The 144,179-nt window shown below is 46.5% G+C and overlaps 1 protein-coding gene and 1 long non-coding RNA gene across 4 annotated transcripts in view; one reads left to right on the forward strand and one right to left on the reverse strand.

Moving 5' to 3' along the window:
* Positions 1-5,770, reverse strand: part of LOC147995147 (uncharacterized) — an 11,986-nt gene extending 6,216 nt beyond the window's left edge. Inside the window, exon 1 of the long non-coding RNA XR_015687152.1 lies at positions 4,241-5,770. This is a non-coding gene — a long non-coding RNA (uncharacterized LOC147995147). The remainder of the gene's footprint in view (positions 1-4,240) is intronic.
* Positions 5,771-36,237: 30,467 nt separating this feature from the next.
* Rassf8 (Ras association domain family member 8) lies at positions 36,238-119,506 on the forward strand. Of its 3 annotated transcripts, XM_087657783.1 has the most exons (6): positions 36,238-36,419; positions 39,873-40,060; positions 107,143-107,323; positions 113,580-114,469; positions 115,016-115,160; positions 115,598-119,506. In XM_087657783.1, the coding sequence occupies exons 3-6, from the start codon at positions 107,221-107,223 to the stop codon at positions 115,717-115,719; spliced, it is 1,260 nt and encodes a 419-aa protein (XP_087513909.1). In that variant the 5' UTR covers positions 36,238-36,419; positions 39,873-40,060; positions 107,143-107,220; the 3' UTR covers positions 115,720-119,506.
* Positions 119,507-144,179: the final 24,673 nt, after the last annotated feature.

Raw genomic sequence — 144,179 nt, forward strand, 5'->3', positions numbered from 1 at the left:
GAGCTTGGTGTAAGTAGCTACACTTCTGGGCTTCCCATCTGCCTCCCAGGGCAGGCAGCAGAGGGCCACCAATGAGTGGGCTCTGTCCTCATCCATGATCACAATCACAACCATCGATGGGAAGCCCTCCAGAACCCAAATAATACTATTGAATATTTAATAGAGCCCAACCTCCTGTCTGTGGTTCCAAAGCCTAGAGACATGCTGTGGCTTAATATGAGAGTTAAAGTAGAAGAAAGTTTTTAAATTTTAGAGACACATGCCAAAATAGGGGTGGATGAAATGGTATTTTTTCTAAAAATAAAATTTAATTACTTTATTGAAAGAGTACATGTATCCTGCCCGGCTTGGTCCCGGAAGCCTGGCTGGGGTGACCCAGGGATGAAGAAATGACAGATATGCGAACAGAAAAGCTGGGATCGAGTGGGCTGTGCTCTCTGATGGAGGGCACAGACTACAGTCTGGATCTGCTGGTTTATTATGAACAGCGCCGGAGGGCTAGGTCATCTCTGTGGGAGGTCGCCATGGAGGAACAGTCTTTAGTGTAAGTCAGCAGCAGGAGGAAGACTTTCGCAGTCCACTGACCCCCACCCAGGAAGGGTTTGCCACTCGAATAGATGTGAGGCATGGGGTCTTGACATGGCTGTGTCCAGGTGAACAATACACACTCATTCAGACTTCATCTGCACCCCCACCCCCACACACACACACTTATGCAATATTGGGGACGGAGCCCAGGGCTCAACCCACTCAGCCACTTCCCAGCCCTAGTGGTAGGCTTTAGACAAGTCATTTCATGGTGCACAAACAGACCCATTCACAGAATGCTTGTGAATATTCTCCATGGGAGTCCAATAGGGTCTATGTTCTTCATCAGTGTCTAGGGCCAGCCAGTCACCAGTTATCACAGGGCATCACTTAAAAGTCAAGGGTGTGGCTGAGGAGTTACTTTGGTGGAAAACACTTGCCTAAAGCTCAAAGTTTTTGATTTCCAGCATTCCCCTGCCTGCTGACTGGCATTACCTCTAACACCTCCTCACCATCACTACCACCACTTCCACCTCTGCTTCCCTACCACCTCCACCATTACTACCACCACCTCCTGCACCACCACCACCACCACCACCACCACTGAGAAAGAAAGGCTGACCAGTGGCCAGGCAAATCAATCAGGGGTGTATCTGTGCAAAATGAAAAGCAAACCTAAGCCCTGAATTCTGTCTCTAGGTTGGAAGGAGCAGCAGCCTTTCTCATTTGTAAGATTAAAGTCAACTTCTCTAATTCCAAGAATTTATTAATATGAACAAAGCATCATCTACGTGCACATGGTGGATTTGTTGACCAGCACAGTTCACATTGGCACAGTTTTGTAGAAGGCAGTACTAAGGCAGCAGGTATGTCCACCAATGATCCTCTTTTCCTCACAGTCCCAGATCAGTAGAGGAACCCCTGGTCTTCCAGTCAGTTTAAATTATGTGTCCTTATAGAGTGTGGTAGTTTGAATATGATTGGCCCAGGGAGAGGCACAATTAGGAGGTGCGGCCTTATTGGAGGAAGTGTGTCATTGTAGGCAAAGGCTTTAAGACCCTTGACCTGGGCTGGAGAGATGGCTCAGTGGTTAAGAGCACTGCCTGCTCTTTCAGAGGTCCTGAGTTCAACTCCCAGCAACCACGTGGTGACTCACAACCATCTGTAATGTGATCCGATGCCCTCTTCTGGTGAGTCTGAAGACAGAGACAGTGTACTCAGATACATAACATAGATAAGTCTTTTCTTTACAAAAAGACCCTTGTCCTAGCTGACTGGAAGTCAGTTCTTTCCTATTTGTCTTTGGAACAAGATGTAGAATTCTCAGGCCCTCTTGCACCATGCCTGCTTGGACCACTGTCATGCTTGATGATAATGGACTGAACCTCAAGGCCTGTAAGCCAGCCCCAATTAGATGTTGTCCTTATAAGAGTTACCTTGGCCATGCTGTCTGTTCACAGCAGTAAAACCCTAAGACATATATCTTAAAAATAATTTTTTAATAATTAAAGTCATATTCGCATTTATGGATTAGTGCTGTTGAGGCCACCTCATGCCATTAATTAAAAGGACATTAATTCATGATGAGTTTATGGAGATTCGGGTTTTGTGGGAGTTTTTGTTTCGTTTTTTTTTTGTTTGTTTGTTTTTGTTTTGTTTTGTTTTTTAATGATTTTTTTCATCCCAAGATATATTATTCTTGAGATAAAGTCTGCTGATTCATAATCAGATTGACTTAGAAATTTGTCTAAGCCAGAAAAGGAATGGGGAGAAATGGAGACCAGCAGAAGGGGACTGGCTTGACTTTTACAAGGAATAAAACGTCCCAAAATCAAACCTTGAGGTTGTTTGTAACCAAAAAGGCAGCAGGGATGAATTTGGAAATCACAAAACACAAAACCGCACCTCGCTGTTATCTGCCCTCTGTGTGGTGCTCTGAGGAGGGAGACTTCTCTCCCAGGTTTGTCCTGGGAATGTTGTGTTTACTACCAATGACATTTCAGGAATGCACTGTCTGAGGTGACAGAGTGAGACACACCCGAGCCCCGAGGAGGCCTGTGTGGCATCTTGGCTGGGATAATTGTGTTGTGTTTTGTCTCCTGTGACCTTAGCAGTTATAATTCCACCTCGCTTTTAACAGGAACGCTGAGCTCAACTGCATCTCAGCCTTTAGAATGAGGCTGAACTATCTCTCAGGACAGCTGCTGGGAACGCAGACAATGAAGCTGTCTTTCCTGACAGGGCCACCATGCTGCCCACATTCCTGTGCTCAAGCCTACCATCCCACTATGCATCCAGCAGCCCTTTCCCCCTGAGCCTAACCCACACATGGAAATGGATCAACCTGTTACCATGGATACCTAAAAACATGACCAAATGATTAAAATGCTTGTCTAAATCATTGCCGGGTCTGACTCAGTACTCCGGCCTTCTCCTTGGGAAGTGACACCCCAGAGAAGGGGGCACCAGCCAACTGCTGTCCCCTTGTCCACCAGTCTAGCTTTTGTCATGTATCTGCCTGAGCTGCATGTCAGGTATCTGAAGCCATGGATTATGCCGTCCACCCACTGTAGATGCCCAGGATCCCCACCCCCCGACTCCCACTATGATTTTCAGAGATATTACTCTAACTTCTAAGGCCTCATTAATTTCTCTCTTTATCCAGAACGAACGTGAAAAATCTCTTTGACTTTTGTTTTTGGCTTAAGCAAAGTGCTTGCCCCAGAAAACCAGTTCAGGAATGAATTTAAATATAAGACTTAATTGGACTCTTTAGCTTTGTTTGACTCTGTTGGGCTTTGCACACATCGCCAACCATATTTATTCAGCCGGAGTTGCCCCTGATTAACAGGTACATGAAAGAGAAGTGATGATTGTGCTACTCTTCGGGGACTGGTAGCCTGGTCACCATGCTGGGTGGTGACACCAGCCACACAGAAGGAAATGACCCAGATGAGCACAGAGACAGTCAACTGGCTAGTACAACTTCTAGTAAGGATGAAGTTGGGGCAGTGGCTGAGGTGAGAGGAGGGGGTGTGGAGAGAAGGAAGGATGATACAGTTATGGATATGGGTGGAAGAAAATGTCATCCAAGCAAGGTACTTGGCACACAGGAAAATCTGTCATAATTGTTAGCCAAGGCCTCAACACTTTGAAAAATCCTCCATTTTAATTAAATGGTGACAATTTTCCCAAACCACAGTAATTAGCATTCCTGAAGTTCTTTTCCTCCATCCCTCACTCGCAGACCCCCACAATGCCTCTGACATTCCTTCCTTACTGCTCAACATTCTTTGGTCACTCCTAGCAATGGCCAGTCTTTGGTCAAAAAGCTTTCTCTTTGACCCACATCTCCTGTCCTTCCATTCTTCAGCTCACCCCCCTCACCTCCATCCCATAATAATCCCTGGTCTGTAAGCAGACACAGAACACTCTGGTTTCCAAACCTAGAGAGTATCCTTCAGCAGAATTGCTCAGATTAAACCTAGTCTGCTATGTGCCCTTTCCTTCAGCCAACGTTTCAGTAATAACAATTGTAGCAACAACAGCAACATTTAGATGATCTACTAGTTACACTGCACAGAAAACATTGCTGCAAATAACATTTCAAGATCAATAACATTTAGTCAGATACATTAAAATTGTTGTGTCTAGCCTATGACTAATTGTATTCCCAGGAATTTTCCCCAAATATGTGCAAACACACATATACCTGTGCAAAGTCTCCAATAAAGACGCTCTGTGTCGATGACATTTCCAGCATTGAAATGACTCTCAGGATTCATTTCACCTCACAGTTTGAGAAGAGCCGTTCTTCTGTGCATGGGACGGCAGGCAATGGGAAGTTGTGTGCAGCCGGGAGCCTGTAGCATCTGCCTGCTCACATCTTGGCACACCAGGAAGTGAAAAGACTAGACCCAGAAGCAAGCCTGTGCCATAACCTTCAAAATCCAGTGACCCATTTCTCCCAGAGTTAGGTCTTCTCCAAACAGCAGCCCAGCTGGGAACCGAGTGTTCAAACCCATGAGCCAGTAGGGACATTTCACAACCAAATCATAACTGTTCTTAGGAGGTGTAAGCATGGTAACCCAACTGCAAAGATCTCAATGTTACCAGGGATATGGATAGGCAGACTGCATGTTTATACACTGTATTTTCTAGTAACGAAAGAGGAATACATTATGAATACATGCAATATGGACAAGTCCCACAACCTCCCTTTGAGAGAAAGGAGCAAGGGGCTAGAGAGGAACCTCAGTGGTTCAAAACTCTTGCAGAGGACCTGAGCTTGGTTCCCGACATCCACATCAGGTGGCTCACAAACCACCTGTGAGTCCAGCTCCAGGGGATCCAACATCCCACTGCACTCATGTGCCCACACATGAATGAAAGAATAACCAAAGCCAAACCGTTTGTAAAGCAGCTTGGCATACACCCAAAGCAGGAAACATTGTTTCTGTTTCTGTGAGGCTTTGGGGAAAGCCTATGCACTGAGAACAGCAGGTCAGGTTGATTTTCCACAGTGACAGACTGACCAGGGGAACAGTGTAAACACCTGGGACGAGGAAAGTGATAGAGGTGCAGGTGTGCAGGGTTAAAACTCACTCAACTGTGTGCTCAAGACTCCCAGCGGTCACTGTATGTGTCTGACCTAAAATGGTGAAACTCAATACCAGATGGTAGACCTCAGGTTTGCCTTACAGTTATATGGATCAGTCCCCCAGAGGATACTGTCTGTGTATTTTGGGCTTGCAGAAAACTCATCCCAAGTTCTTTTCTGATGAGGGGAGAAGTAAGATATTCAAAAATGTGAAGGCAGGACGGTGCTGTTCAACATAGTGGCCATGAGTCATGAGCAACTTGCCACATGACTGCTGCAAACAAAGCATGCGCCATTAAGCATGGAATGCAGAGGGAAGGATAACGCCTTGTGACTCTTCACACGTCTGTAGCCTGAAATGGTGTGGACACATGATAAGACTATCTCAAATGCCTTCCCTTTTAGATGTGGAAATGAATTTATGTGTGGCTCACATTTATTCATTGGGCAGACCTGGATTATCATGTGTCTTTAGTAATGGTCTAGAAATGGAGACCTCCTATGCCATCGATTATTGTCTGTCTGTCTGTCTGTCTGTCTGTCTGACTGTCTATACACATCCATCTATCTATTCTGAAAGGCTCCAGAAACAAACACGAGCAACACTGAGCGTGCCCAATAGCCACATTGATGTGAGCAGGCAGATGCTCCAGGCTCCCAGCAAACTGGGGAGATATCTCTGTGGTTAAAGTACATGCTTCCCAAGTGTGAGGACAGTCTAGATACCTAGAACTCACCAAAATGCCAGGTAGGCATGGTGACCTGATTGTAGTTCTAACCCCCAAAGGCAGAGACAGAGAATCCCCAGATCAAGGTGATTAGGAAGAGTAGCCATATCAGAGACCTCTGGGTTTGACTGGGAGACAGTGCCTCATTGGATAAGATAGAAGATGATCTCTGAAGGCAACAACAGGCCTCCACATGCATGAGCACACAAGGCTTGTGCTCCACAAGCACAGGTGTGCACACATGCATGTGCAACACACGCATACACAAAAATGAAGGAGAAATCCTAAAACAGATAATGATAACAGGAAGTGTAGATGCTTGAAGAAGTGGGTTAGGAAACAAAGCACGAGGCATCCTGTTTTACAACAAAGAACTGTTCACACAAAAGAAGGATGTATGCAAATGATAGAAATCTATCATTTCCAAGGGGATGGGGCCAGGGTAATCTGAGCATCCAATGACAGTACTAACAAACTACAACCTATCAAGAAATGCGAAAAGAATCACATGTCTATAATCATATAAATACACACCTTCAGTGCCTGAGTCAGAGGCTTGTAACCATATTTAATTCCATTTGGAAGGGGCCCAGTGCACTCTAGCCTCCACGGAAACCTGTGTGCATGTGATACACATAAACTTATGCAGGCACGCGCATGCACACGCGTGCGCGCGCACGCGCGCGCACACACACACATGCACACATAGACACACACAGTCACATAAATTAAAACAAAAACAAAATTTTTATTTGTGTGTGTATTTTGCCTACATGACTGAGTACCACTTGCATGCCTGACAGGACAGCACAGAGACCAGAAGAGAGCACAGGATTCTGGGAACTGGAGTTAGAGGTAAGTGTGAGCCTCACGGAAGTGCTAGGAATTGAACCTAGTGATCTGCAATAGCAGAAAGCACTGTTAACCACCGAGACATCTCCCTGCCCCCAAAATAAACATTTTAGAAAATAAGGAAAAATAATATTATCAATGAATAAAAACTTATGGGCAAAAGTTTAATGAATAACAAGATTATTTACCTAGTCTTAAAACATCTCCCCTTATTGTAGTTATAAAGGGAGGTTTTTTCCTAACTTTAGACATATAGTTTTTAAAGTGTACAGTTAGAATAAAATCAAAATAAACTCAAAACTAGTTACAGTATTTTCCTGGCTTTGTGTCTTTATATCATCAAGATGGAATTCACTTGATGAGAAAAAAATGAACCCAACCAAAATTTGGCTTAAAAAAGGCCAGTAGAATCATGTGGATGATTTTTATAAAATCTCTTTAGGATATTAAGAGACAGCAAGTTTTTATATCCCAAAGAAATTGGCAGCAATAATTAAAAATACTAGCTATTAAGCTATCAGACTCGACCAGGCAGCAAGAGAAATGCAGGCAGAGAATAGCAGTCTCATGTCCCTTCAGGCGTGCTCGCCACTGCGGCGTTTGGAAATACTAAACTTTCAAGTAATGTCAAACAATCTCTTATAAGCCTTGCATTGACAGTTTTAAACATATTTCATGGAATTTAAAAAAAAACTATAAAATGGGACTAGTGAGATGGTCAGTGGGTAAGACAGCTCACTCTGCAAGCCTCGGGACCTGAGTTTCAATCTCCAGCGCTCGGGCAAAGAGCTGGGCATAACTGACTGTGCCATAAACCAGCACTGGGAGAGGAGATGGGCAGACTTCAGAGCCCACTGCTCAGCTAGCTCGTATGGAATGCCCAGCTTCACATTCACTGGGTCATGGTGGCATTCTGCCTCTGGTGATAAGGTGGCGAGCTTATCACCACCTGCTCTGGGCTCCTGATGTCCACACATAGCTACACACACACACACACACACACACACATCACATGTGTACTCACCACATCTCACACTCAGATACATACACACACACACACAATCACATGTGTACTCACCACATCTCACACTCAGATACACACACCAAACTCACACAAATCCACATTCACACATTCACACACAATGCACAACTACAGACACACACACACACAAAACATACACAAAACATACCCAGACACACATACAAAACACACAGTAACTCATACTCATGTGCACATTCATTCACACACACACACAAACCCACATTCACACAATAAAAAAACAGATACCCACAAAGAACACACATACACACAAACACACAATCACACACATTCACATATTCACACAAACAAACCTGCACACACACATACACACAAAAACAGACACACACATACAAAGAACACACGTACACACACAAACACCCAATCAGACACACATTCACACACAACACGCAAATATACACACACAGAAAATATGCCCATACATAGACACACATACAAAAACACAGTAATACATATTCATGTGCATACTCATTCACACACATACATACACAAAATCTACCCCTACACAGACAAACATACAAAAACACACAGCAACACACTCATGTGCACTCAGTGCACACACACACACACACACACACACACACACACACCTTAAATAAAAACACAGCATATGAGAGAAAGGTAAAGATAACTTCATGGGAATAGGGCAACAGAAAGAAACTGCTGGGTCAGTTAGAATGAGTTGTTCCCCACAGTCTCAGACATTTGAATACTGGTCACTGTCACTATTTGGGAAGGCATAGGCTTTGCTGGAGGAAGAACATTACTGAGGAAGGGTTTTGAGCTTTCAACGATGTGAACAGTTTCTAGTTTGGCCTCCCAGTTTGTTTCCTGCTTGAAGTTTGAGATGTGAGTTCTTGGCTGTGCCCCCCTCCCCCTATCATGCCCACAGCACTCCCCTGTCACAAAGATGATGGACTCCTATTCCTCTGGGACCATAAGCCCAAATAAACAAACCCTTCCTTCTAGAAGTCTCCTTGTTTTATCACAGCAATAGAAGAATAACTCATGCTATTGCCATCGGAAGTAGATATTTTCAGGTTCGTATTAGAGAAGGGTTGAATTTATTGTTCTGCTACCATAACTCTAGGAGAAGAAGAAAGAAAGCCACTACCTGCATTTAAGGCAGAATAATTAAAATCAAATTACACACAGGCAGTAATTGGATATTTAGCTCACAGCCTTGCAAGTCAGTCCCATATTAATAGCTCTATAATTAAAAGCAAGAGAGTCAGTTAATGTATTAACTTGGCATTGCTGATAGAATAATACAACCTTTTCTCCCAAAGGGCTTGAGTCGCTTGCACATAGCCCAGGTTCTCAGAATGGAACACACCACACGGACTTTCATTGAGTGGATGGCAGGTTGGGATGTGGAGATCCAGAAGAACTGAGTTCGGTTCCCAGCATTCAAAACTGCTATAGCTCTACTTCCAACGGACCCTGAGGGTCCATTGCCTTCCTCAGGCCTTGGGGACATGCACGCGCGCGCGCACGCGCGCGCGCGCACACACACACACACACACACACACACACGTAGAGTACACACACACATACTATGTATTTTTAAATTTTTCTCCAAAGGATCTTGAAGCTAGAGAGACTGCTTGGTGGTTAAGAGTACTTGCTCTTACGGAGGATCTATGGGCGGTTCCCAGAATCCACATGGATACTAACAACTGTCCCTAACTTCAATTCCAAGGATCTGATGACTTCTTCTGACCTCTACCCGGTACAAATCAATACATATAAGCAACGCCCCTTCCCCCCCCACCCACAAAATCAAATAATATATTTTTCAAAGTGCACTGTAAGAATAGTGATGTAACACACATCACCCTCAGAATGTCACGGGCACAGCACGTGGTCCTAACAAGGTCGAGCAAACATGGCAATGTCACAGTTAGATAGGGAGCCGCCCACAAGTCTCCGATGTGTAAGACTTGGTCCTCAGTTTTATGCTATGAGAAGGTCATGGAGCCTTTAGAGGTAGGGCCTGGGGGAAAGATTTAGGTCACTGGGATCGTGACTCTGATATTGGTAGCAGAACCATGTAGGATACAAGCCCCTGGCTATGCCTGTGTGGGCTTGTCTTGATTGGGTTAACTGAGGTAGGAAGACCCACGGTAAAACGTTGGTAGTGCCGTTCCCCAGTCTTTGGGTCACAGAGTACAGTGGAGAGTGCTGTTGATTCCTCTCCTTACTTCGGAATCAACTGAGCAGCTGCCTCAAGCTCCTGCGCTGTGACGTCATCACCAGCGTGGAGTATCGGCAACTGAAAGCCAAAGCAAACCCCTTTTGTTTGGGTATTTCATCCCAGCAACAGGAAAAAATATCAACTCCCACTTTCACATACCAAATTCATGGGCGAGCTTAGTTTCGCTTCCGGGTTCCAGACAAGGGATGCCAGAACTCAAACGCTCCCTGTTAAACGACGTCGAAATAGCGAAAGCACGCCCCAGATGTAAAAACCCCATCAGCTGGATAAAATCTGTTGGCCCTGGAATGAAACACAAAGTACTCAGCTTGAATATGTGGAAGTGGCGATAGTTAATAGGGCAGTGTTGAAATATCGGCTCTAGCATGTGCCTCCAGGGCGCTTAACTAAAGTCCAATTTAAAGCATTCACTGTTCTGTGTAGCTGAGCTCTCCAGGGACCGAGTGATTGGGGGTCGGATGAGGCGTCACACCCTGGAGCTCCTCGGGGAGCAACTGTACCATCGTGGAGTCTTCAGTGCTGGGTGGCTCTGACCACTGGGGGCACTGGAACTGGGAACTTCGAGGGCCCGAGGAAGGGACAACTAGAAAGACCAGCCTGGCCACACGGTCTTTTTGAATACAATGATTTTGCTCAGTTTCTTGTTTTCCTTTCTGAGTGCATCTGCATTCTCTAAAGGCTAAATTAATAGGTGTGAGTATATAACAATTAAAATGGTGGTGCTGGGAAGGTGGCTTGGTTCTTACAATCCTTGTCCTGGAAGCGTGGTGGCCTGAGATTCACCTCAGCCCTGATAGTAGCATGTGCCTGTAGTCTCAGTGCAAGGGAGGCAGAGACAGAAGGTTCCCTGAGGCTTGCTAGCAAGTCAGCATAGCCTAGTGAGGAGGACCCCAGGTGCCAGTCAGAAACTCTGTCTGAATAAAAGCTAGCCGGACGGCCCCTGAGGAATGATCCTCTCTGTTGATTCTAGCTTCCACATACTGATGTATGTGCACACATACTCATAAACACACACAGAGGAAAGAATGTCTCGTTACACCCTTTGCTACACCATGTTCATAATTAAAGCAAAATTAGCAGGAAACCATGCATGAAATTTACACCAAGAAACATCTCCTTGGGATATTGACCCAACCACCTGTTAAACCATTGCCCAGGCCCAGTCTTAGAGGCAGCAGACACTTGTTCCTCAAAGCCACCACATTCAAACACAGGAACTCCTTCACTAGCATCTTCCTTGTGGAGAAGCTTGCCTTCTTTCTTTTTAGTCTTCTTTGGGTCTTAGAAGGAGTCTTCTGATTTGTCCCAGGCTGATCTGGGGAGACCAAACCTCCTGTCTCAGCTTCCTGAGTTTGGAGACGGCATGCTCCTGCCACCATGCCCAGCATCATCATCTACTCCTAAGTCTGAGAAGGATTTCCTTCCAGAATCAGTCAAAGCCAGCAAACTTCAGAACAGAATAATCTGCATTTAACCTACCTATAAGGAGGGGACATTTATTCCTGGTCCTGGCTGTCTCTTTTATCTGGGAACTTCAATATAATGTTCTTGGCCTGTTCACTTCTGTTCAAGGTCTGTGTAGCCTGACCTTGCCTGCGTGTTTAACACATGACTACAGCAAAGCCCAGAGTCATGTTATCCCTTCCACATGGTATAAGCCGGTCGCTGCAGCAAGAGGCCCGTGTCCATCTGGCCAGGATGGAAGGATGAGTGTGCCCCCTTCTGAGATGCAATACCAATAAGCTTGTAGTCGCTGTGCCCTAAGCCACATTATCCCTCCAGTCGCAATCAGCCACAAGCACTGCGTCTCCATCTCCAGCTGTCTTATTCATGTCTCTCATAAGCAGCTTACGACTCTGGGACTCTTTTGTGGCCTGTTGACCTTGGAATGTTATTTAACTACAAACCTCATTTCTACTCCCATCTGTCAGGTCTTTCAGCGTCTTCAAGTTTCTCTTTGGAGTGTTTTATCTTTGGGGCGTTACCATTTTATCGGTGGCGAGACGGAAGCTGCAGTGCGGCCGAGGTTGCTTTTCCATTCTGCTATTTTAATTTAGCGAAACATCTTTTACCTTCATTCCTTCCTTTCTGTAATCCTTTCCAGGAAGCTACCATGGTAGTTTTAATTGCTAAGACCCAATCTGGAAACGGCTGGGAAGAGACTATCAGTGAGGGATTTTCCAATCAGGTTTGCCGTTGGGCGTGTCTGTTGGAGATGTCTAGATTCCGTGAACTGAGTTGGGAGGACCCTGTCTAGAAGTGGGAGGGACCGTTCCTCCGGCTTGGCTTCTAGACTGCATAAAGAGAGAGAGAGACTGAGTACCGTACGTGTCCATTTGCTCGCTCTCTGATCTTGACTGTGGATGTCATGTGATCAGCTGCATCATGCTCCAGTTGCCTTGCTGTCCCTCGCTGATGGACTGGGACCTGGAACTGGGAGCAATTCTCCCAGAAGTCGCCTCCTGTAGGGTGCTTTATCAGAGCGATGGGAGGAGCTGGTAGCTTTCTTCTTCCTCCCATCACTTCCTCAACACTTTCTTACTCACCCTTCCGCCTCCAGAAATTGCCTCAAATGAGTGACTCTTCAAGTGCTCACAGGATTAGCAGCCTCAGTGGCTTCAGGGCCAGAAACTCTCAGTCTCCTCCCTACGTCCCACTGTGACAGGAACTCTGGAGGCAGAAGCCAGCGATCAGAGATTCTGAGCCCTCCAGGGCACTCTGACACACAGTCAGTTGAAAACTGGAGCCCTAACTCTCCCAGCTCCCGGGCTTGTGCCTGTGTGATGTTTATCCTTTTCCGTGATGACCAACCCATTTATTAGGCACATCCTCAGTTGCTCATGCCTCCAGGTCTGACTATCTCCATCCAAAAAAAGTAACTATTAGACCCTTAAAGGATTTACAGAGAGAGCCTGTGAATCTCTTCTGAACAGCTTCTTATTACTACCTAACAATTAGGCGACTCTGTAACTTTGTTTTAATTTTGTTTACCAGGTGTTTTTTTTTTTCCTTTGTACAAGCCAAGTCACTCCTGTGCAACACAAGCTACGCGTGGATCTGCACCTCTTGTGTTTTGTTTTTAATGAGTACATAGAAGATGTTTCATCACAGGAGACCATAGGCCACACTAATAAAAACATGGTTTTCACAGCACTTATTTCCTAACAACTTAGAAGGCATTGATTGAGTCAATTACCCTAAATTGTCATCCAGTTTGTTTCTCCATAGGGGAGTTGGTATTCTTGTCCTAAGGATCAGGAAATTAGTTACTTTCTGGACTTTTCCCTTAATCTCTGAAAGAAATATTTAGGAGCAGTAACAGTGAGGGGCCTGGGGTGACAGGCAGGAGGCACGGTGGAATAAAATCTGAGAAAACAAAGATTTTTTTTTTGTATTTTTATCACGCCAAATAAAACCAATATACAAGCCTTTGTATTTAATTTGCCCAATGTATTTTTCCTACCTGTTTGTACGTCACTAAACGTTACCCAATGCCCAGGTAGTATTTCTGATAATTAAATAGTCCAGGTATTATTAGCTGCTTTCCATTGTTCCCTCAACACTAAAAGTTAATTTTCAAATCAAACCGTGAATTGTAGACATTCACGGTTCAACTACGATCTAATACCAAACGGGTCATGTTTGGGGCAGTGTCACTCTCTGCCATTCAGGAAGAGGCGCCACAGACAGAACAAGTCACTCACTGGAGTTGTAAAGAAAAGCAATCAGTTTTTATGAGTTAGTCGGAGGCGTGTTCTCAAGGGAGTGTTTCAGCACTGTTAGGCATTCACTCTGTCTCCCTGAGAGGGAGGGGAACCAGAGTTAGTGAACTGCAGTCAGAGAGATGAGTTACCCCTTCGCTCTATCCCAAAGGCTTGTTCAGTTTCAACTCAGCCCCTCCAGGTTCAGTGTACCAGTCCTTGGCAAAGACTTCTCTTTGTGGTCTGTCCCCAGCGATCAATCTCAGACATAACTTGTCTGTCCTCTGATGTCCCTCTCTCTGCATCCTCAGACAAAGACCGGCCCCTTGTTGTATCTGTACTCTAAGTTTTAACGTCGATGGTGGGTGAGGGCAGTTATCCTACTTTCTGATTTTCTGATAACTTAATTCCAAATATCAAGGGATTGGATTAATAGGCACCTAGAATAAAAGTAAGACACACCTCTGGTAGTGTCTGAGAGATTGTTCCCAGAGAGGATTAACTGAGGCGGGCTAGGAATTTGGACTGAATTAAAGGAACACAGGAGAAAACCAGCCAAGCACCCACATTCATGTCCCTGGGCTTGCAGGTAAGAAGCTCCACCCACATTCTATTCTTCCAAGGGCCTTACCTTTCCCACCATAATGGACTGTATCTCAGACAACTGTGAGCCCAAGGAACCCCTCAGCCCCACCCTTAACCCTTAAGTTTCTTCCTGTCAGGTATTTGGACAGCACAAGGAAGGTAATGAATGGGCAGTGTCTGCACTGATCTGTAATGTTTGCATTTTCTCACAGGAATGGCACAATGACCTCATTTGATGATTTTGCTCTTTCCCTAATCCTAACTACTCACATTTCACCAAGTCCAGGCTCCAGGAAAGGTTAAGACCACCTTCTCAAACTGACAGGCTTCCTTTAACTTTTCTGGAGTCTTCTGTGTTAATTACAGTCCTTGATCCTCTCAGTTTTGTTTACCTCCTCCACAGGTACCATTTTCCTTCAGAAGGTTGCAGATCTTTCGGGAGATCTACTTCGACAGCCCTGGTAGACTCCAGAGTAGTCGTTTTCAATCTGTGAGTCCAGACCCTATGGTTCAGAGTACCTGTCCACAGGGATTGCAGAAGACCATAGAAAACACAGACGTTTACATTATGATTAACAACAGTAGCAAAGTAACAGTTACAAGGTAGCAATGAAACTGTGCAAGTTACCACACCTGAGGAACTGTATTAAAGGGTGGCAGCATTAGGAAGGTTGAGAACCACTGCTCTAGATGCTGTTCCCTAGCTTCACATGGATGGATCTTGAACATGTCCCACTCTCTCCCTACCTTCTTTATTCCGTGCACATGATGACCTTGCCAGTTAAAGTCTAACCCTTTCTGTACTTCTCCCCTGGGTTTCTGTGTAATCTCACCCTTTCTTTCTTTTATTGCTTCAGAGGAACCTGGATTCATTTTGTAATCAGATTACTCTCCCCATCAGCCCCCTCCCCCAACCTCCCCATCCTTCCCTCCCCCTTCCCCACTTCTTCCCTTCCCTTTCCCACCCCTCCCCCATTCCTCCCCTCCCTAGCCCATCTCCTACCCCTACCCTCCTCCACTCGTCCCCTGCCCCTCCCTCAGTCTTCCCCACCCCTCCCCCACTCCTCCCCTCCCCTCCCTAACCCATCCCCTACCCCTCCCCTCCCCCACTCCTCCCCTCCCCTCCCTAGCCCATCTCCTACCCCTACCCTCCCCCACTCCTCCCCTCCCTAGCCCCCTACCCTCCCCCACTCCTCCCCTGCCCCTCCCTCAGTCTTCCCCACTCCTCCCCTCCCCTCCCTAGCCCATCCCCTACCCCTACCCTCCCCCACTCCTCCCCTCCCCTCCCTAGCCCATCTCCTACCCCTACCCTCCCCCACTCCTCCCCTGCTCCTCCCTCAGTCTTCCCCACCCCTCCCCCAACTGTCCTCCACTCTCCCTGCCATACCAATTGCTCCATCTGTTTTCATTTCTGCCCTTTGAAGGTTTTTACTGCAAATGCCCTCAATGCTCTGCTGTGGAACAGGAAAATAAGCAAATCGGCCCACTGCATGGGCTTTGCGATCCCATAGAGGAGGCTTCATGGGCACTTGTTTATTGAATTTTTTAAGACGCCAGTGTTCTGGCTCCATAATGTGCGTCAACTGAATGCTTGATGCTCAAGGAGGTCAGAAAACAAAACAAAACAAAAACCAACAACAAAGCCCATGAGATCCCCTGGAACCAGTTACTGATGCTTATGAGCCACTGTGTGGGTGCTGGGAACTAACCCTGGGTCCTCTACAAGAACAAGTGCTCCTAATTGGGGAGACATCTCTCCAGTCTCTGTTTGTTCTGAGACGGAATTTCAACTACCTCAGGTTGCTCTTTATCTTCCTTGTGTGACCGAGGCTGGCCTTGAACTCCTGATCTTCTGTTTCTACTGCCCAAGATGTTTATGAGTAAAAACCCAGCACACCCAGCCATACTTTCAGACCAACCCTGTTTGGCTTCTTGTGAACAGCAGCACCCCACTGTCTCTCAGAAGCCTTCTCAAAGGCAGTCACTTGCAGGACCTGCTGCTGTCACTCCGTGTGTGTACTGAGTCTCTGATGCCTCCTTTGCTCAGAACTCACCTCGAACTCTCCCCTTGCCCAGCTTTTGGGAGACTCACATGTCCTCATTGTACTTCCCTGTGGACTTAAGGGACATCCACCCCCTTCCTTGTACCCCTTCCCCCAGCTCGTCAAGTGCTTTCTAAGACTTCTTGATTTCTTTCTTGTTCTTATCAAGGTCCACGTTTAAAATTATTGCTTCTTGTGGGCAATTGCACGCTCTAAATTCTAACTGCCTGCTATGCAATTTTTTTACCTTGGAATGTTCTAGAGAAAGGACTGGCAAACGTTTTCCACAAAGAACAGATCTCCAGCCTTTAAAGGTCTGTGTTTAAGTCACTGTTCCAACTGCAAAATTAAGACACCATGTGGAAGAGAGGACACACGTGAATTTGCATGCCCTGAGAGAATCTATTTACGAACACCAGTCGTTTGTATTTCATAAATTATTATGTATCACAAACTCTTATTTTTCTGGATTTTTTAAATCTTAAAGTATTAAATATTGGGCTGGAGAGATGGCTCAGTAGTTAGGAGCACTGACTGCTCTTCCAGAGGTTCTGAGTTCAATTCCCAGCAAGCATATGGTGGCTCACAACCATCTGTAATGAGATCCAATGCCCTTTTCTTGTGTCTGAAGACAGAGACAGTGTACTTACACATAAAATAATCAAATCTTTTTTTTAAGTGTAAAATATCTTTCTTGGGCAAAACTGTGTGTCTTAGGCCAGTTTGGCTCTCAGATGGTGCCAAGCGTGTTCTAGAAGTCCTGGGGGTTGGTTCCGAAGCTGATTGTTGGCAGAGTTGTTCAGGTGAAGGCATGTGGGTCAAGACAAACCATGGTCGGAGTCCTGGTGTCCCTCAATGTCAACATAAAGTTGAAGCAGAAATCTTTATTGTAGTGAGCCATATTGGATTTGGGCCTGGCCGCTTTGTAACTGCATGGCCACAGTTAAGAAGTCATGGGATTGTTGGACAGAGGCCTCTCCCATGTATTTATGGCACAGGAAGAAAAGACCAAGTAGTAACACCCAGTGTCTCCACTGCATGACCTCTGCTGAGCCCGGCTGATGCTTGTGGAACCGACACACCAGGACCACACCTGGGTGGTGGTCAATTTACTTCTGCCTTTTACTTCCTCAGCCTTTATCCTGGAGATTTAGGCTGGTCTTCTGGGATTTCTCCCTAATTAATTCAGGTCTTGTAGTTGGTCTTTTGTTACCGAAGTCACTACCGAGCCAGGTAGTCACGAGCCAGGGTTTCCCACTGTGCTTCCCAGTTATTTTCTACCTGGAGACTTGGGTATATAAGTGGTGAATAAAGCTACAGGAGACTCTCACTCTTCTTCCTCACTCTCACTCTTCCTTCTGCTCTCTCTCTCTCTCTCTCTCTCTCTCTCTCTCTCTTCCTCTCCTGGCTTGACACGAATAACCTGTGTGTGTGTGTTTCTTTCATCCTGTAGGCTTTCGCCCGATTCTCGGTACTGTGTCGGTGCTGACGCCGACACTTTATACATACAATGTCTGTTAAGTGCCACAATAATTGAGGTGACCCAGTTAAAACACGCTGCGGGGCTGGAGAGCTGGCTCAGTGGACAGAAGTGCTTATCATGCAAGCATGAGAACCTGAGTTCAAATCCCCAGAACTGATGTAAAAACCAATACTGTAGCTCAAACCTGTAATCCCAACACACTTACAGTCAGGGGAAGCTGAGACAGGGAAATGCCAGGATGTGTGTGTGAGCGTGTGTGTGTGTGTGTGTGTGTGTGTGTGTGTGTGTGTGCATGTGTGTGTGAGCATGAGTGTGTGTGTGCATGAGTGTGCATGTGTTCGTGTATGTGTGCATGTGTGTGTGTGCATGTGTGTATGCATGTGTGTGTGTGTATGTATATATAGTTTGTGTTTATTTTAAAACAAGGGCTGGTGAGGACTTAGGGGGAAGGCACTTGCCACTAAGCCTAAGAACCTGACTTGTATCCCCAGGACTCACATGGTGGAAGGAGAAAATGGATGCCCCTGAGTTGTCTTCTGATCACCACACATGTATACATACAAAATAAACAAGTGGGAAACAATTCAAAAGCAAGGTAGATTGTCCTTACAGTACATGAAGAATCACCTTTCTGTTCCCGATGATGCTTATTTTATCCACAGAAATGCATTTTCTTAGAACTCATCAAGAATTCAGAGTTCCATTAAGAATATTCAAGGATTCACTTGACTTTTATGAGCTTATTAAAGACAGGTTCCTCAGTACCGCTTCCTTCCCCTCAGAACTCAGGGCTGTGAGAATGAACTCGGTCCCCTTTCGGCCAAAGCCCGCATGTGTACTCTTTGATCCTGGACCAACTCGGGCTGTGTGATTTAACCCTTGTTTGTTATATTGTTTTGATCTTGTCTATTTTAACTTTTAAAGACTTCACAGGAAATCACGAACTATGTTGTTCTGATGTGCGAGAAAAGCAAAGCAAACCGATAATGGCATAAGCAAAACGTTCAGCTGTTTCTAAGAGGCACCATTAGCCAGGACAGAATGTGACTGCAAACAAAACCACAGGTTTACCTTCGTTCTAATTTATACTTCATTTTAAAAATAATCCCTATGAGATGCCTTTATTTTCTATTTGTAAAGTTGATTTTATTTACATTACTACTGTGTGTGCTTATGCCCGTGCACATGTGTATGTGCTTGTGTGCTCCACCACAGCATGTGTACAGAGGTCTGAGCACAGCTTTGGGGAGTTTCTCCTCTCCTTCCATCGTGGGTTCTGGGTATCGGACTCAGGTGGTCAAGCTTGTGCAGGAAGTCCTTTACCAGTGGAGCAGTCTTGCTGGTCCTATGCGCTAACTTCTTAGACTCACTGGAATCAGCCTTCCTTTCTGTGTCTTTTGCTACTCAGTTAATGCGTGATCCATAATGAGTGTTGTTTCAGGAGGGCACATTTTATCCTAAGGAGAATCTTACCCTAATTAAACCAGGATGCTCATGGGATGCTGTAGGTGAGAAATGGGTCTTAAGATGTATTTAGTGACTTTCAGAGACACAGGGAATGGCAGGTGAGGGTCCGTGTGCAAATTCCAACTCTGGAAAATGCTCCTGGCTCTGGTAAAGATGCATTTATGTTTGAATACAACCTCAAGTTAGTCTCAAGTGTTTAGAGAAAAACCTCTCTCAGAACCAAAGCGAAGTAGCTTGTTATATCGAGGGTTCTGCTTTCTTTTTCTTCCTTTCTTGCATTTTTAAAAGAGCTTTTTAAAAAAATCATTCTTATACTTAGTTTTGTCTCTGTGTATGCCTGTGTATATGTGTGAATAAATGCCATGTGTGTGCCGGTCCCTGAGGTGGTCAGAACAGGGTCTTAGACCACCTGGAGTTGTAGCAACAGGCAGTGGTCAGCCACTTGACAAGTGTGCTGGGGACTGAACTTAAGTCCTCTGGAAGAACAGTAAGAAAGTTTAATATCTAGGAATTAGACTCTCTTCAGTCCTGTGGAGTTCTATTTTCTAAAATGTAATTTTTGCTTATATAGTTTGACCATTCTTATTACGATAAAATGCAACAGGATATTTTTATAGTAGTAGTGTGGGTTAGGCCAAGGTTAGTGGCTCAAAGAACAGAGTCAAACAAGTGTCACATGATGTCACCCACATGTGGGCAGTAGAATGTGATGTCATCAAACTAAAGTGTAAAATAGGTTTCAGCAGAGAGGGAACAGGACATGGGAGGGGCCAGGGAGATGTTGGTTCATCAGGAGAGGGAGGTAAGTCCTCAGTGGTTGGTCTCCAGTTAGTAGTAACTCATTGTGCATCTCACAACAGCTAGATAAGAGCAAGAGAATCTCATCACAAAGGAATGATCAGTGTTTGAAGCATCTCATACGGTATCAAGCCAATTTGATCATTACATAGTATATATGTGTATTAAAATGCCACACAGGACCCCAGGAATGTGGATAATTATTATGTAGTGGCTAAAAATAGAACATTTCCTTAACAGTGAAGTTTATTTGTCTCCTTGGTAACAGCCGGGGTAAGTCTGGCAGCTTTACTCAGTGGAGACCCAGGTTGGCCCTGCCTCTGCTTCACCTTACATAGCTGGCTTCTAGGCTGGTTCTGGCGGTTAGTCACGACGAAAGCTGACTGGCCTCATGAGCTGCTGGCTGGGGCACAAAGACGAGGCACAAGATCCTTTAAATCACTCACATTCTACTGACAAATGTCTGGTCACATGACCACACCAGGTCTCTAGAGAGAATCCTGAAGGTAGCTCTCTATGACTGCACAGGAGAGGACAGGCAGAAGGGAAAGCGTCTGTGTTCCCATGCTCGACTGTGAGCAAGTATCAGTAACCAACCTGCACGTTGCCAAGTATCTAGGAAGCTGCCGCCAACACAGTGAGATACAGGAAACAAACCGGTCCATTTCTTTCCATAATGAAAATATTCAGCAAAGCAAAGCCCGGGGCAGGCCTGGCTGACTTAATGTCACGACGTCAAAAGATTTTAGTTACCAAAAGCTCAGAGGATATAGCCAACTTTAAAATGGACCATGTTCTAAAGGCTGGGATTTTTCTCGTAGAAAACTGGCTGGGTTCCAGAGCTGTTTCAAACAGACTCGTTTACCTCGTGTGGTTCCTCCTCGATGTAAAATAAAAGACAGTGTTCCACTTTAGTGCCCCAAAATGGAAAAGCTGTTGAGTAGTAATTGTCTGTACTACATCTTTAATAGGTGACCATCAGAGAATGTTCAGAGGGCTGCGGGGTGGAAATAAACATGCAGGGTGACTCTTCAGAGAGCTGAGGTAGAGCGTTCTAGTTCAAAGCCACCAAAACATATGGCTCCCTCCTTTAGGGTTGATCACCGATCCAGTGTGGTTGCTTCTATACCAAACTGACTTCTTAAACGTTTATCCTTGTGCTCCTCCATAGAGCAGGGTACTGTTCACCCTCAGCAGAGGACCTTCTCATGGAGCCGATGGCGGCTAATGCACAGGCTCGTAACTGGCCAAAGTGCGGAGGGTAAGCGACCGTGGAGAACTCTACCCTAAAGTTACATCTGTATCACCCCAGCCCCACCCGCAAGGCTCGGGGACCATCACAGAAGGGGCTAGAAGAATGTGAGAGCCGGGTGGGGGGGAAGACGTGAAATAATGTTTCCTAGACAGGGCCGTTGGGACGGTAGATTCACAGTAGCTGTGATACAGCAGCGCAAGAGCATCAGTGACACTCAGGGAGGAGAAGAGACAGGCTCCTCAGACCCCACCCTAGCTGAGCAGCCACTAGCAGTTACCGGCCTCTGCGGGAGAGAGGTCAGTTTTTTCTCAACCCTGTGGCCACTGATAATTTCTCATGCTCCAGTGGATGGTCCTTCGCGGGGTGGGCGTGGGAGGGCAGCATTAATTAGATGCAGAGGGGTGGGGCATGAAGTTGGGCGTGGCACATGAGAGCAGATGTGGTCTAAATGTAAATTGTATTCGTGGACCAAAGACTGGGGTTTGTTTGCTTGCTTGGTTTTTTGTTTTCGTTTTGTTTTTGTTGTTTTTAATGTGGTTGCTTCTTATAGCTAGCAGAGTGGAAGAACCAAATGCAGAAGGGGACTGCAGAGTTCCCAGCTGCCCGTCTACCTTTTCTAGTGAAGAAAGAAGAAAGGACAGAGTTCAGAGGGGAGAGAGGGAGCTAAGACTGGTGAGAATGGTCTCTTCCAGGCAAAGATGAGAGAGCGGTGGGATTGAGCTTTTCCTGGTCTGGGACCACATGGAGTTTGATTACTGACTGCACAAATTGGGCAAGGCAGCCTGTGAGGGGTGTGGAGAGGGAATGGCCACCGGGGAGAAGAGTTCAGAGAGACCGCCTCTCTTCATTTTTCAATCAGCTCCTAGAGCATTCATAGAACAATGTTAGGGAAAGGGAAAACCTCAACACTCTGACTGGAAGACTTCTCACTGTAGTGGTTTATAAAATCAGTTTAGGGGAAGCAAAGCTTCCTCTTCCACAGGCCCAATAATGTCCTGAATGTCTTTGTAGCTTTCAGACATACATTGGTATCCTTCTTGTGGTTTTGCTTCAATTCATTGGGTAATCCCCCTACTGCTTTCAACATGACTTCTGAAGATGCCAGTTCTTGAGGAAAAAGCTTCCTGGGGTCCTCAGGGAGGTGAGTCTCACCTTAAATACTGCACTATGGATGGCTGTTCTCTGTTGATTCCTGCTGCAAACAAGACACTGGCTTCTCTCTTGATAATTGAGCCTTCTAGAATCAGTGACCTAACAGTTGGGCTCCTCAGAAATGGCTTCCAGTTGCTTTGAAAGCTGTGCTCAGTGTAACTATGCATGGAAACCCACCAAGTGTCGTCAGGGTCAGAGACAGGCAGCCTCTGAATCCCAAGGACCGAACAAAGAGTCCTTTAAATGTAAAAATAAACATCAACTCTCCCATTGGCTGCAAATTACTTAATCATATGCTCTCTATGTCTACAGAGAGCACTGACAACCCCACATTCTCCAGGCAAGCTCTCTCATTTGAGCTGTTACAATATTATTTTGCAAAAGAGATAAAAGTTAGTAAGGCAAGGCATGAAAGTTGTATGAACTGAGAGAGAACAACAGTAAAGAATGGTTTTTAAATTTTTAATTTTTATGTGTATGAATGTTTTGCATATTATATAAACATATATATGTATGTATGTACATGCACTATGTACATGCCTGGTGCCTGAGGAGGTTAGAAGACAGTGTCAGATCCCCTGGAACTGAAGTTATAGATGACTGCGAGCCACTGTGTGGGCTCTAGGAACTGAACCTGGGTCTCTGCAAGAGCAGCCAGTGCTCTTTAGCTGCTGGGCTGTCTTTCCAGCCCAGGCTGGGTTTTTGGTTATTTCCATTCCCTCTCAGGTAAGTTCAGGTCCTAATTAGAAGATGTGTGTTGAGCAGATTACTAGACAGTTGAGTAGAACAATCTGAGGAGACTGTTTATCAGTGGAATGCCCTCCTCCCTAGACAATGAAGAGGTAGGTGCCATGGGCTCTAAATGTCAACCCCAGAGAATATTTGATTCTGATGTTCCAGCTTAGGTTGTGCTGTAATGAGGAACTTTGCTGTCAGCTTCTGGCTCCTCAGGAGCCGAGCACAGGCATGAGCCATGTCTGCGGGGCCTGCGCTTGTCCGCCACATGGCTGCCCCTCTTCATGATCATGGCTTCAGTCTCTGAAATTCCACAGTCCTGGGCCTCGTCCTATTCATCCATCTGGAGGTGAGCTCAAGCTGGCCTACCGAAGGGTTTACTGCAGTGGGATAAACAGTCAGCATTTCTTAGGAAGTTGCGAAACCAAACCGAAAGGGAGCAGCCGAATTGCCAAAGGGAGCAATGTCCCTAACTCTGGAAGGGACATATGGCTACCTGTGGCACCAGTCAGCATACCAAAGCCAGTTCCTACCTCTAGTTTCCCTGGGTCCCTACTCACAAGCACTTCTTATAAGTTATACATTTCGAAGTTCACCACTAGTCTACTTCGTCCCCTGCTGAAAGCTACTTATAACCCAACTACTCTTGCTATTCTGTGTGTGTGTGTGTGTGTGTGTGTGTGTGTGTGTGTGTGTGTCCCCTCCCCCGCCCCGTTCTCTCTCTTGCTATTCTGATACCTCCATTAATCTCCCCACTATGCACTCTTGTCCTCACCATGCCCAGTTCGCTTTTCAGTCTCTCTGCTCTGAACTCTCCCAGATGCTTCTGAGTATTTTCTCTCTCTTACCAACAATAAAAACCTTTCCCTGACAGAGAGTACCATGTCCACCATTTCTTCACTGTGCTCCCCCAGCCTCTCTTTCTCAATAGCTCTGATTTTTTTCCATCTGCAGTATGACTTTTCAAGTTTCCTCATATGATCTGACATCCTAAGCCAACCTGACATAGAGAATAAGAGGCCTTTTCCGTTGACAGAGGAGCCCTCCCTCATCACCCTTGCCCAGCAACTGTCCTGCCACACAGAACTGTTGCTCGGAACCGTGGTGACGCATCTGTGCTTAGATTCCACGGAAAGCATTCTTTTCCACAGTAAGGGTGATGACACACAGCAGAACTAGCCAGCTGGGCTTTTACTTTTCACTGAAATGGACCAAGAAGAAAAAGAACTGGGAACAAGCACATACAATGTTTCAGTCTATTTGATACAACGTGGCTGTTCCAGAGGGTGGGGTTGGAAATGACTAACATCAGCTCTGCTGCAGTTCCCATCACCAGAGTGTGAGTCCACTCCTGGTCCTCACTAAGATGCTTGGTCTCTAGTTTTGCCCCCTGCCCCTTGTCCTACCACTGAGTAAGGAACAGTACTTCATATAAAAGTGCAGCTTTCAACCAGAAGTCGCAGGTTGCAGTTGATAGACTGAGGACATGCAGGGAGGACTTAATGAGGTTGGAAATCCATCCTAGATGTATGCTGCACCCTCCCACAGGCTGGGGCCTCCCCTGAATTAAAACGGGTAAAAGAAGTGAGCAGTGAACCAGCACTCACTCTCTCTCTCTCTCTCTCTCTCTCTCTCTCTCTCTCTCTCTCTTCCTTCCCTCCCTCCCTCCTTCCCTCTTTCTCTCCCTCCCTCTCCGTCTCTTCTCTCTTTCTCTCCCTCTCCCTCTCCCTCTCCCTCTCCTCCTCTCTCTCTGCTTCCTGAAGCAATGTGAGCAGCTGCCTTACATTCCTGCTGCCATACCTCCTTGCCACAATGACCCTGTTTGTTCTCACTGGGAGCCAGGTTAGACCACTCCTCCCTACAATTATCTAATGTCACATATTTGGTCATGGGACTGAGGGATGACTCACAAGCATGCCTAGAGAGCACACACCATGTGAAATAGTCACTCCTCCAAGTGCTCCTTTCCACCATTGCTTGCAGTAACCGAGGCCCACACAGATCAAATTGCTCAAAGTCCAGGATAAGCATGCACCGTCCAGCCTGGTGTTGTCTTCCTCCTTCAAGGATGAGCTTCTGGTGGCTGGGAGGGATGAAGGGATAAAAAAAAAAAAAAAAAAGACAAACGGCATCCTCCAATGCCAGAAGTTTTCATCCTCAGATATTCTGCCCTACTGATGTCCATCTTGCTCAGGCTTGGGTTTCCAGAGAGAGTTCTGAAATTTCATGAATCTGCTTTTATCTATTTAAGCCAAAAATCTTACTGAGGCCCCTCTCATTCTTGTTCCCCTCTCTCAGTATTGGAAAGTCAGTTGGAATAACAGAAAAAACAGTAGGACATTCATACTTCAGAGTGATGACAGTCCAATACCCACGCCTTCCAACCTCTTCTGAGCCCATGCCCTCTCCTTATCCATTCCCTCTTCCACCTACGTCTGCGTCTGCGAGCAAGTTGGGGGATCAAATGCAATCGGTTTCCCTTCACATCTGAAGGTCTACGTTCTAATCATCCATATGAACCAAACGCTGTGTCTAAAATACATGCTAAATGCATTCATGAGTTCATGTAGTAAAATGCCCATGTGTAAAAACTTCTTTTTCCATTTCCAACATTCCAGACATACCCCAGTTAAAGTCCTCTGCCTGGATCATCACGGCCATCAGTCTGTCAGGTTTTCCTCTGCACAGTACATATCCAAGCCTGAGGTTTCAGCTCCCGGGTTGTATTTTTTTAAAACCTGCAACATGTTTCTAGAGCTACTTCTTATCCCATTATTTGCATCTGCATAGTGTGGCCGATTGGTCAGGGTTCGATCTCACTTGCAGGGGTTTCTGGAGCCTGGATATCAGTGCTCTCTTGTTACAAAAGAGGGAGAGACACCTGTCCACTCTCTTTGTTTCCTGAGACTTGCATCCTAATAGTGGGTTTGTTTGAACTAAGATGTCCCCCAGAGAATATCAAGTGGCAACAATTTTAAAGGCAAAAATGAAAAACTGTTTTCTTTGCCTTGAGAAGAAAAGTGTTTCCTTTGCTGGGCTCTCTTCCTGGAATCTGGCTGGGCAGGGCAGAAGGGACTTGTCTCCGTGGAGAGCCAGGCAGGAGGGTTCTACTCTGCTTCTGCTTCATGTGCTCGAATGACCTGCGAGTATGTGAATGTCGCAGGGTTCTTACAACTGCTTATTTTTACCTGATGGGTCTGAGTATTTGCCTGAACATATGTATATACTGCATGTGTGCATTCCACGAAGTGGCCAAGAAGAGGGTGTCAAATCCCCTGGAGCTAGAGTTACAGGCTGACGTGAGCTGTCCTGCTGGTGCTGGGAACCAACGTCAGGACCTCTGCAAGAGCACCACCTTCTCCTAACCTCTGAGCCAGCTCTCTAGTTCCACTTTCCTATTTTCACTGCCCAGGTCAACAAGCAACATGAGGCTTTGCTCATTCATGGACTGTAACACTCTAGTGACTGACAGAACTCACAAGATAAGGCCATTGTTGGAAAACAATGCTCAGGAACTAATGCAGATTCAGCTCCCCCAATCCAAGATGGAGACCCTCAGTCCAGAGCTTCCTGTGGTTAGTGTGATATTACAAGGGATGTTTTCTGATTTTTCAGTTACACAGACTGTCTCCTTTTGAAAGTTGTTCACAGTACTGTGGATGGTCATCCCCAGGCTCCTCATAGATTATCTATATGAAGCCGATGAGCCTCATGTTAGTATGTGAGTCCCAGCCAGAGGAATATATATATATATATATATATATATATATATATATATATATATATATTTTCAAAGAGTACAGATTTCTCCAAACATGAAATAGGAAACACACAAGAAACTCACCCACTTTGTCTAGGAAGTGAACGGCAGGAGTGAAGTATGTAACAGAATTAGAAACTGTGTGTTATGCACTACGGCAGGGCTGTCCTAAAGCCTTACCTAAATGCCCCTGAGCATTGTGGTAGGAGACTTCTGGGGAGAAAACACACAGCTCTACTCACCCCTAAAAGGGAACCTGGGGTAGACCGAGGTAACGACTACACAAAACTCTTTTTTTTTTTTTTTTTGGTTCTTTTTTTCGGAGCTGGGGACCGAACCCAGGGTCTTGCGCTTCCTAGGTAAGCGCTCTACCACTGAGCTAAATCCCCAGCCCCAACAAAACTCTTAACTTGGAAAACCATTGAGTTTTTATTGGGGTTGGTTACAGGAGCAGAGGCAGCACTGCAGAGCTGGCCCCTGCTTGGTCTATGCACTGTGGGCGTGGTCAAAGCACTGTGGGCGTGGTCAAAGCTTTGTGGACTTGGTCAAAGCACTGACAAAGGTGTAGTAGCATTTGGAAAGGGCCAAGCACAGAATGTACTGAAATAGAAAACTTTAGTCACTCTCATTGTGAAGAGATCTCACTTAAGATGCACATTCAGGTAGTGATTCTTGATTCTTGTGACAAGAAAGCGGAAGCTCCAGGCCCTGCGTTCCCCACATCCCTACAGCCTATCTTCCCAGTCACCTGTTTTACTCTTATCTTCTTTCTCTCCGTTTATTAAGGGTCTTAACATTTTTGCCCATGTACCTATGTCCATGTGATTGCTTACGAAACGTGCATTTAAAGTGCGTTTTAAAAAATGCTCCTCTTGCCTTTCCAACGTGAGCCCGGCAGAATGGCTCTCGCAGAGAAGGGTGTCGAGAAGAAGAAGGGCTGTTCTGCCGTCCACGAGGTGGTGACCCGAGAATACCCCATCAACCTCCACAAGTGCATCCATGGAGTGGGCTCCAAGAAGCGGGCACTCAGCGCGCTCCTCGGGAACGCAAAGAAATTCAAAAATTCGCCATAAAGGAAATGGTGACTCCAGATGTGTGCATTGACACCAGGCTTAATAAAGCTGCTGGGACAAGGGAATAAGGAATGTTCTGCATCGCCTCTGAGTACATCCGGAAAACACAGTGGGGATGAGGATTCACCAAACAAGCTCTACGCACTGGTAACTTACGTGCCTGTTACCACATTCAAAAATCTACAGATGATCAATGCAGATGAGAGCTAACCTTTTGAATGTCAAATAAAGTTGCAGAACTGCCAAAAAAAAAATGCTCCTTTTGTTCCTCATGACAACACATGATACCTTATAGTTAATAAAGCGATCAGCTACCTAACACTTATTACTAACAAACACACCTGTGACAATAAGAACTGTGGTGGGATGATACCATTATGTCCTGATAATGTTTCTGACAGTGGCTTTTGTCCAGGTAACGCTCACATTTTAAAATCTGTTGTGCTATCCTGGCTTTTGGCTTTTTCCCTCTCTGAGCGGTAGATTTGGCTGGTGGTATCAGCCTGGCTTCTTTCTGACAAGAAGGCTCTGGTCAGTCTAGCAGTACTATAAGACAGATGGGTTTCCTAGCTTGCGACTAGTAAAACTATAATTAAATACATGACGGTAAAGCAGGGCGTAATTCAATCTTCCTGCTGTGACTCAGAAGTCACACCGGGGTCGTCATTATGAAACCCCAGTTACAGTATTGCAGAGGTGGGGAGATTCAAGAGTGGCATCTGGCTTGAAAGAACGTGGCAGAGCTCAGATTTGACCATGTGTGTTTATGAGGATGCAACTTCATAAACATCTGGTCCCCGCTTTACTGTTTCCCAGTATTCTGATCCTAAAATAGGCTCTGGTAGAATCTTAGTCTCAACCACCCAAACCATTCTCCAGCTCATAATGAAAGAATCGAGGCTTTTTAATTTTCATGGGATTATCTTCTTAAGTAACTTCCATCTAAGGAATGGCCCACTATTTTAAATCCCATTTTCGATTATATTTGAACAGGTTCCTTTTAGTTTAAGCTGTTACAGTTTCAACTTGTACTTTATTGCTTGACAAAATACATTGACTATTATCTTCCTGTCCTATTATTAATGGGGGAGGGTCATTAAAACTATTGTAATTCAGTAATTAAAAAAATGTTTTGAGATTCTTACTATGTATCTCTGGTTAGCCTAGAACTCACTCTATAGACCTGGCTAGTCTTGAACTCTTAGAGATCCGCCTCTCTCTGCTTCCTGAGGGCTGGATCGAAGGCATTTGCCATCATGCACAGCACTGAACTTTATTTTTCAATGTCAAAGTCCTAGATATGAGAGCCATTGTTTTTTCTCCAAAGACTTTACACTGGTTAAGAACACCATAACATTCAGAGGTTACTGCAGCCTTCGGCACAGGAGGGAGGCTTTCCTGAGGACTGGTAGGACGCTCCAGTTTCTTGTTTAACACACTGATGAGGATAGGAGATGTGATTTCTTTTCCTTCTTTGTTATAGTCACTGTTGAAGTAGAAGGCATAGCAATTCTGGCTGAGGATCGAGGATCTCTGAATGTCTCTGTTTATGCCCTCTGAACAAAATGACTAAGCCTTTGAGCTAATCAAATTAATACAGGAAAAAAACTATTATTTTCTTTTCAAAGCAGGAAGAACATATAGGAAGGTAAAAATTTACAGCTGGCTCCCCAGCTGGAGTGCTGCCTGAAACCCTGGGTTTGAGTCTCAACACTGCATCAAGCCAGGCATATTAGCACATGCCTGTGTCCCCAGCACTTGGGAGGTAGGGTCTGAAGGACTATCCTTAGCAACACAGCTGAGACAACATGAAGCCCTACGGGGCGTTATTAACACTTCTTCTGATTTCAATGGTTTCCATAATTTACCAAGCTTAATGTCCTTCTAAATCAAAACCAGATACTTTTTAGGCTACCATCCATCTTCCCAGAGTCTCCAGCTTCACCTCGAGCATTCACGGGCCATAAGACCTAAAGTCTCCCTTTCTCGGTCTCTTGAATACCACTTGGCTTTTCAGTTCTGTTCTCTGGGAATCCCTTTCCATCTTCCCCTCTCCAGGTAACAATCTACTGTTCTGAAACTGTCTGTGCCTCTTGTACCTCTAGTGCTGTCACATTGTAACTAGCTGTTGTATCAGTCGGCAGTTTAGCTCAGAGTAAGAGACTTAACGCTGCTCTTTCACATGCAGCCAGAGATAAGGAGTTGTTTTCCTAGACAGCTCTCGTCTACATCCACATCATAGGGCTAATTAACCACGCATGTCTGTAAAAAAAGGTATAAAATGAAAACATTTCAGCTAAGCACATGGGGCAAGCTCTTGGGGCCATTTCTAGAAACTTGGCAAGGATTCGACTTTGGGCTAGGACAAGGAAGTAGGCTCAAGATCACGATCATCTTGAAAAGTTCCTGAATACCACAGGGCTTCGTTTGTTGCCTTGTTTGTTCCTTGACTATTTTTGTTTATTGTGTTGTTTGTTCCTTGACCTAGAGCTGACCTTATTCTTTGCAGGTAATCAGAATGGTATAAAAGCAGACTGGAGAAAAGTAAACCCACTTCAGACTCAGCACTGGCTGGACTCATGTTATAAATGTTGTCTAATTGTCTTTTCCTTTTCAATCTTCACTCCCTCCCTTGAGACTTGGTTGATTGAGCTGGCTTGGTTTCTGTTTTCAAGAAAGAAAAAGGAAAGGGGAATGAGACTAGCAGCTGCCAGCATCTGCCTCACTTTCCTTAAAAAATGGTTTTAAAGATTTTAGTTTTAATTACGTATGTATGTGTGGGTCTGTGCACATGTGTCCAGAGCCCACGGGGGCCAGAATATCTCCCAGATCTGTAGTTAAGAATTTGTGATCCACCAATGTTCGTGCTGGGAACGGAATTTGGGATTGCTACAAGAGCAATATATTCTTTTAACTGCTAAGCTCCCAATCGTTAGCGCTCAAATTTCTCTTTTAAAGAGCGTGTTTCCTTAGATGGCCTGTGAGTTCGTGAAAGCTTGACATTATGTAGTGCTCATTTTGTAATTCTAGTACTGTGATTTATTTAATTATTAATTGAAAGAACGCATATCTCACATGTTAGGAGGAAAACAAAGAAATGAACAAAAGGAAGAGATGTTATTAGTTACTCAGTTTAAATCACCATCCACTCGTTTGTTACTCGTTGAGCTCCTAGTCTGAGTCAGGCATGGGGACAATGGGGAAACACATCAGGATCCTGGTTTTAAGAATGGTCTAAGCTGAGAATGGCAGAGGACCCTGGGGTTCTCCAGGCAAACAGTTTTAGGGTCATGAATGAACCACAATCTGAAGCTCAAAAGTTGAAAGTTTACTGTGACTTGGAGTAAAAGTTGAGGGAAAGGAGGAAAGAAACCTGCAAGTTATACTCAGGTAACTGAATCCTGGCAGTGCTACATACATTTTTATGTTACAATCAATTTACATACTAAATCCTGATAGTGCTACATATATTTTTGTGTTACAATCAGTTACATACTGATTCCTGACAGTGCTACATACAATTTCATAAATTACACTCAGTTACATACTGATTCCTGACAGTGCTACATACAAGTTTCACTTCCCAATTGCTTCCCAGGCTTCCTCACAAAGGGGTTTCTAATTTGACATAGCTTAGAGTTATCTGAGGGAAAAATATCTAGACTGAGGAATTTCTTAGATCAGACTGGACTGTGGGCATGTCTGTGGAGGTATTGTCCTGATTGTTAACCTATATAGGAAGACTCAGTCCACTGTGGGTGGCATCATTCTCTAGGCAGGTGGTCCTGATTTCTGAAGAAAGCCTGTAAATGAGCCAGCAAGCAGCATTCCTCTACGGTGCCTGCTTTCAATTTCATGCTTAAGTTCATGCCTTGACTACCCTCAATGATAGACTGTGACCTGGAAGTATAAGTCAAATAAGCCTATTTCTCTCCTATGTTCTGCTTGGTAAGAGTGTTTTACCATATCAAAGAGAAGCAATGCATGGACAAGTGACTTCCAAGAACCCCGTCTTACAGGTTGGTGTTCTCTGGTTTGTGTGTACCATGTAAACTTGTCAAAATGACTCCACTGGACATATACAAGAGTTGCCAGGGCTTTCTAGAGAGATGTATGTTCTCTAAGAACTGGGTATAAGTCTCTTGCTTCAATCTTTAGAAGGAGCATAGGAACCATACCCTGTTAAGATGTCTAAACTCCAGGACTGTAAGATGTTTTAAGCCATCAAGTTTGTGACTCTTTCCTATAGTAGCATTAAGAAACTGTCCACAAAGGTGGAGGCAGGATTATTGTTCCAGACTACCAGCCAGTAACAGCTGGAGAGCCTGGAGACTTCGCTCAGGTAAAGCCAGAACCCTGACTTTGACACAGGAAAGAACTTCAGGACAAGCTAATACAAAGCAGAGATGGAATTTTTATTAAAGCATATTTTAACATAGATTTTAGACAGGAAGGGGGATGGTCAACAGAGAGGCATCCAGAAAAACAGTAAGGCACACTTGGGACAGCATGGGTGTGGACGGATCAAAGAGGATTTGTAATTCACTGTCTGTACAATAGCATATTGTACAAAGCTCTGAGGTTTTCATTGTGAAAGGGCTGCTAAAAAATTTAAACAAGATGGCAACTAAGTTCTTTTTTTTTTAAAGATTTATTTATTTATTTTGTATATGAGTACACTGTAGCTGTCTTCTGACACACCAGAAGAGGGCATCGAATTCCATTACAGATGGTTGTGACCCACCATGTGGTTGCTGGGATTTGAACTCAGGACCTCTGGAAGAGCAGTCGGTGCTCTTAACCACTGTGCCATCTCTCCATCCCCCAAAATTTTTTTCTTTCTTTCTTTTTTTTTTTTTTTTTTTTCGGAGCTGGGGACCGAACCCAGGGCCTTGCGCTTGCTAGGCAAGCGCTCTACCACTGAGCTAAATCCCCAACCCCGGCAACGAAGTTCTTAAGGTGACCCTGACAGGCTTACATTTAGTCACACACTGGATGTCAGGAATGTAGAAAGGTGAGCTATCTTATCTTCTCTGTGAACAAAAGTTGGTCGTTTTTGCTCCTGAGCATCCGGGAAAATATCCTGGAGAAAAGTGAGGGCCTGTCCAAGGTCATAGGAGTCCATGTCTGAAGCTAGATTTATTGGCATTTATTATTTTTCACTTGAAAGTGTTGTTTTGTAAGGTAAACACGGGCCCTATGTCAACAACATTTACAATATTAATGTGTCAGAATTGATTCTTAGCTATTGAAAGGCTTCACAGACTCCAAAGTGTGGGACTCCTTTGTAACCCGTGTCCCATAGCCTGCCTTCCTGCCTTGCTTCAGAACACTGAGTACTGCTAATGCATCTTCATGGGTAGCTCCTCCTGTCTTCCCACTGCTCTCCCTGTTGGCTACTATTTGGAGTGGCCTCTTTTCTGAAGTCTTCCTCTCAAGTTCTTTTCTACAATCTGATTATGTCCCAGAGTTTCGAGTGTTCTCAGTCTAGCAGGGTGCTTTTCCAGGAATAGAATCAGAAACAGGAAGTACAAGTACTTTGTCAATCCTTCCAAAGGCATTTGGTAACATCTCAGGAAATCCTAACAGGTACACGATCCTGGCTAAGAAAGCTTAAAACACTTGGTATTATGCACAGGGGAGGAAAATTGGGGCTAAATAGGGCTGAGGTAGTGGACGAGGATCTCTGTTTATCTAGAACTGGGAAATATTCCGACTTTGCGAATTGTCCGGTGTTGCGTTCCAGTGAGGAGATAAAGACGCCTCACTGGGTGTGTGGGTCTTAGGAAAGGCTTCTGTGAAGGGTGGACTCAGCTTCTCACAGTACACTAAATTCTACTCACTTCTGGTCACACGAGCACTGTCCTGGGTAAGTTAACTTGTTAACTTGTTTATAGTGAAAAAAAAAAAAAGGAATAGGTCAAGACTGGTAAACTCTGCAAAGGGCACACACTGGACATTAAGATTTCCCATTAGCTTTGGCAATCAGGCAGGCGGCCAATCCTGTTCAGTGAGGTGGAGGATTCACAGGGGGAGGATGTTAGGGCTAGTCTATCTCAGGCCAGAAAACCCCTTTGAGAAGATCCTAGTGGGGTTACAGGAGGACCTCAGTTCCTGAGTCACTGAAATCCTATTTCCTCAGATTGTGCATTTGACTCCGAGAGAAAGCCTCTCAGCAAATTCTTCAAATGCTGCTTCCTTGCATTTATGTCTTAGCTGGTTCTCTTCTCTGTTTCTATGCAGTGCTGAAAGGGCTAGTGAGCGGGGGAACTTACTACAGGTCGAAACCTGAAGAAACAAATGTCCAAACAAGAAAGTCCCTCCAACAGTGAGTAACTAGAAGTCATTTTTGGTCATTTTTGTTATTTTGCCTTCTTTTCCCCCCTGGAGCTGAGGACCGAACCCAGGGCCTTGCGCTTGCTAGGCAAGCGCTCTACCACTGAGCTAAATCCCCAACCCCGGAAGTCATTTTTAATATCCTTATTTTGATGGTAAAAAGCAAGTACTCGGGCACTAAAGGGAACATTTTACAACTGGAATGCACTCTTGACTCTCACCCTCTGTACGTACTCAGCCCATCTCTCTTCAGATTAGTGACTGAGCTTCTGGCGTGTGAGGGCGTTTCTAGCCCAGAGACTGGATTTTGTCCACTTCAGTCACTGCATGACTGAAAAATGGCGAAACAACATACGAATCTGCACTTCCAGGTCAATGTTCCGATGTCCTTTGCTGATTAAAAGCTATTTTTAAAGGTGTGTGGGTGCATTTTTTGAATCTGAGCCCAGTTCTTTCTAATCTTTTGTTACTCACCTCTGATTCATTTGCCGTCTTTTTTTCCCCCCCTCTTTTTTTCTTGTCTGTTGTCTCTATCATGGCCTGCTGCTAAGGGAGGAGGGGGTGCTGGTGCTGAATCATAGCTACTCAGAGGAGAAGCAATCCAAACCATGCCTTGGAGAATTGGAGAATCCAAGACACCTCTCTCTCTCTCTCTCTCTCTCTCTCTCTCTCTCTCTCTCTCTCTCTCTGACAGTCTCACTCTGTAGTCCAGGCTGCCCTGGAACCAAAGTATGTAGCCCAGGCTGTTTTTGAACTTCTGGCAAAATTCCTGCCTTACTCTCTCTTTCTCTCAGATCCTTCTAACTTCTGTAATATATGATTCACTCTTTGCAGGTCTGATATTGCCTGTTGCTAAGGGTAGCATATACCGACCTCGAACTTGTGACAATCCTCTTGCCTCAGCCTTTCCAGTGATCCTGGCTCTTTTAAAACCTTTGCTACATTCGATTCATTCACTTCATTTTTATTTCTCCTCATCGCTGGTTGCTGTGGTGGACATCTATTCACAGTAACTTTATGGGAAAAGCCATTCAATCCAGTCCTTGGTGAAGTCCTGGCCGGTTCTCTCTCCTTTCCAATCAGCAGTCGCAGAGCGGGCAGCTGCTGGGTCTCACTCGCCCAGCGACCCCAAGCCAGTGAGCGACTGGAGGAAAGGTAACCTCAGCCAGGCTCTGGCCCACCGGCTCAGCGCCTCCCAGAAGGCCGCACCGTGGCGCTCCGGTACGGTGTCTGCGGGCGGCGCCGGGCCGCTGTAACCCGAGCTGGTGAGGGGCCTAACACCGCTCCTCTCCCTCCCAACCAGGACCAGAAAAGAGGCGGAGCCTCTGGCTCTCGGCCCTCCTCCCCGGCCCTCGGCCCGCCCCCTCCCCAGTCTTCCGTCGGGCTCTCTTGGGCTCTCCACCCTGCCCTACCTTGCCCACCACAACCCACCCTCTCCCTGCCCTCCTGGCCTCTGGCCCCGCCTCCTCGGCCCTCTGCCCCGCCCTCCATGCCTCCTGACCCCGCCCCCTCGGCCACTGGCCCGCCCAGCGTGGCCCTCGGCCCCGCCCTCCATGCTCCTCCGTCCCGCCTTCTTGGCCCTCTGCCCCGCCCTCCATGACCTCCGCCCCGCCTCCTCGGCCCTCCGCCCCTCCCGGCCTGGCCTTCGGCCCCGCCTCCTCGGTCCCCACCACGCCTCCCAGGCCTCGCCCTCCCCACCCCGGCGCGGCCTCCCAGGCTGGCTCGCACTTGCGGCCCTCATCCGGCCCCTGTGCGGGGCTCCGCGTCCCTCTTGGTCCCGCCCTCCCTCCTCCGCCCTTCCTCCTCTGCGCCTCTGCGCACCGCCCTCCCAGCCCGGCCAGGCCGGCGTGCGCCCTCCCCGCGCGTCTCTCCGCGGGCTCAGCCCTCCGCGCGCCGCCCTGCGCCCGGCCTCCTCAGCCCCGGCCCGCCGCTCGACCTCCTCCGCCGCCGCTCGCCGCGGCCGCTTCAGCCGCCGCCTCAGCCCGGCCGGGCCGGGCCTCCGCCGCGGGCGGTGCACCGGGTCGGCGAGGACGGGCTGCGAGCGCAGTAAGTACAACTTTCCCGGCCCGCGCCCCCCGCGGCCCCGCTGTCACCCGGGCGCCCTCGCCCCGCCGCCCGAAAGTTGGCCCTGCCCGGGGTCGCCTCCTTCCCGGTGTCCTTGGCGAGAGACTTTAGAGGCCACTTTTGTGGACGAGGGGAATGTGCGGCCGGCCCTCTCCCTCTCCAGATGGAAATCGGATGCTCGCCCGGAGGGAGAGCTTCCCCTCTGGAAAAGGAAAAGTGGCGATTGGTAGGCTTCTGCATTTTGTCTGAACCGTGGCCGCCCTGCCTCCTCGCCCAGCCTCCCGGGTGGCCAGCCCCTGCGGGGAAGCGAGTCGCCCAGAGGCGGCTTGCAAAGTTGGCTGCTTCCTGCACCCTGGAAACTTGCAGAGGGCAATCGCAGGGAGGCTTAACTTTAAGGGTTTGGCGTGCGAGGCCGCTGCGGCCCGGCGGTGGGCGGCGGAGATTGGCTTGGGGCTGGGTGGCTGAGCTGGGTCTCAGCATCGCCTAGCTGCCCGGGGTTGCGGAACCACCACTTTCCCAGCATCGAATGGCATCTTGAGCCCTTCAATCCTAGGTAGGGTTTAATTGCAGTCAGTACTGGTCCTAATCTTTGGAGGCACAGAAGGAAATATGCAGGACACGTTTCCTAGCTGACTCCAGCTTGTCAGGTCAGCCCTGCCAACACATCAAAGCCTTGCATTAAAAAAAGAAAATTAAAAAAAAAATCCCTCCGACCCGCTGACAGCAGGGACGAACTATCTAACTGGAGATTGGGACTCAGCCATTTTTCATGAAATATGTTTTGTCCCAGGGAAGTATCTTAAATATGTAGTGATCTCTGCGTTTCTGCCCAGTTTTGGGATGAATGTGTGTGTGGGGGGGGGTGGCGGGGGTGTAGATAGTTTTTCTTTCTTCTTTAGAACTCTTTAATTCGCGGTTGCCAGGGGTTGTGACGGTAGCATGGAGGCACTGAAAACCGGCACCTTTCCTGCTTTGTTTTTTTTAAACCCAAAAACCTGTTCTTTGCTTGAGGCAGTCCGGAATGTCAGCCCATTGCAGGGGGAGGTGCAGATAAACACAGGAATCAGGGCTCCGGACAACTGCGCTATCAGTTTGGGAAGTGGTTTGTGCTTTATCCTCCCGTGGTCATGTTAATGGTTCTTGTGATCCTTATATATTTCCATGGGGAACTTCCCCCAAACCTCAAAATTACACATGCCCAATACGCCACTTAAGAAGATTGGGCACGGCTTGACGATTCTTCTACTGAAGGAGCAGATTCAACACAGCGTAATTTGCAGTGTAGCTAATTAAATCTTTTCAAAAAATCTCCCAATCATTCATCCCTCCCTTTAAGAGCCTCAAGATGGTACTTTCCGTACTGGACTCAATTGGCCATGCAGGACTGAGATCTTTGTATGTGATCGAGCTCTGTTTCTGGGCTACAGGAGCTTTGGGGGACAGTAGAGAGCCCCTAGAGGGAGTCACGGGACTGACTGTGCAGATAGTAAGGGTTTTAGGTTAGTATCAGTGTCCTGTAGAGAAACACAGTTCCAAAGGTTCCCATGCCATTCCTGGGGTCACACTTCCTGAATTCGGTATTTTTTTTTTTTAGAGCTGTTTGGAAATCGAAGATTTAGCATCCTACAGGGTTGTTGTGTCATTCCCCCCCCCCCATTTTTGTCTTTACAGTTATTAAGCTTATGACTTTTAAAATTGTACTCCTCAGTGTTCACTTCTGTAGCCTTTGTATTCAGTGGCATGTGTTAGTGAGTGACCTGAGTGCCTTGCATTCTGAGAAATAGTTAATTTCTTAAGAAAAGGTTTCCTATTTCTTATTGGTCCTTCTGTTGTCTCATATAATTTGGGAGTAAAACTATTGTTCACCACACGGTATCATTGCTCTTTCTGTTGAGGTTAATTTTAGCAGAGTGGCTTTGTCCATTTATAAAATGTTGAGGCCCCAGAAAAATTTCAAATGTTCAAAACTTGGCAAAGTTTATTCTAGTTGGAGGTAGAATGGGGTTGAGATGTGGATAGGAAACATTAGAAATCGTAAATACAGGATTCAAGTTAAGTCATGTATCAACTACTCGCTCTTCTTGAATGTTACTTTGTTCCAGTCCTAAATGTTCTAGTGTAGACATAGTTCCTGGTGTTCTACAGACTTGGGAGGGAGGGCTTGTAGCAGCTAGCCAGGCTTGTCAGCATCCAGGGAGCTAAGAATGGTCCCCTGTTTATCTAGCTCTGATCTAAATTCACTGCCTTTAAAATGGGGATACTACTGTTAGCTGGAAAGCCATGACGGACAGGCACCTAAGATGTGCCTGGCCCCTCTTTGTCTACAATGGCAGCAGCTCCCATTTCTTCTCCACACTTAGTCTGTGCTGTCCAGACTGGCAAACTCTCCCTTTCCTGTTCTGAACTCCTCTATCCCAGCAAGGTGTCTTGCTCATTGCATTCTGTCCATCAGCCCTCCAAAACAGTTGACCACAAAATATCTCAGAAACTTGTCTGATTTTCAGTCTCTGCCGTCGTGTTGGTTAGTTCAAGCTACTCTGACCTCTCTTAAGTCCCCTGGTCTCCTTTGCCCCTTCCTGTTTGTTTTCTTGCTGATAGCCTGAAAAAGAAAGTCAATTTTTCTACGGGCCTTCTAGATTCCCAAGAATCCTTGGAGTAAGGTACAGAATCTCCAGCAGGCCTTCCTGTCCTGTTCCTTAAGGCCCCAGCCCCTCACCCACATCCCCCAGCATATAGACCAGTTCTCCAGCAGACTGGCCCCAGGGCCCTTATCCCAGCTGCTGAGTAACCTCTCATCTGTGAGTACTAGCTGCAGAATTCTTTCTCATGGAAGTCTTCTCTGAGAAGGTCACCGTTTTCACGTCTGTTAGACCCAACTTATTTCTTCCATAAGGACAATCATCCTTAATTTGCCACAATTTATAATTGTACTATATTTTATTGTTCACCCCCCCATGAGCAATAGATAGTGCCTGCTTTACTCTCCAGTCCCTGGTATGCACAGCGGTGCTCAGGGGATAAAGTGGTACAGTGTCCATTTCTCATGTATGCCTTTGTTTGAAACGGTCTCACCGTATAGACCAGGCTGTCCTCAAACTCTCAGAGATCTACTGGATGCTGGGATTGAAGCACTCGGGCACCAGCACACCCACAAGGCATTTACGTCTTTCTTAATAGTCCTCATCTCTGTGATACTTGTGTCAGAAAAGCCAAACTAGCCTTTCTGTGTTCCAGTTTTGTGAGTGATCTGGAACAAACTTTTAGCATCAGGTAAAAACAATCCGTCTGTGGTTTGTAGAAAATGCATGCTAATTAGACACCTTTTAATTAGTGTTGCACATTCCACTTTTCTAGCTTCAGCATTGAAACAACTGTTTTATTAGCGCAGGGTTACAGAATGGAAATGTGAATTCTGCTGTGCCTGATGTTTTACAGTGTGACACAGTTGTGGGCCAGACAGATGATGTGACTGCCCAGTGCCAGATGTCCACGGAGGTTGGGGAAACTGCCGCAGGCAGAGGAGGGCAAGGTCTAAGGATGCCCACGTGTCCTGGCAGAGTGTGATATTCATCACCAGATGCCATCTGAGCCCAGTGGAGAGGAGCAACAGGAGCCACCTAGAGGTGGGGAAGTTCTTTTCCTTTCTCACTAAAACCGTTTTTAAGTTAAAGTAGGCATGACCGTCCATAGCCAAGGAAGCTTAAAGCGCTGTTGGTTTTCTGTCCTGTGGTTGCCCCGCATAAAATCCTGACTCAGTGGCCTGCAGCTCAGCGATGCCTCTGCTGCTCATGCTGCAGGTGCCTGTCTTACAATACTTCTGCTGTCTCCTGACTGTGTTTCCTTCAGTTACTACTCACCCTTAGAGCACACGTGACCCAGCTTCTTTCTTGTTGGTCAGGGAATGCACCAAGGACTTTGGATCTATTGCTGTCCTCAGAAGGGAGTCCTCTGCACACAGCCTCTCGGTCCCCTCTGTGCTGGATGGTGAACAAGAATGATTACAGACACCTTTGAGCTCCCACAGCATGCCCGATCCCATGCTAGACATAGTGAGGAGAAGGCGATAGGTCTTCATGCCTTCGTTTTAGTCAGAGAAACTAGTCCCCTTCCTTTCGCTTCATCCCACTGAAGACGGAGCTGTGCCTTCTGGAGGACCTCGTGTTTTACGTGGAGACTCAGATTCATCTGTGTGAGAGAATGGGAGTGGTTTTGGAGGGGGTCTGGCATGTGACCTGCTTTGTGCAGGACCTCTGTGCCCCGGGACATTTGTGTCACCGCTGTAGACATTATTGTGGTTGGGCACCCTTGTGATGTTTTGGTGTCTTGGGTTTATGTGCCTACTGGCTACCTAGACTTGGACAGTTGCCTGGAGTGTCTCGGCACCAATACCATTCATTTCCCGGTCCTAATGTCAGATGGAGGTTGGTTTTAGTTGTTTGTATGTTTTATACATTCAGGTTTTATCATCATGCTCAAAATAATTAATTTTAGAGCTGTCCAGGTTTATGCATTGTAGTTCACTTCACTAAGCACTCAGATTTTACTCTGTTTTAGGGGAAAAATGTAGATGTAGATGTAGATACAGGTTATAACAAGAAGGAAGTTGTAGCCACTCTCTTCCATATTTTATTCAAATAGATGTTTACATTGTCTTTCTGCTTGATTATCATTGGCTTCTGAGTGCTAAATCAAATTTATCATTAAGTATAGTAGTTTTATTATTGGAAAACTAGTCAAAATAAAATGATCCTTTCAAATATAAGTATATATTGTAAAAAATTAGACTTCCTTTATTGGATAGATAGTCAGAAAAGTAGAGTAAGAATTTCTTGTTATTTTTCTTTAATAGAGTTGAATGGATTTTTAACATATGCAGCTCTGCTATGGAAATGCCATTGGCGAATAGGTTAGGCATAGTGGTGTCGGACTCTTAGTTAAAGCTTAGCCATTTAGGCAAGAGATTGTATTACTGGATGTATTAGAATCTGTCAAATACAAAATAGCTTATTGTATCTTAGCTTCCTTATTTTTATGTGTACAATAACTTTTCTTAACTTATTTGCTCATTTTAAATATGTCGCTGTATTATTTGTTTATTTGCTTTGTGTAAATGTCTGAGTCTGAGGACAGTTTGTAGGAGCCCCTGTTCCCCTCCTGAGTAGGTCCTCAGACTTGGTAGTGAGCTGGGCTCGCTGAGCTGTTTTGCCAGCTTGCTCAGATGAAAATTGTCATGCGCTAGGCTGCGCGTGCCTGACTGCAGTTTTACAAGCTTTGGTGTAGGTCTGTGAAGCCCTTGCCACCGCCAGCACAACAGGCCTATCTGTCCTCCTCCCCAGTGTCTCTCTCTGACAGTGACGATGTCCCAGCTTCCCCTCCTTCAAAAACTCCACTCTGCCCTCTGTCCCTGTAGCTGCCTGCCTCTTCTAGAGTTTGAGCTGAGTGGAGTCATTAATGTAATGTCTGACTCTGTTGGTATTTGTAGCAGTGGGGCTGGGGGGTAGCTCAGTTGGTGGACTGCTTCTTGCCCTCATGAACAAAACCCTGGCTCAGTCTCCAGCACTGTATAGGCAGGATGATTAGAAATTCAAGATCACCCTCCATTGCTTGTGAGTTCAGATGCAGGCCTGCTGTCCCACTGTATCTCCACTCGCTTGCCTGTGGTTAGACTTCTGAGCCATTGCCTTTGGTTGTGAGCTTAGCTTTTAAAGAAAATGCCAGAATGTTTTCTAAGTATACTCTACCATTTTACATTTGTTTTGTTTCTGCTTTGCAGTGTTTGGCTGGCCTTGAACTGACCTCTAGAGCTGGGAGAGGGGGTCGGGGAGGGTATTTATAAGCAAGTGTGCACCACAACTGCACCTTCTCCGTGTGTGAACACACTCATGTCTTGCTTGCTGCACTTGGTATAATCAGTTTCTTTTTGTTAAGTGTTCAGGTGTGTCCACTGGTGCGTTTCATTGGCCTTGTCTAATGATTGATGTTGAGCGTCTCTAAGTCCACTTTTATTTTATTTTATGTGTGTGGGCATTTTGCTGGCTCGTGTGTCCTCTGAGGTCAGAGGAAGGTATTGGATCCCCAAGACTGGAGTTACAGATGGTTTTGAGCCACTGTATGGGTGCTGGGAATTGAACCGTGGTCTTTTTTGTAAGAGTAGCAAGTATTCTTAACTGCTGAGCCGTCTATCCAACCCTGTTCGCGTTCTTAACTGGGTTTTAAGATTACATTTTGAGAGGTTCTGTGTACTTGGGTACAGTTACTCATCAAATAGATTCTCTGCCAAAGTGTCTCAGTCTGACACCTGCCATTGACTCCGTGTGGGACTTTCTACGAGAGAGAGTTTTATATTTCAGTGAAATCTCTCTGATGGGTTTTTCTTTTATTGGTGGTAGTTCTATAATGTGGTACTCAAGACATCTTTGTTAACCCAAAGTCTTAACTATATTTTCCTATGTTTTCTTCCAAAAGCTTTATACACCAGGTTTTAGACCTATGATCTATTTCAAGTTAATTTTTACACAGTGTGCATTATGGGTCTAGGGTCATCTTCTACATATAGAAATTCAGTTGTTCTCATGTCGTTTATTATAACAGAGTGCTTTTGTCTGATGAATCCTCCCGTGCCCCATCTCTAAAGTCGGTTGTCTGTTAGTCAGTGGCTATTCATAGCTGAATGGAAGTTGAATCCAGTTCTTGATTATGTGTTTGGGGCACGTTTAATGACACTTTTGGTCTCTTTACTGTGACCTACAGAAACCTTCCCTTCTCAAAGCTTCCTTTATTTTATTTTTGAGTTGTTGTGAGGCAAGAAGCTGTTGTTACAATGAGGAGCAGGTCACAGACCTGTTATTTCTTATCAGAGTCCACACCGCTCTGTTGCCATCCTAAATCATTGTCTTCGTTTTTTTCGTTTTTTTCTACTTTTCTCTTTCCTTTCCTCTGTTGTATTTTACTGAGCTCAAGGCAGGTGTTAGAGAAAGAGTCCACTTTACCTGGAAGCCCAGGACAGGGCTAGAGAGATGGTTCAGCTGTTAAGCACTCCATGGCCCCCAGAGGACCCAGTTTAGCTCCAGTAGGGACTTGAGAATCACATACAACTGGGCACCCAGACCCATGGGGGCTTTGTCAGCCCAAATGCGGCCAACTTTTGGCAACATTCTCAGTCTGACCTGTCTTCTGCCTTACAATAGCTCCTCTTAGCCGTGGTGCAGAGGCAGGTGGATGTCTGAGTTTGAGGCCAGCCTGGTATCCTAGCTGGGCTAGCCTGGTCCTTTTCTTAACCAACAGGCATCAGATCATTGTCATAGCTGCCAGCCTTCTGTATTTCCTTGTTATCAAAACAAACCAAGCACCTGCCATGGTGGAGATGCAGCAGAGAAAACACAGAGAGCTGCTTTGTGGACAAGTGGGGGATCTGGGTAGTGACAGAAGGAGTCTTTCTATGTGCTTCTGAATGTTTTAGCCTCTGGTCTCTGTGGGCAGTGGGCAGCCCTTGGGCTCTCTGAGTTGCTGTCAGGATGAGCTCCTGAGGCTGCTCTTAGGTTTTGCATGCCTGAGAAGTGCAGAACTTACCTGGTTAAGAGGACGGTCTCTGCACTGCATTGCTTTTGCTCAACATTCCAACCTGGCTGTTCTCCATCTGTTCCTGCAGAACTCTCCAGTCAGAGTTCCAGATCCCACCCGCCTAGCCACATGGCCGCTCTTCAGGATCGGTGTGGCCACTTCTTCCTCAGTTCCTACCTGGGTCCACGCGCACAGTGCATCACGTTCATGCTTCCTTGCCTCTGCCACCTCACTCTGTCTGCCTTATGCACAGCATTAGTGTCCTTCCCCTTCCCCCGTGGCCCGACTTTATCATAAGTCTCTTACACAGACAGTGGCCACTTACCTGGTCTCCTTATCTGCCATCACCCTGCACACATTTCTGACTGGTGCCAAGTGATGTACAGTGCTGTCCCCTTGCTCCTCACACAGTCCTTCAGCTGAGACAGACAGTGCAAGGAGCCTGACTGGTAAGGAAAGCAAGGACCTCTGGGTACTGCGAAGTGAGCAACTCCTCACCTGCTGACTCCAGTCAGAACTTTCAAGGATCACTTCTATAGGTTGTCACCTTATTCTGGTCTTGCTCTCAGGCTAGGCTCTGGTCTCCTGCCTTAGCATGGGCAGGCGACTGTCCTGCCTGCCTGCTCCATCTGTCCTCCCACACCTCATCCATCCTGTGTGCCTAACAGCTGGAGCAGGACCAAATGAACGCGTCTCGCAGTGATGCCTAATGAGACTTACTGTTCGCTCATGCGAATAAAAGGTTCTGCCCCTCTTCCAGGTAATAGCCTTAAACCCAGCCTGGCTGTGCTTGTCCCTCGAGGGGTTCTCGGTTCCCTGGGAGCTGGTCTTTTTTCCATGCCACAGGTGTGACTACTTCTCGAATTGCTTTGTGTGGTAATTTCGGAGACTCGACTTCAAACAGGTGAGCTTCTGAGGGGCTCTTCTTGGCTTATTTGTTGTGAGTTCAAAGTGACTCTAAGCAGGCTGGGAGCTCGCTTGCCCAACGAAGTCCCCTGTTGCAGTTCCAGGAGGGTAAGTAGGCTCTTTGAAGCCTCATAGTCAGTGATGCCCTTGCTGTGTCTGTTCTGTGGGGCATCCTGTTCAAAAGTGGAGCAGCTTCATCTGCATGAAAGTCTCTCGAGACCAGAGGCTTCTTCATAACACTTTTGTGGCCTCGTGGACCCTAAGTGGCCCCTGATGTCCAGGTCCAGTCCTGGCTGTGCTTCAGGAGCTTTGGTGCCTTCACCTGTGGCCAGCCTTTCTGTTCCCAGGCAGTTTCCTGGTCCCCTGAACTCACATGGGCCACACTTCCGAGTTTGGCAGTGCTCATGGTCCCTCAGATTCCAAAAGAAAGAATTTCTGAGTCTCCCTTTGTCCCGTGGTCCACCATTACTGTTTGGACTTCATCACTGACCCCGGAAAGGTCAAGCCCTTCTAGGTGAGAGGATCAGAAAACAAAAGTAACTTTCACTGCTCAGCTGCTTTTGTTAGGTCAGTCTCCCCCCACCCCTCCTCTCTCTCTCTCTCTCTCTCTCCCTCTCTCTCTCTCCTCCCCGCCCCCCCTGCAGTCGCATGGTCAGAGATGATGGATTAACAGTATTTGTAAAACACTTCAAAACCATGTTTTAAAGGCAGCAGACATAGACTAGTCAGTGTGCAAGCACCCACACAGGGGAGTTTCCATGTTCCCAGAGTAGCATCTATTCCTGTCTGCAGCTGACATGGGAAAGCTTGGGAGTGAGGCTTCCCAGTCTGTTTCATGCTGTCTTCCCTGCAAGTACATCTTGGGGCTTCTAGAAAGCATCATCTGCCATGTTGGATATCTACTGGATATGCATGTAGCTGGCAACTGGCTTTCCTTGGATTCTTGGTGTAGTGTCTGTTGAATGAAGTCAGTCTTGTCTGTCTCAAGCAGAATGCGTAGCAGGTGCCGGATCCCTCAGCATCGCATGACCCCAGGTTTCAGCTTCTAAGGTGTCCATGGTTTTTTTTTTCCCTTCTCAAAATCTTACCTGCACTCCTTAGTGCCTGATCAGTCACTCAGGGTCATATGACACGCTCGGGTGTGAGTATAGACTACACAGTCACATTACTGGGACTTTGAGTCCTGTTTCTTTATTGCTTGTTTTCTGTTGTGAATGTATATTTTATAAGTAAAGAGAGATACTATCTGTGGGGCTGTTTCATTGACTGGTTGTTTGGTTGTGTTTATTTTTATGTGCTTGGGATTAAACCTAGGGTCTCCTTAATGATAAACTTGTTCTCTACCACCCCATTGTATTCCTGGCTCAGAAGAGGCAAAGGCAAGTCTATACATGCTTGGAAGTCGCCTGCCAGTTAGACTAGACCATGGGACATAGGAAAGGGCACTGAGCAAACAGTTGGGGCCAAAACAGATGTGCCAGTGGCACATGCCTGCCAGGGTCAGAGGGCAAGATTCTGTCTGGTTGGTTTAGTCTGCCATGGGCCTGACCCTTTGATCCCCAGATTCGTTTATTCCTGGGCCAGTTAAATACAATGTTATCGTCCAAGTAAACTGACTGAGGGTTAATTTCAGTTAGTGAGTCTGAATTAAAATGTTCTCTGTGAGGCCTGAACTTCATTGGAAAATCAGTGTTCCTCAGTGTGGCTGCTGGAGGGGAGGGTTGACCTGCTAGGACTTGAACGGTTCACAGTCCTCCTTAGAGTCTTCGTTGACAACACACACACACACACACACACACACACACACACACACACACACACACACCCAAGGATGGTGTGTATAAGGAGGCTAAGTCTGGAAGATGATGAAGCTGTGAAGGCAACTTCTTATGCTCTTATGGGGAGCTATCTGACTACAAGACAGGAATCTAGTTCTCTATTCCTCCACAGTGTGAGGACATGGCAAGGAGGATCCCTGAGAGCCAGACGTGGGTTCCTGTCTGACCTCCAGGCATACCTCTAGAATCACAGGAATAGTAAACTTTCTGTTGTTTATGAGCCAGCAGCCTTTAGTGTCTTCCCAGAGGAGCCTTGGGGGCTAAACAGAGCTTGTGTTCCATCAGCTCAGCTTCTCCTCTGGATGAAGGCGAGGAAAGGCATCATCTGAAATGGAAACCATGTGATTTCAAGCTCTGCATGTGAGTGAAACCAAAAATTTGGGACAGGCAGTCCCTGAGTGGTCAGCAAGCTTGGGGGTCAGGGAAATCGGAGGCAGGGAAACCCCCGTGCTGTGCTGAGCGTCGAGGTCAGTACGCGGTGCCATCCGTCTGATTCATCAGTACGCGGTGCCATCCGTCTGATTCACTGTTCCCCTGATGGCACAGCAGGAAGAAGAGGGAGGGAGGAACTGCTGCTGTGAGTGTGGCTGCCACAGAGCAAGTGCCTGTGTGAGGGAAGCCTGATGGAGGCTGAGGTAGGCTGTAGTGATTTGTAATGTCTTCTGTGAATTCAGCGTTTTCCTAAGAGAGGCCTGAAGTTTAAATGTAGTCCATAAAGACAGGGAATTGCTCCACTCACCTATAGTTACACTTTCTAAGGTCAGCGCCTGAATGGGGGACACAAAACACTCCCTGAAGCTCACATTAATTCTAAAGCCACCCTTCCTTCCTTAGTGGGAAGTCCATGTATGTAGAAGTCACAACTGCTCTCCCTCCCGGCCTGCTTCATACCCTGGCTGCCTCTGCCCAAGGGGCAGGCTCTTAAGGCTACCCTTGGAGTTGGCGGATTGGGCAGTGCTGTGCCTCACCATAGCTCCACTCACCACATCTCTGACTGCTGTGAAGACCCATCTCCAATCCCATGGGCTCTGTTTAGGAGGAAGGACCGGGCGTCTCAGCAATTCTAGGATCATGGAGCCATACAAATGCTTCTGGAAAGATAAGTTAGCCTGGGGAACATCCAGAGTTCCCTGGAGTTTAAAAGGAAAATCTACTGAAGCAAGGCCTGATGGGAGAAGTCTGGGAGGAGTTCATCCAAGTAGACCTGCAGGCTGGAGGTACAGTATTCAGAGATCACAGTCTCTGGAAACTGCAGGTGTCTGTGCTGCTCTCTGGTTCCTTGCACCTTGGAGCTGGGAAGAGTGGCAGGCACAGGCCAAGGTGTAAACTTCCAGCCCTGGAGTACAGGACAGCCTTCTACACTTCGTTTACCTTTGAGTGCTGGCAAACTTATTTATGAAATTCCTGCTTATTCAGACTGTACCCCGAGTGTTGGGATGGGGTTAGAGTTAACTTGGCCTTGGGGTGTGGCCCAGTGTTTCAGTGCATCAGAGCTTACCCTGTTTGTGTTCACTCAGCCGACATGACGGCATGCAGGGATAGCGAGGAAGCTCTGTGTGTAGTTGGCGGATCAAGAGAGGACCCTCTGCATCTTAGACAGTTTGTCATTTAGCAAAAGCTAAACTTTAAACAAAAACTCCTAGACTGACCTGGGTGTGTGTATACACCAGCAATCCCATCACTCAGGAGGCTAAGCCCTTCTCTGTGCTTGCCAACCTGGACTCTACAGTGTGTTCTTGTCCAGCCTGGGCGACAAAGACCCTGCCCAAGAAAGAAGGCTTGGGGTGGGTGTGCAGCCCAGTGGTAGAACACTGGTTCAGGTGTTGTGTGCAAGGCCCCAATTCAGCTCCATAAAGCATAAGAAATAATAGTAAGTGTGCATCACTTACAGAATTAAGGAGCAGTGTCTTAGAAGACAGCACACAGCAAAGACCAGAGTGAGAGGAGGAGCAGGATGTCAGGGAGTGGTGCAGGTGTGGTGAGAAGCTGGAGAAAGACACTACAGCCTCAGCACATGGTGGAGGCTGGTCCAGGACACACCCTGCCTCCTGTCTCATCTTTGAGGACATGGAACAGGCTGGGTCCAGCTGTAACCTGCCTCTAATCTCACTCGGAGTGCTCATCACTGATAGTTTTTCTGTCACTTCCACTTTCTGAACTTAAATTTCCCTAACTCTGAGTGCCAGGTCTGATTGATTATTGACCAGGGCAGTTAAGAATCAAATGGACACAAACTGGATGTGAGAATCTTTGAGAGATAGCATAGTAAGTAGAGTCACAGAGTTGGGATGATAATGTGACCAGGTGCCCTGAGGGGCGTGGCTCATTCTGTCTCCATTCCTTCCCACCTGCTGTGGTGGCACAAGCTAGGTGGCTGTCCCTCCCTCTGACAGTGCATACCTGGAAGACCCCTGGCTTTGCAGCAAAGCCCAAAAGAGCTGTGATTTGCAGACGGCTGACCTGTCCCCTGCCTGTTGCTCCTCCTGAGCAGGTTTTCCTCACGTGGGCTCTTCAGAGCAGTAGCTCTTTTGCCTCCTTTGCGTCTGCACCTAACTTGGTTCTTAATTTTCATAGGCAGTGATCCAGTCTGCTGGTTTATAATAATCCATTCTGCCGGTTTATACAAGTAGCTCAAAGCTGAGGCGAGCAGGCCACACACGGTCAGCAGCAGTGAATGTTGAGAGACCTTCTTTTCTGGCCTGCTTGATCAGGGTTCATCTGAGCTCCTCAGAGCCTTTCTCATGAGCGATTCTCAGTTCCTAGTGATCAAGCACAGCAGCCTTGGTGTGAGACGTGTGTGTGGTGGACCTTGCTTGAGTGCTTTGACAGGGCTGCAGTTGTGGTCACCATGCCAGTTGTGCAGACGGCAGCTGCCTAGCTCTGTGGGGCTTGCCCGTGAGCATTGTGTCTTCTGCCTTTCCTCTGTGCTGGAAAGCCTGAGCTCTTAGAAATCTCTCTCCTCCACCTAATCATTTAATTTCATTTTCTGGGAAAATAACCCAGGATAACTGCAGTTCATATTGGTGACCTTTTTATCTTACAGAATCTGTTCCACTGAATGTTAGCTAGCAAATTAGGTGTGTTGTTTAAGTGAATTTAATTGGTGGTGTGACTTGCCAATTAAATGTACAAATTAAAATATGTATGTGACAAAAGACTGAGACCCTTCCTTACAAACACATTTCCCCGCTCTTTTCAGAAATTACACAGTTGGTTCTTCACAGATTGTCTAGAAACCAGCTAGAGCCTGTATTGACTTTAAAGGCAGGACCACTGGCCTCTTCAAGACCTGGAATTCGTGACAAGTGTCACTATCTAAAGTCCAAAGTACTTGACTCTTTGGCGACACTGTTGATAGGTCCCAACTCCCTTCATTCTGGGAGACATAGGTACAGTAAACAATGTGTATCTTTCTGGGGCTAGAAGGAAGGATTGTGTTTTCCAATACAGGGTTTCTCCGTGTAGCTCTGCATGTCCTGGAACTTGCTTTGTAGACCAGGCTGGCCTCGCACTCTCAGAGATCTGCCTGCCTCTGCCTGCTGAGTGCTGGGATTAAGGGTGTGTACCACCACTGCCCAGTGTAAGGAAGGCTTTTATACCTAAGGGAACCCCAGAGCTGGAGAGAGAAAGACTTCGGTCAGTACCATACTGTTTAGCTGACAGAGGGAAGGAAGGTGTTAGTCTCAGTCTGGATGGATTCCCTAGACAGTGGTCAGAAATAAAGACTGTATGTTTGGCCAGCAGTACAGATGCCCAGCCACCCTTCCAGGCTTGTATGCAGCATTAGCTGTTGGCCGACCTCCTCATGTGGCAGTTGAGGACCAGTGAGCTTGTCCTGCAGCACGTGGGTGAGACTCCAACATTGGGAGCTCTAGCATTTGGCTCGACTAGAAGAAAAACAGAATGAGAACCCATGGCTCCCTAGAAACAGGGAGAAGGGTCTCAACACAAAGATGGCCATAGTGTCACAGAGGAAATCACCTAACATAAAGGCTAGAAGCTTTGATGATGAGCAAATTGATACTTCCCAGAAAAACTGAAGAGTTCAAGTAATAGAGATGTTTTTATTTTAAAATATTTTTATTTATGAGTGTGTGTGTGCATGTTTTTATGTGTATGCACACTTGCGTGTCCATGTGTGTGCATGCTTGTGTCTGCACATGTGTGTGCATGTTTGTGTGTGCAATGTGTATTATGTGTGCATGTTTGTATGTGTGTGTGCGTGTGAGCTGGAGTTGGAGGCGTTTGTGGTTTGTGAGTCACTCAGCGTTGGTGCTTGGGTCTGACCTCTGACAGTTACGATTGAGCTCTAAGTGTTAACCCCTGAGTCCTCTCTCTAGCCCCTGATACTTTTTCAATAAATGGTCATTGTGTTATGATAACTTATGAGTGGGCTGCCAGGTGCTAAGTATCTATATTAAATCCCAACAACTTCTGTAAAACCAGATCCACAATCTGTGTCTGAGCCCGGAGAGGCAGGCAGAGGTGGGGCAGAGCCAGGATCCTAAGTCAAGGGCAGCTCACCACCATCGATTTTTAAACAGCGCTCCTGCTGCGGCTTCTGTTTTGTACAGAGCGGGGCGCCTGGCGTCCCAGTTACCATGTGAGTGCTGGGCCTAGACCATCCAGGAGAGCAGTCAACAGTAGGTAGGATGTCTTAGTTAACTGTGCTGGGAGTCAGGAGCAAAAGGGCAGGATGGTAGACAGTGTTTGTTTTCACTGGAAGACAGACAGAGGGATTAAGAAAGTTCTCTTGGGGGGTTGGGGATTTAGCTCAGTGGTAGAGCGCTTGCCTAGCAAGTGCAAGGCCCTGGGTTCGGTCCCCAGCTCCGGAAAAAAAAATTCTCTTGGAAAAGATGACTCCAGCTAAGGTTCACAGAAGTAAAAGCAAGGTGATACGTTAGGAAGTTTAGTTATGAAATCTGGAATTTCAACCTTAGGTATTTCGTATTTTCATCCTGTTTTCTGAAGCAAATAGGAAGTGCCCAGCAGGTTCCAGCAGGTTCCTGTTAACAAGGTTCTGACTGCAGACGAGTATGTGGCTTGGCTAGCTGGACCATTGCATGGCGACACCTGTGATTGCAAGTTCTCTCCAGAGCAGGACATCAAGGCTCCTCACAGGCAAAAGTACGGCAGCAGCTCGACCACTGCCTCAGTTAGCAAAACGTTTAGTTTAAAAAGTAGATGCTGTGGCTGAGGTGCGGGAGTGGAGCCTGCCCCTCATACCCCTTGTGCGTCCTGTGAGGGAAGCAGCCCCAGATCTCAGGGTTCCTTCTGAGTGATTCCTCTCCCAGAGCACCCTGCTTCTTTGTGTGTAAGATCTGTCACCGGGTCTGTAAAGGCAAGCAAGTCATAACCACGTTTACATTTTAGTATGAATTCCACAAAACAAAGGATGTTGGGGTTTTTATTGTGCTGTTGGTCTTTAGGTTAAATAAAAGGAAGAGCATGGAGTTGAGAGACTATGCCAGGGTGGCCGGGCCCTCGGTGTTAGACTTTCACAGCTCTACAAGCTCTCTAGGCTTGGGACATTTTTTAAGCTACAGAATCTTAGCTGAGAACCCAGTGGGAAAGACTGGTGTGAGGGAATCAGTCTGGATTATGAGGAGAAGCAGAGAGATGTGTCCAGGGCCACTCCTGCTGTCTGGCACAACAGGGCCTTTCATGCTGATAAGTTACATGGTTTCTCTCTATATATGGTCTCTCTATAGGGTCTCTCTATATGGTCTCTCTATATGGTCTCTCTTTGTATGGTTTCTTTGTATGGTTTCTCTCTATGGTCTCTATATGGTCTCTCTGTATGGTGTCTCTACATAGTGTCTTTGTATGGTTTCTCTGTATGGTCTCTCTATGTGGTTTTTCTATATGGTTGTTTCTCTATATGGTTTCTCTCTATATATGGTGTCTCTATGTGGTTTTTCTATATGGTTGTTTCTCTATATGGTTTCTCTCTATATATGGTCTCTCTATATGCTGTTTCTATATGGTTGTTCCTCTATATGATCTCTCTATATGGTGTCTCTATATGGATGTTTCTCTATATGGTCTCTCTATATGGTGTTAATGTGCTTTTGGGTTGCAGACCACTTTCTCACTGAGGTGCAGTGAGGCAGATGCTGGGAAGGAGCCCACCTCTTCTTGTAAAGCAGTTCCTGAAGCAGAGGCTCACCCTCAGGACCATTTTGGCCATCCCTGAATGATCTTTGCTGATGCTGCCAGCACCATTTGAACCATGATTATTTTGATTTCAAAGCCATCCTCCTGTTAACTCTAGCTTATGGTCATGTCTCCTGGATTTGATTTGTGGTATACATGGACATCACAGCAATCCTAGTTTCAACGATATACACTAAAATTCTTTGTGAGCATCCACAATGGCTTCCAGGTTAAATTAATATACCCCCCCTCCCACGCACACACATACACTCCCCTTTGAGACAGGGTTTCTTTATGCAGCTATGGCTGTCCTGGAACTCACTATGTAGACCAGGCTGGCTTTGAATTCACAGAGATTCACCTGCCTCTGCCTCTCCTAGTGCTGTGATTAAAGGTGGCACCATAACAATTGGCTCAACACTGGTTTATACAAAAACTGTGTTTCCTGGCAAATGCCTTTTCTTATAGGAAATTGAAAGTGGCAGGTACCACTTTGTACAAGTATCCACTGTTTTCGAAGGGGAAGAACCATCTTTTAAAATGACAAGCTGGATCCTATGGTGTTTTGTGTCTTTTCCACTTTGTAATAAAAATAGAGAAAGCAGGAGGAGGAGTCTGGAGTGAGAACGTTTGGAGATCCAGCCGTCCTTTCCCTGTGGCTGCGATAAAACACCGCAGCCAAACACTGAAGAGATACAGCCACCACTAACACCATGACCAAAAGCACCTTATTGTGGCTTATGGTGGAGAAGGGTGGAGTCCATCTGGAGCAGGAACAGGAGCAGGAATGGGAGCTGCTGCACAGAGAGGAAGCAGCCAGCCAGGAATGGACAAGACTATAAGCCCCCAAAGCTGCCCATGTCGTGTACTTTCTCCAGCAAGGTCATAACCACCCCAAAGACCACCACTGGAGACCAAGTTTTCAAACACTTAGGCCATGGGCAGCATTTCATATTCAGTTCACAATGGGAGATACAGACAACGTTAGCAAGAGCAGCCTGAAGCAACAGCCTAAGCATTAAAAAAACAACAAAGACTAAGTGTAATAGGTCAGAATCAGGTTAAATTAGCAGTTGTGCACATGGCTACCCACCGTGACAGTATGACCATGGCTGGGTGGAATCGGCCTGGTGAGAGGGTGGGAGAGCACATGTTCCTTTGGCTCCCTTGCTGGACTGCGGCGTCCTGGCTAGATGCAGTGTTGTTGAGTGGTTAGGGGTATAGCTAAGCAGATGTGGCTGCCTCTCACATACAGGCTTTATAGTTACGGGGGGTGGGGTTATTCTAAGTCATGTGACCACTCTGCTCCTGCATAAAGCTGTCACTTGATACATAGAAGAGCTATAGGAGCTTTCTCTTAGCCCGGAGACCAGCCAGCATCACACATAACATCCTGTGCTTTCAAGGGGAGCTGAAACAAGTGTAGCAAAACAGACCCCAAACCACTGGGTTTTGCAATCGCAAAAAGGACCGAGTTAGTGAGAGAGCCTTCTTTCATTCAGACACTGTGACAGATGACAGGTCACCTACAAATCCTTGGCTTAAATGGCATTAAAACCTAAAGACACCCAGCTCTTCAAGCTGAGTGCTTTACTGAGTATGCATTTTATTTTCAAACGGAAATTGGGCATTGGTCCAAGATTAGCATACAGCATGTAGCCAGTTTAGGAAATTAGTTAATTGTTTAAAACAAGCCTGAACATGCCAATGTCCTAAAGTAATTTTGTGTTCACCAGGGGAATACTGTTTATTGTTATCCCTTTGAGCATACACTAGAGTCTATGTCAGCACCTTTTGTCTGCTGCAGTGGCCCCCCGCAGCCACTCTTCTCTGCAAGACACTCATCTGTGCTAGTTTAGAAGATGAACTCTCAGCGCTTGAACATGCTCTTCCTGAACTCTTAAGTTCATGTCCTCAGACCATTGGGAAAAGAAGAAAGAGATGAGCTGGTAAGTTCCACAGCACTTAGGGACTGGCAGGCCATCATCTTGGGGTTTCCTTCTGGGAGCAGCACTCTGAACTGGTGGTTAGCCCACAGCATGAAGCAGAGTAGTCAGATCTGAGTTGAAGGGGCTAGCTACAGCATCTTAGGCATTTGGGGGATTTCCAGGGTGGCAGGCTGACCCAGTCTTCGGGACTTGGTCATGTGAGTGTAAGAGCCCAGCAGAGCTGGGGCTTGCTCTAGTTAGAATCCTTTCCTTGATTTGAAAACTAATATCCACCTACACCACCAGTCTCTGTTTTAGGAAAGGAAGAGGTTTTTTTTTTATGTCAGCTACCCCCCCCACCCCCACCCCCCACACACACTTCAGGAACTAGTATGCTGGACTCCTGTGTTGTCAGGGCCTCCTCTTGTCCTTTTTTGGTCCTTCAGAGCTGTTCACATTCTGTATGAGGTGAGGGCTCTACAGTATAGAAGAGGAGTGGGTGCAAGGCACAGTGCAGGGTGGGAGCCTGTGGGAGGGAGCCCTGGTACACTCAGAGAAGGTCATGTCCTCCCCTGTGGGAACTCTGTGCTCATTAAGAAGGCACTGCCACCTCTTGGTAGGGTTTGCTTGTCCACTTTGTAGACCAGCCTCTGGTCAGTCAGAGGGTTGTGCTGTGTCCTACTGTGGGGTGACAGGACAGCATTGAGAAGTCTCAGTGCTGGCCTGCTTTCCTTCCTGTTCTTCGGGTTTCTTTGTCTTGAAACATCTCCATCAATTTGAATATCTGCTCTCAACTCTGGTCTGGCCATGTGCTGTTTGCCTTGCTCTGTTTTTGTTTTTGTTTTTGTTTTATTTCAGTGCCTTCTGGATTACACCGTGGATAGATGGCTATGTTATTCTGTCCCCAGGGCTCACTTTATTCTTGAACATTTAACCCTTCATGTTCCACTACCGAGAGAGGTGGGTGTTCTGGAGTAAGAACCGTTTCTACTCAGGCGGTTGTAGTTACTTTTCAGTCTCTGTCTACTGGATGGTGTGTGTATGCCCTCCTTCAGATTGGGGGCCCAGGCCTTCCACAGGTAGACTCTGACCAAGCAACAGTCCTGCAGCTTAGATGCTAAACTTCATGAGCCCCCTTCTGGATGGGTTTGAGCAAATCAGTGGCAGAACTGTTTAAAATAGCCGGCTGCGTTCCGTTCTCGGCCTCTGCTGTGCCGCTCTTCTGGTTTGCTGTGCCTTTAGCAGACCGTGAAACTGTTGGGGTGAGTTTCAGATCTTTAGTGCATGTGGGTCAGTGCCTGAGGTTAGAGGGACAGGGTGTGGTAGGAGCACCTGTCTCCTGAGAGCAGCCTGGGATGAGGAGGGGTAGCCTGGGGTGGAAGCACACCGGCTCCGCATCTCGGTGTGCACTGACTACACGGAGCCCCGGATGCCGCTTCTTGTGAAGCCCTTCTTGCTGCTTTAGCACTGACAGCTGCAGCTCACAAAGCCACTGGCCTTCCTGCTGGCTGTATAATAAATAGCACCAATATTTGGAAGAAGCTAGAATTTATGGCCACATTCAAGGAGGGACTTGAGTCATAAAGATTTCATTCATCTGTCACAGGTTTTGAGTGATTTCTCAAGTTAATTTTGCTGTAGCTTTTGTTGTCTGCTTGTGGCCTTGCAAACATTTACTCTATATTATTTCTCTAGATCACTGCTTCTCATCCTTCCTAACGCTGTGGCCCTTTAATATAGTTCCTCATGTTGTGGTGACCCTCAACCATAAAATTATTTTGTTGCTACTTCATAACTAATTTTGTTACTGTTATGAATCTCAATGTAAATATGTTTTCCTGTGGTCTTAGGAGAGAGACCCTTGTGGAGAGTCACAGGTGGAGAGCCATCGCTCTAGACATTGGTTATGTCTCACAAGTCTTGCACAGTGAGCAGAGAAAATCCATGCGGTCTTTTCAGTGCCTACCCTACTTTAGGGCAAGAGTTTAGCAATTGGTTGTTACATAGTCTCCTTGTATCATTGCCTGTTGTCCAGTGATCACTGAAGCTTCACAGCTCACAGTGGGTAGTTCTGCAAGTCTACCCTATTCTCTCTGTAGTCATTTTGTTGTCTTAACATTTCATATGGAGTATGAAGCAGAAGGGACTTCTCACCAACATTTCATGTTGCTTTTAGCAGAACGGACTTGCATGGGAAGTGTGCATTTGTGAGTCTGATGTCACAGAGAAACGAGGACACCCAGAGTTCTGTTCCTTTCCTTTATCTTTATGACAGAAAACCATATTTAGGGATATTTCAGGTTCGTGTGCTTATTTATGACTTTATTCTTATTTTATGGGTTAAAGGGTATATTGATTATGAAAAAATGAGCTGATATATTCTTGTTTTTATTTATTCAGTTTTGAAAATTTCATACATGGGTATTGTACTTGAGTCATTCCTATGCCCACTGTCCTCTGTCTGTCTCTTTCCATGTTATGTTCCCCAACTCCCTCTCAAGTTCATGGTCTCTTAGTCTTCAATTATTCTCTCTCTCTCTCTCTCTCTCTCTCTCTCTCTCTCTCTCTCTCACACACACACACACACACACACACACACACACACACACACACCTGCTGAGTCCCTTTAGTGTGTGTTGCTTATATGTATGTGTTTGTTTTAGGGCTGACATGTTGAAGTTGGTATCTGTCTGTCAGGGCTTGTCCCCAGAGAAGACTAATGCCCCCTCTCTCAGCAGCCATTGATTGCCTGTGGCTTTGCATCTAGTGTTGGCCTTGTGACACTGCACCCACCCCGCCCCCGGCCACACTGGTATGTCAGCTTGTTCAGGGCTTGTTTAGGTGAGTAGAGTTTGTAGGTGCAGTTCCCTAATTTTATAGACTGTGTGTGTGCGCGTGTGTTTACTGAGCCCCAAGTATGGGTTTGTGTTGTAGGTGTAGCTTCCCAGGTGTGGGTTGTGTTGTAGGTGTAGCTTCCCAGGTGTGGGTTGTGTTGTGGGTGTAGCTTCTCAGGTGTGGGTTGTGTTGTGGGTGTAGCTTCCCAGGTGTGTGTTGTGTTGTGGGTGTAGCTTCCCAGGTGTGGGTTGTGTTGTGGGTGTAGCTTCCCAGGTGTGGGTTGTGTTGTAGGTGTAGCTTCCCAGGTGTGGGTTGTGTTGTGGGTGTAGCTTCCCAGGTGTGTGTTGTGTTGTGGGTGTAGCTTCCCAGGTGTGTGTTGTGTTGTGGGTGTAGCTTCCCAGGTGTGTGTTGTGTTGTAGGTGTAGCTTCCCAGGTGTGGGTTGTGTTGTGGGTGTAGCTTCCCAGGTGTGGGTTGTGTTGTGGGTGTAGCTTCCCAGGTGTGGGTTGTGTTGTGGGTGTAGCTTCCCTTTCTGTTTGTGTCTGGGAAGTGGATCGGCTGAAGGAGAGCAGTGGGCCGGGAGGGTAGAGCAGTTGGATGATCACAGGAAAGATGGTTGGTGCCTCCAGGAAGGAAGACGTCCAGGGCTATGTTAAAGCTATTCTCGTGGCACCTGCTCCATCCCAAACAGCCTGGACTTGGTCAGTTTTTCACAATTACAGAAGCTAGGAAGGAGCCCTGCTAATGTGAGCACGTGTGTGTAAGTCAGTGCATTTGGCTGGTGTGTGAGGATTTTAAACGCCTGGCCCTGGTAATGAGCTGGTTGTAAACAAAAGAGGGTGATGTAAGTTTTAGAAATTCCTCAACAGCTCACTTCCCACTTGGGCAGATTTCCTTAAAAACAATACTAAAACCAGAAAGTTTTGAAAGAGAGAAGGTAGGTGCTCTGGTAGAAAACTGTTGTTGTCCAGGGAGCTCCCAAGCTGTGGCCAGGTTTGGGTGGTTGTTAGGTAGGTAGCTGGTTTCCTCCTGTGTGATTCTGATTGGCTGCCCAGGTCTGGGTGACCTTCCTTGGCATCTTGAGCCTGTCAAGCCACTTCACCCCCAGGCGGCAGTGTCTCCTGGAGGAGAGTATGGATGGGGCTAGCGGAAGCCAAAGGCTCTCTCTCATTTGATGTCCAGCACCACCCACGGCCCAGGAATTCTATGATGCTTTACAGCCGCCATTCTTCTTTAACAGTTGGAAAGAGGCAGTAACATGCCTTAGTGTTGCAATAATAACAGTGATTAAAAAATCATCAGGGGCCTGTGAAATGGCTCAGCGAGTAAAATCCTCGCCATCAAGCCCAGTCTAATCCCTGAGACTCACGTTTTAGATGGAGAGAACCAACTGATGTCAGTTGTCTTAGGACTCTCACTCACCCCACAAGGCACATGTGCATGCACACACACACACACACACACACACACACACACACACACAGAGAGAGAGAGAGAGAGAGAGAGAGAGAGAGAGAGAGAGAGAGAATGAATAAGATGTACATGAAACTAAGTCTTGTGGCTGGAGCTGGCTACAGAAAGGCACCTGAGACCCCTGCTTTCTTTTTCTGTTGTTGGAACATGCATATTTTCCAGTCTTGTCTCAGACCTGGGCTCTACGACTTCTTATAGCACTGCTTCATGATTTCATGTGACTTCATGACCAAGACTCTAAGAATTTAGTTTTTTTTTTTTTTTTTTTTTGAGGAGTGAGGGGTGGCCGTGTCTTATATTCATTAAAAAAAAAATAGTTCACGTCTGAGTCTATTTTGAAAATGATAAAATGGCGGACAGTAACTGGCCTGGCCCTATGTCCGTCCTATAAATAGATGCAGAGACATCTGTGAAGGGCACAGTGTGAATGTGGCAGACACGGACTGCGTCAGCTCTCGTCCTGTAGCCAAGACTTCTTAGACTCCTTCAGGCCTCGCATTCTCCAGGCATTAGGCAATGGAGTGGTCAAAGTGCTGCCAGGCGCTCCCTTCTCGGGGAGCCAGGGGTCATTGTTCTCGCCAAGGAAAAGTGTGTCAGGGTTGTGTTTTTATTCTCAAAAACGAACTTTCCAGGTCTCTCCTTCAACACTTTTAGTCCTCACTTCAGGCAGTTTTCCGAATGCCTACCTGGTAACTAAGTGTACAAGAAATCCCTGTGCGGTTGCGGAGTGGGTGGAGGGAGGGTGAGAAATCCTTCCTGGAGCACTCTGGGCTGTTACATAGTCTTTAAGGAAACAACTGAGTACCTTTTACAAAGACAAGAAGTGTTAGGTGAAACTCTACAGAAACCCACCCGTCCTAAGTGACTGGGATCAGAGGTCAGAGTGGTGAGAGCCAACAGAACACTGTTGGGAGAGCAGCTTGTGTTAAAGTGGGGAAATTCATTACTTTAAGGTAGAAATTGGCTACCACTCTAAGAACACTGTGCATATTTTCAGGTGTCTGTGTCAGCCCTGCAGGATAGCAGTGTGGTTCTGCCATCCCCGCACACTACCTCGCAAGGGCTGGCCCTGCTCAAGAGCCCTGCAGGGAGAGAGTCAGAAGCTAAGGCAGCCTGTGTGTCCTAGCACCTGGCAGTTACTCTGAGAAACCTTTCCGTTTTCGGAGGCATGTATATAGTTAGTAATGTTCAGTGGGGACTCAGGGACTGTCCTTTGCAACATGCTGATTTAAAGAGCCACAGTGTGAGGTGGCACCATGCCACTGTGTTAGGATGCCTGACCAAGCTTGCGGTGACAGATACATCTCCAAACGAGTTTGGTGTTGAGAGTGGCACTGCCCCTCCTGGGCCTTCTGAGCCCGCTCTGCCTGCGCCTTCAATTGTTCCCCCGAAAGCAGAGGAGTCACCACAGGGCACTGCTAGGAAGTCTCGTGGCTTTGTCATAGCCGTCCGTGAGATCCTTGGTGGCACTGAAGTGTCCTGAGTGGAGACCAGCCATCTCTTTAGTGTACATAACCCAGGTCTGACTTAGGTTGCTTTTGGTGTGCCCGCTCTGTCATCTCATCTTCGTCTCTCAAATATGACTTACTGGTCTCAGGAGGAAAAGCAGTCCGACCTTGATTATGGCAAGTGAATCACTTATGAGCAAGCTGTTCATATTTTACAGGTGAATAAACTCTTTAAGGACACAAACCAGCGTGCCATGCCATAAATTCCTGAGCCCTTCATTCGTTATGTGATTGCATGACCCTCAGAGGTCTCACATAAATTAATCTTCTGAACGTGCATTGCCTCAGAGGCTTCAGGTAGAGTTCCTGAGTCTTCAGTGCCGTTTCCTCACTGTTCAGCTCTCACGCAGACCCTGTACAGCGCTCTGCATTGGAGGGAACCCTAGTAGTTGGCCACGAGTGTTAAGAGTGAGACAGTGACTGTATCAGGGACACTGATGACATCCATGCAGGCACTGACTCCTGTGGAGTCCTGTTCACATGTCCTGCTTACATGCATGTGGGCACTGAAGCCCGTGGAGTCCAGCGTGCAGGCCTGCTGTGTACTGAGCTGGGGAAGACAGTGCTCTGCAGTGCAGCTGGTGTCTCTGGAATCACTTCAGAAGGCAGGGCCTTTCCACAGCTGCTTTCTGGGTCGCAGGACTAGAGTGTGGGTTCTGTGCAGAGGACTGTGGCTGACGCTTCATGCTTGGGGCGGGGCATGTGCGTGGTGATTTGAATGGTTCATGGATGGGTTTATTTGTTCCCTCGGGTGGTGCACAGGTGAGGATTGCATGACTTACTTGGGCTTTGCTGTTGAGTTTTCGTTATTGCCGTTTTCTGTAACCCTTGACTAACTACAGAGATTCCTTTGCCTTTTCCGTTCTTCATAAGATGCAGCTCTGCCTGTTGATACATGAAGGCTCCACAGAGCTGGGCCTAGCTGTGCCTTCACCAGCCTGCCTGGTGGCTGACACAGAGCAGAGCCTTGTTCTCTGCAGAGAGAGAGAGCATGACCTCCCTTCCAGCCTTTTGAGTGCAAAAGTATCCTTTTTTTTAAAGATTTATTCATTTATTATATATGACTACACTGTAGCTGTCTTCAGACACACCAGAAGAGGGCATCAGATCCCATTACAGATGGTTGTGAGCCACCATGTGGTTGCTGGGAATTGAACTCAGGACCTCTATGAGCAGTCAGTGCTCTAACCGCTGAGCCAACTCCGGCCTCTGTAGAAGCATCTAATTTTACTGCTGACTCTGATGGACGACAGTGATGAGTTTGCAGCCTCACAACTCACTGTTTTTGTTTTCACAGGGCTGTTAATTTTTTTAATGTTATTGTCTTGCAGTCAGAATATCCATTAAATCATGTTTTCTCCATGAAGATATAATTGTCAAGTCATTTTTCTTCCTGAGGGCGATGACAGAGAATAATTTTCCCTTTATCACAAGTCAGCTTGTTAAGTTTCTACATTTGTGTCCTGTATTTTCTTTTTAAAAAGAGTCATTACTTTTTATTTTACATGTGTTTGTGTGTGTTGGGGCATGTGTATGTGTACCACATGTGTACAGTGCCTGTGGGGCCACAGACAAAGCTAGAATTACAGGTGATTGGAAGGTGACTGACAGGAGTACTAGGAGCTGGACTTGGTTCCTGTGCGAGAACAGTTCATACTCTGAGCCCCTGAGCCATAATTTCTGTAAGTAGACAGATTTGGTAAGATAGGATACATTTCACCGATTATTTTGCCTTCCCTCTGTTCTGAACAGGGCTGCAGGCCTCCCCCAGAGCCTTCCGATCCCTCTCTGTAGCAGGTGTTAGTGAGAAGGGAGAAGGACTCAGCTCTTCAACCTTCCAGAACTGCCATGCAAGAGATCTCTGGTGGACGAAGGGTTTGGTGGTGCTACCCCATGCCTCTGGTAATAAGGATTGGTTTTGGTGTAGTCTGTGCGTCTGTGTGTCTGTGTGTCTGTGTACAAGCCCACACACAAATGTGTACGTTTAGTTTCACTTTCTGACCCCTGCTGCTTTAATGGAGGATATTTTATATTCTCATATTTATTTGGTTTAAAGGGTTCGATGAAGGTCTTTCTGAGGAACATTTGTAAAGAAGTGTCTGTGTTACACCAACGGATTTAAAACGGCTGGACGTGATACTCCATAGGAAATGGCTGGCAGAACAGGGCACGTTCTGCAGTTCAAGTTGCCATAGTGACTTGCAGCAAGGCTCACTTGACTCGGCATCCAGGCCTAGAGAATTTCAGGGACAATAAGCATCCTGATTGCATTCATCATCTTTATTTTCCCCAAGAAATGAGCTTTTGTGACCTAATTCTGTTATTTCTGGTTTTAGAAGACCAGGAACAGATTGTCTGCTTTAGTGTTTTGAAACGTCGTTCGTCGAGTAAAGCTGAGGAAAGGGGACATGTCGCTAAGGAGCTGGGACTTGGAGATCTCAGTGTGACTGTTACTGTGTGACTTAATGAAATGTGAAAGAAACAAGACGTGATGAGAAGTGAAGGAGTCATTTATCTGTTTGTTAATGTGAATTTCCAATATTAAAATATTGGAATCTGGTTTTTATGGATCACTGGTCTGGGAGTGCCATTTCTTCATGTCAGCTTGTTAATGTTTTTCTGTGTGGTATGCTGTGCTGGAGTCTGCCTTGGGAGCAGAGAGAAAGGGGCTTTTCCTTGCGTTGTAAGGTTAATCTGACTCCGACTCAGACAGGTATCTATGTACGATGGGATATGGTTTCAGAGAAGAGAACTTTAGCTTTTGAGTTTCTTCTGCACTGCAGTCTACAAGATGGTAATCACTAGCAAGGTCATTCTGAGTAAAACGTAGGTGCCTGAGTAGAGTAGTGGAGCCTCTGGGTGTGCAGGTGCCTGAACCCCACGTGTACACCCCACGTGTACACCCCCACGTGTACACCCCACGTGTACATCCCATGTGTACATGGTTACTTACTTTAGAACATAAGGAAAACAGAAGATCCTGGGCCTGACTGTTCACAGATAGCAGAGTTAAGGGATCAATTTAGGTACTAGTCAGTGGATGGATGGATGGATGGATGGACGGACGGATAAAAAATATTCTCTCACACACACACACACACACACACACACACACACACTCCTGCATGCAGGCACACATATACACTGACACACACACATACGCACACATACCTGTACACACACTGACACATATACACATATATGTATGCACATTCATGCATACACTGACACACATACATACACACATGTGCATGAACACATATATATGTGTGCACACACACAGGATGGGGTTTTATTCTCCCATAAACAAAAATGAAATTATGTCATTTTCAGGATAATATAAACAACTGAAGATCATCATGTTAAGTAAAATAAACCAGACACACAAAGACTATAACATTTTTGTCTTCTGTAGAATTTAGGGAAAGAGAGACATGAGGAGGACTCTTCCTTAGGATGGAGAAGGGGAGAGGGGAGAAGACAAAAAAGGGTAATAAGTGACGGATATGCTCAAAGAACATTGCACACATATATTGAAGTGTCATAGGAACACCCAGTAATTAGTACAATTAATGCACCATAATAAAAAACCAAGAGTCTGTGGCTGAGGAGAAGTCTTTTAAATTGTATACAGAAATCCATCACCAGGAAATAGTCTGCCCATCCCATGCCACTTAGCAGTTTTTGAGAAGCCCCTGTATTGAAATGTCACTCTGTAACCCCCACATACGTTCAGTTGCTTTAAAAAAGAGCACTGCGCATAAGGTTGATCAGATGTCCCAGATTTTATTATATGATCTTTGAAAAACTTTTGTCATGGAAATAAATTTATTGATGTGAGCTGCTTATGAAAATGAAGATACTCTCAGAGTTTCTATGGGGCCAAACAGACTGAGCTCCTGAGCGCAGATTAATGTGGAGTTGAAGATTTCTCATCTTAATATTGCAGTGCATGCCTGTGTGTGATAGAGCCCTGCTTCTAAGAGGGGCAGGGCCCCGGGTACCGCAGCAGTGCCCTTGGTGTACTCAGTCTTGTGTGGCTGTAGCAAAATGCTTTAGACTTGGCACTCTCTGAAGAAGAAGGTTGCCTGCCCTCAGTTCTAGGCACAGCTGCTGGCTTCTGTAAGCATCTCTGTCTGCATAATCGCATGCTGACTAAAGAGAAGGGGGACCCCGTATGAGGAGCCCACTTCTGCGACAGACGACGGGAATGTGTGCATGAAGGCGGTTCTCTCCTCTCCTGGCCCCACCTCGTGATGCTCTTTAGATGGCAGTTGAAGTCGGTATTAAACTGAGTTGAAGGCGTTTTGGAGGGGATGTGCGTTCAGATCCTAGCAATCTTTGTTTTAGACTCTGCCTCTTTCCCCATAGCCAGTACATCCAGTGGTGTTTAAGTGTTCACATGCTGCCATTGATGTGACCTTTCTTTCATGGATTGATGGCATGCCAGTTGGGAGAGCTGTCTCAGTTCCACAGCCGTATTAACTTGCTGTTTGCTACACTCTTCCCTCTGGACACTATGTTCTGTTTTGTGGGTTCACCAGGGTTGCCAGGCAGAAGATTTTCACGAACGCTTTTGAACCTAAGTGTGTAAACGAATTAGAGACCTTTCACATCCTTCTGTGGCTAGAGATAGCTGTGGTCTCTGTGGGGTGTAAGAACCTAGGGAGGTCAGACTGTGTTGTCCTGACATGGCCTTGGATGGAGCTCCTACGAGGAGGAGCCTCCTGGCTGTCTTTCATGAGGTGCAGTTACTTACAAGTACATTACTTTTAAGTTTAAGTAAAACTTGGTTTTATATCACTTGAAACAGTTTTTAGTTTAGTTTTGCTTAATTATATTCCCTAAGGCAAAAGTTGGTCACTGCAGACGGATCTTCCCCAGCACTGCCTGGTCTTCATTTTTCCTCAATTCTGGAAAAGTACTTCCCCCTCAAAGGCAAACATTGGTTATGTATTTTTTTTTGTTTTGTTTTCTCTTTCATATATTTACACAAGTTCAAAATGATATTCACAGCATCTTCTAAATTTTGGCCAAGAGTCAAAAAAATGCATTTAAGCTTTGGAACTTGCCCACATAGACAGGAGAACCAACCCCAGCAGTTGTTGGGGCAGATGCCTGAGAACCAAAGGGCTAGGAAAGTCAGGAGGAGCTGAAAGGATTCTTCAGTTTATGAACTTGGTTCAGTGGGACCAAGGTTGATGCCTCTGCAAGGGATATTGGTCATGTATTTTTTAAAATTGCTCATTAAGAAAGGAAGTGTAAAGTGTGAACTGATATAATAGTTCCAAGCATCTAGAAAGTCTAAAAATTAGAATATAGGAGCTCTAAACTTATGGAAACACTGCAGTGTTGATTAATATAATAGTTCAAAGCATATAGAAAGTGTACAATGTGAACTAACACAGTAGGTCAGAGCATAGGGGGAAAAGCAATGTCAGGGTGTCTGTAGTACCCACAATCACACCACTCTGTCTCTCTGCTCCTTTCTCTCAGAGCGCAGGTAGGTGTCGCTGTAAATATTAAAAATACCGGGTTGGGGATTTAGCTCAGTGGTAGAGTGTTTGCCTAGCAAGCGCGAGGCCCTGGGTTCGGTCCCCAGCTTCGAAAAAAAGAAAAAAGAAAAAACAATACCCTCTGGCCCCGCTTGCCAGCATCTTCAGGCTGAATGGCATAACAGGTGCATACAACTCAAAGGCGATCAGTTCCAGGGCACCATGTCACGCTACCCCCAGCTCTTCTCTGTGCCCAGTGGTCTCTCTGCCCCTGTTGCTAGCATGCCCAAGAACTCTGCTCATTCCCTGCCACTCTGTGGAGTCAGGACTCTAGGGGTCCCAGCAGCGACTGGTCCCCTGTGATTCTGTGACCCGCTCTGTTCCCAGCGAAGGCGGTGGCTGCCCTATCACAACTCCCTGACATAAGGACTCTGCCCACACTCCAAGCAACCACCTGCTCCTCTCAGACTCTGACTCAGACTCTGCTCTGTGTATGTTCCCAGCACCCGCCCCTAATGGTTATAGTATCAACTCCCAACCACCCATTAAAATCGAAACTCCAGATGCTGGTATTTTAGCAATCAGATTTATAATAGTAAATTCAAACCCCATAAAACATCTGCACAATAAACTCAGAGCCAATTGAGTAATGATATAATCTGCCCACCTAAATAAGATAAATTGACCTATAAAAATCCATCTCTTGGCCAGTTAAGGCCACGGGTATCTGGGTCATCCTTCTCTACCTCCACCTTGGTTCTTCCTTGTTCTCCTCTTCTCTCCCGCCTTACAGAAACTTTGTCCTTGCCTTACTTTTTACTATTCTGTTACAGGCCTCACCTTAACCTGTGCCAGCCCTCACCTGCATAGAGACAGCATCCTTGGGAAGGTTAGGGAAACATTTTAAACCTTTCATTTCAACACATGGACTGATTCTCCATACCCTTGTAAGTTCAGGATTCTCCATCTTTAGTGATCACCAAGATCTTTGAAATCACCAGTGTGGTGTCTCTCTCTCTCTCTCTCTCTCTCTCTCTCTCTCTCTCTCTCTCTCTCTCTCTCTGTGATCTCTCTCTCTCTCTCTCTTTCTCTCTCTCTCTCTCTCTCACACACACACACACACACACACACCTCAGACCAATCAAAGATCTGAGAATTAGAAGAAAATCACACCTTGATTGATTCCTGACTTTCACTCCCCTTTTCCCCCTCTCCCTCCTCCCCTCTCCTCCCCCTTCTTTGTTTATTTTTTCCCTTCAAGATGTCTCAATAAGTGCCCCATTGTGTCATTTCAAACTTGTCATGTCATATGGAATTATGAGTCTGAGTGAAGTCACATTTCATGTTAATGAATGAAGTGCCCTTTATTGGCAGACCTCAGTCTTCCCACTCAACATACTGGGTCTAAAAACATCAGTTTCATTGAAAATTAAATTATGGCTTGGTTTATAAACAATTCAATGAATGAGAACTACTGTTATTTTTATTAAAATAACATGGCCTTTCTACCCAAATCTCATTCCTGTTCTAGACGTAGTCTGAGCATATTTTTATGCTGGAAGACTTCCATTCTCTTATCCTAAAGGATCCAACCAAGTACTCGATAGGTAGAAAGAAGTATAAGCCATTGCTTTTGTAAATAAAGGAGGACTCAGTCACTCTCTGCACAACCCTAGTGACTCACAAGCATGCACAGAAAGCCGGGACTGTGGGGCAGGCGCTGTAGGGCAATAGCAGGTGGGATGAATTAGGCCGTAGCCTTCTTTCTCTCCCTCACTGATTGAGGCTCACTGTACCCGTGTCCAGGGTGATCACATAAAGTACCGTGCAGTTCTGCAAACTGGACACCTCCTAACCCCTCCAGCGCGCCATGATGGTGAACCCTGTCTGCAGACAGTTCTGCATGCTCTGACTGCTAGGCTTTGTCAGTACTGCTCGGCAGTGTGTTCTGTGGATAGACAGTGACTCCCACAAGCCGTCCCAATAACCAGCCACACAGGCGATGGTCCCTCAGTTCACTCCAGGGTCTCCACCACCTTCCCCTCACACACTCTTGCTGGATGTGCTTTCTTTCCTACTTGCCTATTCTTTGGGTAAATTAATGTCTAAATGGGTACCATTAGTCAGGGTTCTCTAGAGTCACAGAACTTTGGGTGGTCTCTATATAGTAAGGGAATGTGTTGATGACTTACGGTCTAGAGTCCAACTCCCCAAGAATTGTCATCAGCAGCCATGAATGGAAGTCCAAGGATCTAGCAGTTGCTCAGTCTCACAAGGCAGGCAGGCAAAGAAGAGAGTCTTCCTTCTTCCAATGTCCTTACATAGGTCTCCAGCAGAAGGTGGGGCCCAGATTAAAGGTGTGTACCACCATGCCTGGATCTGGGACTTTGCTTTGTTCCAGATGACCTTGAACTCACAGACCTCCTTGCCTTAGTCCTCCCAATTCATAGCCGCTATGCCTCAAGATCTCCATGCCAAGATTGAGGTTAGAAACTTGTATCTCCCAGACTCAAGATCAGAATCACGGGTGAGCCATCCAGTTCTGGATTGTAGTTCATTCCAGATACAGTCAAGCTGACGAGCAGGAAGAACCACTACGATGAGTGAAGTGTTCCTTTGTAAGATTTAAGGATGGCATTTACATGCATTTAACACAAGACTTTGCGTCACTCAGAAACACAAGCTTCCTATGCTTTTAAAAGTTATAACTGGTGATGCACATGCTGGGTTTTATCTTTTTTATGTTTACTAATATTGTTTGTGTGCATGTGTGAGAGATTTCTTTAGTGTTAATAATTCCCTTAATCTTAAAATTAAACATTTAGCAATTCTCATTCTCAAAAGGGTCTTGCTATTTTAAATTATTCTCCATTGAAATAGCGGATAGATACGTCACATTAAAAACTACACCGCAAACCACTTAAAATTTCTTGTTACAAAGGAAATTTCATAGAAGATAAATTATTGTAGATCATTAAATACTACCACCTTCAGACAAGTGGGGCAATAATTATTTATTACTATTTTATATTCTATTTCACCCCTAAGAACATTTGAATCATCCTCTCCAGAGCATAGTGGTTTTTTATAGCCAGTGAAGTAGAATTTGGTATAGCCCTGGCTGCAGTCTTAGGGAGGCTGGCCCTCTAGCACAGCAGCCTTCTTCTGTATTTTCTCACTGCGGCACACTGTTAGCGTCTGCACAGAAGCAGAACTGTTTGCTCGAGGGCATTTTGAGACAGATTTAATGCTGAAGAAATCATTGCTTGGTATGGGACTGGGGGATTCCTTCTAGACTTTTCGTCTAGATTAAAACTGGCTGTCGTCACGTGTGAGGAGTGAGTGAAGGTCTGTGGAGGTCGTCATCTTTCTTCATAGACACTTTTGCTTCCCTTCAGTCGAGTGTTCTCCTGTACAGCCGTCCTTCCTTGTCTCCTTCTCTACTGCAATGAGTCTATCTACACAGCAGCAACCCAGGGTAGCAAGTTAGGGAAGATGCCACCGCCATCATAACTCCACTCTGGCACTCCAAGAACTTGCTTTGAGTATCAGGAACAAAAGCTTGACAGGAACGAGGCTGTGAGAAAATGGAAGGTGCTTAGAACTCAACAAGTTTTGCTGCAAGAAATAGACATCCACGGGGGGAGTGAGACAGCAGGAGAGCTGTTTTGTTAGGATGGCTGCTTAGGTAGCCTTTGACCCCTTAGGACAGAAAGAAAACTGGTGGAGAGAGTGGGTCCTGGAGGATCATGGTTTCCTGACTCTCCAGCCTGTGGTTTACTTCCCAGGCATCCAAGTGCCAGTGACTCTCAGCGCCTCAGGCTAGACGGTTTTCACGCTCCCAGGCTTGTTCCTTCATGGAGAAGATTGGGTCAGGCACTGGCAAGGGCATGAACTCGAGCCAAAAGTGAAATTAACCACGATGAGACATCAGGAAGGAAGTAGAAGCAGTCACCTGCTCTCCATGGCAGGGTCTGAGAACAGCTAAGGCTCCTTCCTCAGCAGCAGACAGCCCAGTCAGAAAGTCATGGAGGAAGGGCAGGAGATGGGTGCCAGGGGACAGGAGGCAGGGGACGACGGGAGGGGCAGGGGACGGGAGGGGTGTGGTTCTTGAGCTCATAGATGCTGCCTGGGCATCCAGGAGGAGCCGCCTCACACTGCAGTGGATCCCTCACCTGCCAGGAGTCCAGTTCCCCGTGCCTGGGTCTGGGCGCTGCACTTGGTGTGTAATGTTCCATTTCACAACGGTCTCTTCTCACATTATCAGGGAGAGTGGTTTCATTGGCTCAGGCTTAGTCTCTCAGTAACTAATCTGGGACTTTTTAAGCATTCCATTCCCAACTTCTTGCCTCCCGAGAAATTTTACACCACTGTGACTAAAAAGGAAGGTAAATAGATGTACAATTAACTTGAATTAAAATATGTTTTAGTTATTTCTTAAATGATTCTTGTGTAAACATAATTTTACCACTTATTAAAAACTAAAGAAAATGTATATGTAAATGATTTGTGCTGTCTGTGCTGTCTAAAACAATACACAGCATAAGCACATTATAAGTGGTAGTCAGAAAGCAGGAGCAGCCTTTGCTTTGTGTGACTACACCATTATTTTCTGTGAGAAGAAGTGTTTCTGCATGGGAAGAACACTGCTTGCCGTAACATAATTATCTTTGTAGTCATAGTGCATTCATAGGCATTGATTATGGTCAAATTTTTCATGAATCCTACATTCAATTACACAACACCATATGGACTTTGGCCACCATTAAGTTAAAAATATCGGGTCATAGCCCATTGCTTAATGAGCTTTGGTTTGTCCAATTCAGGTACTCCCCTGTGTCCATAGGAGTAAGTCACCATTGAAAAGTGAATACTGGCTCTGGCTGTCTCAGAAAGCCTAGCCCTCTGCTCCCCAGAAGTAGCATATTTTTGATAGGAATACATTGCTGTGTCATGGCCCTGCTTATCTGCCTTCTATCCTACAGTCATGAGAGTCCAGTAAACACAACTGTAATCTAGACTGTTAACTAATCAGGTAATCTAGACTGATTGCCATGGTCTGATTATGGAACTTTCCCTCTTCCTCCCCAATATCCCAGGTCTCAGGATGCAGGGTCTTTGAGTGATTAGGGTTTTAGATGGCATGGGCAGGATTAGCGCCCCTGTGAAATGGACCACAGAGAGCTGCCTTTCCTGTTTTGCCAGGTGACAGCGTAGAGGGAAGGCAGCTTCTGTAAGCAGGAGGCTGGTCCTCATCAGACAACGCATCTGGTGGCCTGTTCTGGACTACCAACCTTCAGAACTTACTACATTTGTGTTATTAGTAAAACCACCCATTTGTTGGTGTTTGTTATATAGGTCAACACACTAATACATGGATTTCTGTTTATATCCTAAAAGTGCCTATCATAGGCTCAGTGCACAGTAGGCCATTAGTGAATGCCTTCATTTGATTTCCTTAGTATTTTAGGGTCAAAGACTGCTTCGTAGAGATGATTCTTTCCAACTTCACAATCACTGAGCCATCTTGCCAAGTGACTGCTCTTTAAATAATCTGGTGCCACACTAATTCTTCTCTTGCATAGTGGAGCACGTCAGCTACGTGCCTGGCTCCAGGATGTCTGGACTCAAGTCTCGGCTCTCCTCAAAGGGCAGTGTGACTGTGGGCATCTGCTCTGAGATGGCCCCTTCTGAAAGATGCAGTGACAGTTCTCTAGGAGAGCTTTTGAGAACTCAATACATCTGCACACTTGGAACACTCAGAACAGAACCCGGCGAGCCCGGCGAGCCTGGCGAGCACGGTGAGCACCTCGACTAGAGTGCCAGGCGCCCGGTACTTGAAACCGTGAAGCCCCAGTCCCTGCTGCCCTTCACGCCATGCTGTAGCTGGCATTGAGTGAGTGAGTGCTGGACCTGTGGACTCTACCTGGCTGCACACGCGTATGTTACTTGATGGAACGGTGCTCACACATGTCATGCATGTCTCACACACAGTAGCAGTGAGTTGAGTTTGAAAAGCCATGGACTGTGATGAGCGCCCTGGTTTGTTTCCTTCTGGATGTCATGGGTCTGTGACCCTTCTTTCTGAAGTAGTTTAAGATCTGTGCAGTCTGTCGCCCCTCTGCTCCTGAACCCAGGAGTGGAGGCTGGGAAGTGACGCTTCCCTGTGGTTGAGGCATGTTTCCCACGGGGCCTGCTGTCATCTTGGGCTCTCACAGATGAGTAAAGGGGCAGGGGTCTTGTGGCCCAGTGTGCCTGGAGTCTGCAGCCCAGCCCCTCTCATGTTCTCAGTTCCTAGTTCCGTCTGTACTGGCTACCACCTGCTGAACAGCCTTTGAGGTCCCGAGACTTTTAAGTCATGTCTGTGCTGTGCAAATGAAGCTCTGAGCCACCACGCCATGCGCAAGGTCATTCCAAACCCACAGTTAGAGTACACTGTGAACCCAGCCTGCTGACTGTTAATCCTGCCTTCCGGTTCACCGCTCCCCATCCCTGACCAAGCTCAGTACCATTGCAGTAATAGGGCATGGAGCAGTGATCTGGCCTGCTAGTTAGAATTGTAACATTTACTAGCAGTGTGGGAAGAATTGGTACTTATTAGTTGTGGAAACATTTTTTAAAACAACAAAGGCCTGTGTCTCTTTTTAGCTGTGCTCCTTCTTGTTGGCTATGACATGTGATAGCATTTCCCAACATCTCAGGTCTTAAAGTGTTTTCTGATATACGCTTTGTTACTACAGTAAGTTTCATATGTTAGAAGTCTTTTTTTTTTTTTTTTTGGAGCTGGGGACCGAACCCAGGGCCTTGTGCTTGCTAGGCAAGCGCTCTACCACTGAGCTAAATCCCCAACCCCCTGTTAGAAGTCTTTTATGTAGCAGTGTTGAATAGGCTCACAGTAAGACTCTGAAGTTCTTGGCAGAGTGTAATTACTGGTTTTTATCCCATTGGTAGGTGGGTGAGTAGTCCTAGGAAGAAGAGAACGGTTCCATTTCTGTAACCATCACTTCTCATCAGCGTGAATGGCACATTTCCAGGCTGCTTGACAGGCTCAGAGGATGGTAGTCAAGTGCTGACGTGGGCCCTGTGGCTCTGTGCAGTGTGTTCTTGTGCACTACTGCAGTGGCTTCCTGTGGGGACTGAGCTTCCACAGCAGCCTTTAGCAGAAACCTCTGTCTCAGGACATCTCAGTGATTGATCAGAAATCAGCTGTGAGAAACACAGATTACAATGGGAGTTCTGATGAGGACTGTGCTTGTGACGGTAGCGTGGTGAGCCCTGCTGTAAGCATTTACATTGCTATTTGGTCTGGGCAGATGTAAGAATTATGCCTGTTGTAGAGCCAAGGAAGCTACTCGAAAGCCATCCTACATCCATTCCTACCTTCCTGCCTCCATTTTGACAGCCATAGCTCAACAGTCGGGCTTACCAGGTCATATGGAGCATGTGGCATGGAGCATGTGGTATGGAGCATGTGGCATGGAGGATGTGGCATGGAGCATGGAGCATGTGGCATGGAGCATGTGGCATGGAGCATGTGGCATGGAGCATGTGGCATGGAGGATATGGCATGGAGCATGTGGCATGGAGCATGTGGTATGGAGCATGTGGCATGGAGGATGTGGCATGGAGGATGTGGCATGGAGGATGTGGCATGGAGGATGTGGCATGGAGCATGTGGCATGGAGCATGTGGTATGGAGCATGTGGCATGGAGCATGTGGCATGGAGCATGTGGCATGGAGCATGTGGTATGGAGCATGTGGCATGGAGCATGTGGCATGGAGCATGTGGCATGGAGGATGTGGCATGGAGCATGTGGCATGGAGCATGTGGTATGGAGCATGTGGCATGGAGCATGTGGCGTGGAGCATGTGGTATGGAGCATGTGGTATGGAGCATGTGGCGTGCTCAACCGTGAAGAGGTCTGTGTTTAACTTTCTCTTGAATTATCTTGAGGTGTTAAACTGAGCCAGTGGGTTTGGAAAATAACAAAAGAGACAAGTCATTGCTTCAGTTTAGAGGGAGAATAAACACACAATTTTCTATTGTAAATCTTGACTGATGTGGACTGTTGGGATTAATACAAGCTATTTCCATTTTAATAGCATTTAAAAGTCACTTCTGTGGAAAATATTTTAGTTGGTTATAAATATATATAATCAAATTATTTTAAATCATTATGTATATTTGAAAATTATTTTTTACATGGATATTTGAAATAAATTTTACATAAGCAGCAGTGATTGGCTATAAGGTCGCAAGGTAAAAGTAATAAAAGTAAAACATAAAACCTTGTTAGGATTAACATTACAACTCTTTGGCAGTTTTATTCAGATTACAGGCAGCATTTTCAAATTTTAAATAAAAAAATTCCATGCATAGTCAAAAAGATGCCACAGTCACTCCCCTGACCCATTGTAAGGTCATGTATGCCCATATGACCATGAGAGAGCACCCACAGTCCTCTGTGCCCATAGGACCTTAAGACTCATGGCCAGAACTGGGGCAGAGGCTAGAACACCCACAGTACAGGGACACCCATGGTACAGGAATAATTATACCACAAATGTCTCCATCCTGTCTGCTGTTCAGTGTTTAAAATTTTACAAGATACTTTATAATTCTAAGTCTTATGTCAGGGACAAAAGGACTTAGAAATAGAAAATAATTGATGTCAAGTTATGACAGCCCACTTGGCCACAAAGACACTGAAGTGACAATCCACATACATGTGCCAGGTCACAGAAGCTGGCTTCCTGCTAAACCTCCTCGACCATGCCCTCCAGTGCCAAGACATGGGCAGTTCCTTCATTTTTGTAAAGATGTTGCTGAGCTTGTGTGTGCGTGTGTGTGTGTGTCTGTGTGTGTGTGTGTGTGTGTGTGTTAATATTAAACTGTAGTTGTAAGAAATGCTGACTTGTAAAATAATTGAACTTATTTTGTTTGAATTTTCTTTGTAAAAATAAATGAAATTGAGAGGAATAACGTGTTGGTGTTCTGCAGTTTTCCTCTGCCTGTTCTCAGTCACACTTCTTCTTCTCCCCTGGTGATCCGGGCCTGGCTGTGCGCGCCCCAGACGCAGGGCAGTGGCTCTGACCACACAGTGCACCGGCTCAGCATTAGGCTCTTTGCAGGGCCTGGTGTTGGCTGGCATTTTAAGTTCTTGCTCAGTTCGAATCGTCTTTCTTTCACCATGTGCCTGCCTGTCAGGCTGGCAGCTCAGTTTCCAAGGATGGACGCTGGCTGTGCTCTTAGTCTAGAGCTTCACCAGAGCCAAGAGGTTTTCTTTGGGGACCCAGGAATCTTCTTCCATTGTTTGTTTCAACTTCAGAAAACCTGGAAGGAATCACAGGCTGATTTAGTGGCTTTGCTGGTGTTTAGTTAGGTTTTTATTTTGTTTTGTTTCCTCATTTGGCTTCGTTTTTGGATTATCTACTCTCTTGATTCTAAAGTCTAGTCCTTTGTTTTGCCTTTCAGGTGCTAGGGTAAGGCCCCTTTGGATCAGGATTTGCTTCTGCTGGGTCTCGAGTTTAGGGTCTCCTAATAACCCTCCCAGTCCCCTCTGCTCAGTTGGATTCTCTAGGTGTCATCTTAGTTAACCTGAATGCTGTTGCTCTCTGTTCTTAAAGGTCCGACTTGGGACGTGGGACATGGCAGGGGAGTCTTTAGATGATAAAGTTCTCTACATGTGAAGAACTTTAGGAAAGCTTTATGAATTGCAGAGTTCTGTGCAGGCTTAACCCTGAGAGGGCACACTGCTCTTAGGCGGTCATAAAGTCTAACATCACTGAGCATTACCACGGCTGCTTGCTGCCTAGACTTTGGGTTGCTTGTAAGGATTGCTGTTTGGCAGCAGCTTGGCATGTCTGCCCACAGAACACAGCACAAAGGTGTCTCCTCCTTTTCAATGCTGCACTAGGTTAGCACCCATCCTACTGCACTGGGCGGAGGTCCTGAGGTGGAGGCCTCCATTACCGAGGAAAAATCCCAGCTATGGCTCACCGGACGGAATTTACCAGAATCAGCTAGAGACTCCCATGAAAATACCGCCCCAGGTGCTTTCTGTGGACTCCATACTAGAGAGCTGCCCTTGCCGCAGGCAGGGCTCACACACCAAGGACACCACCTTGCTTCATGAGCTGCTAAACAGGGCAGAAAGCAGATCCTGCCCTGTGAAATTCTCCAGTGTTCCTTTGCTAGAACTTCACCTGGTGAACCAACCACAAAATACTAGAAGCCCAGATCTGTCCTCATAGAACAGGCAAGAGGGTGAGGAGAGAGCACAGAAAGCAGCGCCACTGATAAACACAGCCTAGGTCTTTCATGGTGCAGAGGCCTTCACCTGACTCCTGTTGACATGCATGCAAAGGGCTTGCACATTGCTAGACACTGTAGTTTACTCTGGCTCTCAGGAAACTTACCAATGCTTTTCAGTTGGAGTGTGTTATAAACTTGAGAAGTGCCTGGGAGAACCACCTTGTTAGAATCTAACAGATCTTGCTAACACACAAAGGAACATGGGACCAAAGAGAAGGTGGCTCAGCAAGGCAATTTCTCTTTAGCAAGAAGAGCCCACCCAGCCCCAGGCTGAGGCAGCACAGGGCAGGAAGCTCACTTTGTTATGGTCTAACCCAGAAAGTAACTGTCTTCCGCACTGACTGGGCTCCAACCTCAGTCTCTTGCCATTAGCTGGATTTTAATGACTCAGCAAAGCTAAGGAAGGATAGACAGAAAGGTTGCCCACTTCGTGTGAGCAAAAGTCTTACCAACTGGGGATGAAAATATTTGCCTAAGAGTTTTACAAGGTAGGGGAGATAAAAAGATTGGAATTCCTATCATAAACAAGTTTAGTGTCTGAGAGAAAAGAATAATACTTTAGTATTTCTTACAACTTCATTGTTTTAAAGGCATTACATTATTTCATCCTATTCTTTGTGGTAGTCATTAAAACAAAAGCATAAATACCACACAAGCCTCAGGAATGGGTGTCATGTTGGGACTTCATTCTTGCTGAAATAGAAGCCACTCTAGAGCTTAGTCACCTTTAGAAAATTTGTCTTTTAATTTAAAAATAATTAAAAGTATGTGAGTGTGTGGATTAACAAAATCCTACTACAACATATTTTACTAAAAGGAATAAAATGGAAGCTGGAGGGATGGCTCAGCTGGAGAAGTGCTTACCTCTTCTTCCAAAGGACCCCAGGTCAGTTCCCACTGCCCACACTAACTCCAGCTTCAGGGGATCCGATGCCTGCAGCCTCCGAGGGTACCTGCACCCACATGCACATGCAGCTTCTAGGGCACCTGCATCCACATGCACATGCAGCCTCCATGGGCACCTGCACTCACATGCACATGCAGCCTCTGAGGGCACCTGCACTCATATGCACATGCAGCCTCCATGGGCACCTGCACTCACATGCACATGCAGCCTCTGAGGGCACCTGCACTCACATGCACATGTTTACACCTGGCACACATATGCACACAATAAAAATAATAAAAAACAAAACAACAAGAACTGAAAAAAACCTAAAAGTCATGTGCCAAAATATAATAAAACCCAAACTATTTGATAAGACTAAATATATTTCTGCCTTACTAGGAGTAGAAGTCAAACAGTGTGACCTTAATTTCTTAGTAAAACTTGGAATCACAGAAAGATTACACACCTCAGCAGCATGTGGCTGTGGCTGGCTCAGGCTATTGTTCTGATGCCCCATGCCTCTCTGAAGAAACCAGGCCTTGGGTGGATACTGGGTCGAACCCAGGTGGCGCTCTGCCTACCAGAAGGCTCTTCCAGTACACCAGCAAGTTTCACATGGCCCCAGTTCAGACTCTACTTTTGACCTCTGTGCACACAGACAGTAAGTTTTTAAAATAGCTTCAGGAATGGCTTGAGTTGCTGTGTCCCAGGTTCCCAGAAGCCGTTCTTTTCTCCAGGCTTACCTGCACCCTGGCAGGTTTAGGCCTGCCATGCACAAACCAAGGGAGGGAGGAAGAGGAAGGTCGAGCTGCCACTGGAGAACAATTTGTAGAAAATCCCAAGTGATCCACTACAAGACAGCTGTTACAGATCAGGAAGGAGTCAGTTTTGTTTCTCTACCCTACTGAGGAACCATCACAAAATAAAATTAAAATGTCTGTATAAAGCACTACAAAAAAGAATAAAATGCTTAGGGGTGTATTTCCACAAAAAAATTTGTAGAAACTAGACACAAAATGCCATTAAACGCTGTTGGAAAAAACTAAGATGGCCTAATTCTCACGTCGTCATGCACTGGACAGAAGTAATGACAAATTTAAAGAAAAGAAGAAAAAATAACCTCTTCAGCTAAGGTGTGAATCCTGGGAACCAGACAGCAGTGCTTGTGTATGACGCTCATTGCCAGGGCAGCAGAAGGAAAAGAATATACTAGGTATCAGAAGTAAGACCTGGGTTCAAGTGTGCCATCAAAAAAGGGACAAGAAACTCTTCTGTAATGGAAAATGTTTGCAAACCATTTGTTTGATAAAGGACAACATAAGAACCCTTAAAACCTACTTAGTTTTTAATGACAGTTAGCTCAAGACTAATTGTCTTAATTAGTCCAAGGCCAAGACTTGGAGTGGCTACTTCTCTAGAGACAGAGGCTTGACATCGATTCCCAAGGCCGTGTGAAACAGAACCAGAATAAGCTACCTGTAACAACAACAACAACAACAACAACAGCAACAACAACAACAGCAACAACAACAACAGCAACAACAACAACAACAGCAACAACAACAACAACAGCAACAACAACAACAGCAGCAACAACAATAACAACAGCAGCAACAACAACAACAGCAACAACAACAACAACAGCAGCAACAACAATAACAACAGCAACAACAACAACAGCAACAACAATAACAACAGCAACAACAACAGCAACAACAACAACAGCAACAACAACAACAACAGCAGCAACAACAGCAACAACAACAACAACAGCAACAACAACAACAACAACAGCAACAACAACAACAACAACAGCAACAACAACAACAACAGCAACAACAACAACAACAGCAACAACAGCAACAACAACAACAACAGCAACAACAACTGCAGTCACTATGGCCCAACGATAAACAAATGAAAATCCATAAACACATGAAAAGCGTCACACACCACTGAGAGGCACATGCGAGCGACTCAGCCACTTTGGAAAGCAGTCTGACAGTTCCTCGGTGTGGGACTGTAAAGCCTGCAGTGCTCCTGAGTGGGTGTCCAAGTGCAGCCCCCATTCCCACGGAAAACTGCAGAGGTGCTCCTGACGCTCCTCAGTGCCGGTGTGGAACGCTTGGTGGTGATGGTGGCGAGTGTGAAGTCCAGGAAGCTGGTCACAGAGGCACATGCTGATAGATTTGTTTCCTTTAGACTCTTAAACCCCATAAGAACAGCAGTGCCAGCAACCCGAGCTCCCAGGACTAATCCACCACCCAAGACTACACTGGACTGACCCAGGGCTCCAGCTGCATACGCAGCACAGGATGGCCTTGTTGGGCACCAGTGGGAAGGGAAGCCCTTGGTTCTGCCAAGGATGGACCCCCAGGGGATTGGTAAGGGGGGTGGATGAGGAGGGGAACACCGTTATAGAAGGGGGGAGGGGTTAGAGGGCTGATGGACTGGAAACCAGGAAAGGGAATAACATTTGAAATGTAAATAAGAAATACCCATTTAAAAAAATAGAAAAAATAAATTAAAAGAAAAAGGACACAGGAGTGTGGCCCTTGGAGCCATTATTTCGAAGACGAGACAAATTACAACATAAAGAGTTGAAGCCATGAATGTAATTGTATATGTTTAATAACTATATATGTTTTATCCCCACCACCCCCAAGTTCAGCGGGTTATGGCTATTTTCATTTTCCTGGAGCTTGGCTCGGGCTTTGACGGCAAGGGAGGACTAAAGGGTTTGAGGCTTCGGAGGTGGGGTTTGACCACAGGCCCAACCTGATTGTGGTAATGGCTCACAGTCAACTTATGCTGGAACGTACATGGAATGTTAGTGGAGCTCAGGAACTGTCAATGGAACCAACTGCACAGTGCAGGCCATTTACTGTGCCACACTTGAGGCAAGAAAGACTGAAGGGCTGTAGACCCCTAAGGAGAATCCTGGGAAAGGAACAAATGCTTGTTATGTTTTTCAGAGTCACAGCTTAAGCCCACTTTAATGACTAACTTGCCATTAGGAGTTCAGACGCCATAGATAAGAAGCTGCTGCTGTGGGGTCTAACCAGCCGTGAGGCAGAGAACTTCCTGGAAATGAGATACAAGCCATCAATCATTAGTAAGCATCTGACATTTACCAAGGACCTATTGCTCATAAGGTGCATTGACCACATCAGTATCAGGGCCCATTGTATATAGGGTGCATTGACCACATCAGTATCAGGGCCCATTGTATATAGGGTGCATTGGCCACATCCCTATCAAGGCCCATTGTATATAGGGTGCATTGGCCACATCCCTATCAAGGCCCATTGTATATAGGGTGCATTGACCACATCCCTATCAGGGCCCATTGTATATAGGGTGCATTGACCACATCCCGATCAGGGCCCATTGTATATAGGGTGCATTGACCACATCCCGATCAGGGCCCATTGTATATAGGGTGCATTGGCCACATCCCTATCAGGGCCCATTGTATATAGGGTGCATTGGCCACATCCCGATCAGGGCCCATTGTATATAGGGTGCATTGGCCACATCCCGATCAGGGCCCATTGTATATAGGGTGCATTGGCCACATCCCGATCAGGGCCCATTGTATATAGGGTGCATTGACCACATCCCGATCAGGGCCCATTGTATATAGGGTGCATTGACCACATCCCGATCAGGGCCCATTGTATATAGGGTGCATTGACCACATCCCGATCAGGGCCCATTGTATATAGGGTGCATTGGCCACATCCTGAGTAGTGGATGCCCAGAGGATAGGCATGGCAATTCCGAAGGTGTGCTTCACCCTGGAGTGATGGCTTGGGGAGGGCCAGACAGACGGAAGAAGGCATAGGAGGGGGAATGAGCAGTCAGGACAAAAGAGCACAGAGGAGAGGCCAGAACACTGGTGCTGTGGGGACGTCCCAAGAGGAATGCACTTCAGGAAGTACACGGGAAGGGGAGAGTTGGAGGCACAGCCTGCAGCATAAGGTTCTTGGTGATACTGTCAGAGCTGTGTTAGCTGAGGAGAGATAGAGATAAATTAATGAGGTGGAAACTGTCGATGTGAATTGTGTGTGTGCTTTAAAGTGTTTCATGCTGTACTTTGCTTAGTTCCCCACGCTCAGCAGAGTTATTAGTGATTTTATTTCCCCAAAGCCTTTCCTATTCTGTATATTTTTAGTGAACATTACTTTTGCAGTAGTAGAAGTTGTTTTAGGAATCTGAGGTTACACTGGTGTGCAGTAACCTGGTCAGTGTGCTGGACACAATCCTCCAAACAGGACTTCACGAAGAAACTGCTCGCTTTCTGTCACTCTCCTTCTTCATGTTTCTGTGGTGAATAAGGAACCGTGTGCTAACCAAGGGGTCTTTCCTGAATTGTTCTTTGGCTAGTAGGTACATTACGTCATCAAGAAGTATCCTAGTCCTTGAGCTTCCTGCTTGTGGCCAGATTTAGACCTTACCTGAAACAGTGGAGTGGACTTGGCTCTCGTCCTTTGTAAGGTGGGTGGGATACTTGGGTCAAGGCACACTGATAGACTAAGCTTCTCTCTCTCTTTTTTTTTTTTCCTTTTTCTTTTTTTTTCAGAGCTGGGGACCGAACCCAGGGCCTTGTGTTTGCTAGGCAAGCGCTCTACCACTGAGCCAAATCCCCAAACCCGACTAAGTTTCTCTTGACTGGTTTTTGTCTTGCTTTGGTTTGGTTTTGAGATGGGGTTTGCTATGCAGCTCAGGCTGCTTTTAGAAATGTGAACCATCTCAGCTCACATCCCACACTGCTGTGCTGTGAATCACGGGTGTACGCCACCAATGCCCACCAATGCCCACTAGTGCCCACCAGTGCAGGCTCTTCCTTCTATTTGGTTTCAAATGTATATGTGGAGCCCTGAAGCACCCTGGCTCGTTTACATTCCTATGAAGCAGCAGAAACTGTTACTGCAGTCTTCGGCTGCGGAGTGCCCGGGAGTGGCCATACTGTACAGTAAGAACTCTGGATAACCCTTCCTCTCTGCCCTACATCTTACTAGCTTGGCAGCTGCTATTGCACACATCTCTCCCGCCAGGAAAGTAATTCCACAGCCTCTAACCCTAACCCTAACCCTCTGCCCTCAGTGGTGGACTTAACTCTTATGTCTAGAGGTTTAGCCTCTGGGGCTGGTTCACTTCTGCTCGCTGCTGCCTGTATTAAGAAGGGATGGGAAGATCCACCCTCACTCACATCTTCTTTTATTCCTCCAACAAGCCACTGAAGAACCTTGCCTGTGCTGGCTTGCATCTTTCTAGGGAAGACTGACCTCTGGTGGCTAAAACCATAAGCCCCAAACTAATGAGAAAGCGCGGGTCACCTCTGCTTCAATTGTCTGTTCTTGCCACTTCAGACTGTGTCAGGCACACAGTCCACATATGTAATGTCTTTTGCTACATGTTCACAGGCTGCACCTCTTGTTACTACCACACATGCCCTGCGTTCACAGTCAGCCTTAATTCCAGACCCACATATTCCCTCCTGGTGATTTCCTTGGCACTCTTGTCTATAATGAAACCTAAAACGTCAGTAACTTAAGGCGCTTGTTTGTTTGCTTGTTTGACCTGTCGGCTAAAGCACTGTACTGACTGATTCATGTCCCAGCTGCCACAAGTCTCTGCACCTGTCTGGTCGTCACTGGGCTGCACCCTCGGCTTGGTTAGTCTGCCATTAGATGCAGCCTGATTGTCAGCTGTGGTCTCAATCAGTCTTGCAAAGCCTAGTTTCTTGTGGCTCACTTTTAAATGAAGGGTGTTAGGTAACTTACAAGGAGGTCTACACTGTTGAAAACAGATGAAAATAAATTCAAGCAGCAACAAAGCAAAGGGCAGTGTTGCCTGAGGCTTGCAGATTGGACTGTAGCATGTGTGAATGTCTCCTCCTTTTGTGACAGTGTACGTCAGAGGTATGGGTGATTTATACCTAATGATAAAGTCATTCTTAGTTTTCCCTGTGATCAAAAGACTGTTGTATGTAGAAAAACATCTTTGATTAAGAGCATGGGGTGCAGGGCATTTCTGTGGAGATACACTTCTGCATTGTTTCCATTTCACAGTCCTCGGTGGGGACACACAGAGGCGCTGCTGTACTTTATATCTTTTTACAGTTATTTGTCCAGGTGAGACGCCATCAAGTAGATTATCCATGCAGCCGGTGGCTCCCATGTACTGATTCATGGCTCTCATGTACAAACTTCCAGACTGTTCTAGGAAACAGAACTCTCATGGTGCCTGCCTTGATAGAAATCATCATTTGAATGAGAAATATTTCTTTTAAAAGCTAGTTAGTGGTGATTCTGAATTTGATTTTTCTCTAAAATTAATTTCCAGTTGGTAAATAGTTATGGAGTTGTGCCTGGAACAAAAACCTCAATAATTCATTTCCTCCTCATGTAACATGGGTGGTATCAGGAGCAGCTTATATCATAAAATACAACCAAATAATATTACAAAAGCATCCAGCTCGGAGGCCAGAACATAATTATTATGTTATCGGACCATTAACTGCTTCTCCGATACCTAAGATATAGTAACGTCTAAGCGTTTTCAGTATTTTAGTCGTGTTTTGTAGAAATATAGTACTTCAGTGCCCTATTGTAACACAGCAGGGGGAGGCGGCATTTGCCGGTGGTGGCCAGAAGACCTCAGAGCCCTGTCTCCAGCTCCTACAAGTGTCTGTATGAAGGTCCAGTGCTGTAGAAATGGTCTGTATGGTGCCAGGATGAGAGAGTGGCAGTGTCAGATATACTGCAGAGGCGGCGGCAGCTATAAAGTGGTGAGTACAAGTAATCAAAGTTAGAACCTTGTTGATGCCAGGAAGGATGGCAAGCAGTGGGCAGTCAGAAATGTTGTAAACTAAAAGACAGTCCACAGGTACTTACGCAGTGGAAATGAGAGGTCAGATTTGGGAGGTCAGAAAAACTTCATTTCACCAGCAGCCACAAACCTAAGATCAAAAGGTTTCTGCATTCTTGAAATTTTCCTACTCAGCAATATCGAGACCTTGGGGAAGTGCTTTGGGACCTTCACCTGCCTTACGTGCCTTCCCTCTAAACTTTCCTATGTGCCTTACCTGTGCAGTCACATGCAAGCTGATTTTAGTGAGACATGTTTCTGTGTGTAATTTAAGTCCCTTGCTCCTGTGCGAGCAGCCACACACAGGAAGTCTGTGATGGAGGCTTCCCATGTCATGGGAAAGGAGTGACCAGACGGTTTTAGGATACTTGAACATTTTACATGTGGAAATTGTTGAGATGATGTTTTCCACTCCCTTGCTTCTTTGCAATGCCCTTTTTCTGACTCAGCATCTGACTGTATCAGTCTGAGTATCCTTTCTCGTGGTGGTGTCTGACATAGTGTCTGGCTGTATCAGTCTGAGTAGCATCCCTTGTGATGGTGTGCTCATTGTCATGGGTTGACGTCTGAAGTCTTTCAGGAAGCTTGATATTGTGTATGTTATCCTTTTCATAGAAGAAAGTAGGAGAAATTTGGGTTATTAATGTACACAGAGGCTCAAGTCTGCATCACTTACGTTTATAGAGGATTGTTGGAAAGTCATTGTTGGAAGAAAGTGTTCATACAAACCATACTCCTTGCATTGAGTGTGTGCGTCAAGGCCAGGGTCTGGGACTCTTGGGAATTTTCTGTAACTGTCTAAATATTCTCTGATACATATATTTTTTAGAAAGGAAAATAATAAAAAAAATTGGAAATTTCTACATTTGTGTGCAGTAAAGACTCCTGCATTTCCTTTTCTAGCAGTTTTTATTTTTGTTTGTTTGTTTTTGAGACACCAGAGTCTTTCTATAGCCCTGGCTTTCCTGGAACTCACTGTGTAGTAGACAAAGCTAACCTTGAATTCAGAGGCCCCTGCTTCTGACTCCCAAGTGCTGGAACCAAGAGCATGAGCCACCACAGCCCGCTTCTCTGGCAGTTTTTAGTGTATTTTTTTTCTGCTAGTCATAGCCTCAGAAACTTTTAGTCCATAAAACTTAGAGATTTATTATTACAATTGAAAGAGCTTGATGAATTCATCAGCATCCAATTCCTTTACCCTCCTCTGCTTATTCTAAGCAGGTTCCACATGGGAATATCAGCTGAGACATCCTGTTACTGTGTGAAGTACCTGGAGTACCAGCATAATTAAACAGCATACGGCCACACTCACAAACCAATGATTATGTGTCTCACATTAATCCCATGTGTCTGCAGAAGCTGTTAGAGCAAACATCTAGACTCTCATACTACCAAAGCTGAAATATCGCATAATGAGTTAAAAGAAAAAGCTGTAGAGATGCGCCACAGAGAGCGATTTGTGTACGATTTTCCTTTAAAGCAACTAAATAATGAACTATGTCAGCTGTCTTTCAGTTGTAACTTTCCTAAGATAAAAGTTAAAGATGCTTTAAATGATGCTCAAGAGTTTAGGCATTGCATGCTCAAGCAGCCTTTTGTTACTGTGACAAAATGCCCAGATAAACAATTACAAAGAAGCGTAAACAATTACAAAGAAGAGATCTTTACTTAGGGCTAACTTTGCAGGTGGCTTTCCTGATATACTGGTTGCTGTGGCCTGTGGAGGCAGAGCACAGAAGTGGTAGGAGCTTGAAGCAGCCAGAAAGCAGAAAAAACATTCTGGCAGAGCTTTTTCCCCTTCTGGCTGTCCTTCTGCCCAGGCCCCCAGGCCACTGACTGATGCCATCCACACTCAGGGTCTGTCTTACCTCTTCTTGCTGTCCAGTGTTCCAGTCATCTACTCTCGAAGTGAGCCTTCCTAAGCTAGGCATTTCTAGATCCAGCCAAGATTCACCCTTACAAGCACTGGATACTTTGTAATAAGTTGGGTTTCATTAATTGGAGACACATTTCTAGATGCCATTGCCCAGCTCTCAGGCCATCACAGAAACTGAGAGTGTGGTGGTGCTCCTTGGGCTTAGATAATTTGGAAGGACTTTATCGAGGAATTATAATTATTCTCGTGTTAAACAACCTGTTGCCCATTGTGCTAAATCAGCAGCACTGTTGGCTGATGGTTTTCAAAGAATCTTCTGCTGACTTTAACATTTTTTAAGACAAGGTCTCACTGTGTAGCTGTGAGACTCTGTTTTAGGACCCTGGCTGTCCCAGAACTCACTATGTAGACTAAACTGGACTTGAATTTGTAGAGATGTATCTGCTTCTGCCTCCTGAGTGCTGGCATTAAGTAAGTGTGCCACCATAGTTGACATGACAACGTTGGTACAAATTTTTATTCAACATTCTACCCTGTTACTCTGAAGGAAATGACTATGACTGGAGATAAAAGTAAGGTTTTTGTGTTTTCATATTTACTTCAGAAATGAACTTATGTAAATAAACTTAAAACTAATAGTTCAATTTAGAGAAATCGGGTGATTAATCTATTTTTATTAAATGTTTATAGGAAGATTGTGTTTGTTACTTATGTCTTCATGATATAACATCACAGAATGTCTGAGTGTCTGACCCTGCGGTGTGTAATTAGCACAGAGTTCATGAGTCAGGCCATTGGTTCACCTGCCAGGTGAGGATGCATGAATCCCAGCACTCTGAAGGCCGAGCAGATAGATCTCTGAGTTCAAGGCCAGCCTGGGACTACAGAGCAAGTTCCAGGACACTCCAGGCCTGCACAAAGAAGCCCTGTTTAGGAGCCCCTCACCTCCCCCCCCCCCCCAAAAAAAAAAGAGGGAAGGCAAGAGGATGGGTGGGAAGGAGCAGGAAGGAAAGGGAAGGGGAAGGAAGGAAGGAAAGAAGGAAGGAAGGAAGGAAGGAAGGAAGGAAGGAAGGAAGGAAGGAAGGAAGGAAGGAAGAAGGAGGGTCAGCTTCTAAGCATTTCTTGTCTTTGACCTGCTTGAACATTTACGTCCTCGCTCAGAACAGACTTTGTATTTTATTTTGTTGGTGTTTTAGTGTTTGGGTTTCTTTGATTCTTACTATAGGGTAGATATTGACTTACTCCAGCCCCCAAAGCCCATTTATAAAGACTAGATCTTCAGAGGGGGCTGTGAGGGCCCATAGGTGCAGGGTGCTCCCCCACTCTATATCCTTGCATCATCAGTATCATCAACAGACAGAAGCACTGGGCTTACCAAGTACATGCTGGAATTACTAAAGCCTCCTTTCTTTAAGGTCAACTATCTTGGTATTCTGGAATGGAGTGGGAAGCTAACAGTTGTTTTCATAATGGAAATATGTTATTACTCTTGGTTTCATTTTTTTCTATACATGTGTGGTGTGGTGTGCATTTGTGTACACTCACTGGGTGTCCTGTATATATCATTGTCTTACTTCTTTGAGACATAGTCTGTCACTGAGCTTGGAGCTAGTTGGTGACAAGCAAACCCCAGAAACCACCCTGCCTTGCACCACACTGGAGTTACAGACACTTATGACCACCATAGGCCTCTATGTAAGGGGCTAGGGATTTCCATGTTTGCACAGCAAGAGCTCTTACCCACCCAGCCAGCCCCCAACTCCAGTAGTCTTGGTGTTTAAAAAAGAAATCAGAAAATTGTCATGTCCTTATTATAACATTTCTAGACTAGTAGCTAAACACAAATAACTGTTTCTTTGCATTTGAGCCCAAAATGTGACCAATTTAGTTTTTACAGATGTTCTGCCACTGCTAAGTAAATTTGGAAAATAGGTTAGCATCCCCGAGGCAATGGAACGTTATTGGTGACGAGACAACAGGTGTGGTAAGGTGACTTCTGACCTGTGGAGGAGATGCCTGTTGGCCTGAAGTTTCCTAAAGGGCAACAAGCAAGAAGGAAATGGCTTTTACTGTTGGACTTGTGCTGGTGTGTGCGCGTGTGCGTGTGTGTGTGTTGCTTAGGAAGCATCATGGAGGACGGAAGCTTCTACAAACACTTCAGGAGTCGGCAGCGAGAGCAGACTTCCTGACTGGAAAGCTCTGCAGGAGGGCTCTGCAGCGCTAAGGCTTCTTTAACCTAACTTCTATTAGTAAGCTGCGGACTCCTCTCAGACCTGGCTTCTTACTGGTTTTGAGTGGCAAATGTGTTTATATATAGCTGACATGCATGGGTGAGTTTACTTTGTTAGATTAGGGTTCCCAAAGTTGTGCTCTATGTGACTTTCCCCCCATAGTCTAAAGTTTATTATTCAGTCTGTGTCTTTTAACATGAATATTAATCAAGCTGGATACACTCCATGCTTTTTGAGTCGTGTTCACAGTTGTCATGTGCAGCTTCTAGAGATTTGCATTTGATTTGTTTTCCTAGAAGCCTGTACTTTTCTCTGGGCTCTTGGGTGGATTGTCATTGCAAACATTGGAGAGTTCAGGAGCTCAGAAGTGCAGTGTCTCTAAGTCAGATGACAGCATGAGCTTGAGCAGTGTGTCCATTGGGCAATGTGTTTCACAGGAATGTGCTGTGTATATGAGCTCCTCTTCCTTCTGGAAAGTAATGGAAACCCCCTCTCCAGTTTAAGCAACAGCTAAGAAAGCAGAGAACAAGTGCACACATGCATATCTCTACATATGCACACATCACATATGTGTGTATACACACAACAGAGTGCAGTAAGGAGCTAAACTGAGTCTAGCTGGATCTCCATGGGGATAGACAGTCTGAAAGCATCATGCCTTCTCCATGAAACTTGACACCAGTGTCTAGTTTTCTCCTAAAAGTACATATGTCTAAGTTTTCTGCATAGCTTTATAGGAATACTTTTGAAATTGAAAATATGAAAATTTTAATTTACTGTTTTTCTTTAGTATTGAATCGTACTGAAACAGTAAGTTTCTGGCTGCTATAAATGTTTTGATTTTTTAAAAAAATTTCCATTAATTTATTTACTCACATCAATTGTGGCCCCCTCCCAGTACCCTCTTCACATAGCCCACATAGCCCTCCTCCCATACCCTCTCCCTTTCTCCTCTGAGAAGGGGAGCCCCCACAAGCTGTCATCCCACCCTGGCACATCAGTCACTTCAGGACTAGGTGCATCTCACTGAGGCCAGACAAGGCAGTCCAGTTAGGGGAACAGGATCCACAGGCAGGTAATAGAGTCAGGGTAAGCCTCCTTTGCCACCCCACTCAGCCCCAATTGTTGGGGGACCCACATGAATACTAAGCTGCACATCTGCTATATATGTGCCTAGGTCCATCCCATGTATGCTCTTTGCTTGGTGGCTCTGTCTCTGAGAGCTTCTAGGGGTTCAGATTAATCGATCTTATTAATCTTCCTGTGGAGTCCCCGTCTTCTCTGGATCCCTCAATCCTTCCCCCAACTCTTCCACAAGACTCTCTGAGCTCCATCTAATGTTTGACTGTGGGTCTCTGCATCTGTTTTAGTCAGCTGCTGGGTGGAGCCTCTCGGAGAAAAGTTATGCTAGGTTCTTGTGTGCAAGCACAACAGAGCATCATTAATGTGTCAGGAATTGGTTCTGGCCCTTGAGATGGGTCTCAAGTTGGGCCAGTTTTTGTGGGCCATTCCCTTAGTCTCTGCTCCATCTTTGTCCCTGCATTTCTTGGAGATGGACAAGTTTTGTGTCGAAGGTTTTGTGGGTGGGTGGGTGTCTTTATCGCTCCAGAGTGAATTTACAAATCTGCACTCCCATCAGCAATAGAGGAATTGTCCTCTTGCTTCACATCCTCTCCAGCATGTGCTGTCACTTGAGTTTTTTATCTTAGCCATTGTGATTGTATAAGGTGGAATCTCAGAGTCATTTTGATTTGCATTTCCCTCATGACTAAGGATGTTGAATGTTTCTTTAAGTGTTTCTTGGCTATTAGGATTCTTTGTAGAGAATTCTCTGTTTAGCTCTGTGCTCCATTTTTAATTGTGTTACTTGGTTTGTTGGTGTCTAGCTCCTTGAGCTCTTTATATATTTTGGATATTATCCTGCTGTCAGATGTAGGGTTGGTGAAGATCTTTGTGCATTCTGTAGGCTGTCATTTTGTCCTATTGATGGTGTCATTTGCCTTACAGAAGCTTTTTGTTGATTCTTAGTATTATTCACTTTGTTTCTAGTTTATCAATTTCAGCCCAGAGTTTGAGTATTTCCTGTTGTCTATTCCTCTTAGATGTATTTGCTTCTTTTTGTCTAGAGGCTTTAGGTGTGCTGTTAAGTTGCTAGCATGAGATCTCTCCAGTTTCCTCATGAAGGCACTTAGTGCCATGACTTTTCCTCTTAACACTGCTTTCATCGTGTCCCATAAGTTTGGGTGTGCTGTGCCTCCGTTTTCATTGAATTCTAGGAAGTCTTTAATTTCTTTATTTCTTCTTTGACCCATTGAGTGTAGAGTTGTTCATTTTCCATGAGTGTGCAGACTTTTTTTCTGTTGTTGTTGAAGTCCAGCTTTAATCCATGGTGGTCTGGTAAGATGCAAGGGGTTATTTCAGTTTTCTTGTATCTGGTAAGGCTTGCTTTGTGACTAAGAATATGGCGAATTTTATAGAAGGTTCCATGAGGTGTTGAGAAGAAAGTATATTCTTTTATGTTTGGGTGAAATGTTCCATAAATATCTGTTAGGTCCATTTGATTCATAATGTCTGTTAGTTTCATCATTTCTCTGTTTAGTTTCCATTTTGATGACCTGTCCATTGGTGAGAGTGGGGTATTAAAGTTTCCCAATATTAACGTGTAGGGTTTGATGTGTGATTTCAGGTTTAGTAATGTTTCCTTTAGGAACGTGGCTGCCTTTGCATTTGGGGCATAGATATACAGAATTGATACTTCATTTGGGTGGATTTTTCCTTTGATTATCAGGTGCCCTTCCCCACCTCTTTTGATTATTTTGGTTGAAAGTCTATTTTATTAGATATTAGAATGGCTACTCCAGCTTATTTCTCAGGTCCATTTTCTTAGAATACCTTTTTCCAGCCCTTTACTCTGAGGTAATATCTATCTTTGTGGCTAAAGTGTGTTTCTTGTATGCAGCACAATGATGGGTCCTATTTATGCATCCGCTCTGTTAGACTGTGTCTTTTTATTGTAGAATCAAGTCCATTGATATAAAGAGATATTAAAGATCAATGAAAGTCAATTCCTCTTATTTCGAAGTTGTTACTGGTTGTGTGTGTGTGTGTGTGTGTGTGTGTGTGTGTGTGTGTGTCTTTCTGTCTGTTTTCTGTTTTTGCTGGTGTGAAATTAATTTTTTCCTTGTGTTTTCTTGGGTGCAGTTACCCCTCCTTATATTGGAGTTTTCCTTCTAGTATCCTCTGTAAGGCTATATTAGTGAAAAGATACTGCTTAAATTCGGTTTTATCACAGAATGTCTTGTTTTCACCATCTATGGTGATTAGAAGTTTTGTTGGGTAAAATAGTCTGGACTCTCATAGGGTCTACAAGACATCTTCCCAGGTCCTCTTGGATTTGAAGTCTTTGTTGAGAGGTCTGGTATAATTCTAATAGGTCTGCCTTTATATGTTACTTTGCCTTTTTTCCTTGCAGCTTTTAATTTTTTTCTTTGCTCTGTATATTTAATATTCTGCAAGCCTTTTGTACGTTTACAGTTATCTCTTTAGGTAGGGGAAATTTTCTTCTATGATTTTGTTGAAGATATTTTGTGGGCCTCTGAGCTGAGAATAATCTTCTATTGCTATTATTCTTAACTTTGGTCTTTTCATAGTATGACAAATTTACTGGATGTTTTGTGTAAAAAAATTTAGATTTGGCATTTTCTTTGACAGTTCAATTTCTTCTCTTATGTCTTCTACACCTGAGATTCTATCTTCATTTCTTGTATTCTGTTGGTGATGCTTGTGTCTGTACTTCCTGTCTCTTTTTCTAGGATTTCTGTCACCAGGATCACCTCAGTGTATATTTTCTTTAATCCTTCTAAGATGACCACAGACCTCCAGGATTGCAGGCCGAGCTGTGGCTCAGGGAGTAGAGTGCAAAGGGGACAGGGCAGAACTTGCCACTGCTCACCTGCAGGCAGCAGGCAGTCAGTCAGTCAGGCAGGCAGCAGGCAGCAGGCAGTCAGTCAGGCAGGCAGGCAGCAGGCAGCAGGCAGCAGGCAGCAGGCAGGCAGGCGGCAGGCAGGCAGGCAGGCAGGCAGGCAGGCAGGCAGGCAGGCAGGCAGGGGATTGGAGTTTGGAGTTCCCACCTGGCTGTCCTTGGCAGCCCAGGGAATGGAGGACAGATCTTAAAACCAAAATGAATGCTGGCTGCTTTTTTCTGCTCTGTAACATTTTTTACACCTCGGTACAATGTTTATCATCTAAAATACAAGGATATGTTTGTTTTTCTCCAGAATATACCTTAGACATTCCTTTTAACAAGGATCTTTTCTAGAAAAGTATAAATATCAATCAAAGAATGTTAATTCATCTTTTCTCTAGTTAAAGATAGAAACTTAAGAATTTGTCAAGGCTAGTGAGACGACTTGGGAAAAATCACTCTCCACTAAGCCTAAGAGGCTGAGTTCAGTTCCCAGAGCCCACAGAGTGGACGGAGAGACCTGAACTTCAGTTTTCCTCTCACTGCTACATGCACCATGGTATCTGCATGTGTGGATGCATGGACACTCACACATGCACATACATGCACACACACACACAGACACCCATAAGTAAATGTAAAAACAAGAGTTTGTCAGCTGAAAACCGAGCTGAGAGGAGACATATGTGAACCTGTGTCCCTCAGAAGTGCCAGGACACAGCACAGGTGGTGTGTGGGCCTGCTTGTCTCCACAGCCCCAGGAGTCACTCAGGTGGGTAAGTCTGTGTTGGCCACTATCTCTTCCTCTGTTTGGATCTCCTCACACTCCTCGGATTATCTGTATTGAGCCTGAGGTTTAAGGAAGAGTTCGGCTGCTGCCTCACTGGTGACACTCGCTCTATTTTGATTAGCTTATTTTTAGGGAAGAAAAAGCTATTTGTTTCATGTGAAACTCCTCTAGAAGTACAACACGAGTTATTTTTCTTTTACTTCTAAGTGATATTAGCGTAGTGTTTGTAGTTTTTTTTCCTATTTTTTCTTACATAAATATGATTCGCTCGAACATTTCCATGACTATTGAAAATCTAAAACAAAACAATGCCTATGAAGTACTTCAGTGGCCTGTTTTGTTTATGCTCCTGGGAGGATAGTTCTGAGTTTCACACTGTGGTGTCTTCACCATAGCACTATTCACCATAGCATCAGTTAGTGGTTTGGGTTAACATTGGTCCCAGGAATTTGAGTCAAGGGAAGAGCTCTGTGGTGCAAATCACCTGCACACCATCTTTACACAGAACTCAGAGTTCTCAGGGCGCCTGTGCTTTTCTTTGCTGGTATCTGTTTGTATAGTTAGTGTCTGGGTTCTACAGATGTGCATCATGTGTCAATCACTGTGGTGAGGGACTCAGAGAAGAATTAGGAGGCAAAGAATCAGAAACCTTTCCAGGGTAAGAAAACAGTAAATACAGCGTGGAGATGCTGCAGAGTGCTGTGCTAAACAGGCCTGAAATGTCTTGAGTACAATTGCTATTTGAAAAATGGGTTTCATGTAGCTATTGTGTCCACACTAGATGTCTGGGTGGGAAGAGAATAGAGTGGGCAGAGAAGGGCTGGCAGCCATCCCTGGCCATGTCCACAGCTGCATGTTTAGAGTAGTGCTGTTCTGGAAGCCCACATACCCATCAGAGGTAAGACAGCACACTGGTCCACTGCAGCGAACATCTCTCCTGCAGCTGGCATTAGCTACTCACAGTAACATGAGCTGGGTTTGGGAACAGACTGCATGAGCCTCTGGGTGTTCACGGGTGTCATGGTAGTTGCTTTTGCAGAAGGTCAGGTCTTGGAGAAGGGCACTTCTTGGTCTTGGAGGTGAACATTTGTGTTGCCAAAATCCACGCTTAAGATTCTTGAATTTTCTCTATGTTATACTTCAGTAATTTGTAATTTCAGTCTTATGAGCTGCTGAGCACGTGCGTATTGTTAGATATTTCCCACCTTCTCCTGTCTGAGCAGTACTGATGTCACACGCCTGCTGTGTGCTGCTCACCGCTCACCGGGGCAGGGGGGCACCGGGGCAGGGGGACAGTCCAGTGGGCACTGCCTACCATTTGCCGCTCACCAGGGCAGGGGACAGTCTAGTAAATATTGCCAGAGCCTGGGCCTATCCATCTGCCAGTAAGCTTGCTCTATTCTGTATAGAGCTGAATTCTTTCATCTGAAACCCTGGAGTTGGTGAACACTTCCTGGACAGACCAATGGAAGGAAGTGTGTACTTTTCAACAGAAACTCCTCCCTGTATGTGAGCAGACCATTTCAGAAAATGCACTGGGACTTTAAACAACTCCCTGATTCTGTAGCTTTGTCTACACTGAGCCATTTCTATTCATGTGCTTTAGGTTAGCAGTGTGGCCTTCCTCCTTCAGTCTGGCTCTTGATAGACAAGTCAGGTCTGTTGTGTTGCGTTAAATATTAAAAATGGTGCACCATCCCACGCTAGCACTGGCTACTCTGTGGCCCCAGCGGTCTTGCTGCTTCCATGACTAGCCCCATGCAGTGACCGCCCATCTCACTGTTAGCTGCCACAAATCCCTGTAACCCAGTAAAATCAAAACTAGAGGCTTATAACTTATCAGTCATATTTATATCAGTAAATTCTCAACCCATGAAATGCCCACACAATAAACTCAGAGCCAGTGATATTGATAGACGCTGCCCACCTAGATCCTTTATATGATATTCATGGTTACCTGGGGCTGTTTAAAGCCACACGGATCTGCGTCATCTTCTCTTCCTCCATCTTCCTCCTATCTTTCCCTTCTCTCAAAAACTCTCAGCCTGCCCTCCTTTTCTGTTGTCGAATCACAGGCTTGTCTTTCACCTGCCCAAACCAGCTTACAGACAGCAATGTACACTGTTGTACCTAACATTGCAGTTTACTGAAGGGAGAGAGGAACCCCAAGCCCAATTCTAAAAGTTCCTCTGTTTATTGACTTATTTACAGGTCTAGCTACTTCAACACAGCCCCATTTCATAAATACAAGGATCTCCAATGCTTACAGGCACCGTCAGACCTGCCACTTGCTAGCAGGGTGAGCCTGGGTGAATATTCTCTGCCTCAGTTTCCTCACTGGTCTAATAATTCATGCCATGTAATGATGAAATGTTGTGTGATGATGGGTGATGAAAGGTTAGAGACAGACAGAAAGGCACAGAGTTCCTGTCATAGTTAAGACTTTTGTTCTAACTCTTGCTATTGATTGATTCAGTAAACAACAAAACACATTGTCATCTGGTTGGCTTTTTATCACTAGGTAGTGAAAAGGACCTGACGTTCCCACTCAAGAACTACCACAATGTGCCTGCCCTTAAATCCATCTTTCAGATACCACCTTCTGCAGATTTTTTGGTAGAAGTCATAATATTTGCTCACTGCCATCATAGTGAGTAATAAATGAGAGTCCTAAGCAGTGTGTGCAAAAGTGTGTGCAGTAGTGTGTGTGGTAGTGTGTGCGTTAGTGTATGCAATAGTATTTCCATAGTGTGTGCAGTCCTGTGTACAGTAGTGTGTGCAGTCCTGTATGCAGTAGTATGAAGAATAGTATGTGCAGAAGTGTGTGCAGTAGTATTGCCATAGTGTGTGTAGTCCTGTGTGCAGTAATATGTACAAAAGTGTGCAGTAGTGTGTGCAGAAGTTTGTGTAGTAGTGTGTGCAGTAGTATTACAGTAGCATGTACAGTAGTATCACCATAGTGTGTGCAGTCCTGTGTGCAGTAGTGTGTGCAAAAGTGTATGCAGTAGTGTACACAGTAGTGTCTGCAGTAGTGTGTGCAGAAGTGTGATAGGAGAAGCCATGGTTTAACTGATGCTTGAGTTCAGGGCTCATCACAGAAATTTGGGGTTGCAGTCCCTCATCTCATTTCTGAAGGTGTAAGAGGCTACCCATTCATGATATTTCTAGGGACTTTAAGTCCTAGGACCAAGACAGATGGCTTTCCATGCTCCCTTTAAAAATTACTACTGCAGGAAATAGGTCCCGACAGCTCATTGTTTTCATACTTTTTTCTATTCAAGAGCTTTTGTGCCACTGAGACAAACAGTAGGAAAATCCCCACCCTGCAGAAATGCCTCCTTGGCGTCTCTGCGTGGGGCCCTGTCCTGTGCTCTGCACAGCTGTGCTGTTGACGCCGTACATCGCTGTGGATTTGCCTAGTTGTTTTCCAGGAACTCCGCACCATGGTGGCTTTGGATGTGGTTTGCATGTACCCCAAAGGCTTGGCTGTTGGAAGTCTGGCTCCTTAGGTTGCCATGATGGGAGACTCTGGACCTTTAAGAGGTGGGGTCCAATAGATGCCCCCAAAAGGAATCAAGGTATTCCCTCAGGACCCCAATTATTTCTGGCATGAGGGTTCTTTAAGGCACTCTCACCAGGGCCCAGCCCACTCCAAATCCTTGCCTCATGTCTGGTTGGACATGTGATCACTTTCTTCTGCTTGGCTCGTGCCATCATGTGGTACCTTCTATAGTAACCACACTAGAGGGCAGACACTTGGTCCTCTCTCTCTTAGGAAGCTGGCCTGTCCCTGATGTGTCCTGGAATAGTACTAGTCAGACTGTCACAGTGTGCTCCACACACCTAGTGGAAGGAAATACCCTGTGAAAGCCCCTCCAAGGCTAGGCCGTCACCAGGTAGAGCCAATTCTGGGGCATTGGTTGAAGAGTTAGTGGTTGGAGGGGATAGGGATGGAGTGTGGAGAGACAGGGAGAGGTGGGAACACGCACATGCCCGGAGCAGTGGCACTATGTGCAGCAGTGGCACTCCTGCTAGAGCTGACCCCTACAGAGATGGGGCTGTCATGAATGGCTGTGGGTAAGGCTCTGTGTCTCCATTGCTTGAAGGGAAGTGTCCCAGTCCCCTGGCGGCCCTGTGTCATTTCCTTCCCCCACTGCCTTCTGCAGGGTTGGGTGTCAGACTCAGTCCCCACGCAGAGTATTCACTGTGGCAATGTTTCCTGTCAGTCAGAAGTCAGAGTCCAGTCTGACTGTGGTGCTCATGCTCTCCTAGGGCATCAGAATGATTTCCAGAAGTAACCAGGGGCAGTCGGGATAGCAAGCTCCCGGTGTGTCAGTCAGGGGTTGTAGAAAACCCTGGGAGAGGAGCTGCTTAAAGCGGAGCTAATTTTGTAGAGAAGTCTCAGTCATTACAAACGTCTGTCTTCTAAAAGGGATAAATATAAAGATTTTACTCATTCTTGAATTATAGTTATTTTTTAGATTTATTTATTTGTTTATTTATTTTCTATATAAGTACACCATAGCTGTCTTCAGACACACCAGAAGGGGCATCAGATCTCATTACAGATGGTTGTGAGCCACCATGTAGTTGCTGGGAATTGAACTCAGGACCTCTGAAAAAGCAGTCAGTGCTCTAAACTTCTGAGCCATCTCTCCAGACCAAATTATAGTTATTACATGAATATCCTGCATTTGAACTTAGACCCTATTATTGAAGCAAAATTTACTCATTTAAAATGTGTGTGTGTCTGTGTGTCTGTGTGTCTGTGTGTCTGTGTGTGTTTATGTGAGTAAGTATATGCACATATATTTATAGGAGTGCCCATGGAGGCCAGAACAGGGCATTGGATTATAGGTGTTTGCAAGCTGTGAACATGGTGCAAAGATCTAAATTCTAGCCTTCATGATGGAGCAGCAATCCTTTGTAACTCAGAGCCATCTCTCTGCAGCCCAACACAGACTGATGCACACACACACAACACAGACTGATGCACAGCACACACAACACAGACTGATGCACAGCACACACAACACAGACTGATGTACAGTATACACACACAACACAGACTGATGCACAGCACACACAACACAGACTGATGCACAGTACACACAACACAGACTGATGTACACACACACAACACAGACTGATGCACAGCACACACACACAACACAGACTGATACACAGCACACACACAACACAGACTGATGCACAGCACACACACACAACACAGACTGATGCACACACACACAACACAGACTGATGCACACACACACAACACAGACTGATGCACAGCACACACAACACAGACTGATGCACACACACACAACACAGACTGATGCACAGCACACACAACACAGACTGATGCACACACACACAACACAGACTGATGCACACACACACAACACAGACTGATGCACAGCACACACAACACAGACTGATGCACAGCACACACAACACAGACTGATGCACAGCACACACACACAACACAGACTGATACACAGCACACACACAACACAGACTGATGCACAGCACACACACACAACACAGACTGATGCACACACACACAACACAGACTGATGCACAGCACACACAACACAGACTGATGCACAGCACACACAACACAGACTGATGCACACACACACAACACAGACTGATGCACAGCACACACACACAACACAGACTGATACACAGCACACACACAACACAGACTGATGCACAGCACACACACACAACACAGACTGATGCACACACACACAACACAGACTGATGCACAGCACACACAACACAGACTGATGCACAGCACACACAACACAGACTGATGCACACACACACAACACAGACTGATGCACAGCACACACAACACAGACTGATGCACAGCACACACAACACAGACTGATGCACACACACACAACACAGACTGATGCACACACACACAACACAGACTGATGCACAGCACACACAACACAGACTGATGCACAGCACACACAACACAGACTGATGCACAGCACACACAACACAGACTGATGCACAGCACACACACAACACAGACTGATGCACAGCACACACAACACAGACTGATGCACAGCACACACAACACAGACTGATGCACAGCACACACAACACAGACTGATGCACAGCACACACAACACAGACTGATGCACAGCACACACACACAACACAGACTGATGCACAGCACACACACACAACACAGACTGATGCACAGCACACACAACACAGACTGATGCACAGCACACACACACAACACAGACTGATGCACAGCACACACAACACAGACTGATGCACAGCACACACAACACAGACTGATGCACAGCACACACACACAACACAGACTGATGCACACACACACAACACAGACTGATGCACAGCACACACAACACAGACTGATGCACAGCACACACAACACAGACTGATGCACAGCACACACAACACAGACTGATGCACAGCACACACAACACAGACTGATGCACAGCACACACACAACACAGACTGATGCACAGCACACACAACACAGACTGATGCACAGCACACACAACACAGACTGATGCACAGCACACACAACACAGACTGATGCACAGCACACACAACACAGACTGATGCACAGCACACACACACAACACAGACTGATGCACAGCACACACACACAACACAGACTGATGCACAGCACACACAACACAGACTGATGCACAGCACACACACACAACACAGACTGATGCACAGCACACACAACACAGACTGATGCACAGCACACACAACACAGACTGATGCACAGCACACACAACACAGACTGATGCACAGCACACACAACACAGACTGATGTACAGCACACACAACACAGACTGATGCACAGCACACACAACACAGACTGATACACAGCACACACAACACAGACTGATGCACAGCACACACAACACAGACTGATGCACAGCACACACAACACAGACTGATGCACAGCACACACAACACAGACTGATGCACAGCACACACAACACAGACTGATGCACAGCACACACAACACAGACTGATGCACAGCACACACAACACAGACTGATGCACAGCACACACAACACAGACTGATGCACAGCACACACAACACAGACTGATGCACAGCACACACAACACAACACAGACTGATGCACAGTACACACAACACAGACTGATGCACAGCACACACAACACAGACTGATGCACACACACACAACACAACACAGACTGATGCACAGTACACACAACACAGACTGATGCACAGCACACACAACACAGACTGATGCACAGCACACACAACACAGACTGATGCACACACAACACAACACAGACTGATGCACAGCACACACAACACAGACTGATGCACAGCACACACAACACAGACTGATGCACAGCACACACACACAACACAGACTGATGCACAGCACACACAACACAGACTGATGCACAGCACACACAACACAGACTGATGCACAGCACACACAACACAGACTGATGCACAGCACACACAACACAGACTGATGCACAGCACACACAACACAGACTGATGCACAGCACACACAACACAGACTGATGTACAGTATACACAACACAGACTGATGCACAGCACACACAACACAGACTGATGCACAGCACACACAACACAGACTGATGCACAGCACACACAACACAGACTGATGCACAGCACACACAACACAGACTGATGCACAGCACACACAACACAGACTGATGCACAGCACACACAACACAGACTGATGCACAGCACACACAACACAGACTGATGCACAGCACACACAACACAGACTGATGCACAGTACACACAACACAGACTGATGCACAGTACACACAACACAGACTGATGCACAGCACACACACACAACACAGACTGATGCACAGCACACACAACACAGACTGATGCACAGCACACACAACACAGACTGATGCACAGCACACACAACACAGACTGATGCACAGCACACACAACACAGACTGATGCACAGCACACACAACACAGACTGATGCACAGCACACACAACACAGACTGATGCACAGCACACACAACACAGACTGATGCACAGTACACACAACAAAGACTGATGCACAGTACACACAACACAGACTGATGCACAGTACACACAACACAGACTGATGCACAGTACACACAACACAGACTGATGCACAGCACACACAACACAGACTGATGCACAGCACACACACACAACACAGACTGATGCACAGCACACACAACACAGACTGATGCACAGCACACACAACACAGACTGATGCACAGCACACACAACACAGACTGATGCACAGTACACACAACACAGACTGATGCACAGCACACACAACACAGACTGATGTACAGTATACACAACACAGACTGATGCACAGCACACACAACACAGACTGATGCACAGCACACACAACACAGACTGATGCACAGCACACACAACACAGACTGATGCACAGCACACACAACACAGACTGATGCACAGCACACACAACACAGACTGATGCACAGCACACACAACACAGACTGATGCACAGCACACACAACACAGACTGATGCACAGCACACACAACACAGACTGATGCACAGTACACACAACACAGACTGATGCACAGTACACACAACACAGACTGATGCACAGCACACACACACAACACAGACTGATGCACAGCACACACAACACAGACTGATGCACAGCACACACAACACAGACTGATGCACAGCACACACAACACAGACTGATGCACAGCACACACAACACAGACTGATGCACAGCACACACAACACAGACTGATGCACAGCACACACAACACAGACTGATGCACAGCACACACAACACAGACTGATGCACAGTACACACAACACAGACTGATGCACAGTACACACAACACAGACTGATGCACAGTACACACAACACAGACTGATGCACAGTACACACAACACAGACTGATGCACAGCACACACAACACAGACTGATGCACAGTACACACACACAACACAGACTGATGCACAGCACACACAACACAGACTGATGCACAGCACACACAACACAGACTGATGCACAGCACACACAACACAGACTGATGCACAGTACACACAACACAGACTGATGCACAGCACACACAACACAACACAGACTGATGCACAGTACACACAACACAGACTGATGCACAGCACACACAACACAGACTGATGCACAGCACACACAACACAGACTGATGCACAGCACACACAACACAGACTGATGTACAGCATACACAACACAGACTGATGCACAGCACACACAACACAGACTGATGCACAGCACACACAACACAGACTGATGCACAGCACACACAACACAGACTGATGTACAGCACACACAACACAACACAGACTGATGCACAGCACACACAACACAGACTGATGCACAGTACACACAACACAGACTGATGCACAGCACACACAACACAACACAGACTGATGCACAGCACACACAACACAGACTGATGCACAGCACACACAACACAGACTGATGCACAGTACACACACACAACACAGACTGATGCACAGCACACACAACACAGACTGATGCACAGCACACACAACACAGACTGATGCACAGCACACACAACACAGACTGATGCACAGCACACACAACACAGACTGATGCACAGCACACACAACACAGACTGATGCACAGTACACACACACAACACAGACTGATGCACAGCACACACAACACAGACTGATGCACAGCACACACAACACAGACTGATGCACAGCACACACAACACAGACTGATGCACAGTACACACACACAACACAGACTGATGCACAGCACACACAACACAGACTGATGCACAGCACACACAACACAGACTGATGCACAGCACACACAACACAGACTGATGCACAGCACACACAACACAGACTGATGCACAGCACACACAACACAGACTGATGCACAGCACACACAACACAGACTGATGCACAGCACACACAACACAGACTGATGCACAGCACACACAACACAGACTGATGCACAGCACACACAACACAGACTGATGCACAGCACACACAACACAGACTGATGCACAGCACACACAACACAGACTGATGCACAGCACACACAACACAGACTGATGTACAGCACACACAACACAGACTGATGCACAGCACACACAACACAGACTGATGCACAGCACACACAACACAGACTGATGCACAGCACACACAACACAGACTGATGTACAGTATACACAACACAGACTGATGCACAGCACACACAACACAGACTGATGCACAGCACACACAACACAGACTGATGCACAGTACACACAACACAGACTGATGCACAGCACACACAACACAGACTGATGTACAGTATACACAACACAGACTGATGCACAGCACACACAACACAGACTGATGCACAGCACACACAACACAGACTGATGCACAGCACACACAACACAGACTGATGCACAGCACACACAACACAGACTGATGCACAGCACACACAACACAGACTGATGCACAGCACACACAACACAGACTGATGTACAGCATACACAACACAGACTGATGCACAGCACACACAACACAGACTGATGCACAGCACACACAACACAGACTGATGCACAGCACACACAACACAGACTGATGTACAGTATACACAACACAGACTGATGCACAGCACACACAACACAGACTGATGCACAGCACACACAACACAGACTGATGCACAGCACACACAACACAGACTGATGCACAGCACACACAACACAGACTGATGTACAGTATACACAACACAGACTGATGCACAGCACACACAACACAGACTGATGCACAGCACACACACACAACACAGACTGATACACAGCACACACACAACACAGACTGATGCACAGCACACACACACAACACAGACTGATGCACAGCACACACAACACAGACTGATGCAAAGCACACACAACACAGACTGATGCACAGCACACACAACACAGACTGATGCACAGCACACACAACACAGACTGATGCAAAGCACACACACAACACAGACTGATGCACAGCACACACATAACACAGACTGATACACAACACATACAACACAGACTGATGCACAGCACATAGAACACAGGCTGATGCTCAAGCAAACATCATTCTTCAGCCACCTTAGCATTATGCTCCCAGAAATGTGATGCTGATGGAGGAGTTGCTGGTTAGTACCACTAGTTGTAGAATTAATCTCCGTGTGGGTGTGAAGTTAGCATCATGAGTGGCTTAGGAAAATGGATGTGTCAGTACACTGTCCAGGACAAGCGTTTCAAAAAAGAAATGACCCTTATAGTGCTAAAGTAAGAGATACAATTGAAAACAATACATTCCTCAGAAAAGTCGAAGGAGGGAGTCGTCAAGGCAGCTCGTAGGTAAAGGAGCTTGCCGCCAACTTCCAACCTGAGTCTGGGACCTGTGGAAGAAAAAGAGAACTAAGTCCTACAAATTGTCCTTTGGCCTCCACACATATGTGCCCCAGACAGACGGACAAACACACACACACACACACACACACACACACACACACACACACACATACACTTATTGTAATAGGAACTTTTTTAATGTTTAAGAAAAAGGACCTTTGGTGTTGGGGATTTAGCTCAGTGGTAGAGCGCTTGCCTAGCGAGCGCAAGGCCCTGGGTTCGGTCCCCAGCTCTGAAAAAAAAAGAAAAGAAAAAAAGAAAGAAAAAGGACCTTCATAATAAAATGATTCATATTTTCATGCCAGTGGCTTTATCTGGACTCAGAATGTTTTATACTAAGTGTGATAGAAATTTTAAATATGAATCCTTTAAAAATTATAGTTGTTGGCTGTTCTTCCATACATGGTACAATAACCTAAAATGTCCCTTGTTTTCAATGGTCTTACTATTTTTTCCAGTTTTTTATAGCTATTTACCTTCTATATGGCAGAATTTTCATTTCCATCTGCAGAAATAACTTGAATTCACAATTCAGAAGTCACTTAAGCATGCAATACTTGACAATAGTAAATCATTCTGAACGGTAAAGCCTGTCGTTAAAAGAGATGGATGACAGCAGTGCAGACCTTCCACCTCGGGAAAGGAAGCCGGACTTCGTCAAAGCTACATGGGAAAGAGCAGCCCCATTTGCAGGCCCCGAGTGCGCAAAGGGCTGGTACACATCTCCACTTTATATGCAGGCTTGGCTCTCACAGGACAGGGCTGTGTGCCCTGTGTTTCAGCAGGAAACTTGCTAGGTGTTTCTGTCCACTGAATGTGAAGGGCCATCCACGGTCCCATGGGTCTGTCCCCAACTGTTTTAAGAGATTATGGGACCTTTTGTACACGAGGCCTAGCAAACAGCCATGGAGTCACCAGGGTAGAGTTTATGCTAGCTCCGGTTTTCCCTAGATGGAGTTCCTGATCCACTGAGAAATGAGCAGGCTGCTTCCCATGTGAGCTCCACTGGAACTGCCAGGCTTTCCCTCCATGGTGGACTTAAACTGTGCCAAAGAAATCCTTACTCTCTTGAGTTGCTTGCTGTATGTCTTCTGTCATGGTGGTGAAAAATATTAGGCACCAGACACTCTTCCCCATGCCAAATTGCTGATCTAATGTAATACAAGTTACCTCATCCTCCATTGTGGATACCAGAACCGTTACCTTTTATTGTGCCCCAGACTTAGCCATAGGCTCTTTATATGCTTGCTTCTTGTGTCCCAGAGGTTATGTTTGCTCAACAATCATCACAGATGCTAACTGCAGATACACAGTTGTCAGCACTCACAATGCCTGCCCTCGTCTAGTCCACGCCATCTTTCTAGGCCCGGTGCCCCCTGAGTCTGTCACAGTAGTTTGTGAATCAGTGTATGTCCGGCATTAACACTGAGCCTGCGTCTGACTGTCAGCTGTTCTTGTGTCTGTCTCTCAGTCACATCAGACTCTAGATAGTGTGTCACTGCCGTGCCCGGCTGTGGGCAGTTCAAATGGGGACCAACACAGAAGCACAAAACAGCACAGCGGCCAGTCACCCGAGGAAGGGTGCTCACTGCCTGGGTCTGGTTGAATCGGAGCACATGCAGGCATAGTTCCGGGTTCCATACCTGCTCAGACTTTTTTGGTACATCTCCACCCATTTTCCTGTCTGAGTAAGAATTGTGTCACTTTGAACATTTAACCATTAAGTGAATACAAATGAACACAAGCACATGTACAACACAGACACTTCTTCGAATGCAGACTCAAGGTGTAGCCGCTTACAGAGTGAAGGCATCCTGTCAAGTCTGGCATGGGCTTGGTTAACTGAGTAAAGTCTTCTGGTTGGCACTTAATAAAGACAGGTTATTTTTTAAGGGAGCGGGTAAGTGGTAGACACATGAATCATGTTTTATATTGTTGGGATGACTGACAATGAAATTGGCAAAATAGCAGTGAAAAAAGAACAGGCAGGCAGACAGACAGACATGGGGACTCGTTTTCATAGCACTGATCTGAGCAACTTAGGGAGGTCTGGAAATGTGACACAGGATGGACACTGGTCAGCGGGGACCTGGGGAGGCTGGGGCTGGGGGTGTATCACAAGGATGGACATTGGTCAGCAGGGGCCTGGGGAGGCCGGGTTGTATCACAAGGATGGACAGCAGTCAGCAGGGGCCTGGAGAAGCTGGGGGTGAGAGATGGGAGGGACACTGATCAGCAGGACAGCACAGCAAGTTTGTTTAAAAATGGTTCAGTTGTAGTTTCTGACAGGAACTTAAAAGAATCTCTGACGCTATCCTGATGGAAATAATCAGAGGGACAGAACTTAAACCCATGTGTGGAGCAAGGAAACCAGCGTCTACACCTGGGACACAGCTTAAAAGCTGTAATGAAAGCATAGAGATGCTCGTCAGGGCTAGGTTGTACAGTTGGAGCCTCCTACCCTGCCGAGTTCTGCTCTGAAGTAGGCTTTAACCTCAGTGGTGGGCTTGCTGCTTGTTACAGTTCACACTACAGGGCAAAGTTTACTTTATTTTAAACACACATTTTCCCTTTTCTTTTAGCTGTGTTTCTGAAGCCAGAGCCATGACCTGACACCCTGATGCTACTGTCAGGGCCTCTGTGCAACTGGCACGTGCACCATGGAACTCAAAGTGTGGGTGGATGGAGTCCAGAGGATCGTCTGTGGGGTCACGGAGGTCACGACTTGCCAGGAGGTTGTAATAGCCTTAGCCCAAGCCATAGGTGAGTAAAAATTGTCACGACAGGAAATGACACTTCACACTTGTGGGGTGTGGGGTTATGTGTACGCGTTGTCTGCCTCAGCATCGTGAGGACCATGCCCAGGAGGTAACTCAGGGGTGCACACTCAGAGTGTCAGAGGGCTCGGCCTATAGTTCCTTGGCCTAAAATGCAATGCTGGGCAGAGAACATCAAGGAGTGCATGGGGTGAAGAGTGGGAGAGAAGGGGGAGGGAAGAGAGAGCTAGGAGAGGAGGAGGCAGGCACACAGGCACAGAGACACATGCCAGGGACACGATAGCTCCAAACACCCTGCCCCAGAAGCTTGCTTCATGTAGCTGGGTCCCATCTCCTAAGGTTTCTAGAACCTAAAATACTGTCACCATCTGGGGTGACCCAGGAGCCTTTGGAAAGACACTTTATGTCTAAACTATAACATTCTGACACATTCCCCCAGAAGTCTGAAAGCGCACGTTGTAGGTCACAATGCACAGAATTGTCTCAGTGGCTTTAATGGTCTGACACCGTTCAAAAGCCCCAGTAAAAGTCTGTGGAGACTCAGTGGACCCCTAGCTAGGAGTCAGTGTAGAAGAGAAGACGCATTACAGAGTCACAGCACTCAGTGCCACAGATCAAACATTCCTGTCATAAGAAAAAGAGGAGGAATGGGGAAATACCAAGAAAATATGGGACTGAGGCTAGAGAGGTGGCTCGGTGGCTGGAGAGGGCTCGATTCAGTTCACGGCACCCATGTCATGAAGCTCACACCACATGTGAGTGCAGTTCTAGGGGACCAGACACCCTCTTCTAGCCTCCAAAGGCACATGTATACATGTGGCGTGCATGCACACGTGCACACACACACACACACACACACACACACACACACACACACACATCAATAAGGACAAATATTAACAGAAACGACTGGACCCAGGCATGACTGAACCCAGCAAGACAGCACTGGACCTTTGGTCCACGTCCAGCATCCAGGGCACATGGTTACTGAGCTCCAGTGGCCTTGGGTAGCTGGGTGACCTCACTGCCTTCCCAGCAGCAGCTCCCATGTCCAGCCTCCCCGGCCCCTGGAGTCTTCAGTGCCAGCTCCCCTTCTCCCTCACAGCCTCACACATTGACCGCACAGCGTGGTCTTCAAGACGCTGTCCTTGACACATGCCGCCTGGCTTCCCCGGTGTTTCCATCACCCCACGACTCTTGCCCTCTGCGTGCTGTGGAACTAGCACCTCATGGATGATGCCAAGTCTGCTGCCAGCCCAAGCACCCAGGCCTCGGACCGCAGCTGCACTGCCTCTGAGTACTTGGGCAGCTGTGCACCATGGAAAAGTCGTGAGGAGAGTACTTCCTAGGTAGCCCTTGGTCCACAAGGCACCCAAAGGCTACCTCCTTCCAAGGGGAAGCCCTTTGAAGGGGTGCTACTGTGTCCTGCTCTCCAGTCTGTGGGGGTGCAGTGTGGCCAGCTTCTGAGATTCTGGCTAGGTACCTCCTGTCATCACAGTAGAGACTTCCGCACTCTCTGGCAGCCTCACTCCTGTCTGCAGTGTAGTCTTTTTCTAACCATTGAACTGTTTTTGTTTTTAAATTTGCTCAGCTCTGTCCTCCCAGGCCTTGCTGTAAGCCTGGCTCTAGGCCACCGGCATCACTGATGCCGTACCCTGGGCGCTACGTTGTCCTACAGTGCTACAGTGCTCCTCCAGAATAATTATTCCATCCTGTTTAAACTCAGCCTCCCACGAAGTCTCAAATTATGAACAAACGTAGGCGTTCGCCACAACAGAACACAAATGACTTCTCTTCCAGCTCCCAATTGAGTTGTTCCCATCTGAACCTTGGTGAGTCGAGCCTTCATTGCCCACACTTGCACTGGAACTCTGCTCCCTGAGCTACAAACAAAATCACCCAGTAACCCACTTACAGCAGCGTAAGGTTTTACTAGCCTATTTCTCCAAGCTCTCCCAAGTTCATCCCACAAACTACTTTCCAAGGCCTTACAAACCCCCTGGTCAAATGCCACAGCAGCCTTGACCTGCTCTTGGTCCCAGTTCTCTGCATCAGGTGCTTTACCTAGCTATGACCCAATGCCTGACATAACAACTTCATGTGAGTATTACTGATCTGTTCCATAGGTTCAGGAGTATCCCTTCATCATGGTGGGTAGTCATATGACACAGCTCACTCCTGGTAGCTGTCTTAGTCACTGTTCTATTGCTATGAAGAATTGTGACCAAGGCAACACTTCTATGAGAGACTTATAAGCATTAGTTAGGGGCTAGTTTACAGTTTCAGAAGTTTAAGTCCATTATCATCATGGCAGGGAGCGTGGTGGCATGCAGGCTGGCATGGTTCTAGAGAAGTAGTTGAGAGATACATCGGGATGCACAGGCAGAGAAACTGGGCCTGGCCTGGGTTTTGGAAACCTCAAAGCCCATCCCCATGACACAATGCCTCCAATAAGACCACACTTAGTCCAGTGAGGACACGCCTCCTAATCCTTCTCAAACAGTGCCCTCACTGAGCATTCAATACATGAGCCTTTGGGGCCATTCTTATTCACATCATCATAGTTACCAAGCTAAATAACAAAGGACTACGGGGAGAGGCTAGGGCAGTAAGTCATCCCAAAGGACATGGTACCATAGACCAACTTCCTCCAATTAGGCTATATTCCCTGTCTCTTACCACTTCCCAATAATGCAATCATGAATCTATCAAAGGATGAATCCATCTATTTGGTCAAAACCTCTAGAATCTGTCACAGACACCACAAATCTGTGCTCTGCTACTCATGGCATTTCCTAATCCATCAAATGAACTTTTAACCAGTGTTTGTGGGTACACACTTGCATTCTTCCCTGTGAGCTGGACACACAGCCCTGAGGTGCACTTTTCTCTCACTCTTGGCCTGTGGTGTATCGTGTTGTGATGATGCTTGCTCTCTGAACCCACCAAGCCACTGGTCTTGAACTAGAGTCTGCACTGTCTGCTCCTCATGCTTATCTTGAATGCTGTGTTTTATCTTTTAATTCTAGATGTTTGCTTAAACCAGAACAGACTCCTAGTTCCCAGAATCCCTCATGAGTTAAACTCTTACTGTCATTTCTGAATACATTTAAAATTAAAGAATAAAGTAAATTAAATAGTATGGTTCTTTATTAAGCAGAAATGTATACTTAGACTTGTAATAGAATGAAGATGAAGTTGCGAAGTCTGAGGTTCCATTATCTAAAACCTGGGGAACCTAAGGACGCAGAAATGCTAGGCAAGTGCTCTACCATTGACTGCCCTCTATTCTCAGCCTGCTTGTTACTCTGGTTTTGAGACAAGGTACCACCAACTTGCCCAGACTGGCTGTCTTAGTTAGGATCTTACTGCTGTGAATAGACACCATGACCAAGGCCACTCTTGTAAAGGACAACATGTAATTGGGGCTGGCTCACAGGTTCAGAGGTTCAGTCCATCATCATCAAGGCGGGAACATGGCAGCATCCAGGCAGGCATGGTGCAGGAGGAGCTGAGAGTTCTACAGCTTCATCTGAAGGCTGATAGCAGAATACTGATTTCCAGGCAGCTAGGATGAGGGTCTTAAAGCCCACACCCACAATGCCACACTTCCCCTGACAAGGCCACACCTAATAGTGCCACTTCCTGTGCTGAGCATATACAAACCATGGCATTCCACTCCCTGGCCCCCATAGGCTTGTTCAAACATGAGCCATAGCATAATGCAAAATACATTTAGTCCAACTTCCCAAGTCCCCATAGTCTACAGCAGACTCAACAATGTTAAAAGTCCAAAGTTCAAAGTCTCTTCTAGGATTCATCTAATCACTTAACTGTAATCCCCAAAGCAAGACGGAACCATCCAAGCAAACTCCAAACTCTGCGTCTCCATGTCTGATGGCAAAGCCGTCTTCAGGACTCCAGCTTCTTTTTCATCTTTGCTGACTGCAGCAAACTCCTTTCTCCTGGGCTGGTTCCCCTCCCTGTCAGCAGCTTTCCTCAGCAGACAGCCCAGGGCTCTGGCATCTGGAACATCTTGGGGTCTCCAAGGCAACTTCAGTGTTACAGCTTTTTGTTCCAATATCTGTGACCCACACATGGTCTTCTGGGCTCCTCCACAGGGCTGGCCTCACTTCCCCAGCTCTGCCCTCTGTAGCACTCTAAGCTCAGGTTGATCCACTCCACTGCCGCTGCTGTTCTTGGTGATCACCCCATGGTTCTGGCATCTCCAATGCACTGGGGCCTTCCACTGCGACTAGGCTTCACCAATAGCCTCTCATAGGCTCTCTTCATGGTGCTAAGCCTCAAATCCTTTGTATGACCCCTTCAGTCCTGGGTCATCAACTGCAACTGAGGATGCACCTTCACCAAGGCCTTCCATGGCCTCTCACTGTGCCCAGCCTCGGCTGCTCTTCACGACCCCTTCATGCCTTCAAAACCAGTACCACATGGGTGACTCTTACACACTACCAAGTCCAGCTGCAGCAGGAGGTACAATCTTAGCTATCTCTGGAACACAGCTCCCTGTGCTCCCAGAAAACACTTCCCAGAAGATTCATCTCAGTGATGCTGGTCTCTTCACGATCACCACTAATTTCTTAGCTCCAGCTGACCAGTGTCAATTGCCCCAATAGTCTCCTTTCTCTCTTGACTTTGAAGTCAACTATTTAAAATATAACCAGTGTTTTGTTTGCAATTTTTTACTTATGCCACACTTATTTAGCAAACACTCAGACTGTCAGTGCCGTAGGAAGCTGGCTGGGGAGGTACAGTCTGATGGCGTTCGAGCTCACCTGTTGAGGCACTCATTCTTCATGCTCTGCTGAGTGCTGGGTGAGTGTTCACGTCTGCATATCCAGATGCCCTGGATGCCCCAGTAATGGAGGAAATGCTGCTGTCTGTTCAGAAGCTCACGGCGCGCTTCATGGGCCACTCCAGTTGTGAGATAGTCGGTCAGGGTTCTCTCTAATTTTCCTTGCTTTATGTGCTTGTCTGTTTGTGTTACCCATGTGCACGAAGGTCAGAGGACAGCCTCGGTGCCATTTCTCACACACTCTCTAGCCTTTGTTTGAGTCAGTCTCCTACCGTCCCAAATCCCACAAGGATCACAGATGTGTCCTGTTGTCCCTAACATTGTCTAATTTCTGGGCTCCGAGGTCATGTCTGCTCATGCCTATGAGGAAGGCTGACTGATGTCTCTTCTCATCCCCTAATTAATGTACATGCGTAATGTGTCCCTCAAACAGTGTAGCCCGCATTCCCGAAAGAACTTTGTATCGACAGAGCCTGCCCCTCTTAGCCAAGCTTCGACCTCAGGTGGACAAGTCCATTAGAAAGAGAGAGCCTAAAAAAAAGTCTCTCACTTTCACAGGAGGGGCCAAACAGCACCTACCTCTAATGACTGTCTACAGAGTGTGTTCACATCTATAACATAGTTTCTTTTTTTACTACATCTGTCTGTTTGTTTGGGAAGCATCAAATATACCAAAGCTAGAAATCAGTGTCTTGTTTCCCAGGGTCCCAAGATCGTCAGGCTTGGGGACAAGCATTTTACCCATTGAGCTGTCTTACTGGCCCTATATTGCTTTTTGAAAGTTTATTTCAATTCTGTAATTATTAGGTACAGCATATTTTTATTCATTTTATTATGTCTTTAATAATAAAGTCTAAATTTTGTCTTTATTTAGAAGAACCTTTGAAACTATTAATATCAACATTCCTCAGATCCTTTTAACAGGAAGTTACTTCAGAGAGCCATCTTCATGGGGCTGTGTGAGCTGTAGGCATGCCCAGCCCTTAGGGAGCTCTGAGGCCTGGGCCCTTCACGGAGCTGGGGTGGGTTCCCTGCATCTCTCCTGAGGAAGCTTAGACAGTGAAAATCTGTGCGGGTTTAGAAGCTCAGGTCAGCACCTGGGCCACAACTCTTGGCTGTGGGAGACACATTTTCAGTGTTTTTCTTTGTTCCATCTATCCCCAGAAGTTCTGAACACGTAACATTCAGCTGGGGAAAATAGAAAGAGTTTCTAAGCCAGAAGCATGCATGTAATAATTCAGGTCTGAACCTTAGCTGTCACAGCTTTCAGGGGTTTGGGATCTTCTGACGCTGCCAAGGTAGCCTGGACTGGACTCTAAACGTTGACGTTCTGATGCTGGCCCAGAACAGTCGTCAGACATACCGTCTGTTGCAGTGTTGATGGTTATGTGTCCTACCATGACAGTGTGCTCTGATCTTTTCTGTCTAGGTCGAACTGGAAGGTACACCCTTATAGAGAAATGGAGAGACACTGAACGTCACTTGGCACCACATGAAAACCCCATTGTGTCCTTGAACAAGTGGGGGCAGTATGCTAGTGATGTGCAGCTCATCTTGCGTCGGACTGGGCCATCTCTCAGTGAGCGACCCACCTCAGACAGTGTGGCCCGCATTCCCGAAAGAACTTTGTATCGACAGAGCCTGCCCCCTTTAGCCAAGCTTCGGCCTCAGGTAGACAAGTCCATCAGAAGGAGAGAGCCTAAAAGAAAATCTCTCACCTTCACAGGAGGGGCCAAAGGGCTGACGGACATATTTGGAAAAGGTAAAGAGACTGAGTTTAGGCAGAAGGTGCTGAGTAACTGCAGGGCAACAGCAGAGGAGCTGACAAGGCTGATCCGGCTGCAGACGGGGAAGCTGCAGGCCATCGAGAAGCAGCTGGAGTCCAGTGAGGCAGAGATTCGATTCTGGGAGCAGAAGTACAGCTGTAGTCTGGAAGAAGAGATTGTCCGCCTAGAGCAAAGGATCAAGAGAAATGACGTGGAGATCGAGGAGGAAGAGTTCTGGGAAAACGAATTACAGATCGAGCAGGAGAACGAGAAGCAGCTGCAGGATCAGCTGGAGGAGATGAGGCAGAAAGTAGCCGACTGCGAAGGCAGGCTAAAGGACTACCTGGCCCAGATCCACACGATGGAGAGTGGTCTCCAGGCAGAAAAACTGCACCGGGAAGTTCAGGAGGCACAGGTCAACGAGGAGGAGGTGAAAGGAAAGATCGAAAAGGTCAAGGGGGAGGTGGACCTTCAAGGACAACAGAGCCTACGCCTGGAGAACGGAATTAGAGCGGTGGCGAGGTCTCTGGGGCAGGCCACCAAGAGGTTACAGGTAAGCCCCATAGTCAGCAGGGTCCCACAGCCTAAAAGGGGACATTAGCTATGGGGACCCAGAGATGGCTCTGCAGCTCAGGCCTGCTTGTCACAGGGTTAAAACCTTAGACTGAGAATTTTATGAGGATCTTGCTTTCCTCATGTTATAAAATGATTATTAGTGGATAAATCTCCAACATCTTAGCAAAACTAAGAACTCTTAACTCTTGTGAACCAAATTGCTACTAATTTGCAGTCGGTTATAAAGTGTACAAGAAGGAAATCTGTGACCAGATCAGCAGACTGTAGCACCTGGGTACATTGAAACTGCGCACTTGTCACATATTTCGTATGTCAGAGTGAGAATATGCATTTCATAAGTCTGTGGCACTGTCCAGAGGGAAACTTCATGTGTAAGAGGTTGGGATGGCACTGTCTTTGGCCACTGTGTCCACATAAACCAGGTGTGTCAAACTCGTCCTTCTGAAAGTGGGTCCCATCCCCCATCCCCAGAACAGCCCTGCCTGCCCAGTGCGTTATAGAGTAACCGGTGTTTTCCAACCAGGACAAGGAGCAGGAGCTGGAGCAGTTGACCAAAGAGCTGCGGCAGGTCAACCTCCAGCAGTTCATCCAGCAGACAGGGACCAAGGTCACTGTGCTGCCGGCCGAGCCCACTGAAATCGAGGCCTCGCAGGCAGACATAGAGACAGGTAAGGCCCTGAATAGCATCCTTGTTTCTGAGGGAAATGGTAATATTTGGGTAATCTGCTCACTACGATGGCCATGTTGTTTATTTTAGACGGCTTCTTTATGGGCCTGTTTACCAACACACAGAAATACACATATGAGTGTTGGCTGTGTTAATTTGCATCCTAGAGTCTCCTGACTTCCTCTCCTCTCTGAGTCTTGTCTCCCGTCTCTTCTGTTGTTGAGACACCTTCCCCGCTGTGTGATGTGGCCTCAGCCACTGGGAGACGCAGCCGGGAGAGGTGCTGTAGCCTGGGACACTGAGTCACCACCACCTGCCCTCTCCCTCCCAGGTCTCCTCTGCACCTCAGTGTGCTCTGCTCTCTCCAGTTCTCCTGGGTAGGAAGTTGACACGTTTTCTGGTTAGCCAGTTCACCAGATGTTTCTGTTTCCTGTTTAGAGGCACCTTTCCCGTCTGGGTCCCTGAAGCGACCTGGTTCATCACGGCAGCTCCCCAGTAACCTCCGTATCCTGCAGAACCCTGTCTCCTCCGGTTTTAACCCTGAAGGCATCTATGTATAGCACTGTCTTCGGGGGAGGATTCAGCGAAGGCGCCATGAACAGTAAGGTCCTTCAGTCTTGTGCCAACTGAACAGAGCAACTGTTCCCAAGCCGTGTCCTCTCTCCCGGCCACTCGGAGCCACGCTCCGTGCACTGATGCTCCACATGGAGTCCGTTCTCTTCGCAGTATTCACGTGTGGTCCGCAGCTGGAACGCAAAGCCTTCGTTTTTATTTGTAGCATTTTGAGAGCATAGGAAAGCACTAATCTATGTACACGAATACACCCTGAATTAAGAGTAAAGAAGTTATGTGACTGCTTAGTTTAATTTATTCCATGTAATTGATTAATGTATGAATGTTGCTCCTTAATATTTTATTAATGCTTGCCCTGTGATGGTTCTGTTACATGTTGTGGGTTCCGACTGTGTTGACAGACTCCGTCTGAGCTTTACCCGTGCACAGCTGCGCGGGCCTCGCGGATGCACCACCATCCAGACTGCCTCCACGGAGCCCACTGCACTTACGTGCAGCCTTCTTAGCCCTTTCATAAGTGAGATAATTCAGCTTGCTTTCTAGTCTGGGAGTTAATCGTTCCTTTACAGTATTCCAAACATGGCATCACAGAAATACCGTTAACAAGGTAAATTGTTTGTGTAAAATGTTTGTGATCACAGCGGTCCTGGTGCACTCTGGGAGGCTCTCCTGCCTTACTGTCTCCTCCCGTGGGTCCTCGTGTCTGATAGAACATGAGGAGGAGAGGTCCCTGGGGATCGGGTTGGTGCACATTGGGAACCATGCACAGTGACCACTTCAGAACAAGCCGCTTCCTCTGTGAACTTCATGCCATGCACAGCCGGGTGAGTGCTGCTCGCCATGACTTCCAACGTGGACTGCGTGCTTTCTCTAGACATGGAGAGAGGAGAGAGTGCTGTGGTCCGGTAGTTTTTTTTACCAAGGACATAAAATTAAATTCAGAGTATGTTTTTTATTTTTAAGTTTGACTCTATAGGATATTAGTCTCCATTTATATTTATATCATCTGTGTACAAAGCCAAAAATGAGTCAGCCCTGTTGTCGTGAGCAGTGACGTCCACCAGGAACATTCAGACAGGTGCTGTCAGGTGCCTCACAGCCCTCACCTTCTCCTGAGTAAATGGGTACAACGTGACTAAGACTTTAATCTGAGAGTTAAAGTAGCTTTTAATCCTGAGGAGAATGCACCCTCTGTGTTATTTACATGCAGTGACATGAGCATGGCTAGGACAGTAGTGCCATCCCATCACGCAGTTGAGGGTGCACACACATCCAGCCTGATGAATGTTTAATGAAGCTGAGAATGCTGCTTTATTTTGGTTTCCAGTGAAAGAATTTAAGAATGACTGTGAAGTAGTAGACACTTCTAGAGAACTGAAATTCGTGCAATGTTGCCTTCTTACCCAAGTGAATCGCAGACTTCAACTGAATGCTGACTTGCCCAGTAGGTCTTGCTCTCACCGCTTTGCAGATGACTTGAGAAGTAAATTCTTTCTGAAGTAACCATCACCTGGACACATTTGCTCCAGATTGTAACAGTTGTTTCATATCTGTATACATTTAAAAGTAATTATTCAAAGTCAGAGTAATTGGCAGCTTTGGTGACACCAGTGAGTCCACATGCCCAGGACCTGCCTTACTCGCCGACTCTTCCTCACTGAGTCGCTGCGTTGTTCAGCTATGTTGAAACCTTGTTCATAAACGAAAACATTGTACAAATGGCTTATCTTTGATTTAAACCAAATGTTAGCTGCAGGTAGGTTAAAGTCTATGAAAACACGAAAGATGAAGCTGGGCGTAGTGGCTCACGATGGTGGTTCTAACACTCAGGAGGCCGAGGCAGGACTGCTAGCATGGGGTCTGGTGTGAGACCCTGTAGAAAGAGGGAGAACTGCACACGTCCCTTGGGATTCCTGGCAGGGCACTGTGCACAGCACACTCAGCTGTGAACGGCCAGACTTAACTAGGAACCTAAGCAGGATGGCTCACCCCACCAGCTCCCAGCAGTACTGGCCTCCACCACTGTCACCTCTGAACTTAGCCGGCTGCCATTCAGGCCTCCCTGCCCTCCTGACGGGCGGATGCAGCCATACGAGTTCACAAACACGCGAGTAGCGAGCGGTGCTGTGTCACCAGTCACAGGACCTTCGCAGGCACACCACTGTCAAGTGTTTTCTAAATCCTTTTTTAGCTCGGGGAAAACAACTAATTTGTGTAGGAACATCTGAAAATATTTTAGTCTGCTGTCACAGTCTTTGCCTATTGTGACTGTAAATGAATTGGCTTTTGAACCCTACCTCTGGCATATGTCAGAGGGGTGCAGCCAATGGTATTCAAAAACTACCAAATATAAGTTTGCATATGGAAAAATATACAGGTTCTAAATAATAAATTAGATCACAAGTTTTTGTGGCTTTTTAATTAGTACTGCAGGTTATATTATGTGGTTTTTCTACAGGTATTAACTATATTACAAGTTTTTTTCTTACCAATGAATAATTTGAATATCATTGGTCTCTTTGACCTATAGAGCATCCTCTTTCTCAGAGAATCACCCACAGTGGGTTACCTCAGTTTTGTTGTGTGTCTTTTCATTTCCTTTCTATTGTGGCTGTGAGTGTTCCTCCAGTGAACAGGGACGTTTTGTATGTGAGGCTTCAGTTGACAGGGGTTGCCCTCTGACCATGCAGGTTGATGGACAGCCATCAGGGAGCAGTTGACAGGAGTTGCCCTCTGACCGTGCAGGTTGATGGACAGCCATCAGGGAGCAGTCAGAGCTCCATCCAGCAGTCTGCACAGTGAAGCTGCAGCTCGCGGTACTCCACATGGAGTGTAGCAGCACAGACTGACAGCTGAGACGGTGCAGTCCTGTGGTGACCACAGAGGCCTTCAGAGACAAGAACTCTTCACTTAGAGTGACATCTAGGAACACCTTTCCAAGTTAGGACCTTGATAGATTGAGGAAACAATGTGGAAAAGACAAAGACCTGATTTCAGGCAGGCACAGAGAGACAGGCAGTTAGCATTGGATGTTGCCTTTGACGGGTTAGGCCTTAATGTATATTAAAAGATGCTCTGTGTGCTTCCCCAGCACACGCCTGTCTTGATCGGTAGATACTGTGGTGAGGCCAGCTCGGAAGTATTCCTTCTGTGTCGTGCCAGTGTTTTTAAGTTGTATGTTCGTACTGTCCGCTGTGGTGTTTTAAGTCCCGGGAGAAGGCTGCCGGCTGTGTCGAGTCACGGCCATCAGTATTCACTCAGTATTGCTGCTCCACATTTTCCCAGTGCGCCTTCCATGCCAGGACATGGCTGCGTCAGTCGCGGGAGCGCCTTCCCATTCATTTTATATATTTTTAGAAACCAAATGATGGCAATGGCTATGTAGTGTATTGTTAAACCAGCAGAACTCTAAAGGCAATAAACACATGCATATATATATATAGGGGAGGGGAAGGAGTGGAAATACAGGTTTACAGCCAGATACGGTGATAGCCCTTCAGTGTATTTCTCTGTCTTCACTGACCTAGAAGGATTTGAGTTGCTGCAGCTCTAGACAAAATGTCCACGTTTGCTGATTGTGGGCCATAAATATGCTTTTAGCACTGCTTTGCTGATGTATAAATAAGAAATCTGTAATATGTACCATATGTAATTATTTTCTTTTGACTTTATTTCAAAATGTATATTTTCTGATTATTATCATGAGCTATAAAGCAAAAAGATCAATATCTGATATTCTCCCAAATAATAAATTTTCAAGATTCATTGGGGCAATACAATTGTTGCTTTCTTTCTTATATATTTGATACTTTAAGATATAATATTGTTTCCTTCCAAAGATGTCAAAGGAAGTAGGCCTGTGTATCAGTGATTTTTTTAAAAATGACATTTTTAAAATGTACTGTTAACCTGAAGGATGGTATGTTCCTCAGAAGGCAGCAGCTCGGCTTGGGAGGCGCTCAGCAGGTGAGTAAGTCCAGGTCCCCCGCATGCGTGTGGCATGCCACACGCCAGTAGCACTAAGGCAAGGCCGTCAAAGACAAGTGGACCCCTTGGGCTCACTAGCCAGCCAAGCGGAAACAGCAACTTCCAGTGGGAGACCCTGCCTCCCCCTGCGGGTGCAGCGTGATCGAGACTGGTACCTATAGTTGACCTCTGGCCTCCAAACATGGATGTGCGAGCCTGGGTACACAGCACACACAAAAAATACACAAAAAGAAAAAGGGAGCTGCTTCATTAAAGTAGGGCTTGTAAGAGACTAATGTCCCAAACAGGGAAATAAGATGCCTGTTAGTCTGCATTCCCAGATCTCTTAAAACCTGCGGGGTAACTTTAAGACTTGGACTCTGCAGTGTCACCGGGGCAGGGTACTGGTGCCTCATGAGTAAAGGTTCTCGTCACAGTCACCCCAGGAGCTCCGTAGCAAGCCACAGTGATTAAGTAGCCGTCCACCTTGAAATTCAGACCTTTGAACCCTAGAGCACTGCCTTGTGACCCTGTGAAATTGCTGGAACTTGCAGAGGACAGCATCTAAATCTTGCTACCTCTAATGTGCCCAAGCTGTATCCATGTTTGTAGGAGTAATTTTAAGTAGATGCTAAGCATAGGTTAAGAAAACACGCATGAGTAATATCGTGCTATAGAGACCAAGAGGAAAAGAGGAGACTCAGTTCTGAGGCTTAGTTAGAAGCCCTAGACTTTTAATGATCCATCCTGTTCCCCTCTAAAGTGTGTGTTAATGGCTGAACAAAACAGTGTCCTCTGTTTACATAGCTCCTCCCTGGCCTCTTACAGTCTGCCTGCAGAGTGCAGTACGAGATGCCAGTGGGGTTTGTATATAGTGACCCCTACTTATGGCCCCCCACTTCAAGGATTTAACCCTCTCAAAAGGAAGGTGAATCTCACTACTGCATGTTAAGCTCAATTCAATGGGTAAGGGTTCAGTGTCTGGGACCATTGCTGGAAGGGCTTCCCCATCAACTCAAGCATCAGGACCCTGGCGAAGGTGATAGAAATCAGAAGGGCCTTTGACACTGTCCGGGGCTAAGGCTATGAAGGACCGACCTAGCGGCTGTGGCTAGAGGGTGATGCAGGAGCGACTCGAGGGTGCACAGACATCATGGAGGGACTGGAGGGTGCACAGACATCATAGAAGGACTGGAGGGTGCACGGACATCGTGGAGGGGCTGGAGGGTGCACGGACATGGTTACGAAGGCCTTGGTTGCTGGGTAGGGAGTTGGGGGATGTACCTACAGTTTGGACATTTGGTCCTGTTTGAGATGTGGAAGATGGCATATAGTACAGCCCACTTCCCACTGGCTTCTTTTTGCTTCCTGGTCCACTGGGATTCAAGTAGTCAGCTGCTGCACACTACCACAGGGCCACTGACCTCCCTGCCATGAGGAACTTCAGCCCCTCGCCTACACTGCGAGCTCAGGACAGATAAACTCTTCTTTAAGTCCCGTTGTTGTGGACACATCAAGTATGGAAATGGCACGGTCAGGGTCAGATGAGTATCTAAGGAAGACACTCCTGGCTGCCATCGTGAAGTCATGGGAGAGTCATGTGACGAGGTGTCATGCTAGAAGCCTAGAAGAACCAGCTGGATTAAGTGAACCGAGGAAGCAACTGTGGGGGCTTAGACATTGAAAAGGCCACACGGAACGCCTGCTTGCTACCAGGAAATGAGGAATCAACAGGATGAGGGAGGCGGATGGAGCAACTGTCCTAAGCACGGGCTCACAGGCACCTCTCTGATGACAGTGGGCTTTGGAATACTGCAGCATATTCTTTTTTTTTTTTTTTTTTTTTTTTTTTTTGGTTCTTTTTTTCAGAGCTGGGGACAGAACCCAGGGCCTTGCGCTTCCTAGGCAAGCGCTCTACCACTGAGCTAAATCCCCAACCCCTGCAGCATTTTCTTGAGAATGTTTTAGGGTGGCAAGGTTGCATGTAAGGACACTTGTTACCGAGTAAAATAAGGCAATTCATGTATGTATATAAACCGTACGTGTGCCTGATACCCACAGAGGCCAGAGAGGGTGTTAGATTCCCTGGAGCTGGAGTTACAGATGGTTGTAAGTTGCCAGGTAAACACCAGGGAGGGCTTCGGGTTTTCCTCATCCCTGTTTCAGGCACTGGTATATACGTGTGACTGTGAGAGGTGTACATTATGTTAAAGGACAGATGAATAGGTCCTTGCCTAAGTCAAATCACTTGAAATGAGACCACAGCTTGTGTTTACCCACTAGTTCCACACTGCACTCCATTGGCCTCCCCCATCTTCAGTCTCCTGGCAACAGCACAATGGTGGAGGATCAAAGGAGAGGCCAACTGTAGACTGAGACCTGGCCCCCTCTCACCCACACTCCTCTTACTTGTTTTCTGGTGCTTAGTCTGCCCACATGTGAGCAAGCAGTCTGCTAGTCTACAGAAGAGCCTGCATGGCCAGTGATCCTGTGGCCTTGCCATCCAAGTGAGGGTCAGGAAACAGAGAATTCGAAGATCTGACCCCTTCTTACTTACCTATCTGCCATAAATGTTAGACACAGACACTCACGTTCTCAGTTTCTAGTTCTCAGTAGACTCACTTCAGGATCAGCTCTCATTCCTCAGTTGGGCTTACACGTGGGAGATACACTCTAATATAAAGTACGGTTACATACTCTTGTCCAAATAAAGGTCTTCTTCTCTACCTCCTAAGAGCATCGATACAAACTGCCAGACGATCCCTGACTGCTGTCACACAGAACACGTGCTCAAAGAGCTGGACTTTGCCTGTGTGGAGCTTGCAGGGAAAGACAGATAGAGTCCCTCCTGGATCTCCAGCTGCCACACTTCTCCACTATGTTCAGAGAGGCTTCCCAGGACTTCCCACTACAGGGCAGCCTGGTTGTCTGGCGCCCTCTACAGGAAGACTCTTTGCTGGCTGCGTTTGGACCCAGATATCCCCAGGATTGTGTCTTCCTGGGACCAACGCTCGACCTTGTGGCTCTGTAAAGATGATCTGTCCTTGTGACCACCCTGGCAGGGCTGAAGCTATTCAAGGACACATTTGTGCTCCTTGCTTTGGCTACTGCACTACTGAAGCAGTGAAACACACACACACACACACACACACACAACACACACAACACACACAACACACACACCACATACTCACACACACACCACACACACAACACACACACAACACACACAACACACACACACAACACACACAACACACACATACACACACCACACACAACACACAACACACACATACACACACACCACACACCACACAACACACACACACCACAGACACACACCACACAACACACACACACCACACAACACACACACACAACACACACATACACACACACTCACACACACCACACAACACACACACACACAACACACACAACACACACAACACACACATACACACACACCACACACCACACACCACACACACCACACACACACAACACACAACACACACACAACACACACACACCACACACAACACACACCACACACACATACACACACACCACACACTCACACACACCACACACAAAACACACACACCACACACACACATACACACACACCACACACACTCACACACACACCACACACACACCACACACACACACCACACAACACACACACATACACACACCACACACTCACAACACACACAACACACACACATACACACACACCACACACTCACACACACACAGCACACACACACCACACACACATACACACACACCACACACACTCACACACACACCACACACACACACCACACACACACACCACACAACACACACAACACACACAACACACACAACACACACAACACACACTCACACACACACCACACACTCACACACACACAACACACACAGCACACACACACACACCACACACACACATACACACACAACACACACAGCACACACAACACACACAACACACACACAACACACACAACACACACACAACACACACACAACACACACAACACACACAGCACACACACACAACACACACACTCACACACATACACACACACAACACACACAACACACACAACACACACCCCACACACACAACACACATACACACCACACACAACACACAACACACACACAACACACACACATACACACACAACACACACAACACACACACAGCACACACACACAACACACACACTCACACACATACACACACACAACACACACAACACACACAACACACACACCCCACACACAACACACATACACACCACACACACAACACACAACACACACACAACACACACACATACACACACAACACACACAACACATATACACACCACACACAACACACACACATAACACACACATACACACACACTCACACACATACACACACACCACACTCACACACACACAACACACATACACACCACACACACAACACACATACACAACACACACACAACACACACACAATACACACACAACACACATACACACCACACACACACAACACACACACCCACCACACACACAATACACACACAACACACACACAATACACACACAACACACACAACACACATACACACATACACACACACACACACACACACACACACACACACCTGCCTCCTGGGAATATCAAGCTGAGAGAAGAGAAGCCTCCGGCCAGCCAGAGGGGACTTTCTTCTGAAGGAAGATTCACGATTGTATAGCCCACCTTACAGAAAGGAGAATGAGGGGTCCGAGGCGGCAGCACCACGCCTGGACCAGAGCTGCCTGTGTGTGCACACCCTGGAGCTGCTGAAACCCTCTCCCCACAGCGGTGCATCCTCCCTTTCTGTTTCTCACAATTAATTTGCCTGTTTTGATTGCTCACTCAAGACCGACAGCAGAACCTGGTTTGTCCAGGCAGAGGCCGTCTCCGAGTTCAAAGCATGATCACCCACAGATCCCCATCAACCTAAAGTCTAAGATTTGTCTTCACGCTCTAAATCTCACTTAAAAGTATTTTCTTTTTAATTTACATCAAGAACCAGATTGGGAGAAGTTCTGCTATGGATGTAAGTATTCTGATTTTAATTTACATATCTTCAAAAAAAAAAAAAAACACCCTTTCTGTATCCAACATGTTGCCTTCTTGCTTTTTCTTTATTCTGAATCTGTACCACAAGTCTTCACTTTTACTTAGTTCCCCTGGGAAAAACATTGGACCTGGATCTCCACCGGACCTACCTATGTACACATGTCCACAAACACATGCACATACACAGGGTGCGCTCTCTCTCTCTCTCTCTCTCTCTCTCTCTCTCTCTCACACACACACACACACACACACACACGCATGCATATATGTGTTACACACACCTGCACACCCATGAATAAAGCTGGGGTGCAGACACCTCCAGGCTCTAGAATGACTCCTGCTGTTGACAGAACCTTGAATGGTCAGCTCCTCCCCATGGCGTTGCATGCTCACCTAAGTTAAGATCCTTCCAGTCTGAAGATGAGTCTCACTCTGAATACTCCCAAGCACCGGTCCTTATCACTCTGACCTCGCCTCCTCATTCCTAATTTCTCTTAAAACTTACCCAATCAACATGCCCTACAAAGGAAGGTGGTCTTTGTGCATGTCATATTGTGACTGTAAAATGTCCCCATGGGCTCCTGTATTTGAATAAGTGGTTCCCTAGCTTGGGAGACTATTTTAGAAGGCTGTAGAGCCTTTAGGAGGTAGAGCTTCACTGTAGGAAAGGGATCACTAGACAGGTGAACTGTATCCTGTATCCCTGAAAACTGTAAACCAAAATAAACTTTTCCTTCATTAAGTTGCCGGGTGTAAATAAAGCGATATGGTCTGTAAGCTGTGTCTTCTGTAGTATCCACATTACTTCTCAGACTGCTGCCTACGCTTCACCGCCTTGAAACACGGTATGCGCCTGTGCAGAGGGCAAGAATTCACTGCAAAGTTCCAGTAATTCTAACAGGGTTTTTATTTCTTCCTCAGGACCAATATGTCTGTAGCAAACACCACCAAAGCTTCCGTGGTAAAGAGACTTCCACAGCACGACAACTCCCTCTGTAAGAAAGTCATGCACAGGCAGCCTTTTCTAGTGGTCAAGGACACAGATGGGCAAAATAAAGACTCACTTTATTAAACAGGGTCACAGCATAAGGCCCACTGGTGGTGGCAAGGGGGGCTACCATCCATGGTATTTGGGGAATCGAGATGGGAGGATCACTCATTCAAGGACTGTCTAAGCTAAGAATAGGTTCAAAGACACATTGAGAAACTTGGTGAAACACTGTCTTCAGAAAGGAGGAGAAAGTTTTAAAAGGGGTTTAACTTAATGGTGGAATCCTTGCCTGGAATATGTGGGGCCCTGCATTCAATCCCCCATATTAAAGAAAAAGTAGGGGCATTGTCTGGGCATGGTACTGTATCCCTCTAACCACAGCATAAAGGGGGTCTAAGAGAAGGATGAAGCCACATGGGGCTGCATCATGAAGCCCTGGTCCAGTGTGCTGAAGCTGACTCTGACTCCCGGTGACTGTGAAGATCGTTGTTATTGTTCAACAACAATGGAATAAGCAACATCGAAAGAATTTGTCACCAGAGAACTGCACTACAAGAAATTCTCCTGACAGGAAGAGACAGCACTTGGAAATACAGACCTACAGGAAAGGATAAAGAACTTCGGAAATTCAAACTGCCCAGACTCAGTTCATTAACAGACCAGGGGCGGCAAATGAGGAATGGAGGAAGAATCCGGTAGACACGGAACTGATCACCAGGGGCCAACAGCAGCCAGCCTACACCAAGGAGGGGACCAGTTCCTGCATTTATGAAGTGTCAACAAAGAAACAGCCAATGTAAGGGTGAACGGAAAAGAGACAACAAAAGCTAAAGAGCTAGGTGATTGATGGATGGATGGAGACCAAAGGAGAGTATAGATGGTAGATAGATGATAGACAGAAGACAGAATACAGATGGCAGATAGGTACACAGACAGTAGTGGTTAGAGACATAGACTCATGAGGTGTATTTTGCCACCATCTCTCCCCCTTGTTACCACAAGGACAGCCGACGTCATGATGCTTTAGCCTTGCAGCTATGGTAAGCAACCACAGGCTGAAGCCTCGAGAGCCATGAGTCAGAAATGAAACCTTTCTTCCTGAGTTGTTTCTCTCAGGACGGTTCTCCTCATGATAGAAAACCAATATCCAGGGCCAAGTGGTCAGGCAAAGTGGAATTCTCCCTACCTCCTCCTGTTTCTGTTCAGATGTTCAAAATATTGAATGATGGCCACCCACACTGGAGAGGACCGTCGATCCACTAACCCAAATGCTACAGCCAGGAATGCTCTCCCAGACACACACGGGGAAGCCTGTGAGCCAGTCAAGACTAAACCATAGAGAAGGGAAGCAGGGCAGAGAGGGAGTGATTTCAGATCGAATGGGCTGATGGCAGAGTCATTTATCAAGAACGGACTAAATGGAGTCTCGGCCTTTGGGGACAATGCAGGAAGCCAAGACGGGACTTTGTGAGATCGTCTGAGACAGGTTTTTACAAACAAAACTACTAGATTGTGTCTGTGTGGTTAATCTCGGTCATCAGTTTGATGAGCTCTGTGAGGTGGACCTCTGCGTGGGCTTGAGGGGGTTATCTTGATTGTATTAACCGAAGTAGGAAAGATGGGCCCAGTGATGGTGCCATTCCCTACGCTAGGGTCTCAGACTACAAAGGAAAAAGGCAGCTGTGCACAAACGCCCACCATTCTGCTTCCTGACTGCTGACGCACTGTGACCGGCCACCTCAGCCTCTGGGTGGACAGCACCTGTGAGACAAGACAAATCCTTCCAAAGTTGCTTTCCTTGGGACAGAAGCTCACATGGTTCTTGTTTTCTGTATGTTACCTGCTTTACAAGTAACCCACTGGGAGGAAGGACGCAGCTCCCCTCTCCACCCTGAGCTCCCTCCTGCCTGCGTTCACAGCAATCCTCAGGGCTCTGTTCTCTGCACACACGCGTGCTCAGTGAATCTTCAATAAAAATCAGTCTACAGTTTTTCAATGAAATCCTCCTTGCTCATATAGGGTGCGTGTAGTTACCCTTGCTAGGAAGTTAAGTCCAGAGTTTTTCTCATCTCGACAACCAGTGAACTTTGACAGTGACCTCACATTTGCCTCATAGTGTGTCCAAGCCAGAGTCAAATGCCTTTTTGGGCTTCTGTGCAGTTGGGGACTCCGTAGTAAAATGCAGGCACTCAGCAGGCATTTTACTGAGTAGGCAAGCCTGGTCTACACTGTGGCCAGCTACACAAAACACCAAAAATAACACATAACTAAAACCGTGGTAAGCATCTGGTCACTTTTCCTCCACCTCAAAGTGGTGATACTATACTTGAGCCTGGACACACTCAGGGTATTATGGAGGCCAGGAGACACAATCTTGTGGCCCTGGCCACAGAGCGAGTTCCTCTATCCCTGCCCCTGCCTGCCTGGCATATGAGTAGCTTCTGACCATTAGCAGGGCAGGAATAAAACACCGACTGCACTCTCCCAGCCAGCTACAATCCCGATTGTATACTCCTGATGGGAACGGATGTAAGCCAAGCAAACAGTGTCAGATAACGATCGTACTTTATGGAACTGACAGGTACCTGAGATCAGGGTCACAGACACACAACCTCTACCCATATGCAAGGCCTTCAGAAGGTCCCTGTGCTGGCTTCACTAGTCACCTGCCTCCATCATCGGACTCTTCACCATCTTCCCAGCTTACTTTGTAAGGGAAGTCTCATGGGACCGAGGGACATGAGCAAGAACAGAGATGACCTACATGACCAGCATACATGCCATTCCTTACCTCTTGTCCATATCCCGAATTCTCCATGTCCCAGCATCACAGAACATCGGGCTTCAGGGGTGCAGTCACTGTGGGAAAGCCGTCGGCTCCCATAGAACCTGAACTCACAGTGACACAACACCCTGGCCCAAGGATCAGGGGGATGAGAGGTCCCAGCACACCCTCCTTCTCCCGTCTCTTTGCCAGCCAAGTATGCTGGAGCTATTGACAGAGGCCGAAGGGGAAGAGGGCAGAGCTCCCTCTGGCCCCTTCTCTGCAGCTCATTTACTTTTCTTTTCACATTGACTGGTGCTATGTAAGATAGGCAAATTGATCTGATATTTAATTATCTTTCTAGATCCACATTTGAAACTGCCAATATTAAAACATGGTGAGCGGAGAGTGCAGAGAGAAGCCAGGGCATTTTACACCGACACTGTCATGATTTCCTTTTCTGTCAGCATCGAGTCCTGCAAATCACATGGATGACAAGAACTGGAGAAAAAGCTGTGAGGGGAAGAGAGAGAGAGAGAGAGAGAGAGAGAGAGAGAGAGAGAGAGAGACAGAGAGACAGAGAGACAGAGAGACAGAGACAGAAGGAGACAGAGACAGAGACACAGAGAAACAGAGACAGAGAGACAGAAGAGAGACAGAGATTTAATAGCCGTTCCTCCCAGAAATTGCTGGAAATGTGTTCTAAGTACTCATTTGGAAAGACTAAGACAATAATGTCTCCATTAATTTTTTGGTTCTTTTTTTTCGGAGCTGGGGACCGAACCCAGGGCCTTGCGCTTCCTAGGTAAGCGCTCTACCACTGAGCTAAATCCCCAGCCCCCATTATTTTTATTATTCCATTTATTTTCCATTCCTAAGCTCCCTCGGTGATTGACGAACCCAGTGCCTGCAGTAGCTGTGAACCATGCACTAGGGGGCAGCAGCCACCGTCAGTCAACTGACCGGCGCTGGTGAACCAGTCTGAACAAAGGCGGCCCCAGTGCCCGCGAAGGGTGCTGTTTGTTCTTCCTGTTGTGTTGATTCTGAAAGAGGATGTTCTTCTTATGCCAAGGTCCCTTACCAGTGAAAAAACAGCATTGAGCGTGTTCCATAGGCTAATGCGTCATAGGTCTCCTCTGAGGCAAGGAAGTCACATTTTGTAGAATCTTCAAATTTAAAATTGGTTATTTCTGTAAGGTCTTGTAATTGGTGATTTTTTTTTAACCTACTATAAATTTGACCCCTGCTGCCGAGGTCACTATAATCAAGCGCGAACACTTTGGTAGTAGAGACTTTGAGGGAAGCTGCCAGGGTTACTTCCGGTGACTGAAAGTGACTGGCTGGGAGCACTGGAGCATCAGAATGTCACAGGAGAACCTTTGCAAAGAGCAGGGCTGTCTGCTACTTCCCTGGTTGCTATGACAAAACGCTGGCAAGAGCGATTTATGGAGTGTGGATTGAGAGTCTGTCACGGAGGGATGGGCACGGGCACGAGCCATATGAGCTACTGTTCGCGCCGATCCGATCCGTAGTCAGGAAGCAGAGCCAGATGAACCCACTTCCCCCTTTTTATCCATTCTAGGACCCAGACTGCAGCATGGTGCTACCCATGGTTGAGGTGAGTCTTTCTACCTGTTACCACTATGCAGAAACTCCTTTGCACCCAGAAGTTTATCTCCCAATCCCGTGGAGATGAAGATATTAACCATCACAGTGGGTTATTTACAAAGTTAGGGCAGAGGATATCATCACCCGGGCTCGAGTGTTCCCAAAGACAGCTTGGAATACTGTACTCATGTGTTCTGAGGATGAACCCACATAAGAATTTTATAAAGAGTAGATTTAGAGTTTCATAAAACAGCGCATTAAGAAACCACTTCAGGATCCAGACTCTTCAGCAACATTTGAGAGAACATCTTTCAACCTAAGTTAGTGACTCTCAGCTAGAGCGGTTCCATCAACCAGGGGACATGCAGAAATTCCCAGAGCTGTCTTTGGTGGCCCCAGAAATTAAAGGCATCATTTCTCTTTAACATGGTAGTGAGAAAACTCAGTGGCAAGAAGACAGCATTGACATTTTTAAAGTGGGTCAGAAACTCTTATGTAAACACCCTCCAGGTTCATGAAAGAAAAAAAAAACTACAAATTAAAAGCACAGTAAGACATTGCCTCACATAGTACAGTGGCCACTGTAAACATGACAGAAGTGGACATTAGTGAGTGTGGAGAAACAGGCTCCTTGTACATATCAGTGAGCATGTAAATCGCACGGCATCCTGGATAACAACATGGAAATACCTACAGGGAGCCAGCAGGCCTCTCCTGGGTATCCACCAAAGGTGGACATCATTGCATCAAAGGGATAACCACACTCACCCCTGCTGCAACATGCTTCACAACAGACACGTAGAATCGTGTGCGCGCACATACACACACTCACAATATCATGCACATGCATACACATACATATGATAGCATATTACTCTATTCTACAAAGGAAGAAATTTGTTATTTGTGACAACACAAGTGAACCTGGAAGACATTATACTTAATAATAATAATAATAGTAGTAGTAGTAGTAATAATAATAGTAGTAATTCAGACACAGAAAGACAAATATCCATATTCTTATTTAAGAGTGGTGTGTATGTGTATGTATGTGTGTATGTGTGTGCATGTGGGTGTGCATGTGTGTATGTATGTGTGTTCATGTGGGTGTGCATGTGTGTATGTATGTGTGTCTGTATGTGTGTGCATGTGTGTATGTATGTGTATGCATGTATGTGCATGTGTATATGTATGTGTGTATGCATGTGTATGCATGTGTGTCTGTATGTGTGCATGTGGGTGTGCATGTGTGTGCATGTATGTGCAAGTGTGTATGTATGTGTACGTGTGCATGTGTGTGTGTGTATGTGTGTTGTGTGTTCAGATTCAGAAGTGCAGACTTGCATAGTAGCTGGAAGGAAGCAGAGTGGATGGGGGTGAGAGGTTCAGATTTGGGCCAAGTGTGCAGCATGGTCTGGACAGTCAGAATTCTCCTGACATTCACAGCACAGCAGGGTAGTTGGAGTTAAACAGCTAAGGGGGATGCTTCAAATGGCTCACTGTAAACTCCAGTGTGATAGGTCAGTGGACAGGCTATCACTTCACATACAACAAAATATCATCACTCTACAAATGTAACTGTATGATGATCATTTGTTGATTAGATACAATTAATTTAAGGACATGGGAGGGGCAGGTACATTAAGCTTCTGTGGTACATGGATCAGACCCCGAAATAAAGAATTATTAAATTCCCTATAATCCTAGCACTGGAAGAGTTGGGAGTTGAAGGCCAGCCTGGGCTACATGGGATCCTGTCTCAAAAAAGAAAGGAAGAAAAATGATCATGTCTTGAATGCCTCTGACTTTAAAAACCCCTCTCTACTTCACATGTAAGCAGGAAGTGTCTTTGCACGGTTTGAGAAGTTTGGGAACAGAACTCCAGGTGGGCCGAGGAGAGTGTGATGCTGGGGTGTTAGACCTCACATGCTCACACACACCCACCAGCAAGCTACATCCCTGGTCCTTGGATTCTGGGGACAGTGTCACACTCGGATTTCCGGATGCTCCACCACGCCAGGCTAACTGTTAAACACCTTTGCAGTTTCTGTTGCCATCTACGGCTCAGCTGGTGGAACCGAGTCGGCTCTGGCTCCCGGGAGAGTCTGGGCAGGCAGGTCAATGCATCTGGAGCAGTTTCCCCTGAGCAGAAACTGTGACCGAGAATCAAGGAGACGGTCTCTCTGTCTCTCAGGCTCCAACACATTCTCATTGTCACCTCTGGAGAATGTCACTGTCTGTGCTTCATACTCTCTGTTCACTTCTATACTTAGACCTCTCTCTCTCTCTCTCTCTCTCTCTCTCTCTCTCTCTCTCCCTCTCTTTCTCTCCCTCCCTTCTTTCTCTGCACATTCGTTGTTGTGTTGTTCTGTTTGTCTGACTCTATGATGTTCTGAAAGTGCTCTTGGAGCAACACAGGGCTGCATCTGCGCGTCTCTTCTCATTTTTTTATTTTTCAGATGGGATTTCTCTAAGCTGCCATGGTTGGCTTTGAACTCACCCTAGCCCAGGCAGGCCCTGGCTTAGCATCCTAGGTAAATTGAATGACTGTCCTGTATCACCAGGACTTTTATGGAGTTCAAGAAATACAAGAGAAGGCCTTGTGTACACCATGGAGCCATAGCCCAGCCTCTTTCTACACCTATCTAATCAAATTAGGACACACACACACACACACACACACACATGCACACACACACACACACACACACACACACACACACACATTTTCTATGGACTTCTACATGTCCAGCTAGTAACAAGATATTTCTTATATAAGAGGGATTCTGGGTCTCATAGGTTTGAACTCTCAACTCTCCTATAGGCAGCTATAGGAATCCCCCTCCCTGTCAGCCATAAGAAATAAGTACTAAGCTGGGTATCTGGTCCACACCTTTAATCCCAGCACTCAGAAGGCAGAGGCAGGGGGATCTCAGTAAGTCTGAGGTCAGTCTGGTCTACTTAGTTCCAGGCCATCAGGGCTACATAGTGAAACCCTGTCTGGAAACAGCAGTGGCAGAAGTCACTGTTTCTCTGTTAGGCAGGGATGTGTTGGTTGTAAAACTTCTTAAATCCAACGAATGTGCACTTGTTACTTGCTCAGAACTTCTCTCAGCACAGAGCAAGAGGTAGGCAGATAACGGCAGTCAGTGCATTTCTTTCAATACCAGAAACATACACGGCATTTGTAGCAACTGGTGCTCAAGGCTGGAGGGCAGCCTTGACCTCCCTGCTCCCTCAGAGGACCCGATTCATGCCCCTGATCTCCGAGGGTACGAGGGGCACCAGCCAGTGTCAGCATAGTTAAGACTGGGTGACAGACAGCCCAGAAGAACTAAGGCAGCCCCAGCTGAGCTTTCCATATGAAGAGTAAAGATTGGTGTGGCCTTCAGACCTCTGTGTCTGTCACCCACAGCCTACTGAGGCTCCTGAAGACTTGCTGAATGACCTCACACCAAGCAGAGCCACTTCCTGATAGACAGGTAGTGACCCACTACTGCGTGAGCCTCTGACCCAGAAAAAACGTGCAGGTGAGAACTGACTAGATGGAGAGATAGCGAGGAGACCGTGTTTTGCAATTGCCAGGTGAGGGTATAAATGGTGGCAAAGGCTTAAAGACTGGTCACCACCAGAGAGAACAGGAAGCTGGGGCCAGGGTACTTCAGGGGGTGAGCAGGGAGCACTGTCACAGAAAAGGGGGAGCACTCCATCATGCTAATGAAGCCTTGTCTGTTTACCTTATCACTTCCTACCTGGCTCATGACCAATGAACAGGAAGACAGGTGTCAGTAGTTCTGATGTGTCATTTAATCCCGGCGTTATACATACATAAATCCTATTCTAAACGGAGTTATGTAAATACAGAAAAGCAATTTGCTTCTGGCTGCACAGCTAGGGTGAGACTCAAACCAGCAGGCTCTGTCTCCTGTCTCCCTAGAACCAATCACAGACAGGGGTTTACTGCTCTCAAAGCTGAGAACCCACAATATTCCACTGTTGTTGAGTCTGTGATCTCATCACCGCCCTGGCACACCAGTGAGAGACAGACTACTGTGGCTCACAGAGCGGCTCCAAGTAGCTGGTGGAGGCAGAATTTGCATGAGCATTTACTGGAGTATCCGAACAGAGAGGAGGGATGTGCGGTGCTGAGCTGAGCGCAAGGCTTAAGGAGGCAGAGTTCTATGGTCCAGCCCTTAGCCTACATGGTCTCCTATGCCCGGACACGCAGAGACTATGTGGAAAGCAGCTTCCATCCATACGGAGATGACATGATTACCTAGCCAGCAACTTGCATGTAGGTTCCTGCATGGAGGGTTAGATAATCAGATTTCTCTTCACCCCTGAAGTTGGGCATCCTGGAAAATAATGCGTTTGAACTTAAACAGTGTCTCTAAGGGTACCACGTCAACCATATGTGGAAATCCACAGAGATTTGCTAGACTAGTACTATCTGTCTAACGCACTAAGTGTCCCAGGAGGAAGCCAAAAGATAAGACCTGTTCTCCCCCTCTATAGACTGAATACTTGCCCTGACCCCCAAATTCATATGGGGGAATCTGATCCAAACAGCAGTATTTGTGGATGGTGCCTTTGGGAAACCATTCATTCATGAAGGTTGAGCCCTCACTAATAGGATACTGCTTATGAGAGGACTCCAGAAGGCAGGCTCACCCTCTTCCAGCCTAAAACACAGGCCCCAGAGGAGGCCTCACTAAACCCCAACCCTGCTGGCACCTTGTCTTCTGATCGCTACTTTATAGAGCTGCTGGGGCAGGGTGTCTGTTGTTTCCACCTCTGGCCATAGACTGAGCAGACTCCAGGAAGACACAGCCTGAATGTGGGGAACCTGTCCCCACGTTCACACTGTTGGGAACCCTCTGCCTGCTGTCCCACAATCACGAGACCTGAGGTGACCTAAGGATGGCAAGGTTTCAAAGTCTTAGGAGACTAAGTCTGGGTAAGAAAGGAAATGATGGGTTGGAAAGATAGCTCAGAAAGTGTCTGCCATGCAGTCAAGAAGGCCTGAGTGTAGATCTCCAGAGTCCATGTGGAAAACCTGACATGGCAGTCAGTGCTGAGGGACGGAGACCGGAACCGCAAGGATCCCTGATGCTCACTGGCCAGTCAGGCTGAGCAAATCACTAGCTTCATGTTCAGTAAGACCCTGTCCCCACCCCAAATAAAGATGGTGAGATGTGAAAGAAAAACACTCAGTGATAGCCTATGGGCTCCACATGAGCACACGCACACACACACACACACACACACACACACACACACACATATACACGCACACACACACACAGGTATTTGTGCATATACCACATACTGAACACAACACACACAACGCACACAGGGGAGGGAGCAAAAATAACCTGCAGAGCAGACCTCTGCTAAAGTTCATTCCTCTGACTTGACCTTCAGAGCCCCGTGGTATTGTCACAGTGTGGCTGGAGGTGGTAATGAGAACTTGCCCAGTGTCTGCAGTCACTCAGAGGTCACAGCTGCTGCATGAAGAAGAGGGTTTCTGGGACCTGTCACTTCACACCTGCTCTACCCCTCTCTCTCTCTCTCTCTCTCTCTCTCTCTCTCTCTCTCACACACACACACACACAAGCTCTCACATACACACACACATACACACAAGTTTAAACATATACACAAGCTCACATACATATATGATCATATATATATACACAAACACACACATATTCACACAAGCTCTCTTTTTCTCTCACACACACAAAAGCTCATGCATACACATACACGCATATACACATATAAGCTCACACATTCACAAAAGCATACACACATATATGATCACACAAGCTCACATACACATACACGCACAAGCTCTCTTTTCCTCTCTTACACACACACACACACACACACACACAAGCTCACATACACACAAGCTCTCTCTCTCACACACACACAAGCTCTCTCTCTCTCACACACACATAAGCTCTCTTTTCCTCTCTTACACACACAAGCTCACACACACAAGCTTACACACACACAAGCTCACACACAAACATAAGCTCACACACACAAGCTCACACACACACAAGCTCACACACACACAAGCTCACACACACAAGCTCACACACACACAAGCTCACATACACACAAGCTCTCTCTCTCTCACACACACACAAGCTCTCTCTCTCACACACACACAAGCTCTCTTTTCCTCTCTTACACACACAAGCTCACACACACAAGCTTACACACACACAAGCTCACACATAAACACACACACAAGCTCACACACAAACATAAGCTCACACACACACACAAGCTCACACACACACAAGCTCACACACACACACAAGCTCACACACACACACAAGCTCACACACACAAGCTCATACACACATAAGCTCACACATACACACACACACACAAGCTCACATACACACAAGCTCACACACAGCCCTTCTAAATGCTTACTGAATTCTAGGCATGGTCCTAAGAAGTACCATGGATATTCAGATTAATATTTTTAACCCAATAGCCTGGCTACTGGGTATTAATATAATTTCACAAGCAGGAACAATAGATGTGAGAATATCAGAAATGTTCTGAGTTGGCTCGGCTGGGACATAACTCAGAATTCCCAGTTGGAGGTTCCTTTTACCCTTATGTCCACTGTGTGTGCTGGACATGCCAGAGAGCTCAGGTTCTCCGATGTGAGAGCAAAACAGGGCCACCGTCTGCAAAATGGCCACAGGTTCACCTTCACTGTGAGCAGGCTGAGAATCGGAGCGGGAACAGACTTCTTCAGGGTGCGTGAAGGTGATTCAGGAGATGCTTACCTGAAGGGAGACGAACCCCCTGGGTGTGGGCAGCACCATCTCATGGGCTGGGGCCCCACACTTAGCAAGGAAGAGAGAGAAAGCCTTCTCTTTTCCTGGCCATGGGTGCAATTGACAAGCCATGTCGATCTCCTGCCCCCATGGCTCCCCTGGGGCAAATAAACTCTTCCCTCTTTAAGCTGCTTCTGGCAGCACACGCTCACTGTGTACATGTGGAGGTCAAAGGACAACCTGTAGGAATCTGTTCTCTCATCCTACCACATGGGTCCTGGAAATCAAACTCAGGTTCTTCAACAACAACAACAACAACAACAACAACAACAACAACAACAACAACAGCAACAACAACAACAACAACAGCAACAGCAACAACAACAACAACAGCAGCAACAGCAGCAACAGCAACAACAGCAACAGCAACAGCAACAACAGCAACAACAGCAACAGCAACAGCAACAACAACAGCAACAGCAACAACAACAACAACAACAACAACAGCAACAGCAACAACAACAACAACAACAGCAACAGCAACAACAACAACAGCAACAGCAACAGCAACAACAGCAACAGCAACAGCAACAACAACAACAACAGCAACAGCAACAACAACAACAACAACAGCAACAGCAACAGCAACAGCAACAACAACAACAACAACAGCAACAGCAACAACAACAACAACAGCAACAGCAACAACAACAACAACAACAGCAACAGCAACAGCAACAGCAACAACAACAACAACAGCAACAGCAACAACAACAACAACAGCAACAACAACAACAACAACAGCAACAGCAACAACAACAACAACAACAATCACCACCATTATCTTATGTGGATGTGTATTTTACCTGCACTTTTGGCTGTGCATCATGCATGCAGTGCCCATGGACGCCAGAAGAGGGCATCAGATGCCTTGGAACTGGAGTTAGATGGTTGTGAGTTTCTGTATGGATGCTGGGACTTGAACTTGGGCTGTCTGGAAGAGCAGCCAGTGTTCTTAACCACCGAGCCATCTCTCCAACCAAAGCTCAGCCTCTCCACCTGGGCAGCACGTCTTTAGGGCCATCCCACTGGCCCCACGCTGACCTTTAAAGTGCCCAGTGTCTTGGCAAGCCTACTTACCAGGTTCCATAACTAGCTCCTGAAAGTTGGGTAATCTGGGGGTATGTGGGTGAGACCCAGGGTATAGAGTTGGCCTTTTGGTGGAAGCAGTCGAGATTCATGTGTTTGAAAGCTGCCACTGGGCCCAGTCGGGTGTTGGGGGGTAGAGAGGATAATGGGCCAGGCCTCTAATTCTTCAATTGGCAAAAGGTTAAGGTGGCTACCATTCTCCCGGTATGGGTGGAGAGTGAGTCTGGTCTGATGTTACCATACACAAGGGAACCCATTGCATCTTGGTGCCTTGATGTCTACTCCTCTCGACCCACTGTACCCAGTCTATGATAGGTACTGGTCTCCCAACTGCTCTTTGGGTATGGAACATCCTGGAGATGTTTCCAACTCATACTTGATCTCTGAGCTAGACTGTCCTTTCCCTGGGCCTCCTCACAGAGCTGCTCCTTAATCCCCTTAAATCATTGAAAATTTCACCTTCTTATAAATCTATAAAACTAACAGTCATACACACTTAGATGCCTAGTGTGCAGTGTGAGATGAATTCCAGTGTGCATGCGTGTGTGCATGTGTGTGTGTGCGCACTTGTTTGTATGGGTGAGTGTGTACGCATGCATGTGTGTTTGTGTGTGCACATGTGTGCATGTATGTGTGAGTGTGTATGTGTATGTATATATAGTATGTGTGCATGTATGTGGGCACACATCATATATATGTGTGTGTGTTTGTTTGTGTGAGTATGTGTAAGTGTGTGGGGTGGGTGTGCATGCGTGTGTGTTTGTGCATGCATGTGTGTTTGTGTGTGCACTTGTGTGCATGTATGTGTGAGTGTGTATGTGTATGTATATATCATGTGTGTGCATGTATGTAGGCACACATCACATGTATGTGTGTGTGTGCATTTGTGTGAGTATGTGTAAGTGTGTGGGTTGGGGGTGCAGGGGTGGGTATGCATGCGTGTGTGTTTGTGCATGCATGTGTGCATGTGTGTGTGTAAGTGCATATATGTGTGTGATCCAAGGCTCTCTGTGAGAAGGTGCAGGCTCAGGTGAGTCATATGAGCTGACAACCCTCTGCATTCCTTTCAAACCCCGAGGGAAGAACCATTTCCTCCTCACCCCAGTTGTCTGTAGATTTGAGTCCTCAGCTGTGGGACTGAGGTCCACGCCCATAAACTGAAGGCTGTTTGGGATTTCCAGACAATTCTTACAATGGCAGGTTAGCCCCTCCCACACTTCAGGGCTTTCCTGCTCCCTTCTCTTCCTCCTCACTGGGCCAGGAAAGATTTTCCAACCGTAAGACTCAGGGTGTTGAGCATGGCAACACATGCCTGTAGTCTCGACACCCAGGCCACCATGGCCAAAGACGAAGGATTTTGAATTTGAAGCTTGGCCTGAGGTAACAGGAAACCAGGCAGGCCTGTTACCCTGTCTCAGAAAGAAAGAGAGAGAAAACAGTAACGACAAAAACCCCAGGGCTTGGGGCTGGGGATTTAGCTCAGTGGTAGAGCGCTTGCCTAGGAAGCGCAAGGCCCTGGGTTCGGTCCCCAGCTCCGAAAAAAAGAACCAAAAAAAAAAAAAAAAAAAAAACCCCAGGGCTTGTGTGGTAAGTGTGGGTATATCAGATAATCCACAATCATCCCCCACCTCATACCTGCAGTTCCCTATGACTTCAGCATGTAAGTCTTGGGGAGAATTGGCCATATCAAATGTTAACTAGTATCTGCATTAGAACCAACTGTCCATTCTACAGAGTTACCCAGGGAAGAAAAACAGCCTTTTCTTTTTAAAGTTGGGATCCCTTCCTCTGTGGAGGTCAATGTGTGTCCTAAATGCCAGACCAGCCTGTGTGTATTTTGAGATCTCAAGAGTACCTGACCCTTGAGCCCCAGGTCACAAAGAAAGATCCCTGATTCCCACAGTTGTTGTGAGAAGTTAGAAATCATGACCTTCCTCTTGGTCGGGGCTGATTGAAAGAGCTCTTTATCCAAAGGTCATCCAAAGGCGATGGTTGGTTTTGGGTATCAGCAAATCACCTGGGAAGAGAGCCTCAATAAGGGATTGCCTAGGCCAGACTGACCTGTGGGCTTGTGTGTGCGTGCGTGGGTGCATTTGTGCATGTATGTGTGTGGGAGGGGGCAGGGGTTGTTTTGACTGTTCATTGATGTAGGAAGGCCCAGCCCACTGTGGGCGGCACTATTCCTTAAGCAGGGTTGCTGAATCAGAGAAAGCTAGATAAAACCAATCAGGCAGCATGGGTGAGTTTGATTCTCTCTACCCTGGTCTGTGGATGTGATGTGGCTAGCTGCTTAAGTTCCTGCCTCGACTTCCCTTCAAACAAACATAAACAAAGACGGTCGGTATCCTGAAGCTGTGAGCTGAAACAAACTCTTCTTCCCCTGAATCTACTTCCCATCAGGGCGTCTGTCACAGCACTGTAAGTGAAAGGTGAAAGCCAATAACCAGGCGGTTCTCTGGTGAGATTAAACAGGCCAGGAGTAACAGGCACTGTGCTAACGCTTTTCAGAATCCGTGGGGTGTGTGCCCTGAGCACTTCCTGCATGCCCTCTACTCCGCAGGCGGCTTCCGGTGTGTGTGTGCAGAATCCCAGCACCGTTATAATTCGTAGTGACAGGGATTACATGCGTGTACATGAAATGTGTCTAAATGCGATCCATATTAAAAGGCGAATCCCTAAATGTCCCTTGAAGACTGAGCGGCGTCCGGTCACACCAGCGATTATGCTTAGTGTTGTACATTAAAGCCCTTCGACGCCTCCTCTGAGGCGTGAAATCAGAGTAAAACCCCCAAACATGGCAATTTTACTTCCCTGGAGATAGACGATACTTTCTACATAGAAACAAAATGAAAGGTATTTAAGGAAAGACGCACAAAGGACACAACACTGATGAAAGACTCTTGCTGGTGTGTGTGTGTGTGTGTGTGTGTGTGTGTGTGTGTGTGTGTGTGTGTGTGTGTGTGTGTGTGTGTGTGTTTGGAGGCAGGGTCTCATGTATCCCCAGGTTGGCCCAGAACTCAGTATGCATCTAAGGATGGCCCTGAAGTTTCACCCTCCCAAGTGCAGAGGTTCCGGGCACATTCTGTATCCTCAGCTTTGTGCAGTGCTGAAATTTAACTTCAGTTTAGTAGATGGGATGGCTGATCTTGGCTGTTGACCTGACATACTTTGGAAAAGGAAAATTCTGCTGAAGATCTGACTCCAGCATGTTGGGCCATGGGCGTGTCTATGGAATATTGTTGGTCTGGTCTGTCCTGCCACAGGGCATGCCTCTGCCCGGGTGGGTGCTGGACTGTAGGGGAGCGCTGAGACACCACTCCAGGTGTGGGAAAGCCGGAGCTGGTTTGGGTGTCCCCAGGCCTGCAAAAGGCCGGGAACTGTGGGGTTCTCAGACTCTTGGACATCCAGGAGCCACTGGGAGTTGTGTAAGAGCAGAGAAAGGGAGTCTGGGGTGGGGAGAGGAGCACCAGGCTTGTCCCAGCAGGTGATTGTCCTTATCTTGGCACTGGCAGATTTGGTGGGAAAAGGCCTTCCCCAGATTCCTCATGGCGGATCTCAATGAAACAGTCTATGGTTCTAAACAGTTTATCATCCTGGTAGAAAATGGATGTGTAAAGCCATCCCAACTTCTCAGAGTGGGCCTGAGATTAAATACCTTTTGCCTGGAGGAATGTGGGAAGGGAAGCTTATTGGCTAAGCCCTTTGAGTGACTCTAAGTACCTCATTAGCATGGAGAACTCTGGACTGTGTTACAAGTCAGGAGTCTGGCAGGGAGCTGGAAGTCGCCTAAGCCTCAGGTCTGTGCCCACTGCTTCTCTGGGTCTCAACCTGCTCTACCTTACCAAACTTCCTGGCATGATTTTACGTCCCACAGGAGATGATTATTTTTTATTACTTTATGTGTATAAGCATTTGCTTGCATTATGTCTGTGTAGCACATGCAAGGCCAGAAGATGGCATCTGATCCCCTGGAACTAGAGTTACAGATGGTTGTGAGCTACTACATGAGTGCTAATCTGTATCCTCCGGAAGAGCAGACAATGTTCTTAGCAACAGAGCCATCTCTCCAGTCCCTGGCCCACTTTCTTGATTGCTAATTGAAGTAGGAGGCGCCAGCCCACTGTGGGTGGAGTCATCCGTGGGCAGGGGAGCCATGGGCTATGTAAGAAAGGACAACCCAGTGGAAGCAAGCCAGGAACAGCACTTCTCCATGGCCTCTGCCTCGATTCCTGCTTTGAGGTTCCTGCCTCTGCTTCCCATGATGGTGGGCTGTAAGCTGAAATAAACCCTTTCCTTCCCAAGTTGGTTTTGGCTAAGTCTTTTATCATGGCAACAAAAAGCTAACTAGGACATTAGGCAAGCACTCTACTAAGTCACAGTCCCAACCCGTGTGCACACATCAGTTCTTAATTTGGGTTAACTTCGGTGGTGAAATGGCCTTCTCCTTACACAATCCACGGTGTGCCTGCAATCCAGACAGTTTATCATGGGCGATGGGAACCATGAACACATAGCCACCGTGGAGCCTGTCGGGCTTTTCCACAGTAAGACTGTTCTTTTTTTTTATACTCTTGATTAACTTTCAGGAGGGAGTCCCTCAGAAGGTTTTGTTTTGTTTTGTTTTGTTTTTCAATTTGTACAAACCTAGACATATCAAGAAGAGTGAACCTTAATTGAGAAAATACTCACATCAGATTGCTTATAGACATGCCTGTAGGGCATTTCTTAAATTAATTACTGTTTTGGGAGGGCCCAGTGCCCTGTGAGTGTGTGTGTGTGTGTGTGTGTGTGTGTGTGTGTGTATTTACTATTTGTGCTAACATTTTGACATTTTGACTGAGCCTTTGAAAGTGAGCTGATAACCATTTACCCCAAATACATTAATCTCCCCCAAAACTTCTCTCACAGCCATAACAAGTTGATCAATTTCAGGAAATTGAACATTAATACCACTTCTGTGCTAGGGTACCTGGTGGCAGCCCTCTCTCCTTGACTGTGAAGCTGAGCACATTGTTTAAGGCACGTGTCACGACACACTGGGAAAACACGTTCCCAAGGGCTTGGAAACCAAAGAGGTGAGCCTGACAAACCTGGCTTTCTGCCTAGCAAACTTTCATGGCTGCTCTGTGGCCACCCAGGGGGACGAGGCCCGGGGTGCTGCAAGGCAGGGTCTGACTGATGGGAAGTCTTAGCAACTGTGGGCTGTTGAGACAAGGGGACAGAGAGGAGGACCAACAGTTTGAAACTAGGAGAAATTCACAGGAGGAACTCCCGTGAACAACAGGGTTGGTGAGCAGGTGCTCCAGCCACAAGCAGAAATGCTCAGTGCGGACAGTAGCCCCATCTACCGTGGTCATTGCATGGCTTCAACAACATCTGCAGTTGTTTATTTTTGGATGGATTCACCAGGCAGTTCAGTGGGTGGCAGGTTGCCTAGCATGCAGAAGACTCTAAATTCATTCCCCAGCAACCACTTAAACCAGGTGTGGTAGTGCAGGCCTCTAACCCCGGCACTAGGGAGGCAGAGGCAGGAAGACTGGAGATCCAAAGCCAACCTGAGCTACCTAGGGAGTAGCCGAGGCTACACGAGATTTAACTTTATAATTAACCTTTAAAACAGCTTCTTCCTTCCTGAATTGGGTCCGTTTTTGTGCGGTCCCCTTCTCCCATACAGCGGTTCTCCACCGACTGCATACAGGGAAGATCTAGAGACCCTGAGCATCCATCAAGGCTCAGTTGGATTCTCTGAGGGTGGAAGCCATGTGACATCATCGAAGAGAAAACAAACCTCCAAAATCTCTGATTACAAATGACCACGGTCGCCAGGACCTCTGAGGGTTCTTGGTTCAGGGGCTGTAGGCTGGAGCCAGGAACTGAGAGCTGGGGTTGGGAACTGGGGGCTGGGGGCTGGAGGCTGGGCCCTGGGAGATGTCTGCTTAGTCCAGTCTAGGCATTGGAGACTGGGAGATGGGGCTGGGGAGCACTGGAACCTGGGAGATGTGTATCAGGAAGTA

This window comes from Rattus norvegicus, chromosome 4 (genome assembly GCF_021556685.1).
Source record: "Rattus norvegicus strain SHRSP/BbbUtx chromosome 4, alternate assembly SHRSP_T2T, whole genome shotgun sequence".
In the NCBI taxonomy this organism is placed as follows: domain Eukaryota; kingdom Metazoa; phylum Chordata; class Mammalia; order Rodentia; family Muridae; genus Rattus; species Rattus norvegicus.

What these genes read in the sequence shown, in the direction of transcription:
- Rassf8 (XM_087657783.1), top strand. Translation starts at nt 107,221, where the DNA reads ATGGAACTCAAAGTGTGGGTGGATGGAGTCCAGAGGATCGTCTGTGGG. An exon ending in AGCCTTAGCCCAAGCCATAG is followed by an intron (nt 107,324 to 113,579) that starts GTGAGTAAAAAT and finishes TTTTCTGTCTAG; the next exon opens with GTCGAACTGGAAGGTACACC. An exon ending in AGGCCACCAAGAGGTTACAG is followed by an intron (nt 114,470 to 115,015) that starts GTAAGCCCCATA and finishes TTTTCCAACCAG; the next exon opens with GACAAGGAGCAGGAGCTGGA.